Source organism: Lepus europaeus, chromosome 3 (assembly GCF_033115175.1).
Source record: "Lepus europaeus isolate LE1 chromosome 3, mLepTim1.pri, whole genome shotgun sequence".
In the NCBI taxonomy this organism is placed as follows: Eukaryota; Metazoa; Chordata; class Mammalia; order Lagomorpha; family Leporidae; genus Lepus; species Lepus europaeus.
Window position 1 is genome coordinate 125,385,156 of NC_084829.1, and position 144,179 is coordinate 125,529,334.

The following is a 144,179-nucleotide window of genomic DNA, read 5'->3' on the forward strand; positions in this document are numbered from 1 at the left end:
GATTGGCTCACTCCCCAGAGAGCCACAACGGTCAGGCCTGGAACCAGGAGCATCTTTCGGTTCTCCCGGATGGGCCTTGGTCCGCTGCTATTCCCAGACCGTTAGCAGGGAGCTGGGTCTTGGGCAGCAGCCGGCACGACCCGGCGCCCATGTGAGACGCCAGTGTCGCAGGTGGCGGCAGCCTCTCGTTTGTGTACAAACCCCTGACACACGCGTCCTGTGCTCCTGGACCTTTTATCTTGCTGTCCACTGCTCCGAACCCGAGAGCATCTAGCAGCCGTCACAAGCCCGCCACCAACCACCGGGGCTGGGACTCCAAGCGCGAGTAACGTCGGAACAGCGCGCGCGCCTCGCTCAGCTTCCGCTTCCGGTCCTTCCGGCTCCGCCTCCGCGGAAACTCGGTGTCTCGGAGGAAGAAGGGGATGGTGCTTGGCGCGGGCCGCGCAGGCGCACGGTGGCAGCTGAAATGGCGCTGCCTTGCACCCTGAACAGGTATCTTCTGCTCATGGCGCAAGAGCACCTGGAGTTCCGCCTGCCGGTGAGGCCGCAGCGCCCTCTGCCATTTCCGACGGCGGGCCCGCGCGGTGGGGGTTGGTGTGTGCGTGGAGCCGAGCTGCACAGGCTGAGCACGCTCTGTGCTGGTGGGGGCGGATCACGCGTCCGCAGTCCTTGGGCCCTGGGGAAGCTTGAGGTTGGCAGGGGTGTGTGAGAGGGGGGTCGGAGACAGACCCCTTCGACCTAGGCCAAACCTTTTCATTCATTCCTCCCGCACGTGTGCCCAGTGCAGGTGTAGGCAAGTGGAGGTGACAGCTCCTCACCCTCAGGGAGCCGTTCGTCTAGCGGAGCAGAGCGACATCGGACAGGAATGCTCAGTGTGGTGTTTCAGGTGTTACAGTGTGCGGTGCAAGGCCGGTGGAGGGATTAGATAGATGATGGAGAGTTGGAAAGAGAGTTTTGTTTATTCTTTCAAGCGAAGTTTTCAGAAAGGGCTGACACTGGGGATTTAGTGATGATAAAAACAGTCTGTGCCCTCTAGAGCCTACTGTCGAGGCTAAGGGCCGAGAAGACACGTAAGCAGCGGATTATAAAATAACGTTGGTAAACGCCGTGATAGATGCACAAGGACATAGGAACGCTCATTGAGCAAGGGAATCGAATCCACTGAGGTGTGGGGATCTTGACCTTTCCGATGGCAACGTGAACTAAAGGATGTAGTGCTTAGTCTGTTCATGGAGATAAATAAATTAGCATTACAAGCTGTTGATTTTTACGGTATCACCAGATAGGTGGCAAAGAGGTAAAAGAGAGCGGCAGAGATAGGTAGGGGCCAGGAAAAGCAAAGCCTTGAGTACCCTGGAGTCTGGAAATGGAATTGATTGAAGAGGTCTAAGTAGAGAAGTGGCAGAATCAGACTTTCACAGCAGTAAGAAAGGTGGATCTGGGAGGAATAAGACCAGAGTCAGAGAATCGGTAGGAGTCTGCTGGAATAGTCTTGTTAACTGATTAAAAAGGCCTGACCTAGGGCAAGAGATCAGAGGATGGTAAGATAAGGGAAAACACCAGATGATAAGATCATCAGGGCTTGATCATCAGGGGAGGGGCGGTGGTCAGTGATGACCCTGGTGATGGATATGGTAGTGTCTCCGTTTAAGATGGAGAACACAGGCACGCGAGATTTAAAGTTTAGTTGTGCTGAGTTTAGTTTGACGTGCTTGAGTGGCAAGTGGAGATGAGGAGGCGGCAGTGGATATGTGAGTGTGCACAGAGCGTGGTAGTGTGGTCTGGACTGACAGGTTTTCGGGAGTTTTCTACACATGGAAACTCGTAACTTAGGGTTAAAAGAATGATGAATGGAGTACTATGGCATACAAGCATGAATTTTAAGGGAAATAAAGAGTGGCCATGGAGAAGACAGACAAGTGTCAGAATAAGAAATCAGGGGGCCAGCGCTGCGGCATTGTAGGCTGGTAATCTGCTTGCAGCGCCGGCATCCCATACAGGTGCCGATTCATGTCCTGGCTGCTCCTTTTCTGGTCCAGCTCTCTGCTAATGGCCTAGGAAAGCAGTGGAAGATGGCACAGTGCTTGGGCCTCTGCACCTGCGTGGGAGACCCGAAAGAAGCTTCTGGCTCCAGTCTTTGGTTAGTCTGAGCTCCAGCCATTGGGGCCATTTGAGGAGTGATCCAGTGGATAGAAGACCTTTCTCTCTCTCCCTCTCTGTAACTCTACGTCTCAAATATTTTTTTTAAAAAGGAAGAAATCAGTAAAGTTTTAGAAAGCAGAGATAAATTGATGTTGAATACATGTGGTTTTGATTAGAAAAGAATAAGTGTTCATGAATACTCTCAATTAAAAGATAATTACTTGGTGAACTTGGCTAGAGTTGTTGTGTAGAGTTTTAGCGGAGGAAGCCAGGTTATTTGGATTTACTAGTCACTAGAAAATAAGGAAAGAGAGATAGGGTAGACTGTGTTTTTAAAGGTTTGTTTTGTTTATTTGAAAGGCAGAGTGATAGAAAAAGAGGTGGGGAGAGAGAGATCTTCCATCCACTGGTTCACTCTCCAAATGGCTCCTGGGGCTGGACCTGGCTGAAGCTGGGAACCTGGAACTCCATCTGGGTCTCCCATGTGGGTGGCCAGGACACAGGTACTTAGGCCATCATCCGCTGCTTTCCCAGGCATATTAGCAGGGAGCCTGATCAAAGCAGAGCAGTAGGCTAACCCCACTGCACCCCAAGGCCAACCCCATGGTAGATTGCTTGGGACCACAGTATCAGAAGGAAAAGAAAGAGATTGGGGAATAGGTTGAGGAAGACCTGAGGTCATGGAGGACTCTTACCATGGAGAGGTTGAGCTTGAGCGTCTTCTCAGGCTGAGAAGGGGGAGAATGGATATAAAGGCAGTAGGGGTTGCTGGTCTTTGAACAGAAAGGAAGGTTGGGAACGGGAAAGTTTGAATCATTGTGGGGCATTTGCCTGAGGGTCTGTTTTTTTAGGTAACGAATGAACCCAGATTGTTTTTCCAGAGCTGAAAGAACAGCAGTTGGAGAAATTGGAAAAAAAAATAGTAATTTTTAAAGATTTGTTTATTTATTTGAAAGAGTTAGAGAGAGGTCTTCCATCCACTGGTTCACTCCCCACATGGCTGCAACAGCTGGGGCTGTGCCAGGCCAAAGCCAGGAGCTTCCTCCAGGTCTCCCACCTGGGTGCAGAGGCCCAAGCACCTGGGCCATCTTCTTCTGCTTTTCCCAGGCCACCAGCAAGGGGATGGATCCAAAGTGAGGTGGCCGGAACTCGAATGGGCACCCATATGGGATACTTAACCTGCCACATCACAATGCTGGACCATGAAGAGTAAAATTTAAATAGTCGTTAAGAGAATTGACAAGGACAAGAAAAACTATTGAGTGAAGAGTAGCAATTGGTGGGACAGCAGTGCTGAAGACCAGCTGAAGGTGCAGATCAGATAACTGCCCCAGTTCCATGCTTTTCTTCAGCAGTGATCCACTGATTGGCCTTAGGAGTTATGTAGGAAGACTGGGGCATTGATTAAGTATTAAAGTTTTGAGTTTTATGAAGGAAAGAATATTTTAATGAGGTCTTCATGAATAAAGGAGATGTGCTGTAAGTGAAGAAGCCTGGAAAACCATTTCTGTGAGAAACAAAAGCAAGTGTAAAGATAATGCAGAGGTGTGATGGGTTGTGGTGGTTTTGGAGGGTGAAGTAGTGGGCGTTGAACCTAGGGTTGGGTAGAGTCCGATTTGGGAGTGTTTTGAAAATTTTCCAGGGAGGGGGCCAGCGCTGTGGCACAGTGGGTTAATGCCCTGGCCTGAAGCACCTGCATCCCATATGGGCGCCAGTTCAAGTCCCTGCTGCTCCTTCTCTGATCCAGCTCTCTGCTATGGCCTGGGAAAGCAGTAGAAGATGGCCCAAGTCCTTGGCCTCTGCACTCATATGGGAGACCTGGAAGAAGCACCTGGCTCCTGGCTTCAGATCGGCACAGCTCCAGCCATTGCAGTCATTTGGGGAGTGAACCATTGGATGGAAGACCTCTCTCTTTCTGCCTCTCCTCTCTGTGTAACTCTGACTTTCAAATAAATAAATAAATCTTTAAAAAAAAAAAAGAAAGAAAGAAAATATTCCGGGGAGTTTGGATTTTATTTCATATTTAATATGGAGCTATTGACTTTTCAAGAGTAAGTGACCAGATCATGTGTGTTTCAGAAAGATAATTCCAAAGAACCAGAGAAAAAGTAACACTTGAGGAATACTAGAGTAGAACCAGAGAAAGACCGAGGAGGATAGGCACCCATATGAAGACAGTACACTGAGATTGGAATGAATAGACTGTGTGTCCAGAATAATATCCCTAATGCTTCCTCATTTTACTTGTTTCTTCCCTTTAGATTCTTCTTAGTATCTTTTCCTGATTCCTGTTTAGTCTGCCAAAAACTCAGTCCTATTTTACATCCTCATTGTCCCAAGCATCAAACTCCTTTAGTTTGGCATTCAAGGCCCACCACTGTTCTGTTCTCTTTATTCTCCCAGTCTTCAATACGGCCCATACTGACTCTCCACCATTCCCTGAATGATGCCCACCTGCTTTTTTTCTGCTTTGGCTTTTGCTCTTTGAGCTCCTTGTCCTCTGATTTGGTTTTCCCCGCCCTGTTCTTTCATCTGTTGATTTTGTTTTAAGATTATTTTTTATTTATTTGAAAGAATTAGAGAGGAGGAGAGACAGAGATCTTCCATCAGCTGGTTCACTCCCCAAATGGTCTCAATGGCCAGGGCTGGGCCAGGCTAAGCCAGGCCAGGCCAAAGCCAGGAGTCCGGAGCAGGGCCCCAAGCATTTGGGCTTTCTTCTGCTGTTGTCCCAGGCGTATTAGCAGGGAGCTTGATTGAAAGTGGAGCAGCCAGTTCTCAAACTGGTACCCATATTGGATGCCAGCATTGCAAGCAGAGGCTTAACAATGCTGGTCCCTAATCTGCTGATTTTGTATAGTCAGTTTTCTAGATTTACTGATATACTTGTTTACTTTTTGCTCATAATTTTTTATCCTTTTTCACATCTATGATTTCCCTTTTGTGGTGTTCCCATGTATGCCTGTTATTTTTAAAATATGTGCCAGATGTGGCATTTGAAAATTCATTTGAGGGAGTCCTCTGAGCCTAGGATAATGTTCACCCTCTGGAAGAAGATAGGTGTACACAGGAACATTAGCCATCCAGTGTCACTTGAACTCACTGTTCAGGCATTAAGTTCCATTTCAGTTGGATTCACACATGCTCCTGGGGTGTGGGTCCCAATCTGAACCGGATGGTTTATCAATTCTCCTTTCCTCTTCACAGTAGTTCTATATTCCTTTTGTCCCTCTAGCACCAGTAGGCTCTCAGAAGGGTCATTTACCTCCACAGCTACTTTTGGGAAAAAGTGGCTTCATATTGGAATTTCTGTCTTCTGGATCTTGGTTTGGCAATTCTTGCCATGTTTCTATACCTTCAAGTAGATGTCTATCACTTCTGGTTCTCAGTGGGAAGCTTGATCTGAAGTACTTAGTTTGCTGTCCTTGGATGTGGATGTGTCCTCAGCCATAGATTTTCCCATTTTTCAGTGTTACATTAGTTTTCAGACAACTTCCTTCCTAAAACCAAAGAAATCTTTTCCTCTCTTGTACTGTAATATAATTTTGCTTTTATTCTTCTAAGAGCATGTACTGTTTTACACTTTATATATCAGTTGTAGGGGTAAATATTTTGTTATTTCTACTAGACTTTAAGCTCCCTAAGGATAAATATATCTTTATATAGCTCAGTGCTTTGCATGTTAGTAGTTGTTCAGCAAATGTTGAGTTTCTTCCTTCTGGGAAAGGCAATCAAAGGGACAATCTACACGCTTGGGTCCATCTACTGTATTAGAACTGCTAGGGAGGAAAACTAGTAACTCCCCTTATCAGTTAAAATAGGGGGATTAGGAATGCAAGTGTGATCCAGTTTTACTTCTGATAGTTAATTGGGGCCAATTTTAGTTGGCAGCTGCCTTAAACTAAAAGTACAGTTTAGAACCTGGGTTTTATTGCCAGTTCTCAAGCAATCTCAATGGAAGAAAAAGTGTGTGTCTAAAATAACTGGAAAGCTCATGTGAGTTAATATATTACACATGCCCCGGATCTTGCCATATTTTCATATCCAATGTTCAATATAAATTCTTTTTTGTAATATAGGAAGATTCTCAACTGAATGGTATATTTTCCATGAGATGAATAAAAACCTCATATTTGCTTTTTCCAAATAGGTAGATTAATTTTTAAATATATTTTTGCTTTCAAATAAGAAAGTTGGGTTATTGTATTCCCAGTTTAATTTTTTTTTTTTTTTTGCACAGGCAGAGTAGACAGAGAGAGAGAGAGAAAGGTCTTCCTTTGTCGTTGATTCACACTCCAATGGCCGCCTTGGCAGGCACGTTGCGGCCAGCGCACCGCGCTGATCTGAAGGCAGGAGCCAGGTGCTTCTCCTGGTCTCCCATGGGGTGCAGGGCCCAAGCACTTGGGCCATCCTCCACTGCACTCCCTGGCCACAGCAGAGAGCTGGCCTGGAAGAGGGGCAACCAGGACAGAATCCAGCGCCCCGACCGGGACTAGAACCCGGTGTGCCGGCGCCGCAAAGCGGAGGATTAATTTAAATATTTTAAAAATTTTTTTTCAAAGATTTATTTGAAAGGCGCAGTTACAGAGAGGGAGAGAGAGACAGAAAGTGAGATCTTCCATGCATTGGTTCATTCACAAAATGGATGCAATGGCTGGAGATGGGCCAGACTGAAGCCAGGAGCCTGGAACTCCATCCATGTTTCCCATGCGGGTGGCACAGGCCCAGGGACCTGGACCATCATCTGCTGCTTTCCCAGGCACATTAGCAGGGAGCTGGATTGGAAGTAGAGCAGCTGGAATGCAAACTGGTATGGGATGGCTGCACAGTAGGTGGTAGCTTAGCCTGCTGCCCCACAACAGTAGACCCCTATTCCCAATTTTAAGTGGTTGCTTAAATTTTGGGTGTTGGAGTTCATGGTATGTCATAAAACATCCTTCAGCCTCCCCCCCCCCCCCCCCCAACTCTTAGGACCTTCGTATTTTAGGCTGTTGCTGATTTGATTTCTTAAAGTGAATTAGCAGCAAGCTTGGATGTTTTAACTTGATTGTAGTTGGGTGTTGTAATAGAATGCTGATTTCCCAGTGTGCTTTACTATAGAATGAATGCCGATTTATCATGTGAGGCCAAGTAACTTCATCTTCACTTTTTTTTTTTTTTTAAGGTTTATTTTGTTTATTTGAAAGACAAAGTTAGAGAGGTCAAGCCAGAGAGAGAGAGGTCTTCCATGCCGCTGGTTCACTCCCCAGATGACTGCAATGGCCAGAGCTGAGCTGATCTGAAGCCAGGAGCTTCTTTCGGGTCTCCTACGTGGGTGCAGGGGCCCAAGAAGTTGAGCCATCTTCCACTGCTTTCCCGGGCCATAGCAGAGAGCTGGATAGGAAGAAGAGCAGCTAGGACTTGAACCGGCACCCATATGGGATGCTGGCACTGCAGGCTGAAGCTTTAACCCGCTGTGCCACAGCGCCTGCTCCTTTTTCTTTTAAGCATTAAAACTCTGTCAGTCTTGTGTGACTTCCTGAGCTGCTAGACATCAAGGACAGTGTTGTTGGGTCATTTTTGTCCTGATTCCCCTACTAACAATCTAGATTCTATGTTCCCTCCTAACCTCGTGAGGTAGCTGCGATCCTGTTTTATACATGAGGGAACTGAGGGTTGAAGGAGTTGAAGTTTCTTGTATAAAAACCACTGTATTAATCTATTTTACATTGCAGGAACAAAATACTCTAGGCTGGGTACATGACAAAGAAAAAAGGTTTATTTAGTTCACAGTTTTGGAGCTGGAAGGCCAACATTGGGCATCTCCATCTGCTTGGTCTCTGGTGAGGGCCTTGTGGTTGTGGACGTCATCACTGTAGTGGGAGTGTGGGTGTGTGTTGGGGGGAGATCACAGGATGAGACAGGAAGCCAGGCAAGAATAGGGAGAAATCTAGACTTTTATCACTAAGCTCCAATTCTTAAAGCTTTCACCACCTCTTGATACCACATTGGGCACTAACCTTTGAGGGACACAAAGAATAATAAAACCATAGCAATTATATAACTAGTATTTGGAAAATATGAAAATCATATTGTAATATACCTGGCTCCCAAGAGTCATGATGGTTCCTACTGACATTTGTGTTATCCACATTGTAAAATAATCTTTGGATTCCCTTTATTGATGACATGTAATCTGTGCTAATTTTTGGTCTGTCTGAATGATTGGCCTGAATTCAGCCTAAGAGTTTTTAGGAAAGTGATATGTTGCACAGGCAGAAGAATGGTGAAAATGGCACTGATTATTGAAAGCTCCCATTGTTTTTGATCTGGGGGTGGGAAGCTTCATGATCTGGGTATACTTTCGCCCAATATGGCTGTGGCACACAGTGCTCTTGAAGTCTCCTTCTGAAGGGGAAGAAAGTGGCAACCAGCAGTGGGGATATTCAACTCTTGTACGTCCTACATGGAAGATTGGGATTTTGCCTGCTTTAATTTAAGGGGATAATTTTTTAATTAATTTTCATCTTAATTTTATTTAAGTTATATAAGTTACATATTTTTCATATATACAGATTTAGGAACATAGTGACAGTCTCCCCCCTGCCCGGCCCTTCCCGCTCATGTTGCATATGAGCAAATCATAGAATATGTAGAGTTATCCTGTGTTTACCAATATGCTGATTGCTTCAAAGAATATATATACTATCTGAACTGATTTCAACTCCGCATGCATAGTGCCTTTAAAAGTATCTGTTATGTTGGTTCTCTTTCTAGTTCTGTAATTCAGAAAGAAGATAAGATTAACTTAATTAACTTGTGCTTAATGGATCCACAGTGATGTTTCTTAGTTAATTAATAATTTCTTTTCCAAACATATGAGAATCATCTTCATTATTCATTTTTAAAAATTATCAGATTTATTAATCTATAATTTCATATTTTTTTCCCTTTTCAAAATCAGGGCAATTCTTGATTAAATCTTTTGGCAATTTTTTCTATTTAAAATTTCTCAGAAATTACTTAACCGTGGGTGTGATGGTAACATTTTTTTTAAAGGATTTATTTATTTGAAAGGCAGAGTTACATAGAGGCAGAAGAGAGAGAGAATCCTTCCATCCACTGGTTCACTCCCCAATTGGCCACAATGGCCGGAGCTGTATCGATCTGAAGCCAGGAGCCGGGAGCTTCTTCCGGGTCTCCCGCGTGGGTACAGGGGCCCAAGCATCTGGGCCATCTTTCTACTGCTTTCCCAGGCCACAGTAGAGAGCTGGATCAGAAATGGAGCAGCCTGGACTTGAACTGGTGCCCATATGGGTTGCCCAGCACTTGCAGGCAGCAGTTTTACCCCCTATGCCACAGTGCCAACCCTGTGATGGTAACATTTTTTCAGAACTCTGAGTTAGAGTTGCCTGTTGAAACTTAAATGGCTCAGGTAGATCATCAGCCCATTCTTCTTATTTTTTTATTCATGTTGTACCTGTCTTTCTAGTAGACTGGGTTCCTTTTGTTAAAATGTATTCTTTTTTATACTATTTTCAATATAGGAAATAAAGTCTTTGCTTTCACTTTTTGGCGGTCAGTTCTCCAGCAGTCAGGAAACTTATGGAAAGGTAAGTTGAATTTTTACTAAATTAAGTGTAGTATGTTTTTAAGTAGAACCTTGGATTTGAGGAGAAAAAAATGCACATCTTAGATTTGTATTTGTGTGATTATTTGTATCCATTTCTAGAGGCAATGGAATAATTATTTTGGGAAAAATTGTGGTGTTGGAAATTAATGTAGATTTACTCAAAGTTCATTTTTTTATGTTAGTTTTAAATTTTAATTAAAGTTGTACTATAATTTGTCTTTTTATTGGAAAAATGATTTCTTTGATGAAGTGTACAGGTTGAGTGTCCCTTATGTGAAAAGCTCAGGATCAAAGTGTTTCAGATTTCAGATTTTTTTTTTTGATTTTTGGAATACTTGCATATACATAATGAGATATCATAATGAGGTATCTTGGGGGTGGAACCCAAGTCTAAACACAGGATTTATTTATGCTTCACATACACTTTATACACATAGCTTGAAGATAACTTTATATAGTATTTTTAGTGACCTTTATTTTGCTGCGACTCATTACAGGAGGTCAGGTGTGGAATCTTCCACTTGTGACATCATGTAAGCACTGAAAAGATTTTGGATTTTGGAGCATTTGAGATTTCAGATTTTTGAATTAGGGATGCTCAACCTGAATTTAGATACAAATTTAGAATTTCTCTGGATCTCAGCTTTATACTGTGAATCATTTTAAACTTTGATTTTGTTATATTTGATAGTGTTGTGTAAGATTGTCAGTTTGTGAGCTTTGTATTTTAATTTTAGCAATAGTAAGAGGAGTTTGGAAAATAGAAATAAATCATTCAAAATTCTTCCTTTTTGACATGACTTAGAATTTAAGGATATTGCCCTCCAGTCTTTTTGTGAGGTGCTTTTTCCTTCTCAGTCATACTGTTTACCACCAACTACTGCAGTCTGTCTTTGTACTTGTTCCTAGTCTTCATCACTAATATATCTGTGCAATATTTTTCATCTGCTACTTTCATAATTTACCTGTTTTATTCAGGTTGCTTTTTTATTTTTCCTAGTGAACATACTAAGGTGTCAATCTTTCTTCCTGCCTGGATTCTTTGAAGTTTTTTTTTTTTTTTTTTTTTTACAGGCAGAGTGGATAGTGAGAGAGAGAGACAGAAAGGTCTTCCTTTTTGCTGTTGGTTCACCCTCCAAGGGCCGCTGTGGCCAGCGCATCTTGCTGATCCGAAGCCAGGAGCCAGGTGCTTCTCCTAGTCTCCCATGCGGGTGCAGGGCCCAAGCACTTGGGCCATCCTCCACTGCACTCCCGGGCCACAGCAGAGAGCTGGCCTGGAAGAGGGGCAACCAGGATAGAATCCGGTGCCCCAACCAGGACTAGAACCCGGTGTGCCGGCACCGCAAGGCGGAGGATTAGCCTGTTAAGCCACGGCGCCGGCCTGAAGTTTTTTTTTTTTAGGGGTGGTATTAATATTGGGAGAAGAAAGATTGGGTCAGGCAGGGAGGATTTCTTGGGAAAGATGAGAGAATTTAAGTCAAAAGTGACCTGGTGTTGGATTTTTATTCCTGAATGACTTTCAAATATTGAGGACAGGAAGAAAGCAGGGAGGGAGGGATAGGAGTGTTAAGATAGGGGTTGGGAAAACCCCCACTGATGCTTTCCCTCCCCTAGACTAGATGATAAAAATCAGTGATAGTTTGTAATGTAGCCTCTGACTTTCCAATGGAGTTATTTCAGGGAACCCTTCCCCTGCCTCTCGGGTAGGTACAACTACTTAGAAGAAGAGAGATCATTTAGTAACTAAGAAATATGAACATATTACTGGGAAGTTATAACCAAAATAGCTGTATTATAAGGAATGATTCACAATGATAATATGTTCTGAGATTATACTTGTGGTATAATGTCAGATTGCATAGAAGGGAAATACAAAGTTAACCTTAAAATTGAAAAGGCTTGAATTTAATTTACTGATAGTTTTCATTTATAGGGTCACTTATAAAAGTGGTTTTACATTGTACTATATTATCCCAACAGATTACTTATTAAAAAATAATTTACTTTTTTACTAGTGGAGTGTTTTTAATTTTGGTTAGATTCAGATCAAGTATCCTTACATGAAAGTAACAAATAGGAATTTCTCCCTGTTGACTTCTTGAATCAAGGTGTAAGAGGGCGTCTAGTCAACTCAGGAATGTTGGGTATTGTTATTTCTTTCAGTCTCCATTTTGGATCCTTAGCATCCCTTCTGAGGATATTGCGAGAAACTTAATGAAACGGACAGTGTGTGCCAAGTAAGAGAAATGTACCATGTTCTGCATGCATCTATGCCATACTCTTCCTAAACTTCCTCGTCCTGCTGTTTTTTGTATTGGCAGAAAGGAGAAGGGTGGTTGTGGAGGGAACTCAGTTTAGGTTGCAGTTACATGGGTTTGCCACTGGAGGGTGATAAGAGAATTGAGAATTATCTGCTGAAGCAAGGTGAGTCAAGTGGAGAAATGTAGAAGCACTTGCTTTAGAGTAGTTTTTTTGAATTTCCATACTAAGCAGGACTGTAGTATAAAATGTAAATATTATATTCTTGTGTAGGATAGATTATGTTATGCTTAGTTATAACTAAAATACTGAAAATCTAAAAATGCCTTTCTTATGGATCATTTGTAGTTGGATGAGCAGATTGATGAAGGGATTCTGGTTATCATATCTTGTTATGAATTAATGTAATATCATTCATTTTTTATTCTAAGTATTTCTAAATTTTACCATTGGTGCCTCTTTTTTCCTTTGTTTTGAAACTGTATTTTCAGCTAGCATCTTAAAGATTGAGCAGTTTGCATTATCTTTTAGTTGCCTTTTTTCCTGAACCTTTTGGTAGTTTGCTAAAAACTTTTTTTAAGCTTAAATATCATATTTAATAATGCATTGCAAGCATGAATTTACATATATATATATAGTTTTACTAACGTGGTTAGTAATGCTTTATGGTGTGCTATGTAATTGTTGTATGATTGAATTGGCTACAGCCTCATAGTTAGCATAATCCTTTTGAAAGTAGGCACAATTGTAAATCTAGTCTCTTAAACTGAAGCTTGGTAATGAGTCTTGTTTATTAAATAAATGGAAACGTAATTTAAAGAACACTATTTAAATAATTACTATTTTAGCTTAGCATATAAACATTTATGGTGTTTGGATCTGAAAATTATGTCTTTTTAGGTTTAAAATAATTACTTGGGGGTGAGTGTTTGGCCTACTGGTTAAGACGCTGGTTAGGACACTCACATTTCATATTGGAGGGCTTGGCTTTGACTCTTGGCTCTGGCTCCTGACTCCAGCTTCTGGCTAATGCAGACACTGTGAAAATTTGAATTTTCTGCAGCTTTTTGCCCGTTTCATTAATATGTGATTTTGTTACACCACTTGTTGTAGTATTAAAAAATGTTGGCTGTAGCAGGAGTATAGCCCAGAGTTAAGATGCCTACATCTGACACTGGAGTGCCTGGGTTTGATTCCCAGCTTTGGCTCTTGATTCCAGTGTAGACTAATGTAGACCCTGGGAGGCAGCAGTGATAGCTCAGGTAACTGGGTTCTTGCCACTAACATGGGAGACCTGGATTCCTGGCTCCTGCCTCTAGCCCCAGCCATTGTGAGCATTTGGGGAGTGAACCAGTAGATGGGAGCTCTGTCTATCTCAAATAAATAATTTAAAAAAAAAATTTTTTTTTTTTTTTGCCAGGCAGAGTTAGACAGTGAGAGACAGAGAGAGAGTTATAGACAGTGAGAGAGAGACAGAAAGAAAGGTCTTCCTTCCGTTGGTTCACTCCCCTAATGGCTGCTACGGCCGGCGCTACGCCGATCCGAACGAAGCCAGGAACCGGGTGCTTCCTCCCAGTCTCCCATGTGGGTGCAAGGACCCACACACTTGGGCCATCCTCCACTGCCCTCCCGGGCCACAGCAGAGAGCTGGACTGGAAGAGGAGCAACTGGGACTAGTACCCAGCGCCCTAACCAGGACTAGAACCTGGGTTGCTGGCACCGCAGGCAAAGGATTAGCCAAGTGAGCCATGGCAACAGCCATCAAATAAATAATTTGTAAAATATAATCATGAGAACTTGGGAAAATCCTAATCGAATTTCTCTCCTTCCTTGTAAAGTTCAACTTCTCTATGTGTTTTAGACTTCAGATAAAATTTGTCTCCAGGATACAAATTTGTCATTTATTGCTTAGAAGATGTATACAGTCATTATTTTTAATGGAGCAGATGTAAAGAACTGGCAAAATAGCTGTTACATATTATTGAATGGACTAAGTTTGTTACTGAGGTTAGTACCAATCATTTATTTCCTAGGTCTATATTTGAACTGTGGGGTCATGGAAAATCTCCCGAAGAGCTGTACAGTTCTCTTAAAAATTATCCTGTGGAGAAGATGGTGCGTAGTGAACTGTGGTTTTATATAGGCTTATCTACATATTTATAGAAAAACTAAGTATAAAAAGATTTATATGCTTTTATTTTACAGATTCCATTTCTGCATTCTGATTCTACATATAAAATAAAGATTCACACATTTAATAAAACATTGACACAGGAAGAAAAAGTCAAACGAATAGATGTAAGTGAATTTTAAAAAAATAAAACCCCTCTATAGGATTATTGTAGTTTAGCCGTTAGTGATACATAAGACACTAGACATAAGACACTAGACAAGCCGTAAGACTCTTTTAAGTACTTGTTTTATACATACTGTACTGAGTGCTTTTTGTATTTTATGCTATTTAATGCTGACAGCAGACTTATAAAATAGGTGTTGATAAGCCCTGCTTTTCCTTGTAGATTTCTATAAAACATTAGAATTACTCATTTTTTTTTAAAGGCACTCGAATTTCTGCCATTTGAAGGAAAAGTGAATTTGAAGAAGCCACAGCACGTATTTTCTATTTTGGAGGATTATGGCTTGGACCCAAACTGTATCCCTGAGAATCCACATAATATTTATTTTGGTAGATGGGTGAGCAAGTATTCTTTGTATCTACCTCAGTTTGTTTTCTTTAAAAGCTCAGTGTTTTGGCCTTTGTATTTGACTCTTTATATTTAGAACTTTAAAGCAGATGAACAGTTAGAACTACTATGTGGATTAAAATTGGTGATAAGTATGTGAATCGGTTCCCCCCGACTACACCTCTCCTTCCCTAGACTCCTATGAATTGCAAGAGACTGGTTAGATATAGGGCTCAGGGGAAGAAGGCACATTAAAGCAAGACTTGGTGGAAAATCTGAATTTTTTTAAATAAAGGCAGAGTGCTGTGATAGTTGATGGATCTTGTTTGTGAAGCTCCATATTAGGACTTCCATCTTACGAAATGACATTACTGTAGAGCAGTTCTGCCCACTTCCCAACAGCTGTCACTGGGTAAGAGGAGGCTGAGACTTATATCACAGGTTATTGTTATTAGGAAAAAAAGCAAAGCTTAATTAACACCAACCCCTGGAACTATTGCATTCAGGTTCAATTCATACTTGGTTTGAAAAGACAACGTAAATGGGAAGACATTAAGAAAAAAATTTATCTGTCTTGAATCACATTATTTTTTTGGTGCCTTTTTTTTTTTTTTTTTTTTTTGACAGGCAGAGTGGACAGTGAGAGAGAGAGACAGAGAGAAAGGTCTTCCTTTTTTCTGTTGGTCCACTCCCCAATGGCTGCTGCAGCTGGCGCACCATGCTTATCTGAATCCAGGAGCCAGGTGCCTCTCCTGGTCTCCCATGCGGGTGCAGGGCCCAAGCACTTGGGCCATCCTCCACTGTACTCTCGGGCCACAGCAGAGAGCTGGCCTGGAAGAGGAGCAACCGGTACAGAGTCCGGTGCCCCGACCGGGACTAGAACCCGGGATGCTGGTGCCACAGGAGAGGATTAGCCTATTGAGCCGCAGCGCCGGCCGAATCACATTATTTTTAGGGAACAAATTTAGAGTAGATGAAATTTAGAGTAAATGAAGTTCTCAGCAGCAAGTACTATGGTTTTACTGTGAATGATTATCTTAAATTTGTTCTGTATGGTGATACTAATTTAAAAAAAATCTCTGCTCTAGATTGCAGATGGACAGAGAGAGCTTATTGAGTCATATAGTGTCAAAAAGAGACACTTCATTGGAAATACAAGCATGGATGCTGGGTTATCATTCATCATGGCTAACCATGGAAAAGTGAAAGAAAATGATATTGTCTTTGATCCATTTGTTGGAACAGGTATTTTTATTTTACTGTTGAGCTATTCTAAGTAGGTTACCTATTTGTATTAATGAAAGCCATGCTGTTTTTACTAAAAGATTTAATGGACAGAATAATCTTCCAGTTGTCACTGGATAATGGCTAGGAGACAACTACATCCTGTGGAATGGCCGGTATTTAACCATTCCATCATTTCAAGCATGTGCTGATATAATTTTATGTGTTTTATTCCAAATGAACCAGTAAACATCTGTCTAATATATTTTATAGCAGAAAAACTTGTAATACTATACATTGTAGAAATGTTGTAAATCTATCCAATTTATTTAAATAGAAAAATTCTTGGAGGGGAGAAATATCTGAAGGATAAGGTTAAAAAAGCTCATCTTCTTTAAATTGATAAATATATATTTAGATGGAGAAAAAAATGTATCTTTGATTTGGTTTGTGGAGGTTTGTAAGTAAGTGTGGAAATAGGAAGAGTGATTATCAGTGGTCTGGAACCTGGGCGCTGTGGTCATGACCTGGGTTCTGTATGCATTTAATTGCTAAATCCTTATAATTAACAGTGTGGTCATTTGAAAACTCCAAGTTTACTTCCTCTGATTCTAGGAAGACTTTTTCTTGCTTTGGCTCATTTTTCTTGGTCTTGCCCATACCCAGTGAATACTCAGAGGTAGGTTTGTTTGGTTCAACCCATTGTGGTTCAGTTTGTGGCAGTGTATATCCCATAGTTATCTTCCCAATGAGCAGTGTTAATGCAGAGCTAACGTTTATTGAATAGTAAATGTGGCCATTACTAGGCTGTGCACGCTAATGCTGCTGCCTAATTTCTTACAACAACTAAAATAGAGACACATTTAAAAAATCATCTTACAGAAGTTATGGCACAGGGACAGCCTAAGTGACCCTGGTGAGCTTTGCACTGTGTAAGTGTGAGAGGATTCAGACTCAGTCCAGCTCTAAGCTCATGCTCTAATCTACTCTCATAGAGCTGCCTTTCTTTGCTTTAGGATCTATTACTATTCCTGCATAAGCTAGCTTAAGGAGTGCAACAGTGTAGGATTAGGAAGAAATAGTGTCAGGTCAAAAGGTTGCTCACTGATGGAATGATCTTTTTCTGTTTATTGCTGTTGAGGTAACTAGTGAGTCTTTTCTCACACTCTACTGGTATCTCCATATATCTCAGCCCCAACATATCTGTTCGTTTCTTTCTTCATTGTTCTAAGTAGCTCCCCTTGACATTTTAAACTGTTTAGTATAAATAATACTAAACTTATGGAAAAGTTACAAGAATAAAAATGAAACAAAAAACCTACATGTTATTAATTTAGCTTCAGTTGTTGATAGTCTTTGATCTCATATCCTTTATCATTTGTTCTATTTGTATTTATTTTTGTGACTTTTTTTTTAACTTTTATTTAATGAATATAAATTTCCAAAGTACAGCTTATGGATTACAATGGCTTCCCCCCCCATAACTTCCCTCCCACCCGCAACCCTCCCCCCTCCCGCTCCCTCTCCTCTTCCATTCACATCAAGATTCATTTTCAATTCTCTTTATATACAGAAGATCAGTTCAGTATATATTAAGCAAAGATTTCAACAGTTTGCCCCCACATAGCAACACAAAGTGAAAAAATACTGTTGGAGTACCAGTTATAGCATTAAATCACAATGTACAGCACATTAAGGACAGAGATCCTACATGATATATTTTTTTTTTTTTTCAGATTTTTTAAAAGTTTTTTTTTTTTTTTGACAGGCAGAGTGGACAGTGAGAGAGAGAGACAGAGAGAAAGGTCTTCCTTTTGCCGTTGGTTCACCCTCCAATGGCCGCCGCGGTAGCGCGCTGCGGCCGGCGCACCGCGCTGTTCCGATGGCAGGAGCCAGGTGCTTCTCCTGGTCTCCCATGGGGTGCAGGACCCAAGGACTTGGGCCATCCTCCACTGCACTCCCTAGCCACAGCAGAGAGCTGGCCTGGAAGAGGGGCAACCGGGACAGGATCGGTGCCCCGACCGGGACTAGAACCCGGTGTGCCGGCGCCGCAAGGCGGAGGATTAGCCTAGTGAGCCGCGGCGCCGGCCCCTACATGATATTTTTTAAAAATTGATTAATTTTCTATGCAATTTCCAATTTAAAACCAAGTTTTTTTTTTTTTCATTTTCAATTATCTTTATATACAGAAGATCAATTCAGTATACACTAAGTAAAGATTTCATCAGTTTGCACCCACACAGAAACATAAGTGTAAAAATACTGTTTCAGTACTAGTTATAGCATTACTTCACATTGGACAACACATTAAGGACAGATCCCACATGAGATATAAGTACACAGTGACTCCTGTTGATTTAACAATTTGACACTCTTGTTTTTGGCCTCAGTAATCTCCCTAGGCTCTAGTCATGAGTTGCCAAGGCTATGGAAGCCTTTAGGGTTCGCCGACTTCGATCTTATTCCAACAGGGTCATAGTCAAAGTGGAAGTTCTCTCCTCCCTTCAGAGAAAGGTACCTCCTTCTTTGATGGCCCCGTTCTTTCCACTGGGATCTCACTTGCTGAGATCTTTCATTTAGGTCTTCTTCTTCTTCTTCTTTTTTTTTTTTCCCAGAGTGTCTTGGCTTTCCATGCCTGAAATACTCTCATGGGTTTTTCAGTCAGATACAAATGCCTTAAAGGCTGATTCTGAGGCCAGAGTGCTATTTAGGACATCTGCCATTCTATGAGTCTGCTATGATTTTTGTGACTTTTTTCTTGAGTCATTTGAAAGTTGCATCCATCAGATCTCTTTATTGCAAATACTTCAGTATAGATTTAAGAATAAGAATATATTCTCTTACATAACCATAGTACAGTTTTCAGTGTTTGTAAGTATAGTATTAATATAATTTAATATTCATATTTCAGTTTTTTTGATTGACCCAATAATATTCTTTAATAGCATCTTTTTTCCTTTCTGATCCAAGATAAAGTACTGTATTTTATTGTTAGTATCTTTTATCTCTTTAGTTTGGAATAGCCAAAACTTTTTTTTCTTAAGTGAAATTTTCACTTTAAAGAATACCATCTCTCTTCTCATTTTTAAAAAATTCTGTTTATTTATTTTCACTTTATTTGAAAAGCAGAGAGGCAGAGATCTTCCATCTGCTGCTGGTTCACTACTCAGATGTCTGTAACATCCAATGCTGGGCTAAGCCAAAGCTAGGAGCCTGGAGTTACATTTGGTCTTCAATGTGGGTGGCAGGGACCGAAATACTTGAGCCATCATCTGTTACCTTAGCAGGAAGCTGAACCAGAAGTGGAAGGACTTGGACTCCACCAGGCACTACAGTAAAGGATGAGGGCATTCTAAGAGGCATTTTAACTGCTGCACGAGAACACCAGTCCCTTTCCTCCCTTTTAAAAATCTAGAGTGTTCTTCATTTGGAGCTTATTGATGCTTCCTCATGGTTTTGTGTCAATGGTGCATTTGTGGGTTAGATTATGGCATCAGTAATTTTGTGTGCTTCTCAGGGTATAACCCCAAATAGTGACTCTTTGCCTCTCATTGGTAATATTAATTTTGATCAGCCAGCCGCCAGTCACAGTTGTGCTTGATTTTTACACTCTGTATTACTGCCCCCTGCTTGTAGTATTGAGCAGTATGTGAAGAGATACATCATGGCCACGTAAACACTGCTCCTTATCCAAATACCCCTATCACTTCTGTTAGATTGTCAGGTTTAGTATGCATTAATGCTTCTTGTTTGAACCAGTCTTTGCTTTGCTGACCACAGAGAGATGATTTTCCAACTTTAGTACTCCCCTATTCATTATCCTATTGTAAGCGAGGACCCTGTCCTTTCCATGTTTCTATCTATTTATTATTAACATGAACTAGTGAATTCCCACTGCCTTCACTTCATGTATATAATTCATTACATTCCTTAACTAGTTTGTTTTTCAGATTGTCCTGGATCTTCCCTGTGAGAGCCCCTTCATATTGAATTACCTTTGTAACCTGCTCTCATCTTTTTTTTCTGTTTTCCTACAGTATTTTCTCACTCATCTTCTGCCTTCCCCAGCCCTGTTATGATTCATTTCTTCAAGGATTTCTTGTTTCTTTTAGTGGGGAAGATGGTATTAGAAACCAAAATCTAGATTCTGGACTCTTTCAGTGGATAAACTAGGAAATACGTAAGTGTATGTTACCCGCCAAAGTTGTGAATATGCTTCTGTGTGACCATAAATCAAAACCTCCATCAGAAGCAGTCACCACAGAAAGTTAGTTATTTGCTGCAAATAAGTAGACCATGGGATAATTTCCAAATCAAATCCATGGTTCTCCAAGAAAAGGGAGGTAGGTATTGTTTATCTTAGGGGAAATAAGTATACAAGAGGGGAAATATTTATCATCACATGTGGAGGTAGGCAAAAGCTCATACAGGCAGACTCTGGAAACATGCCTGGACATGTGTTACATGATATGGTAATAGAGCTTGAGCTCCTCCTGGAGCAGAGGTCTTGGCACTAAAGTTATGGACAGGTTCATCTTAGACAGTCACACGTGTTCAGTTGTCCTGGCTGTGGTCATGGTATTTTTTTTTTTTTAAGATATATTTCTTTATTTGAAAGTCAGAGTTACACAGACACACACACACACACACACAGAGAGAGAGAGAGAGAGAGAGAGAGAAAGAAAGAAAAGAGGTCTTCAATCCACTGCTTCACTTCCTAAATGGCCGCAATGGCTGGAGTTGTGCCAATCCAAAGCAGGAGGCTGCAACTTCTTCCGGGTCTCCCACGAGGGTGTGGGGGCTCAAGTACTTGGGCCAACTTCTACTGCTTTCCCAGGCCTTTAGCAGAGGGCTGGATCAGAAGTAGAGCAGCCAGGACTCGAACCAGAGCCCATATGGGATGCCAGCACTGCAGGTAACCTTTGTAATTTTGGGAAGAAAACTCTAGGGTAAATTCCTTGAAGTAGCATTGCTGGGTAGAAGAATATACACTTATCTAGTGTTGTTAGATACTGCCAAATTCTCTGTTATGCCATTTTGTATTCCTGTCGGCAATATAGGAGAGTCCCTGTTGTGCAAATATTCTACCAGTAGACTATATTATTAAGCTTTTGAAGTTTAAAGAAATTTGGGGAAAATAGTGCCTCAGTTTTGTTTTGTTATAGATAATGTTTATCAACTTTATATTTTAAAGGCTATTTTTATAACTTTTTGAATTATTTTTCATTTCTTTTGCCCAATTTCCTATAGGATTTGTAGTGCCCCCTCCCTTTTTAAAAGATTTATTTATTTACTTGAAAGGCAGAGTGACAGAGAAAGAGGAAGAGATAGAGAGAGAGAGACAGAGAGAGAGAGAGAGAGAGAGAGAGAGAGACAGAGAGGCCTTGTATCTATTGGGTCACTCCCCAAATGCCTGCAATAGCCAGGATTGGAGTAGGCTGAAGCCAGGAGCTAGGAACTCCATCCAACTCTACTCCATTGGTGGCAGCAACCCATCATCCACTGCCTTCTCAGGCACATTAGCAGGAAGCTGGATTGGAAGCACAACAGCCAGGACTCAAACCAGCACTCCAATATAGGATGCCTGCATTGCAACCCATGGCTTAACACATTACACCAGAATTCCGGTCCCTCTTCCTTTATTTATGTATATTTTTTATTTTTTAAAGATTTATTTATCTGAAAGAGTTACACAGAGAGAAAGAGAAACAGAGATATCTTCTAACTGCTGGTTCAGTAACCAGATGGCCACAACTACTGGGACTGGGCCAGGCTGAAGCCAGGAGCCAGGAGCCTCTTCCAGGTGTACCATTTGGGTGGCAGGGGCCCAAACACTTGGGCCATCTTTTGCTGCGTTTCCCAGGCCATTGGCAGAGAGCTGGATTTGAAGTGGAGCAGTTGAGACTTGAACTGGCACCCATATGGGACGCCGGTGTTGCAGGCAGTGGGTCAACCCACTATACTATGACTCCAGTCCCAGGTTTTATTTTGTTTCCCTTTTTGTTCCTTTTTGTCTTTAAGGATCCTTTGCAAGTTAAGGACGTTAGTCCCCTGCCTCCCACTGTGATAGATAAATAATTCTTCCTAGGTTGGCTTTTTGCTATTCAAAAGTTTTCCTTATGCTCAATTTGGAGGAATTCAATCATGTTCTCTTCTATGTTTGTAGTTTTATTCTTTAACTTGTACCTGTCTGATCCATGTGTAGTTTATTCACATATGTGATGTGAATTTATCTTTTTGCATATATAAAATGGTTAATGTAAAAAAGAGACACATACATACATATATCAGATCATAGAGTTTTCAGTATCTGTGCAAATTTCCTTCCCTTGATGTAGATGAGCCTGGATATATAATGAAATGCTAACTTCACAGAAGTCAGGGTGTATTGACACCTGGGTTTGGTGAGGGATACCTTGTTTGCTACTGCAGCTCCTTACAGTAGATCATTTTATATAGGACAATTAATGGGAAATTGGAGGAGGATCTTTGCAAATTTGTTGCCCAATTACAAATACATTTTCATAATTTGTTTTTGTGATATAAGCATAGCTTTAGGATATCTGTCAGGTTCTGATACTTTTTTGAAATAATCATAACCAGTAATTGTGAATAGACACAGTCTTAAAAACTGTTTGTATTTTTCTCTTGGGCATTTTCTCTCATGGATGGGAAGTCCCTTCTGAAGGATTGGAAAATTAGGCCACCCTGTGCCCTCATGGCTGTAGGTTTTTACAAAGCATTTGATGATTTTTTTCTTTTAGCTTCCTTATTTAGTATTAATTCAAGCACTTGACTGTGATGTATTTATTTTAAAAGATTTATTTATTCTTTTGAGAGGCAGAGTTACAGAGAGAGGTAGAGACAGAGACAGAGAGAGAGAGAAAGGGAGGGAGGGTGGGAGAGGGGACTCATCCTTTTGTTCACTTTCCAAATGGCTGCAATGACCAGGGCTGGGCTAGGTGGAAGCCAGGAGCCAGGATGTTCTTCTGGTCTCCCACATGGATGCAGGGACCTTAGCACTTAGCCCATCCTCTACTGCTTTCCCAGGCTGTTAGCAGGGGGCTGGATCAGAAGCGGAGCAGCTGGGACTCAAACCAGTACCCATATAGGATGCCAGCACTACAGGCGGAGGCTTAACCTATTATGCCACGGCACTGACCCGACTACAGTGTAAATTGAAGATAAGTTATGGGACCAGTGCTGTGGTGTAGCAGTTAAAGCTGCCGCCTGCAGGACTGGCATCCATATAAGCACTGCTTTGAGTCCCAGCTGCTCCACTTCCATTCCATTCTCTGTTATGGCCTGGGAAAGCAGTAGAATATGGCCTAACTGCTTGAGCCCTTGCACCTACATGGGAGACCTGGAAGAAGCTCCGGGCTCCTGGCTTCAGATTGGCTAAGCTCTAGCCATTGTGGCCATTTGGGGAGTGAACCAACAGATGGAAGACTTCTGTCTCTCTGCCTCTGCCTCTCTGTAACTCTGCCTTTCAAATAAAAAAAAAACTTTAAAAAATATATATAAGTTATCTCAAAAGTGAAGAGGATGGGCCAGAGCTGTGGTGCTGTGGGTTAAAGCCCCGGTCTGAAGTGCCAGCATCCCATATAGGTCCCGGTTCCAGTCCCAGCTGCTCCACTTCTGATCTAGTTCCTTACTAATGTGCCTGGGAAAGCAGTGGATGATGGCCCAAGTGCTAGGGCCCCTGCATCCTTGTGGGGGACCCAGAAAAAGCTCCTGGCTTCGACCTTGCTCAGCTCTGGTCATTGCGGTCATTTGGGGAGTGAACCAGAGGATGGAAGACTTCTCTCTCTGTCTCTGCCTCTCTCTGTGACTAAGCCTTTCAAATAAATAAAAATAAATTAAAAAAAAAGAAAAAAATAAAGGGTAGATGGAGAAAAGGGAGAGGGAGGGAAGGTAGGGAGGAGAAAGGCATTATCTTGATATTCTCAGAACTGTATATATGAACTGTATTGAACTAAGAATTAAAAAAATTAAAAAGTTAAGCATAACTAATCCCTTTTCCATTTTAAAAGTATAAAATGGAAATGTATTTTGTTTTCCAAGTGTATCACCCACTGACTACATGTTTCTGTGATTTTTCTCAAGGATGTAGAGTATGGTAGAAAGGCCTCTGGGAAACTGAAAGGAGAGAATTCCTTCTGCCCAGATACTTTTCCTTTTTCTTTCAAAGTTTGCTACTGGTGTTTATGACATTGGAAGCTGTAGAAACACTTTCTGTTTTGTTTGTTTGTTTGTTTTGACAGGCAGAGTTAGACAGTGGGAGAGAAAGACAGAGAGAAAGGTCTTCCTTCCATTGGTTCACCCCCCAAATGGCCACTACAGTCGGCGCGCTGCACCGATCCAAAACCAGGAGCCAGGTGCTTCCTCCTGATCTCCCATGCGGGTGCAGGGCCCAGCACTTGGGCCATCCTCCACTGCCTTCCCGGGCCACAGCAGAGAGCTGGATTGGAAGAGGAGCAACCAGGACAGAATCCGGCGCCCCGACCGGGACTAGACCCCGGGGTGCCGGTGCCGCAGGTGGAGGATTAGCCTAGTGAGCCTCGGCACCTGCCGTCACTTTCTGTTTTAACAAATATGTCAATTCTCATTTTATTTAGACATTTTAAAAACTGTATATTACCATTTTTCAAAAAAGTTGATACATACCATTGGCTAAGCTCTCAGTAGTTAGGAGATACTATTATTCTGGTATGTGCTTGGCCATAAAGATGGTCTGCATGAATATATTGAACACCTATCCTGGTGTAGTCCTGCCTATGATAAGCAAAATTTGTGAATGTTGTACAGCTAATATTACCTGAGAGTATAGCTTTGCTAATATAATTTATTTAGTAACAAGTTTTTCTTTTGTTTATTTGGTAAGCTAATGTATATTTAATTCTATTGTTGCTGACCTCAAAGGGGTAGTATAGTATAATGAAAAGAGCAAATAAAGTGAGGTTTAATCTTTATCAGTTACTCTGTGACATGGGACAAGATTCTTAGCTTGCCTGGATCTCAGTTCCATCATTTGCAGAAATGATCATGGTGGTACATCATGAGGATTAAGTGAGGTAATATATGCATGAACTATTCCTAGGAAGCTGCTAGAACATGGTGTGGAGTGAACTGTAATTGTCATTGTTAATTCTGAGTTATTACTTTTTCAAGAACTTAGATGTCTTTCTGGTGAAAGATGATGGATACAGTTAATATTGTATGGTGATGAAGAATGTGAACGTGAACTCATTTTCTGGTCTCTCCTTTGGCTAATTTCCAAGTTATTCATAATTTGCAACTGTGGTCAAATTATGGCAGCAGGCAAAGAAAGTGAGGCTTAAAATTGCAAACATCATTCCTGTTTATAATTAAAATTGGCACAACTGTATGCAGATTGCTATAGATAGCACAGAATTCTGCAGCCATGGCTCTCATTCTTTTTGATCCCTGCTTTAAAATCAGTCAGCTTGTCCAGTAATTAGAAGGCACCGAGGAGATGAGTGTGTTCACCTTGTCCTCACCTACCTGAAGGTGCCCCATAGATGAGAGGAGCATCGATACTTCCGAAATTTTGTCATTGCACAAAGATAGACACAGGAGCCTGGTGTTGGAAAGCTGATTATCCTAGTTCTGGGAGGAGATGATGGGGAGAAAAGAGAAAGGAGAGTGGGTGATGGGTCCCTCCACATCTGCGTAGTAGTCTCCACTTCCCATTTTCTCCACACCTCTTCGTATTCCCCTTTTTCTTGGCTCTCATGGTTTTAGTAGGATTTGTATTTTTAGGGTTTGTGTGCTTGCTCATATTTGTAGTTTAATTTATTGAAATAGAATTCTTTTTTTTTGTTTGTTTGTTTAGAACAGGATAACATCCATGCAACATATATTCCTATTTTCTTCCTTTTCTCTCAGCAAAACCAAAGCCCAGTCTCTCATTTCCTCATATTTGCAAATTTTTCCTACCTAGCTTTCTGAAGATGAGTATCATGATTAATTTCTATACCATAGAATAAATTCTATTTATTGCTCTATTCTTTTGCCTGTTAGATAGTACCCTTACTAACCTTAAAGTGGTTCCATTTAAGTGATGAGAAATTGAAGCACAGAGTTTTGAGATCACATAATGTACTATTATTTGCCTTTTCAGCACTTCACCCTTCTATTTTAATATCCCTCATGCACCAAATAGATTCCAGGAAAACACCAGCTGAAGTATTGCTAAATGCTTCCATCTAATCCAAAGTGCAACTAAGTAACGAATAATGATTACCCAATGACCAGTTCAGAGAAGTTAATTTATTATGATTTTACTTTAAACAATTAAAAGCATAAAAGGCACAGAGTGAACTAACAGATGCAGTCTAACAGATTATTCATCTCCTTTCAGCAGTGTACTGTAAATTGGGTCTTCTCAAAACTCACTCTAACCAAATGGATAAGGTTCTGTTTAAGGAAGCACAGGAAAGCTTTTCTGTTTCCTTGACAACTAGTTCTTCTAGGTGAGTATCTGCCCCGACTGGCAGAATTGAAGCAATTCCTTGTGATTTGGGTGAAGTGATTTTCTGAGTATTCCAAGTCCTCACGTGCACTGCCTTTCTTAAACGTGGACTGTTCTGTTTCCAGAGAATCATGAGGTCCTTTTTACTGTCCTTACATGAACGCTTTTGTAGTTAGTATGAGAGGACTGAGGATTTGGTTTTTGCTCTACTTTTAGGCCTCCAATTCTCTTCCTCACAAGCTCTTTATACAAATTAGTCATATTCATGAAAAAGCATTGTTTTTAAGTACCTTACCAGCCTGTGTTTCAAGTGGCTGTGGGAGGGACACCTTTCATTTGTAATCTTGACCCTCTGTTGGCTTTTACCCATCTTAATTCTACATGTTGCATTTCAGAAGGATATCATGGAGAAAACCCTAGTTTCAAACTCTGCATATTTTGTAGTCCAAGAGTAGCTTTCTGATTTCAGCTTGACTGACAGATCATTTTACCATGTAACTAGTTAGACAAGTACCCAGGCAAGTATTTTAATTTGAATTATTTAAAAAAGTGACATTTAATGAAAAGTACAATTATTAAAAATTCATTTAACCCTGTGAATTTTTTTCTTAAAATTTAAAAATATTATTTTAAAATTACTATTATTTTCATAAATCTTTATTAGGATTTTTCTTCATATGTGAACTGGTTCCATCTGTCACATATCTTATTCTAGTCAAATTGTGTTGGAGCATTTGTTCTTACATTGATTACAGCACTAATTATACAGAAAAATAATATTGCTTTAGTGTATGTTAGTGGTTATTCAGAACTTTATAGTTTAAAGCAAGAGGTACTTTCTTGATTTGTTACATGAATAACTGTTAGAATATAATTTAGGATGTAATTTAGCTTTTTAAATTAACTGACATTTTAACTTTTATAAATATTAATGTCTCATGTATTAATTGTGCCTTTTTAGTTGTTTTAAACTGTTTTCAATGAGAATAGAGCCCAATGGTCAGAATTTATTTATTGCCAGTTCTTTGTATAAACAGCTTTATATGTTCATTTAATGTTTTTAATGTAAAATTTTTTTTTTTTCATTTTATTTGAGAGATAGATATCTTACATCCACTGGTTCACTCCCCAGATGCTCACAATGGGCAGGGCTAGGCCAGGTCTAACCCAGGAGCCTGGAACTCAATCCAGGTTTTCCACATGAGTGCCAGAGACCCAAGTATTTGAACCATTATCTGCTGCCTCCCAGGGTGCACATTAGCAATAAGCTGGATCAGAAACAAAGGACCAAGCCTTCCCATATGTGTTGCGGATATCCCAAGTGGTAACTTAGCCTCTGTGCCAAATGTCTGTCCCTGTATTCTCATTTTCAAGAAAGGAGCAAGATGCATTTGTGTTGATCTATTAAACGTCTAAATATGCTTTTGACCGGAAAAATAGTGTTCCCTAAGTAGTGCTGTTGAAAGAGATGGCAGGGTATACATAAATTTCCTACTTTGTGACTAGTTGCATGAGTACATCTTAGGGGTTCTTTTTATTAGTTCTGAAGCTTGCTAAATATGACAAAGACTTGTGTTATTTCAGGGTACTCTGCTAGCTTGTGAGTGTCTGGATCAGATTAAATAATGGACAAAACAGGAGTCTGGGACTTTCTAGTTAACAGGTAATTGTATGACTTTTCAGGTGGCCTCCTGATAGCATCTGCTCATTTTGGTGCATATGTGTGTGGGACAGACATAGACTACAACACAGTTCATGGCTTGGGTGAGTAGAGGTCTTAGACATTGTATTGTCTTTGTTGTTGTACCAAATATGCCTTTGAAATCGTTTTAAATGTCATTATTTTAACAACATTATGATATAATTTTACTTCACAACAAAACTTCATTGGGTGTCCGTTTTTTATGAAGTGATCTGTGTGCAATGTCATCTCTTTGGGGATCACAGAGATGAATGAGAAAAGGATCTCTCAGGGGCATTTGTAGACATAGTAAGAAAGATTCCACTCCCCACTTAAAAACAAAACAAAACAAAACAAAAAAACCCACAAACTATAAAATTGTGAACTCCAAGATTGGGAGGGAAGAAATAGAAGAAAGAGACTAGCCATTTTATAATCAGTATGTGCTGTTAATAAAACATAGTTTATATTTTGGGTTATCACTATTTATTCAACGTTTGCACATGGAGTGGAAACTGGATTAATATCTAGTCTTTGAAATCCCATATGTATTTTAAATTTTGTAACTGGCCTACACATCTTTGAAACACTGAAGGTGACAATAACTTGAAAGATTCTGCCTTAAACTGATACACCATCTGTTTTGCCTGTAAGGTGATTTTGGGTAGTATTTTAAATTCTAGAAGCTTTGCTGATGATGTATGATTGGATGAAAACTGAAAGAAGTTTTTCCTTATGGCTGAATAGTGTTAAAAATTTCAAGTTTCATGGATGATTTTGAGAATATGTTTATGTTCTTCCATTATTATAACTTGAGTCAGCCATTAGAGCACTCTTTTCCTGTTCTTCACTCAGTGTGTTACCACATAGGTGAGAATTTAATATCCTGTTTTCTTTTGGTGAGGGAATTTGAGGTATTGCACTGATGCCCTACCTTATTTCCTATTCTGGCTTTAAGGGATTAGTAGTAGTTAGTAGGAGGAAAATGAGTTATATTTTATCGAGTTTACATAACCAGGCTGACAAGAATGTTAGAGCAATATGTTAGAGTACACAAAGTGCTAATAATTCTCCCTGATTGCTTTTAGTAGAAGCAATGTATTTGCTTTAAGCAAATTGTCCTATAAATTTTATTTGAATTTTTATTATAAAGTTATACTTAGAAAGTTATATTATAACCTTCCGTCTACTGGAATAGAATTCTGATTGAGGTGGAGTTTCTTGGGAGCTTATCCAAATGCTCCTGTGTGTGCTCTGTTTCTTGCACTTCTGATCTCTATTGTATTCTAAAATATTCTCAGGTCTCTCCTGTTTAAAAATACAAGGCCTTTTCTATCAGTCTTAAAGAGGTCTGCTACTACCGATTTCCTCTTTCTTTTGCCAGAATGCTTCTTGAGAACCTAATATTTATTTACTGTCATCTTCCTTATTTCTCAGTGTCATTCTGCCCATTGTATACTAGCTTCCATGCTGTTGTTCTGTTGACAAGAGGAGAGAAGAGAGGAGGGGAGGGGAGGGAAGGAGAGAAGAAGAGGCTGAGACTGTGTTTTGCTGAGGCTACAAATCCACGACTTCTATTGACTCTCATCCTGTGAAGGTTTGCCTTCGTTGAGTTTCCACCTCAGTCTCCTAAGGCCCTGTGATTTCTTTCATCTGATCACCTATTGCTTTTCCTCATGCCTGTATCTTTGTGTTGAGGCTGGTGCTGTGGCACAGTAGGTAAAGCTGCTGCCTGCAGTGCTGGCATTCCATATGGGCACCAGTTCAAGTCCCAGCTGCTCTGTTTCTGATCCCGCTCTCTGTTATGGCCTGGGAAAGCAGTGGAAGATGGCCCTTGTGCTTGGGCCCCTGTGTCCACGTGGGAGACCCAGAGGAAGCTCCTGGCTCTGGGCTTTGGATTGGATCGGCCCAACTCCAGCACTGCGGCTGTTTTGGGAGAGAACCAATGGGTGGAAGACTTTCTCTCTGCCTCTGTGTAACTTTGCCTTTCAAATAAATAAATTAAAAATCTAAAAAAAAGAAAAAAAATCATTTCCTTCTTCGATGCATTTTTAAGGTTTGTTTTTATTGTGAAGTAGATTGTAGTACAGAAAGGTGTATAAAAATGTAAGGGTAACTATAGAGCACACCGTTAACTACTATCTAGCTTAACAAAAATATCTTTCATTCATGTGGATTCATCTTAAATTTATATTCTGATTTCTTCCAAGTATATTTATTCTGGTCTTCAACTATCTACTGAATATCTGACCATTGAGTAGCTCTTCCTGAATACTTGACAGTTACCATCAGGTTTATGAAGATTGATGTATCTTAAGTGAATCTCATCTCTTTTTCTAAGTTTATTGTTCCTCCTAGTTTCTCTGATGTTCTCATCCACTCATGTCTCTCTCTTTTAAGATTTATTTATTTGTTTGAAAGGCAGAGTTATGCAGAGGCAGAGAGAGAGAAAAAGAGAGGTCTTCCTTCCACTGGTTCACTCCCCAGGTGGCCGCAAAGGCCAGAGCTGCGCCATTCCGAAGCCAGGAGCCAGGAGCTTCTTCTGTGTCTCTCATGCGGGTGCAGGAGCCCAAGGATTTGGGCCATCTTCTACTGCTTTCCCAGATCATAGCAGAGAGCTGGATCGGAATTGGAGCACAGGGGACTCAAACTGGCACCAATATAGGATGCCAGCATGGCAGGTGATGGCTTTATCTACCACGCCACAGTGCTGGCCCCCCACTCATGTCTCTTAAACTAGAAGGTTTTGAACTTTCTTCTTCAACCCTCTCTTAACTTCTGCTTGAACTTTTCATCAGTAATATGTCCATTTCCCCTCATTCTCCACCATCACAGTGACTACATTCCTCAAGTTAGCACCCTTCGTTTCCATTTCATTTGTGATTCTTCACTGTTGCTGCTTGGGACTGTTTATTGCTAGAGGAAGAGACCATGTTCTGTTCAACTGTGCACCAGTTAAATGCTTTGTGCTTAGTACTGGATGTGTTTGAAAGCAGTTTTACTTGGAAGGTGATAAAACAAGATCAACTAGATTTCAGTACATTTTACTGTTTTTATAATCTATTTTACAATAAGTTGAAATAAAAATACTATACATAAATTTAATATTTTAAGTGGACACAAATATTGTTTTTGGGTAACTGTGGATTTAGATGAGCTAAAAATTTACGTCGAGTTAAACACCAGAAGATTAGAATGCTCTCGAATTAACTAATACTTTCTATCTTCCCTCACCTTTTCCTTCAGGAAAGGCTAGTAGGAAAAACCAGAAATGGAGAGGACCAGATGAAAACATTAGAGCAAATCTTCGTCAGTATGGTTTAGAGAAATTTTACCTTGATGTCCTGGTTTCAGATGCATCTAAACCTTCCTGGAGAAAGGGCACATATTTTGATGCAATCATCACTGATCGTAAGTTGTTTTTATAGAAGTTTCGGTAGGATAAGTTTCCTAAAGTCATTTACATTTGAAGTACCAAATCTATCAATATATAGACAAAATGCCAACTTGTGTTGGTATTCCTGTCACTCGCAACAGCTTCATAGAGTAAGAAGGGGAGAATTGTTAATGTAGGCCACTGTACCAATTTAAGTACTTAAGGGTTACTCTTTCATTTTTTTAAACCAATATGATGTTGCCATCCATTTTTACATCCCTATATATTAACTTGCCATCCATTTTCTCTTATAGCTTATTTTTTGAGGCTTATATTTATTTTATTAACTGTAAATGCTTACCAGTATACCAACTGAAGCCATAATGTCATTCACATTGATCAAGTCTTTGAGTAAAGGAGCAGATGTTGTGGCACAGTGAGTTAAGCCACCACTTTGGACACTCACATCCGATATTGGAGTGCCTAGTACAAAGTTCTGCCTCCGCTGCAGATCCAACTTGCTGATAATGCACCTTGGAGGCAGCGGATGATAGCTCAAGTGTGTGAGTTCCTGCCAGTCAAGGGGGGACTCAGATGGAGTCCCTGATTCGTGGCTTCAGTTGGGGCTGGCCTCCAGCTGTTGCAGGCATTTTGGGAGTGAACCAGTGGATCAAAGATCTCTCTTGCACTCTGCCTTTCAGATAAATAAATAAATAAATAAATCTTTAAAAAAAGTTTGTAAAAGAATTTCAGATGTCATACATTTCTCCATGTGTAAGATTTTGTTTTTGTAGGGCCTGTTTTCCCTGGCATCTCATTTGCAGAGGTACAAGAACTTAGGAGTGCTGTGAACCACTGGACTGGTAAACTCAGTGAGTTTCCAGAATGTTCATGAGCACTTATTTTCCATGCCTGATGAGACTTTTGGGCTTGTTAGGCAGCCTAGCTAAGAATAGATCTGCCTTTCTGTAGTATTTGGCAGTAAATCTATAAATAATGTCAAAGTTAAGCCCTCTGTCTGAGCCCTCCTGCGTTCTTTGGTAACTTAGCTGCTTTCCACACTAACAAAAGGAAAATTTATTTTCAAGGTATTATGGTAGCATTAAATATACTTTAAGACAATTGGATGAGTTTTTATTAACATTTTGTTCTCACGTTTGTGTGTGTGTGTGTGTGTATGTATAAAATACATTTTTTTTCCTTGAATAACTTGAGAGTAGGTTGCATACATTGTGGCCCTCTATCCTTGTCCTTCAGTATGTTTGTCCTAAGAGTAGGGATTGTGTCTTAGAGAGCCAAAGTACATTTACCAGTTTGAGGAAATCAATATAACACTTTAATCTCCACTTTGTCCTCTAGTTTTGTCAGTTGACCAATAATGTCCATTATAGTATGCTTTTTCCCTCTAGTACAGGACCTAAATAGGCTCAGGTATTTCATTTAGTAATGATATCTTTTCAGCCTTCTTTAATTGTAACACCTGCCTATCCTTCCTCTTTTCTGACACATTTTTGAAGAACACAAATTTTTATGTTCTATAGCTCCTCGAATGAAATAATGCACACAAGATGTAGTGTCCTCACAGTGTCTCATTTGGAATTGCATCATATCTACCTGTCCCTCATTGGTGGTTTGGTGAATTTTGACTGTTTTCATTGCCGCTGTTTCTGTCTAGCTCCATATGGTATCAGAGAATCTACCAGAAGAACAGGTTCACAAAAGGAAATACCAAAGGGAATAGAAAAGTGGTAAGTGAAATTTAAATATAATGGTTTAGTACTTTTAAAAGACGCATGGTTTTAATTAAGCAGTCTTAAAATTTTTTACTGATTTTTGAAATTTTGTCTTCTTTGTATAGTCCAGAAAGCCACGTTCCTGTTTCCTTGAGTTATCATCTGAGTGATATGTTTTTCGACCTGTTAAACTTTGCAGCTGAGACCCTTGTATTAGGTGGAAGACTAGTCTATTGGTTACCAGTGTATACACCAGAGTATGTAATCTTATTTTTAACTTCATTTTACCCATGGTATTTGCATAGCTAGCGTACTTTTTCCTTATCTCTAATTGTATTGAGGATCTCTTTTATTTAATGTGTATTAACTGCCTTTGTCTACCAACAGATGTGTATGAAATAGTACCCTTGCTCTTATTGATTGAATTGCTTTGACCTTTATATTTTATATCAGGCTTCGGCAAATGAGAGTTTTTGGACCAAATATGGTCCTCAGCCTGTTTTTTCTAAGGTGCTTGAGCTATGTCTGGTATTTTTTTTTTTTTTTTTAAAGATTCACTTATTAGAAAGGCAGAGTGACAGAGAAAGAGGGAGAGACAGAGAGAGATTTTCTGTTCACTGGTCCTTTCCTCAAATGCCACAACATCTGTGGCTGGGCCAAGCATAAGCCAAGCACCTGGAACTCAATCCAGGTCTCCCACATGGGTGGCAGAGGCCCATACTTGGGCCATCTTCTGCCGCTCTCCCAGGCACATCAGCAGAGAGCTGGATTGGAAGCAGAGCAGTTTGTACTGGAACAGGTACTCCTGTATAGGATGCCAGTGGAGCAGGTGGTAACTTAACCTGCTGTGTAACAATGCTGTCCTCAATTTTAAAATTTTTAAAAAGTTGCTGAAACAACTTGTGATAGAAACATATGTAACCCACAAAATATAAAATATTCCGTGGCCCATTTGCAGGAAAGAATTGCCAAGCCCTATATTTACATACTTAGATACTTAGTCCAGCCCCTGATATATTGGCTATTATGGTAAACTTAAATATAATATTTTTTTTAAACTAAGACCAAGACAAAAAACATGCATATTTTTAAAGCTCTGATTATGTTCAATGTAATTGGTTTAAATTTTGTTATTCAGTAACTATTAAGTATGAACAAAGCTATATACATTACATCACTAGTGAGAGACAATGTTGAACAAGATGAGATCTTCAGATTTGAATGAGAGTTTTCAAACTTAAAATTTGGTTATTTATTCCATCTGCTATGGAAATATTTTTAAAAATTATTGTAATTCTTATATTTATAAAGCATAATTATACAGAAAAAGCATTTTGGTTCAGTGGGAACTTGTCTGTCTTTTCATGATGTTGATTGAGTAGGCTCTTAGCATCTCCTCTCTGTAACTCTTTCAGAAAAAAATTTGAAAATTTCTAAGTACATTTAATGAAAGGGATGTTTTAAAAGTCAAAAAGGGAAACATTTTTTATTCTTTCCTTACCGTAGATGTTTTACCAAAAGATAGTCTTTTTTTTTTTTTTTAATATTTTTTTATTTGAAAGTCAGAGGCAGAGAGAGAGAGAAAAAGGTCTTCCGTCTGCTGGTTCACTCCCCAAATGGCTGCTATAGCCAGAGGTGGGCTAATCTGAAGCCAGGAGCCAGGAGCTTCTTCCAAGTCTCCCATGTGGAAAAAGGGGCCCATCTTCTACTGCTTTCCCAGCCCATAGCAGAGAGCTAGATTGGAAATGGAGCAGCCAGGACTTGAACCGGCGTCCATATGAGATGTAGGCACTGCAGGTGGCGGCTTTACCCGCTACACCATAACGCTGGTCCCCAAAAGATAGATTTCTACCAGATAGATGGGAAGACTCCTATGGCATTTACTTCCTCGCATCTGTCCTCTGGATAGTTACTTCCAGGACTTCTGATGCTTATTACTAGACTTCTGCCTTCTCCCTAAGACTAAAAGTTGTCTTATTGATGAATGTAGTTAGGAGTTTACGTTAGAAAAATGAACAGTATTTACTTTTGCAGTATATATCCTCTGAAATCTTTCCTTTTTCAAAAACAACAATATCAATAAATTTAAGACTGACATTATCTGCAACCTTGAAATAATAGTCTTGCTTTCTGAGTTCAGCAGTTTAGAATTAGTTTGGTTATGTATTATTGAAAATGTAGCTTTTTATTGAATCGGGAATAAAAAGGAATTCAATTTAAAATTGTTTTTTAGCACTGATAATTTTTTTAATTAATACATTTATTTGAGAGGCAGAATTAGAGAGGTCTTCCAGATGCTAGTTCCCTCCTCAAATGGCCAAAATGGCCAGAGCTGGGCCAATCCAAAGCCAGGACCCAGGAGCTTCTTCCTAGTCTCCCAAGTGGATGCAGGGGCCCAAACACTTGGGCCGTCTTCTATTGCTTTCCCAGGCTATAAGCCAAGAATTGGATCGGAAGAGGAGAAGTCAGGACATGAACCGGTGCACATATGGGAAGCTAGCACCGCAGGCTGAGGCCTAGCCTACTATGCCACAGCACCTACTGCCAGCACTAATAATTTTAAGTCTTCTGTGTTTTGAGTGTAGTCAATATAGGCTTTCAGTTCTACTGTTGAACTATTTTATTTAGCCAAATTCTGTTGTATGATTCAGGTTTAAAAATAAGAATCACATTCTAATGCAGCTCAGGTACTTTTATCCAAATGATGTTCCTTCATGCTTGGAATCAAACTTGGAATAAAATGATAATATAAAGCTCATAAATTCTATTGTTAAACTAAATAAATGCTGGTAACATAGTTTCAGCAGTTTAACATCATTCATGTCATAAATGTTCAATAAAATTATATTGGTTTTGTAGTTTTAGATTTGATTTATAAATTTGTTCTTGTTTTTTATAGTTATATAAGAGTTACAAGCATTAGAGATTTATATCTAATTTATGTCTGTGCATATTTAAGTGACATTTTGATAAAAATGCCTACAGCAATCCCACCAGGAAATAAAAAGGTTTTTCCCTTTAAAAGAGGGTACGTTACTAAGGTTGACAGACGTTATTTCAGTTATTCACAGGCCCTGCTATTGGAAGCTAAATATCAAAACTTCATGGTCTCTATTTCCCCTTTTTATTTTAGTCTCAATGATGGGGTAGTATATATTCCTTAATATCATGTGTGCTTTGTAGAAAGATTCCAAACTTGAAGTCAACTGCTGTTTTAAAAAAAGTACATTTCTGACTATCTGATGAACATGAAAAATTGTTAGATGAAGTCCAGTCTGCAGTGGTCATGACTTGTTGGAAAGCTCTAAGGAAGAAGGCAGAGAACGCCTTCAAGAGAATTCTTTCCACTGATAAAAAAGTGAAGTGCATTATGAACGCTGCTTGCTAAGTGGGTGGTGATGGTTTTGAACATGTGCTTGAGGTAATGAGCGAGAGCTTGGTGAAGGTCACAGGGACCTAGGAAAGTCAGTAAGAATCATCTTCTCTGTTCAGGCAGTGCAGGTGCTGTACATCTGCAGTCTCCACCACTCATTGTTACAGCTTCAGTTTTATTTCCTGGTTAATGTCACCAGAGGACTGATGTTTATTTCAGTTGTATTTTATTTGAATAATTTTATAAACAACCTCAGTACTGTATTTACAAGCTTAATAGATGTCTCAAGATGTCATCAAAATTTTGCAGGATCACTTCATTTTATAGAGGAAAGTATACACTCTCCAGGACTTTTATACTTTGGGAACTTATTAAAAAAATCTCCAGATAGTCAGTCATGTCAAGGGGTTGTTGGAGCACGTATTTCTGGGTGCCTTATCTGCTCTTGGGGGATCGTTTAGAGTGCGTCACCTTACATTTCTGTGGTTTAAATGTTGAGCACTGGTCAGTAAGACAAATTTGCTTTCTGTCGCTCTTATTCTACAGGTTAAAAATTAAACTGCATTCCTTTGCTGTGGTCATATTAGAATACTTTGCATTTTTAAAGTACAGAATAATGTGGGTTTTATGGATGGTTAGCACATGTAGAATGAAACAGTACAACGTGTAGAGGGAGGATGACCCAAAGCACAGTGGATACCCCCATGATGACTATGTGGGCTGCACATGTGAGTGTTGCTGACCGTCAGTACTTCCTTCTTCAGATACACAGAAGAGATGGTACCCTGGCACCCCTGCCTGACACTCATTAGCAACTGTGAACAGAAGCTTTCCAGTCACACGTCAAGGCGCTTGATCACAATGGAGAAGGTGAAGGAATTTGAGGTAAATTGCTGTAGTATTTTCAGCAGAAATTCTGGAATAATCCAAAGTAGAGATTTCTAAATAATCTTCCTATGGCGGGAGTTTGGGAGTGTTAGTTTTTGACTTTTAAAATCTACAGATGAATTCAGAAACAGGTAGAAGTTGGAGATTTGTGACATTTGGTTGAGGTTAGAGCTAGAGGGTGTAGTAGGATGTAGAAGTTGAATAGAAATAGAAGTTAGCCTGAACTTCTCAGGCTTTACTTGACATTCTTGTTGCTAACTCAGTTATAAAACAGAGTACTCTTAGTTAAACAACTGTTGGCAAATCAGCAACCTATTAGTTACCTTTTTTTTTTTTTTTTTCCCCAAAAGCAGAATCTACTTGATTGCAGGCTGTAATGAAGAGACAATGTTACTTTGTATAAGGAAGGAAGGAAATTTCCCCCTACCTGCTAGGGCTCAACACATAGTATCTTTCTGTCACTCTCTTCTCTGGTAACGTTTATGTTAGAGAAGAAAGAGCAAAGCATCTTGTTATTTCTGGACCAGATCAGAACTGTTATTAATAATGCTTTGTGTTGGAGCTTACTTAAATCTACAACATGTTCTTGGCCTCTACATCTGTGAATGTACAACCAAAGCTCTCCCAAATGTACTGGAAACATGGATGGGCCCCGTCTTTGCTTTAGATAGGAGGGTGGTAGTATCTGAAGATTTTACCACACTCATTCACCTCTCTACTCGCATTTGATTTGTTTTCATCCAACCCTCAACTTATGGATTCTTTCATAATAATGAAAATTTGCATTGTTTTTATACATATTTAATTTTATATCATTCTTTTTATCTTTCATTGTTATTGCCACTTGCCTTTAATTTAATACTATATTACCATATATCTAGTTTATACCAATGGTTTCCTAAATGATCTCTCCTTCACACTTCTAATTCTTATCTGTTAAATGATTCATCCTAAAATACTGCATTTCTTATGTCACTTTATTATGCTGAATCTTTTAGTGACCCCTTATAGCATGAATAATGTTCAGAATTTTCATTGTGCCATAAACTATCCTCAGTAATCAGACTGTAAAGTCAGAGTACTTCAAAAAGCTAAGCTAAACGTGTATAAGTAGTTAATTGGTATCTACTGTATATGATACACACATAGATTTATTGGTATATGTAGTGTTGCTAAAATGAGAGTGTGTGGTAGTCATTTTTAAAGCATAGATACTAGAAGTTTATGTTTAAATGACAGATACTGTGGAATGTCTTTGTACTCATCCTATTTTTGTCTTAGTTGTTCAACTAGATTTACATTTAAATAAACACTCATATTAAGCAGTGATTTTGTTTTATCATAAGGTCTTTTTTTCAAATGATTTAACTAGACATTGCTATTCTCATTTTATCCTGCACAGTTTACTTACTTGGTTAAAGTTTTGTTTTTGGTTTTCTCTTTTGGAAATCAAATCCTATTTCAAGGATGATGGCTTACCTATAAACACTGTAGATTCAGAAATTCCAAGAGTGGTTCCCAAATTGTTGGATACAATGACAACTTCTAAAGTAGTGATTTGGGATAATCAACATATATTCATGTATGTAGTAGAAGCCCTCTTATCTAACATCCATTCCAAACTTAGTTGCTTAATCGACACCAGCTCCTGCTCTGAAACGTACTGCCTAATGCCTGTAATGTGTTACCTACTTTGAGCTTGTGTGGTCTTTGCTATGTCTATATACATCTGCCCCTACCAACTGAATTGTCCATTTTCTAAGAGTCAGTTAGGGTGTTCCTAGAGCCAATTATGCTGGTGTATTTGTTATAGCAGTTGTGTAACCTGATTAAAAGCTAATTAGGCCAGTGGATGCAAGTGTATTAATAAAGTTATGATCCATATAAAAACTAAATTTAATATTTTAGAAACACAGGATAAAGTGAGTTGCTGCAAAGGACTCTGAGTTTGATGTGGGTTAGAGAAAAAGATACCACAATCTGGATTTCTGTACCCAGATTACTTTATGAATCTTGTAAATTCTGACATCATTTCATAGAAGCTAAAATTGGAAATCTTCATAAGTCTTGATTTTATATCAAAAGATTAGTAAGTTAATGTATTATTTAAAAAAAAAAATTAGAGAGCATTCACATATGCTCATTCACATCCCAGCTGGATGCCTTTAACAAAACCAGGAGCCAGAAACAATCCGGGTCCCTCTGATGGGCAGCAGGAACCCAATCATTTGAATCATTGCTGCCTCCCAGAGTCTGCCACAGCCAGCCATGAAACCTAGGCGCTCTGATATGGGATAAAGTCATCTTAACCACTAGGCTAAATGCCTGCCTTAAATATGCAATTTTTTAAGTTAAATAAGGGATGGGTGTTGGATGTAGTGGTGAATATACTGCTTGAGACACCTGTACTCCTTACTGGAATGCTTGGGTTTAAGTCCTGACTCCACTTCTAATTCTAGCTTCCTACTATTGCACACCCTGGAAAGCAGATAACTCAAGTACTTGGATTCTTACCATCCACATGGGAGACTCTACTTCTGTTTTGAGCTCCTGGCTCTGGCCTGACCCAGCCCTGGCTGTTGTGGGCATTTGGGGATTAAACAGTGGTAGAATAGCTCTGTCTGCCTCTGTTTCTCTGCCTTTCAAATAACACTTTTAAAAAGTTTATAAAGAATTTTAATGTGCTTATGAAATATATTTTTTTAATTGTTTATTTGAGAGAGAGAGAGAGACAGAGACAGATAAATTGGGAGATAGAACTTCCATCTGCTGGTTTACCATTCAGAGTCAGCAAAAAGGCTGGAGTCAGGAGCCAGAGCTGGGCATCAGACCCAAGCACTCAAGTGTGGAACATAGGCATCTCAACCAATGTCTTAACTGTAAGGCTAAGCACTTGCCCCTACAAAGTATTTTAATTTTTTCCTGCTTTATTAACTTTTTCAGTTAACTAAGTGTATTGATTTATTTGGGCTTCCTTAACAGAATACCACAGATTGGATGGCTTAAATAATAGAAAGTTATTGTCTCACAGTTCTGGAACCTGGAAGTTCAGGATGCTGGTGCTGGCAGGGTGGGTTTCTGTGGGACCTTTCTTCCTGAGTTGCATATCATTCACCTTCTGGCTGTGATCTCACATGGCTTTTCCTCTGTGTAAATGTCCTCCTGGTGTCTTTATTCTTTTTGAGGACATCAGTCCTGTTGAATTAGGGCCTCACCCGTATTACCTTATTTCATCATAATTACCTCTTTAAAGGTCTTATCTCCAAATATAGACATGTTAGTGGTTAGGGCTTCAAAGTAGGAATTTTAGTGAAGGATACAAATCACTCTATAGCATTAACCATTGCCAATATTTATCTTGTGGAATAAAGGGCTTCTCTAATATGAGGGCACTTTTAAAAGTTCATGGAAACTTGAATTAAAAGATGTTTATTTTGGTATACAAAATTTTGAATCCATGCAGTTTTTCATAATATGTATGTTTCATGAGCTTTTATAGGACCCTTCATGTGCATAGCTTTCAAAAATTTTTTGCTCTAAAATAAGCTTATCATTTAAAAATTTTAATATTAGATTTAACAATTTTTGATTGATATCATATTCACTTTATATGTAAATATTATATACATATTTTTAAAATATTTATTTATTTATTTTGAAAATTGGAATTAGAGAGAGAGAGAGAGATCTTCCATCCACTGGTTCATTCCCCAAGTGACCACAATAGCCAGGGCTAGGCCAGGCTGAAGCCAGGAGTCAAGAGCTTCATCTGGATCTGCCATGTGGCTGCAGGCACCCAAGCACTTGGGCCATCTTCAACTGCCTTTGTAGGCACATTAGCAGGAAGTTAGATTGGAAGTGGAGAAGCCAGTACTTTAACTAGCACCCATATGGGATGCCGCCACTACAGATGGTGGCTTAACCTGCTACGCCACACACTGACCATCTCTATCAAGTTTTTGAGGCACTCTTGTATTAGAATATGCTTTTCTTCTCCTCTCCAGGTCAGTAACTTTTCATATATACATTTGTCTCCTGGTATTTTTTGAGGGAAGTGATGTACTTGATAATTCAAAATGGTAATATTGTAGCTCTTAAAGATCATAGTATTTAATGTAATCGTTTGAATTTATAATGATCACAGTAACTAATATTATTACAGGAGTAAGATTTGTAAGAAACAAAAATGTTATCTTCAGATTTTACAATTTAAATCTGGATATTAGAAAGTAAAGTAAATGACATCAGCATTCTTTACTGTGTGGCCCACATAGTGTTTCAAAGAATTAGAAGGAAGAAGATACATAAAAAGTTCTTTAATAACTAGTGGAGCTACATAATAAATTAGCCATTGCTATTTTAGTGGAAAAACCAAAAAATTAAGACCCACTGTGAACTAATTCCATATTTGTTTCCCCTGAGTTTAATTTGTTTAAGAAAGCTTAATTTTTTTTTTCCAGATTTATGTTTCTCTAAGCAAATTTGAAACTCAAGGAAAAGTAGGCTTTTGAGAATTTCAATCCTATATTAAAATGATTTAAAAAAGGCATTTAACTTGAGTATCCTAATTTTTGTCAGGTATTCTTTTATCACTTCCTTTACAAAGATTTTCAAATTCTTTGTTTTTTAAGGATTGACTTATTTGAAAGGCAAGAGTTACACACAGCAAGAGGGAGAAACTGAGGGATCTTCCCTCCACCGTTCACTCCTCAAATGGCCACAATGACCAGATCTTGGCCAGTCCCTACTTCAGATTTTTTAAGAAAATGAGGAAAAGGGAACTAGCCTTGTGCCGCAGCAGGTTGAGGCACCACTTGCAAAGCCAGCATTCCATGGGATCAGTTCAAGTTCTGACCGCTCTGCTTCTGATCCAGCTTCCTGGTAATGTGCTTGGGAAGGCGATGGACACATTAATATTAGATTTAACAATTTTTGATTGATATCATATTCACTTCATATGTAAATATTGTATACATACTGTATACAATACACATGTGGGAGACCAGGAGGGAGTTCTGGCTCCTGGCTCCTGCCTTTGGCCTGATCTAAATGTGGCTGTTGTGGAAATTTGGGAAATAAATTAATGCATAGGAGATTTCTCTCTGTCTTTCCCTCTGTGTCACTCTATCTTTCAACTAAATAAATGTTTAAAAAAAAAAAAAAAGGAAAAGTCTAATGCTGTAGTTATTTTTTGAAATGGCCTTCATTCTCTAAGACCAAATTTAATCAGTGAGTTTTAACTAGGATAGAATTTACTGTAACTGAAAATACTTTGTCATATTAAATTAATCTTGTTTGGTTTTTGATTAATTACTTCATTTCTACCTTCTGTTTGTATGGAGAAGGGTGTGTATAATTGCAGCAAGATCCTAGTCTTTTATAATACAAGTGATGACATAAAATTGTCAAACAGTTCTCACAGGCATCTAACAAATTATTCACAGGCTTGTTCAGCATTGTTGACTTTGGCAGTGAAAGACTATTAATTTTAGATTTTTACACTTTAGCATACTCCTTTCATTTTTGATTTCTCACTTGTTAGGTTTAACTTCAGTATAACTTCTGGTCCATTGCATATGTTGTTACAAAATATTCTCCCTTCCCCCCTTTTAAAATGTAAACTTAAGTTCTATCTAGCGTGTCTAAAGAATATGGATATCTTACAAAATAGTTTTTAGGCTTGCTTATTGTGCCTAAGTCCTAACGAAGGAAGTTCTTGATTAGTGTGTTAAAATCATGAAATGGCCTGAGAGGAAGAGCCAGGGTTATTTCCTGTTGATGGGTTCTGAAAGTCAAGAGAATGAAAAGTAGTACTTAAAAAAAAAAAAAAAAAGTATTTATTTGAAAGTCAGACAGAGAGAGAGAGAGAGACAGACAGACAGAAGGAGAGAAATCTTAATCTGTTGGTTCACTCCCCATGTGGCCACAAAGGCCAGGGCTGGGCCAAACCAAAACCAGGAGCTAGGAGCTTCATCTGAGTCTCTCCTGTGAGTATAGGGGCCCAAGTACTTTGGCCATCTGCCGCTGCTTTCCCAGGTACCATTAGCAGAGAGCTGGATCGGAAGTGGAGCAGACAGCACTTGAACCAGCTCCTATATGGGATGCTAGGAACTACAAAAGGCAGTCTAACCTGCTGTGCGCTGGTCATTTAATTTTACTACCACTCATTTCTTCTCTCAACACAGTAAATAGCTACATTGCTATATAGGATTATGGTCACAGTGGTTATTCCTGTAAAATTCATTTTCTCATAAAATTCCTAAGATAGGGACTGGTGTTATGGTGTAGTCCATAAAGCTGCAGTCTGTGATGCTGGCATCCCACATAGGCACTGTTTGAGTCCTGGCTGGTCCACTTCCTATCCAGTTCCCTGCTAATGGCTTGGGAAAAGCAGTGGAAGCTAGCCCAAGTGTTTGGAACCCTGCTACCCATGTGGGAGAGCCAGAAGAAGCTCCTGGCTCCTGGCATCAGCTAGGCCCTGCCCTGGCTATTGCTGCCACTTTGGGGAAAAAATCAGCAGATGGAAGATCTCTCCATCTCTCCCTTTCTCTGTTACACTGACTTTCAAACAAACAAACTTTAAAAAGCATAGTAAAGTAAAATTCCTAGGATAAAAATGCTGATCTCCAGGATTGTTCAGAGCAGATCAGACTATGAGATTAATAGTTATGTCTTCAATGAAAGTCACCTAACACAACCTTTTCTACCAGAATCTCCTTGAACAGATGAGAATATACCCCAAGTAACTCTTCTCAAGATTTCCTTGGAATTTTTCCAAAATATTCATGTAATATAGTCTGTTCTATAATAGATAATATTTTAAATATAAAAAATTTCTTTAAATTAGCATTGCATCAAATGAACCACCATGTGCTCTTTAAAAAAAAGAGTTACTGGCCGGCACCGTGGCTCACTAGGCACCCCGGCAGGGCACCGGTCGGGACACCGGATTCTGTCCTGGTTGCTCCTCTCCCAGTCCAGCTCTCTGCTGTGGCCTGGGAAGGCAGTGGAGGATGGCCCAAGTGCTTGGGCCCTGCACCCGCATGGGAGACCAGGAGAAGCACCTGGCTCCTGGCTTCGGATCAGTGCAGCACACCGGCCGTGGCAGCCATTTGGGGGGTGAACCAATGGAAGGAAGGCCTTTCTCTCTGTCTCTCTCTCTCACTGTCTAACTCTGCCTGTCAAAAAAAAAAAAAAAAAAAGAGTTACTTATCTAGTAATTTGAAAGGCAAAGTAATACAGAGAGAGAGATCTTCCATTCACTGACTCATTCCCCAAATGGCCACAACAGCCAGAGCTGGACCAGGCTGAAACCAGGTGTCAGGAACTTCATCCTGGTCTCCCACTTGCTTGGGCCATCATCTTCTGCTGTCTCAGCTGTCTCAGATACATAAGCCGGAAGCTAGATTAGAAGTGTTACAGCCAAGACTCCCGCTGGTGTTCTTATATGGGATGCTGGTGTCACAGTAGCCCACTGCACCACAGTGCCAATCCATCTTTCATGACTTCTGTACCTGATGTGCTATCACAAATTTCTAGTAATTTATGAAGTACTAAGTATAGGTAAGTTTAGTTCTGGATATCATATGGATTTTAACTTAGACTGAAGTTATACTACTGTATAAATCAGTTGTCATTTTATAAAGAGCTGGTTTAATGAGGGGCTATTGGAAGGTTACAGTGGCAAGTGATGAAAGTTTACATGTTTTTTTTTTTTTTTTTGGATTGAGTGAAAGAGTCTAGCACATGAGGCAGATGAATTCAGTGATCAGAATGGTGTGTGCCCCAAATTGAGGGTTTTGACTCAAGGAAGTTGAAAAGGGAGAAGGAACCATTAACACTATAACAATATTTTTTAAATGAGGAAGGGAGAGAATCTACCCTGGGGTCACCTGAGAACAGATTTATGGATGCCTTGAAGTTGAAGAAACTAAGTCTTTATTCTATGCAGTTTGCATATTAGAGTGATATTATTGGGGCTGGCGCCGTGGCGCAGTGGGTTAATCCTCTGCCTGCAGTGCCGGCATCTCATATGGGTGCCAATTCTAGTCCTGGCTGCTCCTCTTCCAATCCGGCTCTCTGCTGTGGCCTGGGAAAGTGGTAGAGGATGGCCCAAGTCCTTAGGCCTCTGCACCCACATGGGAGACCAGGAAGAAGCTCTTGGCTCCTGGCTTCAGATCAGTGCAGCTCCAGCCATTGCGGCCATTTGGGGAGTAAACCATCGGATGGAAGACCTCTCTTTCTGTCTCTCCCTCTCACTGTCTGTAACTCTACCTCTCAAATAAATAAATAAAAATAAAATATTAACAAAAAAAATGATATTACCATTGCTCATTATAAACTGTGCTGTTGTGTTAGCATAATATGTGTGACTATTTTTGTTGTTAGTAATGTGGATTTTGCCTTTTGATTAGTCCTATGAAAGATTAGAAATTAGATAGAAATACCCTTTGGTAGGATATAGATGATACATCATTTATTGATCGGAAAAATAAGGATGACACTAAGTAAGGATGTGCTATGGTAATTAGACATAAACTCAGTCAGGATCTTAACATTAACAAGTATTCATTATTGTCAAAATGTGGCACAAGAGAGGAGGGGAGAGAGAGAGAAACATTTAAAACAATCATTTAGCAAAGGAAGTCAAATGGAAAGAAATTTGCATTATATTTTAGTTTGAGGTGTTTGGAAAAATCTTCTAGAAGTAGATATTCTAAATGAATTTGCTTTTGCTGTTAATAGTACTTTGTCTTGAGTTGTAACTCTGGAGGATCATCATTTCACTTTTTTTTTTTTTTTTTAAGTCTGCAACTAAACTAACTTATTTGCCAAACTGGATTTTTTTTTTCTTTTGTTAAGTTTGTGCTGTCTTAATGGTTGTAAATAATTGTTTCTGGTATACCAAGAAGAAGCAAAAGTCTGTTCTTCATCATTTCCAGGAAAGGCAATCAATGAAGGTATCTGAATCCTGCAACTCCGGTTGCACTGTTTTATTTGTAGGAATGAACAGTTAATTGAAGGCAGAGAGAGAATATGGTCTAGCTCTAATGCTCATGTTTTCGAGCTATGACAGTAAAACAGTCTTTAAAATACTAGTGTTATAGAATCTTAGGCAGAGATCAGTTGCAAAATGCAAATAAGATTCAGGGATCCCAAGGTTTAGGGAAATAGAAAGTCTCTAGGCAGAGTCAATATCATCCTCTGGTGCTTCTCTTATAATTCTTACATGAGTGACAGATTTCCTGCTTTGTTAAGATTATTTTTCTTGATTTAATATATGGTTATATAACTTTAGAATTATCTTTCTAGTGTTTTTCAAGTTTCAAACATGAGCTTGTATCCACTTCTCATTCTGTGACCCGCCAAAACTTCAACCCTGAGTTTTTCATATGTTATTTTTTGACTTAAACATAAACATACCATTTAATGAATAATTATAAAGTGAATATCTATGTCATCATTACATCAAGGTGAAGATTACAGAGTACTGCAGCATACTGTTTGCTCATAAACACCTCCCTTTGCAGGTATAACCACTATTCTGATATTTTTAAAATTTTTTATTTATTTGAAAGCCTGAGAGAGACAGAAATATTCTATCTGCTGGTTTACTCCCCAAATGCCCACAGCAAAAGCCCAAGCCTGGAACTCCATCTGGGTTTCCCACATGGGTGGCCAAGACCCAAGTACTCAGACCGTCATCTACTGTCTCTCAGGATGTGTGTTAGGAGGAATTTGCTTTCCTTTGTAGTATTACCACTGGTAAATTCATCCCTAAGCAAAATAGTTTTAGCTTTGTTTGATCTTTATATAAATATAAATGCATATGCATTTTTATTTTTATTCTAATGAATTGTAGAGATTTAAAAAACTTACCTAAGAGAGGAATGGTCTCCAAATTGAAGTGAAAGAGTATGCACTTGCTTGTACATGTCTTAGTCTGTTACTCATCTTTTGTTGCTTAAGCAAGATTCTTCTTAATTTCAATTAAATAATACTATATCAAGTAAGTTATCATTAAACTTTTATATTGTGTATTCTTGTAATACTTGAGATTAAGTTCTGAATTTTATATGGATTTTGGTAGATAGCATATAAAAAGTGCTAATTCCTATATATCATAGTGATATGTATGAATATCCACAATGTCCTTTTTATAATTAGGAAGAAATTATGTGCTGAGTGCTAGATGTCAAAGTTCAACTGTTAATTATCACTCATTCAGAACTCGAGATAGTAAGATTTAAATATATATTAAAATATCTTCATAGACTTTTAGGCAACTTAGTATTTTCAGAGTAATGAAATATTTTTAAAGAATAGTATATATATGAAGACGTGATTTAAAGGTAGATTTCCCACTTTGCCTTATTCCCGCTAATAATACCAGAGGTTTCTCTTAACAGTATTGGATGCCAGACTTTTGACCTGCTTGTCCTTGGTTTGGAAATGGCCTAGTGCTGTTTATAGTTGTATAACTTTAACACAAGTGGTTTCTATAGCTACTGTCCAGTACCAGATGCAGAACAGTGGGAAGCTTTGATAAGGAGAGCAGGATTTTTAAACAAAAGCCGGACATGGGTAATTACCCTGCAGCTGAACTGAGGCCGTTCTATTCAGCACTGTCATTTACGTTTCATTTCACTCTCTGCTGATTACAAGAAAGTAGATCAGCTGCTGTTTTTCTCTTCCATCTCTTTGCCTTCTTCCTCACACCTTATTTAGGAATATTTATCGTAGCTTTAATCTGTTCTGTGAATCCAAATGTCTTTCCTAACAAAATTAGATGAGCACCACCAGGTTGGTGGCTTTCACAATGGTGATAGCATCAAGGTTTTCACTTATCGTAGATTAAGTTTCACAAACCATTTGTATTCAAGTGTTTGCAATGAAACTGCTGTTTTATATAAACTGCTGTCACTTGGAGAATACAAATGACTTAAGGTTAATACTAGTGAGGTGGAAGAAATCATTATCTCATTATCAGGAACTGTCAGTGAGTAAAAGGACGACTTAAACCTGACCTATAATTAAAATAGAAGCCATTTGGTGTGCTGCTGCATGACTGCGGAGTTCTGCAACTGCAGGCCCTGGGAAGGGAGATGTCTTATTTGTGAGGGACGGTAATTTTATAAATTGGTGATGAGCCTTAGGTAGTTTCTCTGAAGTTTTGGGGATTCCATAAAGTTAGCTTCTGGCATCAGTAAAGGATGCCACAGAAGCATTTTGGCTTTATTCTAAGCATGGTAGGGACTGGCGTGAAAGATGAGGCTTTAGGGTTCAGCAAGTACCTGAGGACTGCTGTTACCTCCGGGAGAGGGTTGTGTGTTTTTCCCGCGAGTGAATAAATGAATGTAGGAATTTAAGGACAGGTGAGACTTTGGAAAAGCTACTCTAAGAAACAGAAAAGGAGAACAACGTCATTTACAGTTTTTACGTTCACGTATTTTCTTAGTTCTATGTGCTTTCCTCCCTCCTTGACTTCATTACATAGTCCCTAAGGGGAAAGCCATGACTTTCATCACTCATTATGTGTTATTGGCACCGTTTGTGTCCAGTGTTGGGCTATGCAGTCTAATAAGGCTAAGTCCTTATCCTGAGCAAACTTGGACATTAGGAGAAATGGGCAAGGGAGCCTTTCCAGCAGTATGCCGTGTTCTGCGGTAGTCTTTGGCGTTGTGTGGGCAGGAGAGCACGTGCCTGAGGAGGTGTTCCTGTGGGGGGGAAGATACCATCCTACACTGGGTGCAGAGGCTTGAGAGGGATGCAGTGCCCGTGGGGAACCTGCGGCACTTCTGCATGACTGGAGCACCGAGCGTGCGGCAGAGGCTCAGCTGGAGACAGCCAGGGACTGAGGGATGCCCAACACGGAAGGGCCCTACGCTCCAAGTTGATCCTGCGGGTGAGGATAAGCCTGTAAAGGGTGTTAGGAGAGCGACAGGAATTCTTGCCTGCTGATAGTCCCCCTTCCTTCCCTTAGGAGGGGAATTTGAGTTGTGGGAAGATTACCTGTGACACTAGTGAGGAGACTTCTGGCATGGCCATGAAAAGATGGTGAGGCCATAAGCCAAGGAAGGGAGAATTGGAGATGGTGGAGATAGGATGGAACTGAGAGTTTTGAGGGCAGGCCTGCCTGACTTACTGGGTAGTTGGAGTGAGGGAGACAAGAGTTAAAGAAAACTTTTCAGAAGTCTGGCCCGGGGCAGCGGCGCGGATGGTAGTTTTGGTGCAGTGCTCCTTTCCTGGGCTCTGCGGAGCTCTTCCAACTGCTTTCCCTGGGTTTGTATTTCTACCTCTATCCCACTTCCTGCACAGTGCCTAGAGTATCTATCAGAACATAACAAGATAGTAAAACTCCATGCAGATCTCACAAGTGACTTCCTGTGGAAATTAGAATAAAGGTCAGAGTCCTTCGCATAACCTGCAGGCCAGCCCAGCTTGCCCCTGGCCCCTCTCCAGTTTCCCTTTGTGCCGCCCTCCCCTTGGTTCACTGAGCCTTCACCATGTGCACCTTCTTTCAGGTCCCAAGATGGACGCACCTCTGTTTAGTCTCAGAGGTCGCACGTGTTTCCTCTCCCTGGAACGTTTCTTGCCCGCCCTTTCTGTGCCTGTTTAATTCATCCTCTCGGTCTCAGATGGATGTTGCTTCCTTAGGGAAGCTGGCTTTCCCTGCAGCTCCTCTCCATAGGTATCTCCTTCAGGTCTCCCCCGTGTCTCATCATGGCTTACATGTTTGTGCTCGGGTGCTTTAATGTCTGTCTCCCCACCAATGCTCAGGCTGTTGAATTCACAGACATTGACTCTTGCTTACCACTCAGTAAATATTTATGGAATGAATATTAACTGTTCAGTGATTATGTGGGGCCCTCCTAGAGTGAAAAGTTACATAGTGATATTCAACAGTATTTAAATCATCCCTTTGAATGCAGAGAAAGAACAGATAATTATAGCTAGCCAGAAGTTTTGTTCAAAGATACACTGAATTTTATCATTACTCTGCCATTACTCTTCAAAAATCAGTGCGATAAGAACATTTCAATCCTCTGATTCCTACGCCTCATTCCTCATGAGAAGCAAACCAAAACTACCACTGAATCGACCTACTGTGGAAAATTAAGATACCTTCCCTTTATTTGAGTGGTAGGTGCGAGAAGAGAATGGTAGATTTCTAGTAGGCAGTAATTAGGAAGATAATTGTAACTGAGTGGCATTCTCAGGGAAGAATCTGTGAAGTCTGAGCAGTTTGTGAGGCTTAGTTTGAGAAACTCACACACATTGTCCTGGTAATAATCCAGAGAATCAGTACTTGTATCCACAGTGTTGGTTTCAAATGTTACTGTGGAACATAACAGTTTTGTTTCTTTTCCTGAGAATTTATACACTTTAGAGTACAATTTGTATGTACTTTTTCTTTCTTGTCCGGCAGAGTAATTTTGTAGGGCTAGATGGCACAGATGATAGTGACACACCTTGGGATCACAAAGATGAATTCATATTTGTATGTTACCATCTCGTTCTTGCAAAATGAACTGGTGTGAATAAATGCTAATGCTCCTGCGCCCTGAAGAGGCAGGCCATGCTCATCAGGTTGGGCTGTGTGACTCTAGAACTTACAAACAGCTGGGGAAACAGAGCACTCCTGACTGGCATAAGTGTGATCTGCTGTGTCCAACAGTTTGCATCCACTTGAGAAGATACTGGAAAGAAGAAGTTGCTTGATTCAGCCAGCAGAGGGTAGTATACACATAAAAGTAGACTTCTGATTTGCATGGCTTTCTTAGGTTTCCTTGGCAAGTGTGTTAAAATTCCCCAGTGGTTTATGCTTAGAATTAGCAGTACTGATAGGACAGGAAATTGGTTGGGTGGGACCGTGGTTAAAAGGGTTCTATCTAGAAGTTTAGATCTGAAATACGTGCTACTATAACATTGCTCTTCAGCAAGGAACGTCCTCTAAATGTCAAACTCCATTTTGTATGACCCACTAATCTATATGGGAAATTAACTCTCTAGCCATTGTTTTGTGTAATTTCTACTTAAAAAAAAAGGGAGAGAAGTATAGTGGAAACTGCACAAGCTCTGAGATCTGATTTAGGCTATGGTTCTGGCACTGCTACTTGTTAGCTGCATGAGCTCTGTAAAGTCACTTAAACTCTTCTAGCCTCATTTCCCTATCTACAAAATTTAGATGATAATTAAATTAAAAAATTATATATATATATAAACTAATAATTATATGAAACACATATGTATTTCCTTTGTTGAATTAGAACTTGCTTATTTCTTTTAATACTTGCAGTTGCTAATTGTCTTTTTTTTTTTTTTAAAGATTGATTGATTTATTTGAAAGTCAGAGTTAAGCAGAGAGAGAGAGAGAGAGGTCTTCTTCCATCCGCTGGTTCACTCCCCAGTTGGCTGCAACGGCTGGAGCTGTGCCAATCCAAAACCAGGAGCCAGGAGCCTCTTCCAGGTCTCCCACACAGGTACAGGGGCCCAAGGACTTGAGCCATCTTCTACAGCTTTCCCAGGCCATAGCAGAGAGTTGGATTGGAAGTAGAGCAGCGGGATCTCGAACTGGCACCCATATGGGATGCTGGCACTGCAGGTGGCAACTTTACCCACAATACTTATAAGGATAAGTGTTAGCTCTGGATGATGTATTAATTAACATTAAGAAGCCATTTGTGGGGCTGGCACTGTGGCACAGCGGGTTAAAGCCCTGACCTGATGCGCCGGCATCCCATACGGGTGCTGGTTCTAATCCCAACTGCTCCTCTTCTAATCCAGCTCTCTGCTATGGCCTGGGAAAGTAGTGGAAGATGGCTCAAGTTCTTGGGCTCCTGCACCCACATGGGAGACCCAGAAGAAGCGCCTGGCTCCTGGCTTCAGATCAGTGCAGCTCCGGCCATTGCGGCCATCTGGGGAGTGAACCAGTGGATGGAAGACCTCTCTCTGTCTCCACCTCTCTCTGTAACTCTTTCAAATAAATAAAATAAATCTTAAAAAAAAAAAAAAAAAGGAAGCCATTTGTGACATGCAGACATTTTCCTAAAGGAGCAATCTTGATTTCTTGTTTTAAAAAAAATGATAAAATGGGGTAATCAACAGTCTTAATAGATTTTATTTACATCTCCTTAATTACTACCAATAGTTAGGAAATTTGGGAAAGGTGTTCTGTAACCCTTTTGCACTGATTTTCTGTTTTAGCATTGCCTAATATTTTGAATATTTTTATTTTCCATCAGGTACTTCTTGCTAACTAAAAAAGGGCAAGACTCTCAAGTTTTATAATACACAGATGGTATGATTGATAGTGATAGATAAATTAGAAGATGTTGGAGAAACCAGAAGTCATGCTGGGGAAGCTTGAGCTAGTGAGGGAGGTCAAAGATGGTGTTGCTTGAAGTTGCTCTTCTCCCTGTAAGTAAACACTTTAGCCTTGGAGATACTGAGTTGAAAAAAACCTGCAGATATTCCTGGTTGAGATGGGCAGGGAATGTGAATGGAGAAGAGTCATGATGAGGTGATGAAAAATATGTGGAGTTGAATATCATCATCTCAAGTGTGAGCCCTGGTAAACTAAACTAAAGATAGGATGAAAGAGAGGTAGAGAGAAAAGAGAAACAAGTTGAGCTTGTTGTTTTCATAACACTGAGATAATGAGTTCTGAATCCCGCATATATGTAGAGTAAATTTCATGTGGACTGAGTGTATTTTAGAAATGAATTGTTCATGAGTATATAGTGTTTATATGTGTGGTGCTACGTATGAGGTGATGTGTGTTAGACCACAGATTACTGGATGCTTCATGAGGAACATTTTGTGAACTGTGGTTTTTCCACTTAAATGATGCTTGTGGTCAAGGGCCCTGGAGTGTCTGGCTTACCCTGAAGCAGGGCTAGTGCTGCAGGTAGTTGGAAAGGCTCTTGCCAGATCCCTGGTTGCACAATGGACTGGGAGCATTTGGGTTTGCCAGGAGCTTCTGTTAACAATGTTCTGTTTCACGGTCAGGTCAGTCTGTCTTATGAAAGACAGCATTCCAGCATAGGACCCCTACACATACCTTATACTGATTCTTCTCTACTTCCTGGGAAATAAAGAATATAGGATTTTGTACCCACCCCCACTCCTCCTGAGATTGCATTTCTAAGGTTAATGGTTTTCCCCAATATTTCCAGGAGTGTATGTGTCCGGTGCTGTGTCTACAGAGCCCACAGTATGCTTAGGGCTTGTTTTGCATGTATTATGTTCTTATGGAATCTTTTGTTCTAAACTGTTGAGATAAAGAAAGCCATGGGTGTTTTCCCTTCCCTCCCTTCCTCTCCTTACAAAAGGCAGAATGGCATGGGGAAAAAGAAGAAAAAGAGGCAGAGAGGGAGAGAAAGACAGAGAGAGAGGTCTTTTATTTAATGGTATACTTCCCAAATGGTCACTCTGGGCCATGTTGAAGCCAGGAACCCCACAACTCCATGTAGGTCTCCCATGTGGATGGAATCACACATTTCCATTGGATCATGTCTTCCTTAGCTCTGGGGTACAACATGAAGTTACCCAGAGTGCATTTTGATGGGGAGGTCGATCCTGCAAGGCCTAAAGGAGCCATGGGTCGAACTGAGAACAGACAGGCAGAGGTCGGAAAGACTTTGTTCCCTGACAGTATTCTAATTTCTCTCATTCAGGAGAGGTAAGTAAGATGTCATTCAGCCAACTGATGTGTAATTGAATCCAACTCCCAGATGTTAAGGGAAAAGTCGAACACTGGGGAAATTTTGAACTCAGTTGGACTTCAGCCATGGGACTGGCATTTTAAATTTGCATTTTAATAAATTTAGTTTGGTTTCAGTATGGAGCACAGATTGGAGAAGGGACCACTGAAGGCAGGGCGACTGGCATTTAGGGAAAGAAGAGGAGAGATGAGGAAAACCTAAACTAAATGTAGGTTCAGAGAAGTAGCCTTGAGATACTCAGTTCTGATCAGATGTGAGAAGAGGAGGGCTGGATCCAGGTTCTGATTTTGGTAACTGAGTGAAGATTGATACAGAAACTATGTGGAAAAATACAGCAGCAGGGGCCTTGACTGCCTGTGGATATAGCTTCAGAATATAAAACAGTTCTGTCAGTTACTAACCTCACCCCTCTCGACAAATCTTCTCGTGATCTTATTTGACATAGAACTCAGTTCAGAATTAATACCCGGAGTTGCTGATGGAAGGTCCCTTCCTTTCCTGTGCTCTCAGTCAGACTTTTGATAAGCACTGAAATGAGTAAGTCAAGGGTAAATGGGAGAACATTGTTCTGTATTGCTGTTGTCTTGGAAATAGTCCTCCTAGGGTTATTAGTCAGTCTCCTTGGCATCCCTGTGGCTCCTGTATCTCCTCCTGGTATGAAAATTGTATGCCACTGAAATAGATCCTCTTAGTTAATTGCTTCAGATCCAGTTCGTTCTTAGTAGGCAATTCAGTCCTCAAGCCTTAATGCAACCTGTTTATTCTAAGAGCTCCTTAAGTTGAGGAAGTTAGTCCTGAAGAAAGCCTCTTTGGATTGTAGTAAAGAACACAGTCCTGAAGTCACACAGCCATGTGTCCAAACCCAGCCCTGCCATGTACCAGCTGTGTTATCTTGGGCCTCTTCTCTTCAATGATGCCATATCTATAACATAGTAATAATAGTGTGTTTATTACTTAGAGCTGATGACGTTTATTCAATAAAGTGTATAACGTGTTTAGTATAGTTTTTGGCACATAAGGAACATCCAGCAAATACTAACATTCATTTAGTATTCTTTAGTTGCGTGTAGCCTGCTGAGTTAGTAACCATTGGCATGTTTTCAAATGCTTGCAGAAATTTGAAACTGTATTATAGTTATTGCCATAAAATGAATTTGGGAATTTTTAAATATTTTTAATAATTTATATATTTGTATATTTTTTTAAAATACAGGTGCAAAATAGATTCCAAGTAAAAAGAGCCAACAGCTGGGGGGGATCAGCCAATCTTGTCTCTTGGCCATGTTGTGGTTCTGGGTTATCTGGGCGACTGCGTCGGAAACGAAGGTGCGGTGCTGCAGAGGTGGAGGTGCCCGCTGGCCTTGGGTCGCATCTGCTTGGTTTTCCTTCTCTCATTGCCATGCTCTCCAGACTGTCTTTGGCGAGGAGGACCTAGTGGAATGGTGGTCTACGACCCGGATGCATATTCTGTCTCACTGGTCCACCTGGTTCTCTTGCACCAGGGCCATCAGCGTCTTATCCCTTCGCCCTGCACAGGAGGTTGGGAATACAGCAGTGTACGCCCATGGGGTCCTGGTACATGCGGTCGGGCCAGTGTACGTGGGTCTGGCCTATGGGGGCGCGCTCTGAAGGGCTCCCTTGTTCTTCCCCACACTTGGCACTTTCTGGTAATTCTGGTCATTGCATGGAGGGTCCCTACGGTGTGGACAGCGTCTAGGATGGATATGTCTGCTGCATATTTACTGCCTTGCCTGGAGCTCCTGCAGCACGTGTAGCACTGGCTGTCTCTGTGACCTGTTCTGTGACATCACACTCCGCAGTCTCTCTAGCTCCTAATGGGATTATTCTTGTTTATGGCAGGCTGGTGTACAGGCAGGTCTTCCTTGCTGTCATGCCTGTTGATGAAGCCATATCCGTTTCTTTCTTTATTTTTTTAAATTTATTTTGAAATGTAGAGTTAACAGAGAGAGAGAGAGAGAGAGGGTGAGACAGAGAAAGATATCTGCAGGTTCAGTCCCCAAATGGCCCCAACAGTTGAGGCTGGGTAAATCCAAAGCCAAGAGCCAGGAGCTTCTTCTGGTTGCTCACGTGTGTGCAGGGGCCCAAGCACTTGAACCATCTTCCACTGCTTTCCCAGGCATATTTGTAGGGAGCTGGTTCAAAAGTGGAGCAGCTGGAACTCAAACCAGCACCCACTACAGCTGGCACTACAGGTGGTGGCTTTACCCACAATGCCAGCCTACATATCTGTTTCTTACATTGGGTCATTTTCCTGTTCCCAGAACTTTTGGTTGTGATGACCTTTTTGTCCTTGCCGACCGGCCTCACCAATGTGAGGCCACCTGGGCCACCGCTCCGTGTGCCGTTGCCAGTGGTGCTGAGGGTGGGGTCAGCTGCTGGGTCTGGGGCCCACTGCTTGTGGTTGCGGTGCTGGTGACTGGGGCTGGCCGGGCAGCCACCGTTCCTCCTGGGGTGTGGTGGTAACCAGGCTGGCGGTGGTTGTGGGGCTGCTCAGGACTGTCTGGTGCCTACACTCTGCTCCTGCTGTTGATCAAACTCAAGCTTCAGGTTTTCTGACTGAATCTCCATACCTGTTTACAAGATCACATTAATCCTTGCATAGCTGAATATGAGTTAAAGAAGTGCTTGGAAAATGAGGTAATATATCTAGTTAGATATTTTTGTACACCATTTGGAATGGCTAGTAAATTTGGGTGACAAACTGATGTTTCAGTAATTCCAGCCTGTCTTTCAAATTTCTGATGCAAAATGTGTTTGCCATTCTAGCCCAGACTGATGTTACCAATGTCCCTTAAGTGTCAGTCTGAGCATTAGTCGGTGTTTGCCTGTGAAGCCTCAAAGTATGGATGGCAGTCTCATGTTTGGCTTGTATCTCCATCTACCGTGGTTATATAAAGTTGCCAGAATTGTTTGTTTATTAACTGAGTATGACTATAACCCCTAACGAGCTTTATATGTCTGTGTGGCCTGATAGAAATGCATTGGTTTGATTGTAGACACCTTTTTCTTGAGTACAAGCTTCCCTGCTTGGTAATTCTTACCCACAGCCGCAGATGATTTTAGTGTGTGCTGAGCTAGGAATCAGAAGAAAGTTGTGATCTTGCCTGTGTTATCTTGGCCTGATTCTCTTTGCCCTCTCTAGTTAGTAAAAATACTTGCCCTGTGTGCAGAGGGTTAGTGGAGGGATCAACCAAGGTGAAAACACTTTGAGCATCCACACGTGTTGCAGATGAAAGGTGATGATGCAATTCCAGTTCAAATAATAACAGATGTGCATCGCCAGTGAGATTTTTCTAAGAGTAGCTTGCCTGCTAACTTAAGAAATAATTTATATAGCTTTTTTTGTTTTGTATTTTCCAACCTTCCAGAACCGGGACCAGTATTCACAACTGCGAAGTGATCATTTTCTGCCGTACCAAGGCCATAATTCCTTCCGTGAGAAATATTTCAGTGGAGTGACAAAAAGGATTGCCAAGGAAGAAAAACCCAGCCAGGAGTGAACATTAAGATTTTGAAAGACATCTGGATGTGAACTTTCATGTGGGATCCAGAAAACCTGTACTATTTTAAAACTTTATGGTGTACATATAAATGCTACAAAGTAAGCAAGTCCTTGGAAATTGTTGTTTTAGAGGCTATTTTGTTGTATGCAATGTAATATCTTTTGAACTTTAATTTATATTTATACTTTTAAGTATTAATGGAGTTGTATTCAAAATTGTTATATTTTTTACAATTTATAGAGGGAACTAATATTGACTTTTTACACATATCAACCAGATGTCAAGGCACGTAGTAATGGTTAAGAATTTATTCAGGGGCCGGCACTGAGGCATAGTGAATAAAGCCGCCACCTGCAGCGCCGGCATCCCATATGGACACTGGTTTGAGTCCCAGTGGCTCTATTTCTATCCGCCCTCTGTTATGGCCTGGTAATGCAGTAGAAGATGATCCATGTCCTTGGGTCCCTGCATCCACATGGGAGACCTGGAGTGAATCAGTGCATGGAAGAACGCCCCTCCCCCCCCCCCGCCACCTCTCTGAAACTCTTTCAAATAAATAAATAAATCTTAAGAAAAAAATTTATTCATTAAGTAAGTGAATTTGGGTTTTTACTGTAACTGATTTTCGTTGTCAATAATAAACCTTTTGAGAATTTCTAAAATCATGTAGTAGTCGATACTTTTTGCAGGGATATGATGAGAGGCATACATTTTTATGTATAAATTCCAGACAATAAGTACTAGCAGTGATAATAGTGGTGTTGAAAAAGGCAAGGACCTGACAACCTAGAAGATTCCAAATTCCTTCAGGCCTGTCCATATCTGAAGCTCTTCTTTACCTTGGATTTGCTCCTGCATTCCTGAACCTTGATTGTGGGTCAAGTTAACTACCTACAAGTTTTGGTTTAGAAAGTAACTGATAGTTAAAAGTGGTAACAACAACACAAGTCCCTGATGGTTCCCTAATGGTATTAGGCCTAATCAGTGCTCTTTGGAATAGAAGCTATATTTTTCCTCAAGTAGGAAGTTTGCTGAGTCCACATCATGTCCATCATGAAAATATCTTGTTTGAAAACCACTCTACCCATTAATTCAGGATGCTAATAGCTTTCCTGCCTTCAGTGGTCAAATGTACCTCCGCAGGGCAGCAGTAAATGGACCCTCTCTCTTTAACCAGAGGCCATTTTTATTTATGTTTTTAGTATTATTTTAATGTTACTGCTGACTTTTATGAACTCACAATATTAACTTGTCTTGGGAGCTCAAAAGACGTGGAGGTCAGGCGTTTTGCTTCTTTTTCTCCCCTTTCCTTGTCTTGCAGCTCTGGATTTCAGCAGCAGATCTCAAACATTTCCGTGATTGTTTTGTTTGGGTTTCTGGATGTGATTTGTGGCACACTGGGGAAAATCTAAAAGTATTCAAGGATGACTTGTTTTCAGTATTTCTCTTATAAACCAACTTATTTAAAATTGTTTGAGGTTATATGGGGGGGGTGAGTTTGAACTCCTGTTACTTAGTTGGAATATGAGATTTAGCTTAGCCTCTTTTATGGGTTGTCACAAAAATTAGCCCCAGTAGTTCTAAAAATCTGTAGTCCACTTTGCCCTTAAAAATTATTCAACAGATTTTTAAAATGTCTATTATTTTTTTTACTACTGATTGAGGTCTTCTAAGCTTAAATCTTGTTGTGAGGCTAGTTTTCATATTTATCAGTAAGTTCAGTTTCCCATTTCTAAAGTGTCAAGAGGCTCAGAGTGCAAATTTGTGCCATTGTAAAAGTTGATGCTCAGAAACAGAAAAGAAACTTGGTCACTTTTAACTAGTTTCGAATGTAGAACCTCGGTTTCAAACTTCTTTGTTCTAAAGAGAGACTTTATTTTCTGGCATTGAGATCTTACTACTTTCTGCATAAGATCATTTGGTTTTGCGTGAGACTGTGTGCTCCTCAGAGCCTTCCAGCAGGAATGTCACCTATGAACATGCCTGCATTTCAGATATTCCATAATTTGAATTTACAGTGTAATCTGGGAGTGACTCTAGGTGATCCTGGACTGACCACTTTAATGTTTATAATATGACACAATCTATAATTTTTTGGGGGCATACGTTAAGTGTCCATAAAATCCAAACGGATTACCTTGGTGGTGTTTTGTTAGAAGGGCCTCATTCCTCTCCATTCTGGTAAGTACTTTTTTTTGCTGGTATAGCTGGGAGTGAATAGTGGAGTAGGTGGTCCCTGGTGTGTTTAGCCAAAGTGGCCAGCAGATTAAAAAAAGTTTAAAATCTGCTACAATTTTCTCAGCCACTTCCTGCCCAGGGTAACCCAACCTTGGGCCAGCCTGCCACTAGCTTCCTTAAGACTAACTCTTTAAATAGAAGGATTGAGCAATAAACCATTTTCAAACTGCTTAAGCTCTGGGAGGTAAGTCAGTGTTGCCGCTATTTTCATTGTTGTTGTTGAGAAAAGTCACTCAAATTTTGAGTCTCCCTACATATTTGAGAATAGTGATTACAATGACAGGACCTTACTACAAGTTTGGTAAGGAAAAGTGGATTATGAATTAACATCACAAGATTCATTATCGTGGGTGTGTTTATTTGATTGGGTGAAAAAATGTACATTAGAAGTTGGAGACATGGAAATAGCTTTTAAGGTGATATGTGTTATACTCAGAATGTAAATCAAAGGAGCAGGGTTTTGACTTTTAACATCAGGAAATTAGATGTTAAGGTTATATTATCTAGATGCCAATATAAGCAAACCTGGCTCGTGAATAAAAGGTCTTAGTCATTTGGTGTTAGAAGAACTGTTGACATCTTATGCTGGAAATATTATCAAGTATTGCTTATCCAAAGAGATTCCGGAATAAAACATAATGTTTCTTTGTTGAAAATCGAAGGTGACTTTTTAAGGAAATGGTCATCTTTCCTTACCATTTTAATAAATCTCGCTTGAAAAAGCACAGAGATACTAAGCTGATGTTAAATGTTTTATTAGGAAAAAAAATTCTTTGTAGATAAAGCAGTACATAAATTATTTCCCTAATGCAGTGTAGGGATAGGAATGGAGGTGGGTGTTGCCAAGGTAATTGATGACCTCATTGTTGACCTGTTTGACCAAAAGAGAATAAATTACAGCAAAATAAGAACCTTGGCTCTTTTTTGCAAGAATATGGTTTTGCTCCATTACAGAGTTATTTAGAAAACTAAACACTTGCAAGACTTTTTTTTTTCTTAGAAGGATTGTATTCATAGAATAAGTGAAGTCTACTTTCATTTCCAACTCACCCACTCCCATTTTTCTCAGATATTTATCAAGTAATGTGGTTTGTAATCCAAACAAAAAAAGTGCCTTAATCCAGAACATACACATGGACACAATAACACTAGACTGATGGTGTTTGTACTTTCCTAAAACATTGAGATCTTCTCTAAAACAGAGTGGTTTGAGAACATAAGGTCTAGAGTGTAAAGAATTATAATGGAATGATAAACATATCTACGATCCTATCTAGCCGTAGAATCATAGAGACAGCACATTCCTGTGTATCCTTTGGGGTAAAGCGACTGACGAGGGAACCTGACCCTTTGCCTCAAAAGAGGCCTGCCTCAGGTTGTTCACATGTTTCACTGTGTGGGATAAGCGCATTGACATTTAGACATAACTGTGGCCAACCTGGAATTTGGCTCTTATCCCTTCGTTCATAAGCCATTGTCGACAGGCTCTTAAGGAGATGGAGTTTCAATTGTCATGGCAGTCTCTTAAGAAGCCTGGGTTGTGGAACAAAATGGGCCTTAATAGATGAGTGTTCAGATAAGCCAGCTTCCCTTATGTAAGTATGAGGCCTGTGAGCCCTGGCATTTCTTGGGATATTAGGGCTTGCTTTGTATATTTTTGTTCTAGAATTTGAAAGTTCTTGATGAGCTAATCATGTTGCAGTCACGCCAGGCTGAATTGCCTAAAAAGGAATCTGTTCTGACCTCTGTGACTTTAAGATCTCTGTTAATCCAGGCACCCTGACTCTTTTTCCTGAGAATTCATCAGAACACTGTTTTGACTGACATCCAGCAGTGAGGATTAGCTGGGTTTATGTGTGAAGTTAGCCAAATTAAAAAGAAAAAAGTAGTCTGAGGAGAAAATGAAAATGGAAAGTGTAAATGGTACTGTATGATGTTTAGATGGTCTGCCAAAGTGTTTTATATGGTGTGTTGTAAGTGACACAGGTCAAGTTGGTCAGAGCTGGTATTGGTGAAGTTTGTTTATTTTTTTAAAGATTTATTTGTTTATTTGAAAGAATTACACAGGGAGAGATGGAGAGGCAGAGAGAAAGAGAGAGAACTTCCATCCGCTGGTTCAGTCCCCAGTTGGCTACAAAAGCCAGAGCTTTGCCGATCTTCCATGTCTCCCACGCGGGTGCAGGGGCCCAAGGACTAGGACCATCCTCTACTGCTCTCCCAGGCCATAGCAGAGAGCTGGATCGGAAGTGGAGCAGCCGAGACTTGAACCGGAGCCCATATGGGATGCCGGCACTGCAGGCGGCGGGCTTTACCCACTACGTCACAGTGCTGGCCCCAGGTGAACTTTAAAACTCTGTAGGAGTCCCTTAATATTTGTGTATACATCATGGACTGGAGTTACTTCATCCAAAGTCTCAATGCTTTCAGTAAAAACAACAAAACTTTGTAATGCATTTTTCTACAATGTATACCTATTAAGAAAATTCTCCATGTGCATCTTCTCTCTGAGTGAGGCACTGCACTCTATGTATTCTGAACTGTCTTTTTGAGAATGTAGTGAATAATCTTGGAAGGTAAAGATAGTGTTTTCCCTTTTCCTGTCTCTCCCTCCTTCCAACTCCTGCAACAGAGGTCAAGTTTGCATACAATCTTCAAGAACAATGTCTTCTCACCAGAGTAAGAGACATGCTTACTGTCCATTATAAATGATTTGGATTCTCTAAGCTCAGGGTTCCTTGAAACTTGACCCATTGCAATGCAACTCACTGTGTGTATTCAACATGGACCTATCCAAGTCACCTCTCTGGGACTTGAGTAGAAGGGAGAACTTATTAAAATAGCTGATTTTCATGCTACTTACTATACCACAGGTACTAAAGTTCTTTGTATGTGACATAACCAGTGCCTGGTACACTGGCACACTAGCTTCTTAGCTTTCAATAGAATAAAATGTCAGACCTTTCACAGTTCCTAATAGCTTTAGTAATGAGTGTGGGCTGTTAAGACATGGCTTTCTGGAAGGGGATGAGAGCTTTGTGGCCCGTTAGCAGGATTTGAAGGAAGTCCAAAGGAATTGCTGGCAAACAAATTGACCAACTTTCTGATTGACCTGATGATACCTGGTCCTGAACTGCATTGCCTGTTAATGAGGCAGGATTGGAGCAGTATTACTGACCAAGTCAGGGAGTAGGTTCAGGGACAGCTACCCAGACAGAGCTTTGGTTTTTGGTAATTTTTCTGGGTAGGGGAGAAGAGTACCTTCACTGTGAACCCATTAGTTTCATGTACATCCATCCTATCATGACAGTACTGAGATATATCCTGGGTGGGCTGGACAGTAGTCACACAGACATATACCTACAACAAACACAAAAGAGGAAAATTTGTGACCCCTGTAGGCAGAAACTGGGTGAATCATTAGAACTTTGGTCATTTTGCTTAAGAGATGGTGACAGGGCACATAGTGCTTGTTAAGGAAGGATGGCAACCGCTGAGCTATAGTTTATCTTGGGCTGTGCAGTCAGACTATCATGCTAACCTTAGGTCCATTCACAGATGATGATAATAAAGCTTTTCATTTCCCAGTGGATCTTGGTTGCTGTCAGGGAGCTTTGGCTTCCAGGGACATAGTCCTGAAATAAACTGTGGGAAGGGGTAGAGACGAAGCATTGACTAATGTTTGATCTTTACTTCCCTAGACTGAATTGTACTGTGATGAATGTGGCCTAATGTATCATGAGAAACTGACCCCCAAAATTCTAGATAAATTCTTGCAGCATGCCCCACCACCTTAGAAATCTGCTTTACCTTTTATGTTAAAACTGTGAGAATTTAAGAGATACTTCTTTGTAATGGGGCAGATGCTATTGATTAATATGAACTTTTTTTTTTTTTTTAAGAGTCAGCCAAAAGGCGTAAACCTAGAGGCTCCAGCCTGAAGGCAGTGTGGGTCAAAGAGTTTACCACAGATAAAAATAGATATTGTCAGGTGATCTTGCCTTAGGTAGACCAGATTCACAGGCCACATGAAAGAACCTGATTACTCATGGCACAGCAAGCAGCACAACTGTCAGCCTCTTGTGTTTCACCTGCAAGCAGGGGCCATTCTACTCAAAACTAAAATAGATACAGAGCCTTGTAACCTGGCATGGAAGCCCCCATCCCATGTCCCCCTCACTTCTCCCTTTCCTTTTATCCTGACCTCAGCTTCATGTGTGTGAGTGTGTATGTATGGTTTATATATATGTATATACATATATATATATATATATATATATATATATATATATGTGGTTTATTTGTTAACCATATATATGAAAGAGGAAGAGATAGACACAGATAGAAAGAAAACTTCCATCTACTGGTTCATTTCTCAATTGGCTACAACAGCCAGGGCTAGGCCAAGCTGAAGTCAGGAGCCAAGAATTCTTTTTTTTTTTAAGATTTATTTATTTATTTGAAAGTCAGAGTTACACAGAGAGGAGAGGCAGAGAGAGAGAGAGAGAGAGAGAGGTCTTCCATCCAATGGTTCACTCCCCAATTGGCCACAACAGCTGGAGCTGCACCGAACCGAAGCTAGGAGCCGGGAGCCTCCTCTGGGTCTCCCAAGTGGGTGCAGGGGCCCAAGGACTTGGGCCATCTTCCACTGCTTTTCCAGGCCATAGCAGAGAGCTGGATGGGAAGTGGAGCAGCCTCGTCTCGAACCAGCACCCATATGGGATGCTGGTGCTTCAGGCCAGGGCATTAACCCACTGTGCCACAGCACCGGCCCCTCCAAGAACTCTTATATGCTTCTCCCACATGGTTGGTAGGAACCCAAGTACTTGGGCCATTATGTGCTGCCTCCCAGGACACATTAGCATGAAGCTGCATCAGAAGTGGAGTAGCTTGGACTCAACCAGGCACTCCAGTATGGGACGTGGCCTAATCTACAATACCACAGCTGACCTCAGCTTCTTTAAGGAGAAATTCTCTTAGGAATGGGCCTATCATCTCCTTATCACAAAGGAGGATCAGAGGCCATATGTACTTATCTGAGTATGCTGATATGGGGTACTTTGGTGAGGACAGGAACTCACACTAATGGCTCTGTTGGATATATGTGCCCAATTCATCATCTTACTCAGTCCTGGAAGAAATGGTGGCATTCAAATTCAATTGATAGGGTTTGGGTTACAGAAGTAAAGTTAACATGACCTTCTAGGTATGACCCTTGGAGCCAGTTTAATGTACTGTTGTTGTTTCTACATGTGAATGTGTATAGGAATTGACATGTTATATGCTTGAATATTTCTGCCCTGTAAGTGCCAAAGGGGATTCAAAAACCAGAAAGAGGCCTATTTAGTAAGTGCTTATATCTTTGTGGCCAAACAAACTTAATGATTCTCTCTGAGCTACAAAATCTCTCCTGACTGATGATTTTGCTGACTGGAGCCCTTGGAGGTAGCCTTTGTCTCCAGCCAGAGGTGTTCTTGGAGATTTGGACACTTGAACTCACTAACATGACCAGGTGCACTCTTCTGAAAAAGAACTATTAGAATACTACTGAGCTCTTGTCAAAATGGGACACTTGAGCCATCTAGCCTGACATTCCCATTCTGTGTTGACCAAACAGACTCATGATTACCAAGGCAGGAAGAGCCCAACAAGCCTCTCTTGTCAAATAGAATTATTACATGCAAGAATGCAGCAGGCTTAGCCCCTGTGGTATCTTAGGTTTACATGAAAAAATGGTAGCTATCCGTTTGGAGAAAACTTTATCTGCCTTCCTTGCTGTGACAAAGCCTCTGCCTCAGTGGCATCATCAATTCAGAAACCTTACTTTTAGGGAGTTTAAGAATAGGTTTATGTTGCATTTAGGAGATTCTCCTGTTGTCTCGTTGATATACTGGCTAAGTTAAAGACCAATGGTGTTCCAGTGGGCTGCCATGGCAGTTTAAACTCAATTGCAGGTATGCAGAGCCAAAAATAGATGTAGTTGGTTTGGTCAGAGGGCAGAACTCATAGCTCTGGCCAGTACTCTCCTTGATGAACGCTGTTAACATTTTTGCTGACTGTTAGGGTGTTATGGTTTTGTCTGCAAATTAGAGAACTACATTGGTAGTTCAAAGACACTCTTCCTTGGGGACTTCAAACAATGGAAACACTTTGTGGCAGCTGATGGAACTATTTGGGTCAATCATGTAGATCCTCATTGGAAAGACTCATTCTCTCATGAGACCAACTACAATCAAGCTGTTCATTGAGGCAGCATCATCTAGATGACCATCTTTGCTACTTAAATCGATCATCGTACCTGACATGGCAGCACATCCACTGTTACAACTGTGCACAAAGCAAAGAGCTCTTAAGTTTCTGATGCAGAGGCTACTATTTGGTGCCAGACTTGTGACTCCTGCCAAGAGTTGACCTGGTTGCCTTGTGGTAAGGGAGACCACACCGCATAGGGTGTTGTCCTCTCCTGCTTCTGGCAGCTTGATTTCTCTTTGCCCCTCTCGTTGCTCTCCCCTGAGCTATTGGTTGTGCGTCACTGCTACTGACACTTTCTTAGGTTACAGTGTTGCTATTCCAGTCCCATCAGTTGACTCCAGCCATACCACTTTTGCCACTGAAATTAATATATATCATGTGTTTGGCCTTTTGGGCCATTTGGTATGACAATGGTATACCTTTTATTGCAAAAGGCTCTCAACCATAGGCGAGTAGTCAAGGTATTTGATAGACTTTCCATACTCCGTACATCCACAGGCATCTGGAAATTTTAGCTTTGGAAATTTTGCTCTACTTTTGTTATATGTTTTCTCTGGCAGTCTTTTACCAAGCCTTCTCAGAAAGGCTCAGCACATTGCACCGAAGTTAGCTCTGCATCAGTGCAGTGTTATGTCTTTTGTTAAACACACTAGTCTTATTAAAAATGGATTTCAACTCAGACAATTGGTGATTAGTAGCTTGAGTCTCATGGTAGGAAGCTATTGCCAAACCAGTGCCAAAGAGGGAGATTAACCTGGTATACTTTATCTATCTTTATCTCTAATTTTCTTGCTCTCTGTTCAAGTCTATTTTCCATTGATATAACAAAACTTTAGAGACTGAATTCTTTTAAAGGAAAACAGTTTATTTATCTCAAAATATTGGAAATTAAAAGTTTGAGACTGAGTAACCCATCAGTACAGCTTCTGGTGAGGGCCCTCTGGCTGTGTTGCATCATGGTAAAATGACACCATGGCAGGCAGGAATGTGTGTGAAAGGGAGCGGTCACATGGCGAGATAGGAGGCACAAAGGGTGGGTTGGGGACAGTCTTGCTCTCATGTAACAAACCACTCTAATGATAAGTCACTGGGGACCCCTAAGAACTATGTTAGTGCCTTCGAGGAGTAGCATCCCCAGTGACCTCATTGCCTTGCACTAAGCCCTGGCTCTTAGAACTTCCTAACATCACCATACTGAGGACCAAGCTCCCCAAAACAGGAAGCCTTCTGAGGCACACTGTGGCCATCTCCACATCATGGCACTCTGTACTTTCTTCATAGATTCCATAAAGTGTTAGCATTTTCTTTTTTCTTTTTCTTTTTTTTTTTTTTTTGACAGGCAGAGTGGACAGTGAGAGAGAGAAACAGAGAGAAAGGTCTTCCTTTGCCATTGGTTCACCCTCTAATGACCGCTGCGGCTGGTGCGCTGCGGCTGGTGCATCGTGCTGATCTGAAACCAGAAGCCAGGTGCTTCTCCTGGTCTCCCATGCAGGTGCAGGGCCCAAGCACTTGGGCCATCCTCCACTGCACTCCCGGGCCATAGCAGAGAGCTGGCCTGGAAGAGGGTCAACCGGGACAGAATCTGGTGCCCCGACTGGGACTAGAACCTGGTGTGCCAGCGCTGCAGGCGGAGGATTAGCCTATTGAGCCGTGGCACCAGCTGTTAACATTTTCTTTTAATGAAAAGTGTACTCTTAGTTGTGTTGCTCTCCTTTATCCTGTCATACATGTTCTAAGGTTTGGTATTGCTTGGTAGATGTCTGTGGGTGTGCCGCACATGATTTCAAATAATCCCAAAGGAATTTACATTCCGGTTGAGGAGATGAGACCAGTTAGAACATGGCAGGATGGATTAAATGCCAGGAGAGGCTTCAGTGGAGTTTAGAGGGAGGAGAATTTTCTACAGAGCAGGTTACTAATGAAGGTGCCACAGAAGGTGTAATACTTAAGCTGGACTGTTAGACACAAAAAGAATTCAGTTCAGTGGAGAGGAAAAGTACATTTCAAGCTGAGTGTGTATGTGTGAGCAGTATGTTTGAATAATGTGAGGGAAGTCCCAGATATGGGACATGCAAGTCCAATTCAGGGATGGTAGCTACATCAGGTTCACCAGAGTGAAAGGCTCATGTATAGAATTCGAGAGAGATTTTTGTAAAAGGTAGGCTGGGGTCAGATTATGAAAGGCCTTTTTTGTCACTCAAAAGAATTTGATTTATTAATTGTGGACAGTGGAATTTAGGCCTAGGGCTACAGATTTGAGAGCAGGAAGTGCTGTTTTAGAAAGATTATTCTGACCTTTCTCTCTGTCTCTCTCACTGTCTACTCTGCCTGTCACAAAAAAAAAAAAAAAAAAGAAAAAAAAAAAGAAAAAAAGAAAGATTATTCTGGCAATGAGATGGAAGGTGTATTTGAGGCAGGCCAGGAGGTAAACAGATAGTCCAGGTGAGACTCCGACCCAGCAGTGGGAATGGACCAGTAGGGACACATGGGACTCATGCTACACAAATAGGTAGTCTGCATTGGTATGGTAGACAACACACTAGGCACCAGAATCTGAGATCAGTAGTCATACTCCCTGGGAGCCTCAGGCCCTCCAATAGTTGTAGAGATGGATAATCATCATAATGTAGCAAGTGCAGGGTCATACAGGGAGCACAGTGGGAACACACAGGCAGGGAATGTACCCAACTTAGGGTATAGGGGCATGGCTTCTGAAGGAGGTGTGCCTTGAACTGCCTTAGACATTTTGTGTTTTTTTTTTTTTTAATTGTAAAAAGCTTATTGTCTCTTTCCAGATTTCTCTCTCTCTCTCTCTCTCTCTCTCTCTCTCTCTCGATGCCCCCTGCCCCTTCTTTCATTCCTTCCCTCCAGGTGGTCGAATTTCCCCTATCAATAAACCCTTAAAAAAAAAAAGCTTTTTTTTTTTGACAGGCAGAGTTAGACAGTTGGTTCACTCCCCTAATGGCCGCTACGGCCGGTGCTGTGCCAATCCCAAGCCAGGAGCCAGGTGCTTCCTCCTGGTCTCCCATGAGGGTGCAGGGGCCCAAGCACTTGGGCCATCCTCCACTGCCCTCCCGGGCCACAGCAGAGAGCTGGAGTGGAAGAGGAGCAACCGGGACTAGAACCTGGAGCCTGTATGGGATGCCAGCACTGCAGGTGGAGGATTAGCCAGGTGAGCCAGGGTACCAGCCCAAAATAGCTTTTTGTAAGATAACATTCTTCCTACAGAAGACTGCATAAAGCATAAGTACAATTTAATGAATAATTATAGAACAAATCTCTATGCAGTACCATCCTTGAATTGAGTTTTGAAGGGTATGTAGGAGCTTGTCAAGTTAAGTCAGGGAAAGGGAAAGGAGGAGGTAAGGATAGGTGAGAGAGGGTGTAGCAAAGGCCTAGAAAGGTGCTGTGTGTAAGGGCCACGTGCAGTTCAGAGTCGCTGAAGTGTGAATGGCAAATCAGCAAAGTAAGGCTAGAGGGTAGGGCAGGAAGGATGTGGCATTTCCACCCTAACAGCTACTTCTAGATTTACAGCATAGATATTGCCATATTTCAGCTGTGGTCTGACTATCACTGGTTTAGTGGCTTGGAATGGAGGGAGGTAAGAATAGGAGCTGAAGAACCATTCAGAAGCTGATACTATCATCTGGGTTAGAGACTGGTGGTGGTAGTGGGGATTGACTGGAGGAGGATTTAGAGATTGAAGAAGAGATGAGGAGTCAGGGATGATACCTGGAATTCCAACTGGGAGCTTTAGAGGGCGGCACCATGCAAACTCCGATTGAAGATGGTGGAACAGGATGAGTTTAGGTCTAGATATTCTGATCACAGAGAGCCTGTGACACAAGGAGGAAGAACTGCACAGCAGGTTGTTGAGTGTGCAAGACCAAAGCCAAATAATTAGTGCTAATGTGAGGCCTGAAAGAGCCCTTGTAAGGGCCCAATAACCACAGAGTTAAGATAAGCTGTTCAGCTCTGAGGTTCATTCTGTGGCATTTTGCCCCTTGCATGATATGTGTACTTGGCAAAGAGAATTGACATGATCCAACACTCATGGGACTAGATCAGGCGATTCCAAGTGTATTACAACAAACTTATACTAGAATTACTAACAAGATGAAATGGCTCCATTGCATCACTCAAAGCTGCTGTGAGCAGTACTGCTTCTGCCTGCACTGGGTGGGTGGATGCACTCCTTTTGTTGTAGAAGTCGGTGGGCCACATCGCAGAGTTAGGGCTTGCTGATAAGCTGATAAGCTGTTGTTGGTTACCTCCAAGAAAAACCCAAAGAAGTACACAGGCTACCACTGTTTTGGACTCAGGATATGGAAAAAGAAAACTCAAAGGGGCTTCCTCTCCCTCCTTTTTATAAAAATACTTTCCCTTCCTTTCTGTTATTTAACTGTATAATACCTTTTGGGCAGCAACATTAAAACTACAGAGTTAGGTCAGAATATGGGGAAAACTTTAATTAAATCGGGGTTTCATTTGTTTTTTCATTTATTAAAAAATGTTGGGCCAAAAAAATCTCCCAATTTTCCTCCGACCCCCCTTTTTATATGTCCCTGTGCGCTTGGCAGAGTTTGTGACAATCTCTTTCCAGCTGTGGACCAGCCAAAAGCTCCTGCTAATTTGGATTAAACTGATAGGTTAAAAGCTTCACACAGAAATGCTGCCAGACATGTTGTGAGGTCCTCTGACACTTAACTCCACTGTCTTATCTTTTGGAGGAAAAGAAATGAATAAGAATTTAGTTTTTGATCTCACACGCTTAGCTTGTTTTCTTGCTTCGTTCTGGAGAAACAGATCAAGAACCTCAAAACAGCAGAACCTTGGTTATTCCTCCAGTGTAAACCCAGAGAGAAGACCCTTTATGATCCTAAGCAGGCTCCCAAAGAAGAAGAACAAAACAGATGTTGCGTGGTGAGTCAGGCTTCCTGGGAAGACATGACCTCCACTCAAAACTTAACCCTAGAGCAACAGCTGTCACCTCCTGCATTGGGACCTAAGGCTAGATCATGAAACCTAGTTACTTGATCTCCATGTACTTGATTGCCACTCTGAATAATGAGCAAGACAGTCTGTCCTCAGGGGGGTGGTAGGAAACAAAGAGGTAGGCAGTCAACTAAAATACACAAGGTGGGCTCAGTCTTTCCATATGGCAATCCCAAGGTAAGTAGGTAACCATCTAACTGCTTCTAGCAACAGCCAGTGATGGTATTCACCAGGTGTTTTTGGTATTTTAACACCTGAGGCTTTGCTGACCTTGCTCCTCCCAGGGCCAGCCAATTCCTAGAAAGAGTGAAGGATGTGCCTTCTCCAAGGGTCTTTTATAAACAAACTAACCAACACAGAACCCATACACCCCACCATGCCTACCACCCCGCTCTGACACTCTGGGCCACTATTTCCCTGGCCTAAACACTCTAGCAACAGGTTCCTGGAAATCAGGGACAGTCTCTACACCCCAGGGCCTGCTGATATTACTCAAGCTCACAAATCCTGTGCCTGTTTACCCTGCCTCACCTTCTGCTTCTTCACCAATGCTGGGGCTTCCCTGGATGGTGCTGCAAGGCATAGCTCTTGGGAACTGTAAGGAACAAACTTTTCTCACAGGTAATTGTCTTCTTATCTTTTGGCCTAAATAGTAATAAAGCCTCCATTTTAAAATGAAAACTTAGGCCTGGGAGAGGACTGAGTCAGGGAAGATCTTGGAGGGAGATGATTGAAGAAGGCCCCGAAGTTGCCAGATGATAGGTGTGCCCGTGCCCGTGCCCATGCGTGTGTGTGTGTGTGTGTGTGTGTGGAAGGTGTGTGTTGAGGAGAGGGATTCCAGGCAGAGCCAACAGCAGCTGGACAAGCAGCCTTGGGTAGCAATGCCTGGAGTTGCTATGCCTGGAGCTAAATGCACTGGGTGAAGAGGAGAGATGATGCTGGAGAGGTCATGAGGGACTCGGAGGCCTGCCTTCGGATGCTGGACTCGGTCGGGGGGAGAGTCTCCTTCGCTGAGATGTTCCCTCCCGTGGGCTGACGTCAAGGCTCCCCTGAAAATCTCCCTTGGTTCAGATGGGTGTCTTTGGCTGTGGCGCTTGACTTCCTTCCAAAGGGCTCCTGTGAGGAGGGGGCCTGTGGCTGTGCTCCTGCTCTGTTTCCCCTTGGTTCCAGGTCTTGGTGATTTCTTGATTTCTTCTGACTGGGGTGGGCCGCAGGCTAAAGACTGCCAAAGCGAAGCCCTCACCCCTCGGAGCCTCAGCTTCTCCATCTACAAAGCTCCCAGTGGCTCTGTGTAAGGGGAAAGACAAGTACAGCAGGAATCTCCCTGACCCTGACTGGCAGATACTTGCTCCCAAGCCAAGACACAGTCTCAAGTTGGCCTCCTGCAATGCGGGAGATGATTTTTATTGATTCCGCTCCTCACTGAGCTCTGACAGTGCTGGCCTGCAGAAGAGCAGCTGATGAAAATAAGGCTCCGGGGTTGCCAGCCCGTGTTTGTCCTTATCTCCAAGGGAAAACACAAACACTGTCTCAGGGAGCTGCTTCTCCACTCCAAGACAAATGAGCTGTTGAAGTGTCAGGATTTTGAAATCCTAGCAATAAACATAAAGGATATTTTACTGATCAACCTCAAGGAATCTGTCATAAATAAAAAATGGGTTGTGATTCAAGCACCATTACTTCTTTGAGAACGTTGCCTTGGGGGCCCATTGTGTTCTGAGACACAGGACGCTCCCTGGAAGACCTCAGAACTTCTCAGAATCCCCAACACTTCTCTTGCCCATTTCCTTGAAGTTGCCTACTGAGAGCAACCAGCATTTTTTTTTTGGAAGACCATATGCTGGAGACCTTTAAAAACCTGGTATTAATAAAGTGTGAAAGAGAGAGCAGGCAAGAATCTGCTAGTTCTTATGTGTCATTCGTCTCACCTCTCTGCCGGCTCCCAAGGCTCCCACTGCTTCTTCCCCATCTCCTGTGTACCAGCCACCAACCACTGCACACACAAAGATGGATTAAAGGTGTGTGTCTTAGGATAGAAAGCTATCCACAGTCTTTGAACTAATTTTTGTTATTTAAAAATTCTATTTACCCTGAGTCCCAAACTCTAGAACTTTAGGAAAACAAGCAAAAACAAATTCACAAAAACTCAAGACTATACTACTTTCAATATACTGTGCTTTGGATGAGATGCTGGCTGAGACTGGCAAGGGGGGGAGAGGTAGGGTGAGGGGCTATGTTCAATCATAAAGGAATTGAAAATTTTTCTCCTTCAGCATATGTTATTTCTTCTCAGGCCTAAATTGTTTTCTTTAAATGTTCATATTTCCTCCTATAAAGTTCCACAGCCATCTCTTTCATGCTTCCTCAGTGTTCTATAAAGTTCTACAGTCTATTTTAAAAATTTTAATCTAAAAATTTTGAATAGGCAATAAATTTGCATGGTTTAAAATTCAAAACAGTTCAAAAGTGTATACCCAATGCACTAGTTCTCTCTGTTCCTCCTCCCCTCCCCGTGGGCCCCTTGGTCATCCAGCCCCCTGCCCTGAGATGACAGTTGTCACAGATTGCACAGATTGTTTAGCTTGGTGCTAGCAAGTATAGGACAGTCCCAATGTGAAGCCGTACTTGCAACACTAGTGTCAAACAATGGCAAGAACAAGGCACCAGGGCTTGGCTATCCCATCACAGTCCTGCTAGTATACCCTGGGAGTTACTTGTCTTATTTCTCATTGTTAACACAAACATCATCATCTTGTCTTTGTTGTCTTTCTTGGATTGAGCATTTATGATGTGATGTGTATGAATGCATTTTGAAAGTGTTACCTAAGACCTATAAAGACCAAGGAAGACAAAACCCAGAGGCTAAACCATCAGATGGGGAATAGAGTCACGCTAAGGAATTGAATTGTCCAGATGTTGCCCAAGAAGCCCTTTCATTTGATTTCACAGCTCCCACTGCAGAGCTGTGGGTCCAACAGGGAATGGTAAAAGGTGGATTCATTTTTTTTGTCAGTTTTCAAATCCTCTCTTGAATTCTTCAGACATCTTGCCAGAAGCAATGGCCTCTCTTAGGTCCATACCTAAACAAAGAATGCAACTCCTTTTCCAGCTGTCTGAACTGCCACCTTTCGGGTCAGCTAAGCTTTATTTCCTGGGCCACTTGGTTCCCTTCTGGTTTGTAGAGTGGTTTCCAATCAAGTAAAGATATGGTCAAGGCATGTGAGTTAGGAGAAAATGCAGTCCTGTTATTGAGGACTGACATCACCATCCTCCTTGAGGCAAAGCCTGCCATTTACTTCAGAGGAAGTTGTACTTGGGGAAGGAATGCAGACTCTGATGCACAGTTAACTGTGCATGTGTGAAGGGGAACTGGCCTGATAGCCAAGGGCTGGAGCCCTTTTTTATCCTGAGAAGATAGGAAGCAAGGAATGGAGATAACATAGGCTTTCACTTCTGGGAGCCTGTACCTGGCCCCAGAACAGCTTCGTCTAGTGAAATAGGCTCTCAGCGCTGGGCCCACTGAGTCTCATGCGTACAGTAATTGTGGGAGGAGCCCATGTCCTTCTGTTCAGTGAATTCTGTTGCAATTTTATCAAAGGAATGCTGAGCATATTATGTCCTATGTAGACTTCTTCCATTTTTAAGTGATGTTCATTTGCAGTGAATTAAAATAATAAACTCACTTCAAGCATCATTTTTTTTTTCTTTACAAGTTAGCCTAAATAAGGCCCAGGATTTCTGGGAGACTGCAAACTTAGAAAACCACTGTGGCTCTTTCCATCTTTCCCTCTGTCCTCTTCTTTTCCTCTGTCCTCTCCTCTAGGCCTTGGAGCAATAAGTTACTCCAAAGGTGGTTTCATCATCTGGTGGTTTCATGGGCACCTTGACTTTCTGATACCAAGAATGGAATTCTTATGTCATAGGTTATCTTTGAAGTTAATTATCTGCCAAGTTAGAGGAAAAGTCACATGCTTTTGAAGAGCATGTTTTGGTGAATTATGCTGCAGTCTCTGTATTAATCCCTGTATTAAGGGATCCCTGCAGAAGGTTGGAGTGCCACACTGATTGGAAGGATTATTGTCTTTCTGATCAGTGTTGTATGTGAATCAGTTTTGAATACTGTAATTCCAAGAGAAATAGTATTGATCAATGGATCAAAAAGGGTTGGTTAAATAAATTGCTTAAAGTTTGCTAACATCATGAGCTTTATAATGGGTTTAGTGATGATTAAAATGGCAGGATTCTTTTTTTTTTAAAGATTTATTTATTTATTTGAAAGTCAGAGTTGCAGAGAAGCAAAGGAAAAGGCAGAGGCAGAGAGAGAGACAGAGAGAGAGAGGTCTTCTATCTGCTGGTTCACTCCCTAACTGGGTGCAATGGCCAGAGCTGTGCCAATCCGAAGCCAGGAGCCAGTCTCTTCCTCCAGGTCTCCCACGCAGGTGCAGCAACCCCAGGTCACAGAAGAGAGCTGAATGGGAAGTGGAGCAGCCAGCTCTCAAACTGGCACCCATTGGGGATGGCGGTTTTACCTGCTATGCCACCATGCTGGCCCCTGGTTAGGATTTTTAACTCTGGGCAGCAATTAGTCTTCAGAAGACACAGAAAATGACATCCACATCATTGCCATAGTCTTCATGGGAGGCAATTTTAGTGTGTTCAGTAGTGGACTCAGAGAACGTAGGTCAAGACTTAGTGGCCTGAAAGATTCTCTTTATTGACTTGGTTGTCTTCCAAGACTTGCTTTTTAAATTTTTTTTAAAGATTTATATTTTATTTATTTGAAAGTCAAAGTTGCAGAGAGAGGAGGAGGAGGAAGAGGAGGGAGAGAGAGAGACAGAGAGAGAGAGAGATTGATTTTCTATCTGCCGGCTTACTTGCCAAATGGCCACAACAGTCAGGGCTGGGCCAGGCTGAAACTAGGAACCAGGAGCCTCTTCCAGGTCTCTCATGTGGGTGCAGGGGCCCAAGAACTTGGGCCGTCTTCTGCTGCTTTTCCCAGGCCATTATCAGGAAGTTGAATCAGAAGTGGAGCACTCAGATCTTGAATCAGCACCCATATGGGATGCTGGTGTTGCAGGCAGAGGCTTTACCTGCTGTACCACAGTGCTGGCTTCAGTCTTCCAAGTCTTTGTACTAGACAGCGTCTCTGCTAAAGGGAAGACAAGTATTGATGGGCTTAGCTAGGAGGCTCCATCTCTCTAGCTATATCTCCAAAGGATCAGGCCCGTGGTGGTGACTAAGCTGGTGGATTTTATTACTGTACCTCAGTTAGGCCTGGGAGTTTGTCTTTGGTCTTAGGGTTTTTCTCTTTTACTCCTCTGGATTATGAATTGAAGAATGGCTCTTTGCACCTCTGCTCTCTTTTATTGCACACCCAATCTCTCTGTTCATGGCCAAATATTGGACCAATAACAGTTCTAGCATAAATTGGTTAGTTGTTGGCTTTCAAACTTTTTGTCTTTTTCTAAGTTCCTGGACCAAGAAAAATTTCCAGAGGTGGTACAAGCAAAGAGTAACTCATACTATTCAGGCTGTTCCTCCTTACCCTGTCAGTACCTTGGGACCAGGCATCATTCCACTGGAAGGAATACCTAAGATACTCTTCATCAAGAACATAAATGGTAGGAAAAGCTAGTAGTGGACAAAAAGCAGAGGCAGGCAGTAAGGGGATTCAATTAGCAGCAATACTTTTAAAGGTAATTACTAGTATATGCTAAATATCTGACATTGTGGTAAGAGCTTTCCATGTACTGTTTTATCTCTACCATTTTATCACTAGGACTTACTTTATTTTGCAGATGAGCAAACTGAAATTCATAGAAGTAAAGCAATGTGTGCTGTTTAATGGTGAGTAATGTTGGAAGTGGGATTTGAACCTGTGTCTGACTAATGAGATCTGTACCTCCGACTTTTGTGCTCTACGATATCTATTAGCTTTCATTTCCTCTAGCCTGTAGGTTTCTCCAGGATAAGGATTCTGGCCAGTTCATCTTGCTTTCCTTGATGCCTAATCATAATGTCTAAAGGTATGGCACAAAATCTTTCTCATGCAACTCCGAGGCTTCCATTGATGGAGCTGCCCATTGCCATGTTCGAAAAGAGCTCAGAGAAAATATTCAGAAATGTTATCTGTAGGAAAGGAAGGAAGGAATCATGTTCAGTGGAGATGTGGGTAACAACTGCTTCTGCTGACCATGACGTCCTCCCGAGTCCCCCACGCTCGGGCAATTCTAGTGAAAACAAACTGACAAAGACTGCCAGGAGTCAGAGAAAGAATAGATACACCTATGGATGTATTTCAAACACATCATAATTTCTTCTCTTCTGTGGTCCTGTTTTCATCATCTTTTCTTCATGATGTAGACTTTTTTTTAACTTTTATTTAGTGAATATAAATTTCCAAAGTACAGCTTATGGATTACAATGGCTTTCTCCCCCCCCCCCCAATAACTTCCCTCCCTCCCACAACCCTCCCCTTTCCCGCTCCCTCTTCCCTTCCATTCACACATGATGTAGACTTCACCTAGACCTGGTTGCAGGATTTTTCAGGAGAGTATTTTAGAAAAGTTTATGGAAAATGAACATTGTGAGAAAGCTGCATGGATTTCAAAATGTTTGCACCAAAGTAAACATCTTTGAATTTCATTTTCCACAAACTCTAGGAAGTACCATTGTGCTTCTTAAATTCAGGCCCTTAGGTCCAAACTCAAAGGCAAACATTGAGGGATTGTGTTCTCCTAAGGGTTAGCTACTCCGGTACCTATTGCCTCTAAAAATAATGTTTCACTTCAGAACTTGGCATCTTCTATTTCTTTTACTTTTATCTTATCACTGGCTCTTGAACTCTAGCTGTCTACTGAGGGAAGTGGAATGCCACAGGGACTTTGTGATCCCCCTCCTCCATCTCTCCTTCAGGCAAGTTAGGTCAAGTGTGTTGCAAGAACATTGTCAACTCTGTCTCTCTCTGGAGAGAACAGGCCATTCACCAGCTGCTCTGTCAGTCAGTGCATCTGTGACAAGGTGCAGATCAAAGAGCATCACAGCACCCAGTGGGTCTGGGTTGGCCCTGCTTACAGGATGTGGCCAGTCACTGCTGAAGGTGAGGACAAGGCCTGGGCTCTGGCCAGCCAGCAGATTAGTTTCAAAGTTTCTCTTTTTTCCTTTTGATTGAGGAATGAATCCCCTAATTCTGGTGACAGACGGGCCCCATTAGAAGGACTGGAGTCAGTCTGTATATTAGATTTCTGAAGCTAGCAGCACTTGGAGAAGCAACACAGTCTACTTGTTATCTGCTTGCAGATTAAAGGAAAGATGAGTTGTTTCTGGTTTCTATGCTCCGGAACATTGGATCACTTGGATAAATGAAATCCTCAAAGTTCATTTTAGTGGGCAGTCTCAACCTCTGTCCCATCCAATTGTTTCTAAAAGCGGCCAAAAAGCAAGTAAGAGGCCTCTTGTTCCTGCATGCACTGGAAGAAAATACAGTGGCTGAATGGGGGACTGCACCGTGGAAAGCAGCAGCACGGGCTGCAGGGGCCTGCACAGGTGGTGGAGGCTTGGTCCTTTAGTATTTTGCTATTCAAAGTGGTGATTGTGAACCATCATCATCAACACTGCCCCAAGCTTGTTAGAAATGCAGAATCTCAGGCCCTACCCTGGACCTGCTGAATTCGGGCTTACATTTTTAACAAGATCCCTAGGTTATTTGTATGAATGAAATTTCAGAAGCGCAGCTCCAAACTAAAAACAAGATACTATTCATATGTTACAATTACTGTCAGCTAACAGAAGAAAGATGACCGAAGTCATTAACACAGATCTTAAATTTTTGTTATCAAGGTTAATCATTTGTTTATTTAAGCTAACATGGCCTGCTTTCTCTGTAATCATTTGTTGGGCCTATCACTAAATGACTCTTTCAAATTCACAGGCTTGCTTATTTTTTCTTGCTTGACAATTCTCAGAACTAAGGATCCATCAATTCTTTCAGTTCTTGACACTTGTAACTAATTCAGTCTGATGTGGGAATACATTGGCATCCTTTCTGTTTCTTAAGCAGTGTTTAACCATAACACTGTTATGTGGCAGGAGCCAACATTCAGGTGCCATGGAGCACCAGTTCAAGTCTGCTCTGCTTCCTATCCAACTGCCTGCTAATATGCCTGGGAAAACAGCAGAAGATGGCTGGAATATTTGTGTCCCTGCCACCATGTGGGAGGTCCTGATGGAATTCCATGCTCTTGGTTTTGGTTTGGCCCAGCCCTGGCCATTGTGGCCATCTGGAGAGTGAACCAGCAGATGGAAAGATGGAAGATCTCCCCCCCACCCTCCGTCTCTCTCTACCCCCCTGTCACTCTGCAGTGATAATCAATAGTCTTTGGGGAGGAAAATAAAGAAAGCAATGACTGTTGTGAACAGCTGTTGGCTTTGCCTGACTAAATACTTATTTCTCCTTCAATTGGTAATGGCACCTTTCTTGTTAGAAGCCTGCAGATTGGTGGGGCTGTCATCCAAGGTTCTCTCCCCTTCATGGTCAGCAGTTGACATGTGACTACAGTGAGGCCAATCGGCTGCTCTCTGACCATGAGACTGATGCTCATTTCTTCTAGTACAATAGACAGAAGGACAGTTGGTCACCTAGGTTAGAGCATCTGGGTGACTGTCTTGCCCAAGGCCTGGCTATTCAGCCTTTTGTTCTGTTGCTGTTCCATATTCTGTTTTTTAAGATTATTTATTTGAAAGGCATAGTTTACATGGAGAGAGAGAGAGAGAGAGAGAGAGAGAGAGAGAGAATGAATTGATTTTAAACCTGTTGGTTCACTCCCCAAATGGCTGCAATGGCTGGGGTTGGGCAAGAACTCTATCTGGGTCTTTAACTTGGGTGCAGGGGTCCAAGAAATTGGGCATTCTCTTCTATTTTCCAGGTGCATTAACAAGGAGCTAGACTGGAAGTTAAGCAGCCAAGACTGGAACCTTTGCTCCTATAGGATGCTGGCTTCAATGGGTGGTGGCTTAAACTTTGTGCCACAACACCTGGCCCTCCCTTTCTGTCTTTTCAAAGCAAAGAATGCCAACTGAGCAAAAGATTTTGAATATAATTCATGTTGTGGAAAATAATTTTGTTCTTACTGAGGAGGAAGGGTACCCTGAATCACTATATCTTTATACAGTGTTTCATTGCTTGAATTGTGTTTTGTAGTTAGGTAGAAATGATTTTGAGGTTGTTCAGGTATTTATTATAATTTTTCTTCCTTACCTTGATGTGGCTTATAATCTATCTGTGTATTAGTGACAGGGCCAATAGAGACCAACAATTGGCAAGTAGAGATAGTCCTTTTTTTTTTGTGTGTGTGTGGCAGCTTCAAACATAGTCTCAGTGTATTTTTGTCTTAGTTTATAAACACATGACTTTAATCTTCAAATGTTCTAGATGCCTCCTAAATGAGTTAAAAGTTAACCCCATGGGACAGGCATTTGGTCTAGCTCTTTTTTTTTTATTTGACAGGTAGAGTTACAGACAGTGAGAGGGAGAGACAAAGAGAAAGGTCTTCCTTCTGTTGGTTCACTCCCCAAATGGCCCCTAAGGCCGGCGCTGCGCCGATCTGAGCCAGGATCCAGGTGTTTCTTCCTGGTCTCCCATGCGGCACCCATATGGGATGCTGGCGCTGCAGGCGGAGGATTAACCAGGTGAGCCACGGTGCCGGCCTTGGTCTAGCTCTTAAGAAGCCTGCATGTTGGCCAGCACCACGGCTCACTAGGCTAATCCTCCGCCTGTGGCGCCGGCACTCCGGGTTGTAGTCCCAGTTGGGGCGCCGGATTCTGTCCCAGTTGCTCCTCTTCCAGTCTAGCTCTCTGCTATGGCCTGGGAGTGCAGTGGAGGATGGCCCATGTCCTTGGGCCCTGCACCCGCATGGGAGACCAGGAGGAAGCACCTGGCTCCTGGCTTCGGATCGGCGCAGCACCGGCCTTAGGGGCCACTGGGGGATGAACCAACGGAAAGAGAAGACCTTTCTCTCTCTCTCTCTCACTGACCACTCTGCCTGTCAAAAAAAAAAAAAAAAAAAAAAAAAAGAAGCCTGCATGTTGCTTCAGTGTACCTGGGTTCATTCTCAGCTCTGGGTCTTGACTCCAACTTCCTGCAAATGAACACCTGAGAGGCAGCAGTAATAGCTCCCTGCCATCCATGAGGGAGACCTGGATTTAGTCCGAAGTTCCTGATTTGGTCTGGCCCAGTCCAGTCATTAAAGGTATTTGGGGAGCAAACAGTAGATGGGAACTCTCTGTCTCCGTCTCATCTCTCTGCCTCTTAAATAATTAAAGTTTAAAAATATCAGCTTTAGAACAATAGCACGTGTGGAATTTATTTATCTTTGTTAGCACAGGCCAATCCACTTGATGGCTAACAAAAAAATTTACCTACTGTTAGGTGTTAGTTTTGCCTATTTGCAGATATGCCTGCATAAACTTGAACACACCTTTCCAAGAGATGTATTGTATTGTTTACTGGTGGACTCAAAGGATTAATATTGATAAAGTTTAGTCAAATGAATTAAAAATTCCAAATTAGAAATGAATTGAGTGAAGCCCCAAAGATAACTGACATATAATTCCTAATCATGTTTCTACAATGCCTTTAGAAAGAAATAGAACTGCATTTTGGTGAAATATTGATTAATTTAACATTCTAAATAAGTAGTATTCTTCAGCCATTAAACATTCCGATTAATACTTTTTAGATGTGTTCATAATAGACAATAAAGGGTATTTACGTTGTGAACACATTTTGTAATCGGTGGCAGATATGCATGGAATTATCCTAGTGTCCTATAGTGGCTATCTCTGGGTAGTTTTGCTTTATTTTATTTTATTGATTTTTTTTTTAGGAGCTAATGTTGTGGTACAGCAGGTTAAGCCACTGCTTGTGACACTGGCATTCCACACCAGAGTGCTGGCTTGAGTCCCAGCTACTCCACTTCTAATCCAGCTTCTTGGTAATGTGCCTAGGAAGGCAGAGGATGATAACCCAAGTACTTGGGCCCCTGTCATCCATGTGGAAGATCAGGATGGAACTCTATCCTGGCTTCTGTGTTTGGCTTGGCCCGGTTTTGGCTATTATGACTAATTGTGGAGTGAAAAAGTGGATGGAAGATCTCTCTCTCTCTCCCCCTCTCCTTCTCTCTCTTTCTCTTTATTTCTCTATTTATCTCTCTGGTATTCTTTGTTTTAAAACTTTATTTAAGTTATACAAGTTTCATGTATTTCATACACACAGATTTAGGAACACAGTGGTACTTGCCCTCCTATACTTTTCCCACACAAGCTCCAACCCTTCTTCCTCCTCCCTCTTACATTCCCACTCTTAATTTTTATGAAGATCTATTTTCAGTTTACTTAGTGATTGTATAGTTAACACTACACTAAGTAAAAAAGTTCAAAAAAATAGTATGAAGAAAAAAAAAAACAAAAAACCACGTTACCCAACAGAAGAGACAAGGGCTGTAAACAATTGTTGAGTCTCAAAATGTCCACGTCACTCCTAAATGTTACATTTTAGGCACTCTTGGATCAGGGAAAACATATGGTATCTGTTCTTTTGGGACTGGCTTATTTCACTAAGTGTAATGGTTTCTAGTTGTGTCCATCTTGTTGAAAAACACAGGATTTCTTTTTTTTAAACTCCATAGTGTATATATACCTAATGAGTATACCTAGTGTATATAATTTCTTTATTCAGTCAACAAGTGATGGACATCTGGGTTGATTCCTTATTTTAGCTATTGTGAATTGGGTTACAATGAACATGGTGGTACAGATAACTCTCTCAGATGCTGATTTCTTTTAGTTTGGGTAAATTCCCAGGAGTGGGATGGCTGGGTCACATGGTAGGTCTATATTCAGATTTCTAAAGTATCTGCATGCTGTCTTCCACAGTGGCTGCACCTGTATACATTCCCATCAACAGTGGATTAGGATACCTTTTTCCCCACATTCTCACCTGCATTTATTGTTTGTTGATTTGTATATAAGACCCATTCTAATGAGTGAGGTGAAACATCATTGTGGTTTTGTGCATTTGTGCATTTTTCTGATGGCTAGTGATCCTGAACATTTTTTCAAGTGTCTGTTGGCCATTTGAATTTCCTTGCTTGAAAAATATCTGTTCAAGTCCTTTGCCCATTTCTTAATTGGATTATTTGTTTTGTTTTTGTTGAGTTTCATGAGCTCTTTATAGATTCTGGATGTTAACCCTTTATCAGTTGCGTAGTTTGCAAATATATTCTCCCATTCTGTTAGTTTCCTCTTCACTTTGCCGAGTGTTTCTTTGGCAGTGCAGAAGTGTCTTAGCTTGATGTAATCCCATTTGTCAAATTTGGGTTTCATTGCCTGTGCTTCTAGGGTGCTTTCCAAGAAGTTTTTGCCTATGCCAATGTCTTGCAGTTTCCCAAATGTTCTCTAGTAATTTTATGGCATCAGGTCATAGATTTAGGTCTTTGATCCATTTTGAGTGGATTTTTGTGTAAGGTGTAAGGTATGGGTCTAGTTTCATATTTCTGCATGCAGAGATCCAGTTTCCCCAGCACCATTTGTTGAAGAGACTGTCCTTGCTCCAGGGATTGGTTTTAGCTCCTTTGTCAAAGTTAAGTTGGTTGTAGATGTGTGGATTGATTTATGGAGTTTCTGTTCATCCCATTGGCCTATGTGTCCGCTTTTGTTTTTGTTTTTGCCATTACCAGGCTGTTTTGATTATAACTGTCCTGTAGTATATCTTGAAATCAGGCATTGTGATGTCTCCACCTTGGTTTTTGCTGTATAAGATTGCTTAACTATTTGGGGTCTCCTATGTTTCCACATGAATTTTAGTATCATTTTTTCAAGATCTGTGATGAATGTCATTGGTATTTTGATTAGTATCACATTGAATCTGTAAATTTCTATGGTAGTATAAGCATTTTGATGATATTGATCCTTCTAATCCATGAACATGGAAGATTTTTTCATTGTTTAATGTCTTCTTCTTTTTCTTTCTTTATTGTTTTGTAATTTTCAATGTAGAGATCTTTGAAATCCTTGGTTAAATTTATTCCAAGGTGTTTAATTCTTTTTGGAGCTATTGTGGATAGGACTGATCTTAAAAATTCTTTCTCAGCCATGGCATTGTTTGTGTATACAAAGGCTATTGATTTTTCTGTGTTGATTTTATATCCTGCCACATTACCAAATTTTTTTATGATTTCCAATAGTCTTTCCATGGAGTCTTCTGGATCCCCTATATAGAAAATCGTGTCATCTGCTAATAGGGATAGTTTTATTTCCTCCTTTCCAATTTGTATTCCTTTGATTTATTCATCTTACCTAATATCTCTGGCTAAAATTTCCAGGACTATATTAAGTAGCAATGATGAGAGTGGGCATCCTTGCCTGGTTCTGGATCTTACTGGGGAATGCTTCCAAGTTTTCCCCATTCAATAGGAGACTGACCATGGGTTTGACATAATTTGTTTTGATTCTGTTGAGGAATATTCCTTCTATACCCAATTTACTTTATGGTTTTCATCATGAAAGGATGTCATATTTTATCAAATGCTTTCTCTGCATCTATTGAGATAACCAAATAATTTTTGTTCTTCAGTTTGTTAATGTGATGTATCATATTGATTGATTTTTGAATGCTGAAACATCCCGGCATACCAGGAATAAATCCTAGTTGGTCCAAGTGGATGATCTTTCTGATGTGTTGTTGGATTCAATTAGCTAATATTTTATTGAGGATTTTTGCATCTATGTTCATCAGGGATATTGGACTGTAGTTCTCTTTCTCTGTTGTATCTTTTCCTGGCTTAGGAGTTAAGATGATGCAGACTTCACAGAAGGAGTTTGGGAGAATTCCCTCCCTTTCAATTGTTTTCAATAGCTTCAGAATAATTGGAATTAGTTCTTCTTTAAGTGTCTTGTAGAATTCAGAAATAAAGCCATCTTGTTCTGGGCTTTTGTTTGTTGGGAAGGTCTTTTTTAAAATTTTTTTTCAACTTTTATTTGATAAATATAAGTTTCCAAAATACAACTTTTGAATTATAGTGGCTTCCCCCCCCCCCCCCCCGATAACCTCCTTCCCACCCACAACCATCCCATCTCCCACTTCCTCTCCCATCTCATTCTTCATCATGGTTCATTTTCAATTATCTTTATATACAGAAAATCAACTTAGTATATGCTATGTAATGATTTCAACAGACTGCACCCACACAGACACACAAAGTATAGAGTACTGTTTGAGTAGTAGTTTTACTGTTAATTTGCATAGTACAACACATTAAGGACAGAGGTCCTACATGGGGAGCAGGTGCACAGTGACTCCTGTTGTTGATTTAACAATTGACACTCTTATTTATGACATCAGTAATCACCTGAGGCTCTTGTCATGAGCTGCCAAGGCTATGGAAGCCTCTTGAGCTTGCCAACTCTGATCTTGTTTAGACAAGGCCATAGTCAAAGTGGAAGTTCTCTCCTCCCTTCAGAGAAAGGTACTGCCTTCTTAGATGGCCTGTTCTTTCCACTGGGATCTCACTCACAGAGATCTTTCATTTAGGTCATTTATTTTGCCAGAGTGTCTTGGCTTTCCATGCCTGAAATACTCTCATGGGCTTTTTAGCCAGATCTGAATGCCTTAAGGGCTAATTCTGAGGCCAGAGTGGTGTTTAGGACATCTGCCATTCTATGAGTTTGCTGTGTATCCTGCTTCCCATGTAGGATCATTCTCTCCTTTTTAATTCTATCAATTATAATTTGCAGACATTGGTCTTATTTATGTAATCCCTTTGACACTTAATCCTATCTTTTTGATCAATTATGAACTTAAACTGATCACCTTAACATGTAAGATGGCATTGGTACATGCCACCTTGATAGGATTGAATTGGAAACCTCTGGGACATTTCTAGCTCTACCAATAGGGGTAAGTCCGAGTGAGCATGTGTCAAACTGTTCATCTCTTCCCTCTCTTATTCCCACTCTTATATTTAACAGGGATCACTTTTCAGTTAAATTTAAATGACTAAGAATAATTGTGTGTTAATTAAAGAATTCACCAGTGGTATTAAGTAGAACAAAAAATACTAAAAGGAATAAAATAGTAAGTTGTTCCTTGACAGTCAGGACAAGGGCTGATCAAGTCATTGTTTCTCAGTGTCCATTTCACTTCAACAAGTTTCCTTTTTGGTGCTTGGTTAGTTGTCATCATTCAGGGAGAACATATGATATTTGTCCCTTTGGGACTGGCTCATTTCAATCAGCATGATGTTTTCCAGATTCCTCCATTGTTTTGGGAAGGTCTTTATTGCTGATTCAATTTCCATTTTGGTTATTTCTCTGTTTAGGTTTCTATGCCTTCATGAGTCTATTTTGGTAGATTGTATGTGTCTAGGAATCTGTCCATTTCTTCTAGGTTTACCAATTTGTTGCCATACAGCTCTTTAACTCCTGATGATTCTTTTATTTCTGTGGTATTCGTTGTTATATTTGCTTTTTCAATTTCTTTTTTTTTTTAAGATTTATTTGTTTATTTGAAAGTCAGAGTTACACAGAGAGAGATGGGGAGGCAGAGAGAGAGAAGTCTTCCATCTGATGGTTCACTCCCCAATTGACCATAATGGCCACAGCTGCGCTGATCTGAAGCCAGAGCCAGGAGCTTCCTCCAGGTCTTCCCACATGGGTGCTGGGGCCCAAGGACGTGGGCCATCTTATACTGCTTTTCCAGGCCATAGCAGAAAGCTGGATTAGAAGTGGAACTGCTGGGACTCGAGCCAGTGCCCATATGGGATGCTGGCACTTCAGGTGGTGGCTTTATCTGCTATGCCACAGCACTGGCCCCTCCCATAAGTTTTGACATGACTTATTGTCATTTTCATTCATTGCTAGAAATTTTTGATTTCTCCTTTGTGTTTTTTTTTTTTTTTATTTGACAGGTAGCTATAGACAGTGAGAGAGAGAGACAGAGAGAAAGGTTTTCCTTTCGTTGGTTCACTCCCCAAATGGCCATTATGGCTGGCGCCGTGCCCATCCGAAGCCAGGAGGCAGGTGCTTCTTTCTGCTCTCCCAGGGGGGTGCAGGGGCCCAAGGACTTGGGCCATCTTTCACTGCCTTCATGGGCCATAGCAGAGAGCTGGACTGGAAGAGGAGCAACCGGACTAGAACCGGCGCCCACATGGGATGTCACTGCCGCAGGTGGAGGATTAACCAAGTTAGCCACGGAGCTGGCCCCAATTTCTCCTTTGATTTCTTCAACATTTTTTTTTTTAAATTTTTCTAATTTCTTTTTTTTTTGGGTATAATTTTAAGATTTCCAAAGATTTGTTTTCTAGCTCAGATTTTATTCTGCTGTTAAGGATTTCCACAGCATTTTTATTTGATTTATTGTATTCTTTATTTCTAATATTTCATTTTGATTTCTCTTAAAATGTCAATTTCAAAATTTTCATACATGTCATTTTTTTTGTTAGTTCATGGATATGCTTCTGATTGCTTTTGAGTAATACTATCATTAATTTTTTGAATTCCATTTCTGGGATTTGCTCAATCTCTTCATTTTCACGTTCTAATATTGAAATATTGTTGTGTTCCTTTGGTGGGGGTTAGTCATGGTGTCTTCCTTATTCTTGTTACATGAATTTCTGCATTTATTTTTAGGCATTTTGGAGTTGATTATTTTTTTTCCTCTGATTTCTTTTTATCTTTGAGCTATGCCTCTTGGTTTAATCAAATGTCTGTACTTTTGGTGAATACAAGGAGGTGTGTGGTGGGTGTGGCCAGGGAGCTCTGGTCAGTGACTCATGGTGGGGCATGTATGTAGGGTAACCCACAGTTGGGCGTGTTAGGTCTCCTCTTGTTTACAGAAGTGGGGGAATGATCACCTCTGTTGGTGTGATCACCCCTTCATCTTCTCTCCTCCACGCTGAGCAATGCCTGGGTGTTGGGCCCCAGTGTGTCTACCAGTTCTTGGTGCCACCATATGAACCACAGGAGTGCTCTGTGCAGTCCTCACTGTGAGCAGGATTCCTGCTGTAATGACCTGCCACAAGCAACCAAGGAGCTCTGAGCGTGATTGCCCAGAGACCCAGCTGCACCCTGCATCTTCTCATGTAACTACCGAGTCCCCACAGTCTCAGCACACAGGGCTCCCATGGTTGCTAGGTGCAGACGTTTGGCTCTGCCCTGCTAGTTTGTCCAGTCAGCAGAGAGGCAGATGTTCCCTGAACCAGCTCTGCCTAGGTGACTGGATCCTGCAAGGCTTGGGACACCTTACAATTCTTCATAGGTGCTCAGCCACCTGCCAGCTGGACTCAAAGTCAGTGGGGACTGAGGATTTTTCCCTGCACGACTATCTCTGGATCACATGCATACACAAGAGCCACTGGCCAAATGTGTTTCTTCCCCTGCTACAGCTGCCAGTACTGTTGAGAGGCATCCTGTCTCCGCCGGTTGCTGTGCACATGCACAAAGGATTCCACAGCTGCCGCCCAAACCCCAAATGGTGCCCAGCCCTTTTCAGCCAGGCAGCAGGTGCTGTTGTGGGGACGTTGGAGTGAGAAATGTGCCCCCTCTACTTCCACTGGATCTAAGAGCAACTGCAAGAAACTGCTAGCCCCAGGGCTCCAGTCTGAATTGAGCCATGCTCTCCCTCTAGCTTATCACTGCCATTTGCTGCAGTCCAGTCTCGCCTCCATTACCAAGCCGCCTCCCATTCCGGCTCTCGGCTGCTGCAGCTGTGTGTTTTGTTGTGCTTGTGTTTGTGCTGTGCGTCCGCACCCTCCACACAGTTCCACAGTATTATTCTTCCTCTTGCAGGATTTCCAGTGTGGCTTTCTCTGCAATTCTTCTCTGAGAGTACACTTCCTACACTTTTTTTTTTTTAAACTATTTATCACTATCCTAACACAGTATGTCCTTCCCTAATCTGCCATCTTGGAATCTCTGGTACTATTTCACATAAATAAATTAACTTAAAAATATACTAGAGACTCAGTGAACTTTGTGTATAAATTGATACGGGAAATACATTAAGGCTTAGATACCTACACTAACCCTTGTTATGCCAAACAGAAATGATAAAGAAAAAGTATATTTCCCTGAGAATGGGGGAAAAGTCTTGATAACTTTTACTTTTAATTAACCAAATTTAATGGAACTTAAACTAAGAAAATATGTCTGTAGGAGTTCTGTTTGATTTTTATAAAGATGTCCTCCAGTTAGGGATTTAAAAAAGGAATATATTCAATTTTGTATTGTAACAGACATCTCTGTCTTCTAGACCAGAGCTTCTCAAATTTGAATGTGCAGACAAATCCTGTGGGGGTCTCATGAAAATGCATGTAGGTACATAATGAGACCTGGGCTTCTCTATGTCCCCAGTTTGAGATGGAGCTGGGTACTGCTGACTCTTGGGTCAGGCTTTGAGTGGCAAGGCTGTCCACATTGAATCTGTCATCCATGATCATGTTGTAAATCACTCTGAGCCAATAAATAAATAAATAAATAAATAAACAAACAATTGGTGAGCGAAAGCTTTCAGGGTCTAGGGCAGAAATCTGGGAGGATGTGAGCCTTCCTGGCTGGGACTTGAATGTTCTATCAGGGTGGACTGAAGTTAGGGATATAGGAATAGGTATTGAGTCAGATCAAATGGGTAGGCCAAAGGGGGACTATGGGGGGAGCAAGGACATGTCACCAACATGGCTGTATCTTATGGCATTATTATTATTCTTTAAAGCTTTATTTATTTATTTGAAAGGCAGAGTTACAGAGAGGCAGAGACAGAGAGATATTTTCCATTGGCTGGTTCACTGCCCAAATGGCTACAATGACCAGAGCTGCGCCGATCCAAAGCCAGAAGCCAGAAGCTTCCTCCAGGTCTCTCATGTGGATACAGTGGCCCAAGGACTTGGACCATCTTCTGCTGCTTTCCCAGGCACACTAGCAGGGAGCAGGATCTGAACTGGAGCAGCCAGGACTTGAACTGGCTCCCATATGGGCTTCTGGCACTGCTGGAGGTGGTTTTACCCACTACACCATAGTACCAGCCTCTTATGACATTATTTGATCTTATATTCCTGAAGATGTCACTTTGTGGATTAGGAAGAATGAGGCATTGGCAATTTTTCAGGAGGAAGCTAGGAGATATGAGGTATTTGTAAGGCTAAGGAAGGGAGGAAGAAGGTGGAGATGTCTGAATGTTAGTACTGACGTGAGCAAAGATGGGCATTGGTCGGGAGAGAAAGTGTACCTGTAGCCATCTGGAACCCTTGACCTCTGTTGTATCTGAGGGCAGTCCAGGAGTCTCTGAAAATCAGCCTTTGTGCCATCTGATACGACAGATCAAACCAGAGCTCTGTGGACCACTTGTAAGAACTTGTAAACACTTCCATGAGGATTAACACCTTCTCTTCTCGAAATAGGAATTGGGATAACTTTAATACACAGATGTCAGCATAACCCAGAGCTATGGGTCCCTGTGTTGAGGTTATATAGGGGGCATTGCAGCATGAGCTGATTGCATTTCCTGATTGACTTGCATTCTGAAGCTAGACAGGCAGTCTCATAGGAAAAAATTAATTTGCCTCCAATACCTGAGGAAAGCCACAATGAAAGATTAGAGGCAATCTTTTGAAGCTGTATTTGATAAACTTTGATACGTTTCTGGCAGTGTAACACTCCATAAACCATAAAGCATAAATTCTATTTTGAGAACAAAGACCAGGTCAGAAACAGGGTTTCTGCAGTCCAGAATAATCATGTTCGGCCCAGATCCCTAGGACAAGGAGCTGGGCATGCGGGTTGCTGATCCCTTCAAATTGGTGGTTACTCCATCTTTCTCCTAAAGTCAGTATTTCTTTTAAAAGTCTGGGAGGGGTGTAAATTGTTCCTCCTAAAGGGAGCTTTTATCTCATGCTCCTTCTCTTGATCATTTGTTTAGAGATCTTTTGTGTTTGTTGAGTTAGATAACTTCAGAAATAGCTAACGAGCCTCACTGACTGTAATCCCTTGATACTAGAGCAGAAATCATTTTTGCTTTAGACAGTGAAGGCTGACCCCAGGGAGGGTGGGGGCCCCTGCTCCAAGTCTGGGAGCACTCAGATTCACAGCTGAGATTCTTATCAGTGGAGCTACCACTTCTGCCAGAGGACAGAAAGGACACCAAAGGGGAACTTCAGAGGGACAGGTGGCTTCTTGAGCCACGGGGCACTGATGGTTTCCACTCATAAAGATTTAAGCCATTTCCTTCTGAGAAGGAGTGCTGAAAACACAAACAACTGAATCATGAACTTTTTAAAAATTGTTATATAAATAGCTCAGCAAGACCACCTGTTATGAAGGGACTGTGTTAGCTAGAATGATGTAAGGGAGAGGATTTGACTGATGTATAAACCTTCCCTTCTCTCATGGCCATAAAGAACCACAGTGGGGGGTGGGGAGAGCTGAGTCCCATGGCTGTTAGGAGCTCATGTGGGGCCAGGCCAGCAGGCAACAGGTGGGATCCCCTCTGTGTTTCATCCACTGAGAGTAACCTGTTCTCGGCACCTCTGGAGAGTCTCAGTGTGCACACCAGAGAGCTCACCCTTTAATCCTGCACAAAGGCCGGCTAAAGTCTGTGCTGCAGCCAACTAAGTGTGATCACCGACTTCTCCATTCACTAATTATGTCTCCTTTAGCAAACTACCTGGTCTTCCTGTGCCTTGATTTTCTTCATTGTGAAATGGAAGCTGTAGGGTTCTTGGGAGGATTGTCAAGTGAATACATGCAAAGTGGTCAGGATGGTGCTTGACACACAGCAAAGACCCAGTAGATGATGCTGAATAACAGAGTACGTTGTTGTTTTGGTTAAGCCGTGCAGTTGTAGGCAAGTTGCTTTGTTTCTCTGCAGTTGCTCCTTAGCTGTGTAAGGAGGACAGTAGTGCCTATTTCATGGGTTTATCACAAGCACAAAAGGGCGAATTCTGAAACATGCTCAGACGTGTGGAGCTGGGATGACCCTGCACAGCCATTACACTTACAAGGGAGCACAGTCTTCTTAGGGAAATCGACTAGGTTTCAGATCCTTGTTTGACAGCTAGAGGAATCTGCTAGGCTCAAGGCCAGACAGTGAAATTGGTGAGCAAGGAAATCTTTTGGAAGAAACCCATCCTGCGGCTCAGCACCCACACTGGCGTCTGTCTCCAGGCCAGCAGATGAAGGGGGATGCTCTGGGTCCAGCACTCGTCCTGCCCCTGCCTGGCGATAAGGGAACCCCAGGTACTGTGACCTTTGGTGGATTGTTTCAGTTGGTTTGGGATGTTATTCAGGAATACCACAGGCTGTGTGGCTTGAACAACAAACTTCAATTCTCCCAGTTCTAGAGGCTGGGTGTTTGGGATCAGGGTACCAACTGATCTGGGCTCGTGGTGAGGGTGCTCCTTCAGGTTATGTCCTCACATGGTCTTCCTTGTGTTCATCAGTGAAGCAGAGACAGAGAGAGCACTGTCATCTGTTTGTCTTCTTATTAGGGCACGATCTGTCATGGGGGCTCCACCCTCGTGACCTCATTGCAAGCTAATTTCTTCTCAAAGGCCCAAACATCCAGTTTTATCCCACTGGGGGTTTGGGTTTCAACATATGAATTTGGGAGGGTGGAGCACATAACATGGACTGAGCTACAGTCATGCAGTCAGAAGACTGCATTCTCTTGTTTAGAGAATTCTTAGGGAAATGGTTGGAGCTTCCCTGAGAGGGGGGCAGTGTGCCAGGCATATGTGCAGCAGAGATGAGGCTTGCTGGAATGCCATCCGCCCAGAGGGCCAGGACATGGGCTCCACTAAGCCGCTGTAAGAAACAAGGGTGTGTGGTTAATGCAAGGCATCTGGGGGCTGGGACGGGGTGGAGGGGACCAAGCAACTTGCCTCACAGCTTCATTATTACTATTTTGTAATATTGTTTTGAAAAATGTGACACATAATATGCAACCCATAAAATAGAAGTATATTGATCTAGAAATGATCACAAACAAGCCTCATGTAGCCACCACTTAGATCAAGAAACAGATTATCATTGAAGTGCCACTTCTCCAAAATTATCTGTCACCTCTGTGCCCACTACTTTCACGGAGCCCCTTCATCACTTACCCTCTGCTGGCACCTTTAAACATAGTATAGTGCTTTCTTTTGCTCTACATTTTTGTAAGATCCATATGTATTTTTAGGTCTGCCTAAAATTTGTTCCCATTCTTTGCCATATAATATTTTACTGTGTGAATATACTATAGGTTAACTTTTTAAAAAGTCAGTTCTAAGATGGTTGAAATTTAGGCTATCTTTTAATTTCTGGCATTCATGAGTAATACTGCTGTGAACAATTTTTCACATGTCTCCTGGTGAATATATGCGTGCATTTGGTTAGGTTGATACTTTGGAGTTGACTTGTTCGGTCATAAAGTATTTCTATTTTCAGCTTTGAGATATTATGCCAAATTATGTTCCAAAGTGGTTGTACCAATTTATACTCCCACCTAGAGTATTTAAGAATCCTAATTACTCCACATTCTCATGCAGTCAATCTTTAATTTAGACATTTTGGTAGGTATATACTAATATTGGTTATATTTTTAAAAATTTAATAGCTGCTTTATTGAAGAAGAATTCCCATGCCACACTTCATTTAATCATTTAAAGTGTATCATTCAATGGCTTTTAGTATATTCACAGAATTCCATAACCATCACTCATTGTTGTTGTTTTTATTTTCCTGATTCCTAATAAGGATGAACACCTTTTCATGTTTATATATTATTAGGATTTCTTCTCATCTGATGTGTCCTTTAAGTCTTTGACTCATTTTTCTGTTCAGTTGTCCCTTTTTATTGTATTATAGAAGTTTTTAAAAGATATTCTGCCCTTGAGTCTTTCTTCAACTTGTTGCTTTTTACTCATTTAATGGTATTGTCTGATAAACATAAGTTTTCATTTTTGTTGTAGTTACACTAAACACCTTTTCCCCTTCATGGTGAGAAATTTATGTGTTCTGTGCAAGAATTACCATTTTTTAGGCCGGCACCGTGGCTCACAAGGCTAATCCTCCACCTTGTGGCGCCGGCACACCAGGTTCTAGTCCTGGTCGGGGCGCCAGATTCTGTCCCGGTTGACCCTCTTCCAGGCCAGCTCTCTGCTGTGGCTAGGGAGTGCAGTGGAGGATGGCCCAAGTGCTTAGGCCCTGCACCCCATGGGAGACCAGGATAAACACCTGGCTCCTGCCATCGGATCAGCGTGGTGCGCTGGCTGCAGCGCACCAGCCGCAACGGCCATTGGAGGGTGAACCAATGGCAAAGGAAGACCTTTCTCTCTGTCTCTCTCTCTCTCACTGTCCACTCTGCCTGTCAAAAAAAAAAAAAAAAAAAAAAAGAAAGAATTTTTTTTTTTTTCCTAACTCATGTCAGGAAGTTATATATAGTCTTCTGTATCATCTACTAGAAAGTTTATTTTTTTGCCTTTCATGTTTATACCTGTGATCCACTTGGAAGTGATTTCAGTGTAAAGTATTAGCCAGGGAGGTCAACACCATCCATTCTCTGCACCTCTGTAGTGCCATCTTTGGTATACACCAATTTTTCATTTATGCATGGGTCTGTTTTATGGCTTTCTTTCTTTTTCTTTTTAACTTACATTTTTTGCCATAACTCAAAGTCTTTGTGCCAACATCAGGCTGTTTAATCACTGTAATGTTAGAATGTGATTTGATATTTCAAACTTATAAAAGTAAGTCATTCTAGATTTTCTTTTCTCTCCTTCCTGTATGTTTCCTTAAAAATGAATATTTTGACTATTCTTAACTGTTTGCAGTTTCTTACAAATTTTTTAAAGATTTCATATATCTGAGAGGCAGAATTATAGACAGAGAGGGAGAGACAAAGAAAAAGGTCTTCCATCTGCCGGTTCGTTCCCCCAAATGCCTGCAAAGGCCAGAGAGCTTGGCCTATCCAAAGCCAGGAGCCAGGAGCTTCTTCTGGGTCCCCCACATGGGTGCAGGGGTCCAAGTACTTGGGACATCTTTTGCTGCTTTCCCAGGCCATAGCAGAGAGCTGGATCTGAAGAGGAGCAGCCAGGACCCAAACTGGCACTCATATGGGATGCTGGTGCTGCAGGTGAAGGCTTAGCCTACTATACCACAGTGCAGGCCCCACATTTCCTCACAATTTTAACATAACATTGTAAAGTACCTCCAAAATATCTGTTAGAATTTTGACTGAAAGGGGCTGGCATTGTGGTGCAGTGGGTTGAGCCTCCTCCTGTGAGGCTGGCATTCATATAGGTGCCAGTTTGAGCTCTGGCTGCCCCACTTCCAATCCAGCTCTCTGCTAATGTTCTTGGGAAGGCCCAAGTGCTTGGGCCCAAGTGCTTGGCCCTGACCACCTTATGGGAGACCTGGCTGGTGTTCTAAGCTCCTGGTTTTGGCCTGGCCCTGCTGGCCATTTGGGTGGAAGTAATGGATGGAAGATCTCTGTCTCCTCTCTATGTAACTCTGTCTTTCTAATAAATAAATAAATAATCTTTAATAAAATAGAATTTTGACTGGAAGACTGTTCATTCCAACCCCCCCCCCCGCCCCTACTTAGTTAAGTAAATTCCAGAAGAATCCCCTGCTGCTCCTATTTAGTTAAGTAAATTCCAGAAGAATTAGTTATTCTCACTTTGTGAGTGACAGTATCCCAGGCCTAGCAAGTACAAGTGCACCCCAGAATGATAGACTTGGTTTGTGTGGGAACCAGTTTCTGGGGCAGCAGCAACTGTAGAGATGTCCAGGCTCAAGGACCATCTGATTTCATGACCTATGACAAGGGCCCGAGTATTTCAAGGCTTTTGCTGGCATTTCTCATGATTCTTGGACACATGAGATGGTGACTCCTAGAGAAGACAAGGCTCCGCTGATCCTGGAGAGTGAGAATGTAGAGTCACTGTAACGAAGAATATCAAGGTAGACACCTTAAAGCTGGTGAAATGCAGTCATTTTGCTTCCACTGATGACTGAAAGAGTGAAATGTGTCTGAGTCTGCAGCAATGCCATATTACAGAAGATAGTCAGTGAATGTGTTGCCTTCCTCTTCCCTTGCTTTTTCCTAATTATCTGCAATGTGCTGCTTGACCAAACACAATGCAGGGCGAGACTACCAATGTAAAGCAGCATGCAGAAACAGCAGTAGAGCAATGGCTTGGGAGTTTGTGGTCTGGGAGAGGGAACATTCATGATGCCCATGTTGCAAAAGAAACAAAGCTTTGAACACCCATCAAAGTACCAAACTTTATTGGCCATGCTTTGTTTTACCTTTATTGTCCCTGGGAGAATTCTCAAAATATCTACAAAGCAGTAATTATTTGAGTGTCTCTGGTTTATCCACAGTTTCCTTTTTCTTAAATGAAGTAAGGTTCTCAAATTAAACCATTAAATGCAACAGTGAATTAGGTCTTGTGTTCTTAATGGTTTAGAGGCTTATGTCCTTGTCCAGCCCTGAACTTGGAGACCATAATCAACCTGCAAGGCTGCAGGTAATCCAAACTCCCATTGTTGACAGCTCATTACTAGCAACTCTGCGTTTGCTGTTGCCAGCAGAGTGTCACGATTTCCGGAACCTGTCGTCCAGTCCCTGCTAGCACTCAGAAGCATCATCTTCCCTGGTTACTGGAGACGTCTAAGGAACAGTTTCCCTTTTGTTTCTGAAGGCCATCATTATGGACATGAAGTGAGAGTCAGGCGTTTTTGATACCTATGGCTCCTGTAGAGGAAGCAGGTTTCTTACTAGTATCATTGAAACAAAGGATCCGTTGAAAATGTCTTGTTAAAATCAGCTTCACTTTTGAAAAATCAAATAAAGGGGTTAGTTAGATTGTGGTTACTTTCCAGTGAGTCCTCTGTGAAGGGTTTGAGGCAGTGAAAGGGTTCTATAGAGGCCGGGCCCTATGAATCAAAACAAAACCAAATGCACAGAGGACGCATTAAATAGTAGCCATGGCTTCCTTTCCTTTTCTTAATTCTCTGGACCTTTCCACATGTCTGAGTGTCTGTTTCAGAATTTGCCCTTTTTTACTCGTGATAAACACATGAAATAGGGACTACTGTCCTTCTTGCATAGATAAGGAGCAACTGTAGAGAAGCAAAGCAACTGCAAAGCTAAATGCAAGAGATGGTGAAGGAGACACGCTTCCCATGAGAGAATGGAAGAACGTTCATATCTTCTGCTTCCTCTCTGTGGGGTTCCCACATCAGGATCAAAGGGCAAGTTGATTTCCACACTGGTTTGCCATTTGCTGCTAATGGTCAGAATTCAGAGAACTTTGGAAGTATGCCACTTTGCTGCAAGCAGCTATTCTTTGATTTTCTTTCTTTTATTCCCTCTCATGTACCTGGTATTAACACATATTCTCTTTCTCCAAATTTCAATAAAGAATGAGTTACAGATCTTACATTCATCCTAAGAGAGGGATACTTGCAGAAAATTGGACTCATGAGATCAGAAACCTGAAATAAGGAAATGAGCTTCCATAGGCAGAATTGCAGCAGTTAGCCAATTGTTGGGAGAATTTTGAGAATTCCTTCCCTTTTCCTCTTCCTTTCATCTGTTTTTAAGGAAAAAATTATTTTTATTTTATTTGAAAGGCAGAGATATGGATAGAGAAGGGAGAGAGAAAGAGAGAGAGAGAGAGAGAGAGAGAGAGAGAGAGAGAGAGAGAGAGAGATGCAAAGGGATCTTCCACTGACTTACTCCTCAAATGCCTGCAATAGCCAGTGCTAGGCAAGGCTGAAGCCAGGACCCTGGAACTCAAACCAAATCTCCCCTGTGTGTGGCAGGGAGCCAGGTACTTGAGCCGTTGTCTGCTGCCTCCGGGGGTGCACATTAACAGGAAGCTAGATCAGAAGTGAGTGAGCCAGCACATAGGCCAAGCACTTTGACATGGAATACAGGTGTTCCAAGTGGTGACTTAACCACTGTGTCATGCTTGACTCCTTCCTTCCATTAACAAAAGAAGCAGACCTACTGGTTACTCTCCAGAAAATTATATTCTAGTTTGACACCATCACACAGAAATCAAATTTCAATAATAGTGACAATATAATAGCACTGTTTATTCAACATTTACTTAAATAGTGTGCTAAGCATCTTACATGTGTTATTTCATTTACTGTTTAAAACAATTCTATGATGTTAATAGTATTACTCACCACATGTTTACAAATGAGGAAACAGGTTTAGAGACATTAAAACCTTTTTTAAATTTGGAGACATTAAGACCTTGCCCAATACCACACACCTACTAAATGAAGTCAGTCTGGTCTGGCTTCCAAGCACTATGTTAATTCATCACTATATTATGTCTTGCAGGCTACAGTGGTTTGAATTTTAGAAGAAGGAAGTAGAAGGTCAATGAGGGAAGTCAATGAATCGATGAGACTGGAGTTAGTCACAAAGGATGTATGAAAGAAGTGGGCAGACGTGTGTCACGTGTGGCCTGGTTAGTTCCTCAGCTCTGATCAGTTCTCTCCTCCAGAAGCGTAGTCCTCCTTGCCATACATGAGCTTTCAGAGTGCAGTAGTTTTCCACTGTGCGTGGAAACTGGTTATCATTAATCACTGCATGCGGCCCCTGTTTCCTCTGGGGGACTTCTTTTGGATGCTGATAAATCTTTCTAATTAGCTGTAAAAATTATGAAAAGTTTACGTCATGTTTTAATCATAAGCCACTTGGGCCATTGGCATTTGTGTCCTAGCTTGAATTCTTATTTTCCTTTACCAAATTGCTTTGAATTTATGACGTTTTTAGTAGATATTCTATAAGTCCACAGAGCTCGGAATTACAAAAGCTGTGAATTGTTTTCAGTAACTAAATCACAGAAAAGCAAAGCCAAAGAAAGCTAAAAATAAATAAATAAATAAATAAAAGCATTGACATACTTCCCATGTGTTGGTAGAATACTGAAGATCTTTGAGATCTTTACAGATAATTCAATGCAGGCCTGGTTCTAAGAATAAAAGCTGGCATACTGATCAGTAAGGGAGAAAATGTTTTTGCATTTTTCCCCTCAGAAGTTAAAATGAACCCTTCCAAGAGTTAGGGAGGAGAATATGGAATTAAAATCAAACTATCATTGGCCTTCACTGTTGAGATTAGCATCAGAACAGGTTCAGAAAGTCAAGGCTCAGCTAAAATCTTCCCTGTGTCATGGTATATCAAACGTTCTAAACTTCAGCATGTATCAGAATCATCTGTAGAGTTTGTTACAACACAGACTGCTGGGTTCCAGCCCAAAGTTTCTGATGTAGTAGGTCTTGGATAAGACTCGAGATTTGTATTTCCAACAATTTCTCAGATGATGCTGATGCTGGTGCCACCAAAATTTGAGACTCTGCTTTCTAGCTGCAGTTCAATGGGACCTGCACACTTCTAATAACCAGCTGTGATGACTCAACTACTTCTTGGTGTCTTCTGTCTCCCAGAGTCACCCTTGCCAAGTTCAATGCTAGTTTTGGAACATACAGTATGATATATCTAATAGCATTTATTGGGACCCTAGCTAATAAAAATATTGATTACATTGTGCCTTCCATTGTGGGTGGGATCTGTTTTGCTTGAAACCTCAGTAGGAATTTTCTGATTCTATGAGCTCTATTGGAGAATTACTGCTGTTCTCCAGCATAGGGTCATGCAACACATGCCTTGGATTCTGATCCTCTTATGCAAGTAGAAGTGCCACATTGGACATAAAAGAGTGTGGCCTGATTTTTCCTTTAGCATTCATAGTTTGAAAAGAAATCAGTTATCATTGAAAGTTACATACTTGTGTTATTGTCTTTGTGTACTCTGCAGCACCTAGCAGACTGTCTTAAGTACGGTGGCATCAAATAAACACTTATTGGGTTAAACACTGTATTTTAAATTTTCACTTGGTGTCAAGAGCTCATCTGTAAAATAGCAGCCTTTGAGTTATAAACAGTCAGAACCATTACACTTTGCATGTGTTTTATTTAAGTTCAGGCTTCTATAACAGAAAACCATAGACTAGGTATCTTAACTTAAATTTATTTCTTCCATTTCTGGAGGCTGGAAAGGCCAGTATTAAGGTGTTGGGAGATCTGGAGTCTGGTGAGGGCCCTCTTCCTGATCTGCACATTTCTGTCTTCTCGTAGCAGACAGCAAAGATCATCTTTCTCATGTTTTTGTATGAAAAGATACTTATTGCATTAATGAAAGGTCAACCCTTATGAACTAATTAGCGCCAGAGATCCACTTCCAAATACCATCACTTTTGGGATTTAGGCTTCAACAAATGAATTTTGGGGTGACACATACACAGTCCATAGCAACATGATTTAAGATTTCAATGGACTTGGAGAGTAAATTACCAATCTTCTTCAGGCTTTCTCAGTCTTCACCAAAGCTGAACGCAATGACAGAATCTTTGGGTTCCAAGCATGGAGAATCCTACATGAGGAGTTTCAATGTTCCCCTGACCAGGACTGCAAACAACAGTTTGTTAGCTCGGTGCCCCCATAGAAAGCATTTTCCGTGTAATGCTTTCTATGTGTATTTTCCGTGTAATGGACAGGTCACAGGGTATCAAAGCAGACACACTGTGAGTCCCAGTTGAGTAGCATTTAAGAGTCTAGAAGAATGAGTGCTCTCCAAGAGTCTCCACTCTGCATATGAAGACTACTTAATACTACTTTCTGGTAAGATACACTCTGAATCATTGAACTCAGCATACCAAATACATGTTGATAATTCAGTTCTTAATTTTTAAATGTCAGGGTAAATTATTTTTTAAAAAGATTGTATTTATTTGAGAGGTAGAATTACAGAGAGAAGGAGAGACAGAGGAAGGTCTTCCATTGACTGATTCACTCCTTAAATGGCTGCAATGGTCAGAGCTGGGTCAATCTGAAGCCAGCAGGTTCTTCTAGGTCTCCTATGCGGGTGCAGGGGCCCAAGGACTTGGGCCATCTTCCACTGTTTTCCCTGGCCATAGCAGAGAGCTGGATTGGAAGAGGAGCAGCAGGGACTCGAACCAGTGCCCATATGGGATGCTGGCATCACAGGTGGAAACTCAGCCTCTACACCACAGGGCTGGCTCCACAGTAAGTTAATTTTTAGTTAATAAATGGAGTCCTCAGATGGAAATTTTGTGACCCATTCTTATTTTCCATTCTCAAAAGAGTACATGAATCACAAAGTCACAGGGTAAAATCACCTTGAAATATCTACCTCCTTCCTAGTGTCCTAGTGCTATCATTTGGATTTAGATTGTCCCTTGGAGATTCACATACTGGAAGCTTGCTCTCCAATGTATAATGGTATTGAGGTTCCATCATCTCAATACATTAAGAGATAGGGCCCCGAGGAGGGATTATTGCCTCTTGCTAGAATGGGTTAGGTCTCCTGTGACTGTACTGTTCTCTAAGAGTGAGTTGAAGTGAGGCCACCCCACATGCTTAGTGACTTCTGTGTTCAGCGCGTTCCCTTTCTGCTGCTCTACAACACTGTGACGCAGCTAGAGAGTCCTCACCAGACATGCAGCATGCTGTTGGACTCCAGCCCCAGGAGATTGTGCCAAATAAACCTCTGTCCTTTCTAAGTTACCCATCCTGAGTATTTTGTTGACGTAACACAAAATTGATGAAGACACCTGGTAATTAAGCAAGTTATGATACAAATATAAAATAGTTCTCATTTTGTCCTTCTAATTAATCAGTGAGCAGCAAAAGGTTTACTGGTTAGATAATGAGCCAATACTTTTCTAACTTTTATGAGTATGTTATATATGATTTATTTATGTTATTTATTTGAAAGGCAGAGTGACAGAGGAAAGAGGGAGAGACAAAGAAGAGAGAAACTCCTATTTGCTGGTTCACTCCTCAAATGCCTGCAACAGCTGGAGTTTGTCCAGGTCAAAACCAGGAGCCAGGAGCTCCATCCAGGTCTATCACATGGGTGACAGGAACCCAAGTACTTGGGCCATCATCGGCACACTAGCTGAAATCTGGATTGCAAGCAGAGTAGCTAAGACACTCTGAAATGGGTTGTGGGACTCCCAACAGGTATCTTAACTGCTGGGCCAAAACCTGACCTGCCTCAAGGTCTTTTAGAAGAGGGGAGGATATATGCGAACAAACTTAATAACAAAACAAAAAAGCTCCTGCTTCTGGGTACCCAAAGCAGATTGATAAAGAAATAATAATGATCCAATGTAGAGTAAAAATGTAATGAATTCTCTTATGGTTTTCTAAGCAATGATTTTGTGATGGAGAAATGAATAAAACATGTACTCTTATTAATAAACACATGCCACCTTTCATTCAAAATATATTTTTGATGGGGTCAGCGCTGTGGCATAACAGGTAAAGCTGCCGCCTGCAGTGCTGGCATCCCACATGGATGCCGGTTCAAGTCCCGGCTGCTCCACTGCCGATCCAGCTCTCTGCTATGGCCTGGGAAAAGAGCAGAAGATGGCTCAAGTCCTTGGGCCCCTGCACCCATGTGGGAGACCTGGAAGAAGCTCCTGGCTCCTGGCTTCGGATTGGCGCAGCTCCAGGCATTATGGCCAACTGGGGAGTGAACCAGCGAATGGAAGACCTCTCTCTCTCTCTCTCTGCCTCTCCTTCTCTCTCTGTGTAACTCTGACTCTCAAATAAATAAATAAATAAATCTTTAATAAATATGTACATATATATGTATATTATATATATATATATATATATATATATATATATATATATATATATAACTGAGCTACCTTCAAGAAAATATAGTCCTAAGTGATGTTTCATGAAGATGGCAGATCTGTCCCACCTCAGCCACATTAGGTTTTCCGAGGGTCCAGTTTACATTCAAGAGGCAGAAGGCCACTCTCTGAACCACTCACTCCCCCACGGAGTCAATCAGCTCATCTTGCATGTTACCACATGCTGTCTCATTTCTGACTCTGGTTTCTAATAGTCTTGCTGAGGTAACCATGGGAAATTTAATATCTCAGCTTCCTGAGATGCACTTCTGTGACAGGTGTTTTTACAACTGAGCCATGCATTACCCTATAAGTTGTCCCTGGGAGAGATAAGGTCAAACAGACTCAGTTGTAAAAGGAGGTCTTTGAAAATATGTTTGGGGGCTGGCACCATGGGGCAGTGGGTTAATCCTCTGCCTGTGGTGCCAGCATCCCATATAGGCGCCAGTTCTAGACCTGGCTGCCCCTCTTCCTATCCAGCTCTCTACTATGGCCTGGGAAAGCATTAGAAGATGGCCCAAATGCTTGGGCCCCTGCACCCACATGGGAGACCAGAAAGAAGCACCTGGCTCCTGGCTTTGGATCATCATAGCTCTGGCTGTTGCAGCCATCTAGGGAGTGAACCAACAAAAGGAAGACCTTTCTCTCTGTCTCTCCCTCTCACTGTCTGTAACTCTACCTCAAATAAATAAACAAAATATTTTATAAAAAAAGAAAAGATGTTTGATAACCTGTCAGTGCCTCCAAATAGGTTCCTGAACCTGGTTGGTGACATAGGAATGAAACTAGTTCAATCTTTGCTGTCTTGACCTTAGTTAGTGTCTGAATGCTCTGCTTGGAATGCCCTGCCTTTGCATTTTTGCCAGGACGGTGGTCCCTGGGGGCAAGACAGAGGCACGTCTTGCTCAGCAAAGCCGCCTGTGTTTCCTCCTTATGTGTCTGTTGCAGCAGTTTATTCTTAATGCACACAACATCCAATTATCCTGTGCTCCATCTGATTCCATCCCATATAACTTCAGGGTACAGGGTTTGTTTCTTATTATAGTAGTCTGATGTTTCCTGCATACATAGATGATATCTAGATTTTTCTCAAGTAGACTTTTTTGGGTGGGGGGCAGATCTAAGCTAAAATATCTTGAATACTACCTACAGGTAAGAAAAATTACCATGGGGACAATTAAATGGAAAGAAAAAAGACTAGAGCCTGGGAGTTATCACTTTATTTCTTTGATACTTAGGCAATGTCAGTTTTACTACATGCTTAGTATAAAATATTGTTCTTTGACTTTTTCTCAATAATTAATTGTATGTCCCTTACATGCTTTTTCATGTATGTGCCCTTACATGCTTTTTCAATGAGCAAGAAGAGACACCCAACATGACAATGTCTCAATTTACTAGATAAATTTACTAGATAAAATTACTCAATTTACCTAGATAAATAAGAACTTAATTAACCAGACTTCAATGAACTGGATTCTAACTGCTCCAGGCTTCAGAGAAAAAAAGAGCAAATAATTTAAAAATTATTTTCAAGACTGGCTGTCATCAAAAGCCCAAAGGTCAGTACTCATCAGTCCATTTCTTCATTTATTGTGGTATATAAAATAATTGATATTCATGGTTGTGTTCCATCAGCAAAAAAAAAAAAAATTCTCCATTAAGAAAAATGGCTGATGGAAATAACACATGTTCGGGTAAGTCTCATAAAGATTTAAAAAATCATTTTAATATTTAGCAGAACATCCTATTTAGGGAGTTGAGTTTCTCTTGTTGAGTCCTCAATGCTAATTAAGTGCTCTGTAAAAAGAAAACACATATTGTTAACAAATTAATTGTGGAGACACAGGAAAGGCACATTGAAAAGCTGCTGTAACTCTTTTATTAAAGGAAACTTCCAAATTTCCATGTTAAAAAGTCAGAGAGGAAATGACAATGGGAGATCCTCAAGTAAAGCTGTATTAGTTCTCATCTCTGCAGGAGCTGCAAAGAAATACATGTGGTTCAGTTAGTGTAATTGACCCGAGCTGCTGCAACCGGAAAATCCCCACGTCTCAGTAACTTAAGGCATCACGTTTGTTTTTTGTTTGTGTGGAGTCCAGTTTGGGCTGGAGAGTCCTCCCCAATCTGGTAGCCATCCCAGAACCTTCCCCGCCACTGTTGCAATGGAGGGAGAAGATGGAGAAAGCACAAAGGTTTTAAGTGCCTTAGTCCAGAAGTGACACATGTCATTGAGGTTCAGTATTCTTGGCCAGATCTAGTCACAGTGTCCCAGATAACTTCAGGCAAGACTGGAAAATGTATCTTAGGCCAGCGCCACGGCTCAATAGGCTAATTCTCCGCCTGCGGTGCCAGCACACTGGGTTCTAGTCCCGGTCGGGGCACCGGATTCTGTCCCGGTTGTCCCCTTCCAGGCCAGCTCTCTGCTATGGCCCAGGAGGGCAGTGGAGGATGGCCCAAGTGCTTGGGCCCTGCACCCCATGGGAGACCAGGAGAAGCACCTGGCTCCTGGCTTCAGATCAGCATGGTGTGCTGGCCACAGTGCGCTGGCCGCGGCGGCCATTGGAGGGTGAACCAACGGCAAAGGAAAATCTTTCTTTCTCTCTCTCACTGTCCACTCTGCCTGTCAAAAATAAAAAATAAAAAAAAAAAAAGAAAAAAGAAAATGTATTTTAAATGCACTCATATTGTTGGTGAACATTAATTGCTTTGCCACAATATTTTTTTTTTTGACAGGCAGAGTTAGACAGTGAGAGAGAGAGACAGAGAGAGAATTATAGACAGTGAGAGAGAGAGACAGAGAGAAAGGTCTTCCTTCCATTGGTTCACCTCCCAAATGGCCACCATGGCCAGCGCGCTGCACCGATCCAAAGCCAGGAGCCAGGTGCTTCTCCTGGTTTGCCATGCGGGTGCAGGGCCCAAGGACTTGGGCCATCCTCCACTGCCTTCCCGGGCCACAGCAGAGAGCTGGACTGGAAGAGGAGCAACCGGGACTAGAACCTGGGGTGCCGGCGCTGCAGGCAGAGGATTAGCCAAGTGAGCCCTGGCGCTGGCCCCCACAACATTCTTGACATAATCTCATACATCCTTTTTAGACTGCTTAGTGTGCTGCTAAGGTCAGTAGAGTAAGGGGTCGGAGGTAGGGAGAAAAGAAGGACAATAGAATATATGTGGTGCATGTGTACTGTCTCTTCTAAGAGTAGAACTATCTGTCTTCCAATTTCAGTTATATAGTTCAAGCTTAACCTTCCCCTTTCTTCTAGGGCTGGACAAATGTCTATGTCTGACACATCAGAGATAGAGAGCTCTGGGACAAAAAGACCCTTCTTTCAACTTTAAGGGCTACTTATGCCTATCGTACCAATAGCTGTGGGTGTGTTTTTCTGAATATGAAGCCCAACCAAGAGACTGTTGAACACAGAGAAAAAGAGAATTTGGATAGCATTGAAAGAATCCTTGGATCGAGCAGTGCTTCTCCCTTGACTTCTGCAGTTAGGTCAGCCAGGTATTCCTTTAGTTTGAGGTAGTTTTACTTCTGTTTCTGCCATATGCAACTTAAAGAAAAGAGCTAGCAATTATCATCCCTGTACCCTTTTGCCATTACACTCAAACAGCTATCATTTGCCTAAGAAAGTACTGATAATTATAACCTGTACACTTATACGGCAAAATTGTTGCTTTTATGATATAGATGAATATAAACAAAGAATTTTTGTCCTATATGTGTCTCTTCTAGTCCTAGTTCAATAATTAATAGAGTTTTTATAATTAATAGTTGGCTGATTACTATCATAATCAAAATTAAAATGGACTTAATTTTGGAAGTTAATGATTTCTACTTGTGAGAAGGCAAATATAAAAATTATCTTCAAGAATATTAAAGGAGAAACTCTAGTCCATTCCCAGCACCTCCACAAAAATCAGACTATTAGTTGACAGATTGTTCTGCAAATATCTGCAATAAATCTGAGTACTGTTTTTTTCTGGTCATGACACTGTAAAGATGGAGAACCTACAGCTAGATCCAAGCTCTGTGGAGTGTGTCAGGGGATTTGGCCAAAGTTGCCCTATTTAACCCAACACTTTAAAAGAAAAGTCTGAAAGAAGATATGCAATAACTTTCTGGTGACCCAAACCATTGTAACTTCAGTCTCTAAATCACACGACACTTGCTTACTTTCTTTCCAATAGGCTGATTAATTATTTGTCTTCATTTAGTGTTTGAAAATAAGGAGCCAAAAGAAATTGTCACAGCTGGGGCCAATTTTTAAATTTAAAACTAACAGAGCAATCTCACTGCCTGATGTTGAACTGAAGAGTGCACTTTTTTTTAACATTGTCATCACCACATCATCCTACCTGCTCTATTCCAGATATGCAACATCTGGGCTTTGAAGAGTGTGACGAGGAAATCAAACAAGACACGTGGACATCCGAGTGAGATAAGAGGCTCCAGCAAGTCCTCTTGCTTTCTTCTGTCATTTCTTTCATCTGATTCTGTCACTGTTTAGTGGAAACCTCTGTCTGGAGAGCAGAAGTCTTCCTCTTTTGTGAGAAAGGCAGCACATGTAAAGAGAGTTTTATTGTCCAAGATGATTAACTGAACTGAATAAGAATGCACATGAAAAGTCCCCCAAACCTCTCTCCATAGAATGTCCTTAGGTAATAAGATAAATTCAATCTTCTCTTACCGGCTGTATAAAAAATGTTACTGGCCCAAGATAGGTGGGCGCTTCAAGGAGTTAAGTTTCCTCTTCTAGAAGGAATATTTTCTAATATATTTCCTTTCTCCCAGATTGGGATAGTTTTTCATTCAACACATATAAACACTTTCCTCTAGCTAGTGAAGAATGAGGATTTAACAAGTCAGTTGACAATTTCAACTGACAATGCTCAGTGTACTCAGTATGCTGCATCTGGTAGGCAGTCTAAGGTTTTAAGTACATAGGACTGTCCAGGCATAGCAAGAGGTTATCGTTTGAGTATATTCTTTTACAATTAAAATGTTCTTTCTTGTCTGGTTAATATGATCAGTTATCATCTCAAATCTAAAAAATCCTGAAGACGCATCAATCAAGTGTGAAAGTTAGTTTTCTCAGTTGACTCTGAGGGTACTTCAAAAATTTTGTGGAAAATGGAATTAAAAGATAAGTTTATTTTGGTGCAAAAAAATTGAAATCCATGCATTTGCAGGGTCTTCCAAGAGTTTGTGAAAAATGTGATTATGACAAAGTATTCATGGAGTTCAATTTTTTTTTGTACCAAAATAAACATTTTATTCCACTTTCCATGAACTTTTTGAAGTACCATTGTATTAGCATATTCCTAACAACTGAGCAGACATCCCTTATCAAACAATTACTGAGTGCTTACTGACAATATTCTACATGCTTACATGGTATTAAGTGAAGGGAAGCAGAAGATAAAGTCCCTCTCTTGGTCACAGTCAATCGAATTGGTGAGACAATACTAGCAGATTCAACAAGGGTTACTTGTAAAAGGCCACAGAACATTAGTAGTAATCGATGTACAGGCTAAATACCTTGAGGATCTCAGAAAAGAGGCTGCAGTTGGAGTAAATGACTGAGATTCAGGGATTAGCCTCGTGCACTGCCCCCCTACATGTGCCTGAAAAATACACAGCTGTAGTCATCAGAGAGACTGCTCTGTGCAAGGCAGCCCAGGAAACAAGGCTTGAGTTCTATTGATTGTGTCTTTGTTGCAGAAGTTTATGCCTGTTGCAGATAATATTTATCCACAATGTACCCTATCCTTTCTTTTTTTGATAAAACAGAAAGGTAAGGAGATCAGTCTCCTGAGAGAAATATAGGACTCAGTGATAGATTGGGCACTATGGGATTGAGAGAATCGCCTGTGAAATCAAATTTAGGTTAAAAAGATAGCCCAGCAGCCATATGCAAATCGTTCCCTCATGTAGAAACAATAGTGTGCACTGGATAATTCAATAGAAAACATTAGTCATTTATCATCCTTAATTATCTCTAAGTGCATCTGGTTTGCATTTTTTATTAGGGAGGTTTTTTTCTTTTCTTTCTTTCTTTTTTTTGAGTTGGACCCGGGCATCTTTCCTTCCGTTTCTGATTTCTTTTTGTTATTCTTTTTAAAATTCCATCCCTAATTCCCATGATGTGAGGAGGTTTCTCTTTCCTCAGACAGTAAATCAAGCAGCTCTTCTGTTGTAACAGCATCCTTACTGTGCACTTGTCATAGGCCCAGATTGCAGAGTTTACTCAAGGTTAGAGAGTCAAGCTGCCCTGAGGACAAACTTAACTCGCACCATGGGTATGCACGTAGCCCCAGCAGCAGGGCTGAGGTATAAAACTTCAGTGAACTTGAGGGAACACAGCTGCTTCAGGAAAGTAAAGTGGCAAAAACCAAGCGTGGGACATTTTGGAGTCTGCGTGCTTTTGTCCTGGTACTCTGGACAGTGTGTGATGTCTGTGTCCCTGTTTGTATGTAGAACTGATGTGTAGTGTTCTCTCATAAAAGAACAGTCACAGCTGATATTTATTAGTAACTTCTACATGCTCTTCATTACACTATGTGCTTTAATATGTTTTCACATTCAAATCTTACAACCCATATCTTTTATGTAGCTGAACAAACAATGGCCTTAGAAAGATGTAATTGGGGCAGGTGCCGCAGCTCACTAGGCTCTCTGCTGTGGCCCGGGAAGGCAGTGGAGGATGGCCCAAGTGCTTGGGCCCTGCACCCGCACTGGGAGACCAGGAGAAACACCTGGCTCCTGGCTTCGGATCGGCACAGCGCGCCGGCTGTGGTGGCCTTTTGGGGGGTGAACCAACGGAAGGAAGACCTTTCTCTCTGTCTCTCTCTCTTACTAACTCTGCCTGTCAAAAAAAAAAAAAAAATGTCTGCCCCATCTCCTCTTATTGAAGTTGTTTTCTAGTTTTCAATCCAAAGACCACAGTTTTCAACAGATATTGTAGCAGATACTGTAGAAACAGGTACACATTTATCCTGATCTATTGATTTTGCTCTTCCTAGTTTTAATCATGATTTTGTTGAGTATTATTTGGGAACGCTCAGTTTATTGAAATTTTCATTGAGATGTTTTCAGTCTCCGACAAACTGATTCCCATAGTCACTTCTGTCTATGAGGCAATGCCAGGAAGCATTAGGAGTTTACAAATAGGAGCTCTAACCCTTCCTTTGGCCTGGAGCTGTGTCCCTTTTCCCTGGCTTCAGTTCACCTATTTCTGAGCAGAAATATCTTTCACTCTGGGTGATATTCTATGGCTCTTTGCACTTGATTTGATCACTTAATAAGGTTGTCTGCTATTTACTTCTGTAGTACTTTGTACCTCCTTTTTTCTAATTTTCAGGAAACTTTCACATTGGTTAAGTATCTTTTAAATTATTACTTTTATTTTCAACAATCTTTATTATATATGCTTAAGATATACAGGATTCATAGAAAAGTAAAAATGTAATGGAGAGGACATTGGGCACAATGTTTAAGTTGCCACTTATGATGCCTATATGCCCTGTTGGAGGGTCTGGTTTGAGTCCTGCCTCTACTTCTGATCCAAATTCCTGTTAAGTCACACACTGGAAGGCAGCAGAGACGACTTTCTGAATATATTAGGAACTTTTCCCCTATATTCTCTTGTGGGAATTTTATAGTTTCCTGTCTTATATTTGTTATCCATTTTGGATTGATTTTTATGTTTGGAGTAAGATAGGGGTAAATGTCTTTTTGAGCTTTAAAAAGAAAGAAATTCTACCATTTCTGACAACATGGAAGAACCTCCAGGTTTCACTTAGCATTATGCTAAGTGAAATAAGTCCATACAGAAAGACCAATACTTTTCGATCTCACTTATTTGTGGAATCTGATAAGTCAAACTTGTAGAAGCAGAGAGTAAGAGGACAATTACTAGGGATTGGAGGTAGAGGACAGGGGGAAATGCTGGCCAGTTTAAGTAGAGGACAGGGGGAAATGCTGGCACAGTTTAAGTTTTACGGTGAATAAATTCTGAAGGCCTATTGCATGGCATTTACAGTATCGTGTCTGCAGTTAATATTGTATTGTATACAATATTTTATCTACTGGCAGATTAGATATTAAGTGTTTTCACCACATATGCACACACACAATGGTAACTATGTGAAATGATGGATATGTTATTTAGTTTGATTCTGGTAACCACTTTACAATGTATATACATATTCAAACATCACATTAGATATGTCCATTTTTATTTGTTAATTATATTTTGGAATGCGGAACAAAGTTAGTCTGCCAAAAAAAAAGTCTGTCATTTTCACCAGTTTGCAAATTTCTGCAAGGGCAGTGGTCTAACTTGGTTCCTGATGTACAGTATCACTTAACACATGCTAGGCAATGTTCTGGACCACTAGTTATTTGTAGAATGAACAGAAAAATTGCTTTATCTGTTCTTATTTCATAGGGTAACTAGGCCCTTTTCTCATTTTTCTAGGGTCTATTTCTCGTTCATAGCCCATCACCTTCTAAACATAAGAATCATTAGAAAAGTGTTTGAGGGGCCAGTGTTGTGATGTAGCTGGTAAGCTGTTGTTTGTGATGCTGGCATTCTATGTGGGTGCCAGTTCAAGTCCTGGCAGTACCACTTCTGATCTGGCTTCCTGCTAATGTGTCTGGGAAAGCAGCAGAGGATGGCCCAATGCTTGGGCTCCTGCATCCTTGTGGGAGTTCTGGAAAAAGCTCCTGATTCCTGGCTTTGACCTGGTCTACCCTGGTCTTTGTGGCTATTTGGAACGTGGTTGTAAGATTCTCTCTCTCTCTCTCTCTCTCTCTCTCTGACTTTCAAATAAATAAATCTTTTTGTTAAAAAAATAAAAATGTTGGATATATAAGACAGCATAGCATTAAATATGAGGAAAGCTTCTTTATCCCTTAAACCTCGAATGCGTGCTGATGTTTTCCATATACTCATTGAGGTCTCTCAGTAACTGTGCTGGACCAGTCCTTAACACAATGAAATTGTACAGTTAATTGATATCCCAGCTGAGGTCAAGAAGATGACTGCTTATTCTCTCTTTTCTAGACTCAGGCTAAAACAAATACAGAATTTAGGACAGTGAAAGTATTCTGGGGGGATTGGATTAAGATGGCGGAGTAGGGAGGGAGCTTATTGCTGTAGTCTAGAAGAAAGTTTAAAAAAAGTGGAGAAAGTGCAGTCTCAGGGAAGAGTTAGGGAGAAAATGGCAGAGGAAACTCCACACAAATTAGAGGGAGACTGTGGACCTATGTGGAGGGTGTGGACACACAAAACTCAGGACCCCAGCAGCTGAGAGCCTCAGCACCAGATTTAGAGAGGTGAGGCCAGACTACAGCAGCCCAAGCCACTGGCAATATAGCTGCAGGAAGAGCCTGGAGGGAATCCAGCTTGGGGCCCTGTGCGGGATAGTGTACGTTCCAAGGTACAGGAGAAAAAAAAGGGGGGCACATTTCTCTCTCCCAGATCAACTGCAATGGCATCCTGTAACAAGCCAATAGAAAGCTGGGGCCATTTTGAACATATGTAACAGCTATGCCAGCTCATGTCCACACCCAGCAACCAGCTGAGCAGAGACACCTGAGTCTGGTGGGGAGCACTGACAGGGGACTGGGTGCTTGTGACTGTGGGAGTCTTACAAGCTGGGACCGTGAAAACACTGAAGCTGCATGGGAAGGCTCAGGGTGTGGCTGGAGATTTGGGTAGTCACTGTGGGAGGCTCTACATGCTCAGGGCTCCCTGGTTCCCTGGTGAGAGACATTGCTATGGAATCTGTGCTTACACCAAGGACTTCACAGATACTTTGTGTGCACAGGTTCTTCTGGCAGTGAAGATGAATATTATATCCACCAGGACTAGTGCCCAGGCACTGGTCTCCTTTGAGGAGAGGAGGTGAGCTGAGTCTATGCCAACAGAGCAGTACAAACCTCCAATCTAGTGAAAAAAAAAAAAAAGAGATTTACCACAACCAACCTGGCTGTCACCTTGGACACTCCCTTCACACTGGAGCACTGAACAGAGCTTCCTGGCTACACCCACCACAAACCTCTAGGTATTCACAGAAAAAGTAGATACTCCAGTAATCCACAGAGGCATAGTCCAAAGATAAAAGCTGCCACAATACAAAAACAAAGAAACCAGCAAGTATCTCCACAAATGCTTATTAATAAATGCACCAATTCAAGAAACAAGAATAAAGAAGACAACATGATGCCCCCAAAAGAACACAACACTTCAATACTAGATTGTGAAGATGAAGAGATTGAAGAAATGCCAGAAATGGAATTAAAAAAAAAAGATCAAATGAATCTTAATGAAGAATGAAACTCCAATACATAATAATGAGTGACTTCAATAACCCACTTTCAGCAGTTAACAGTTAACCCAAACAGAAAATCAGTAAGGAAACAACAGAGTTAATTGACACTATAAACCAAATGGACCTAACATATCTACAGAATTTTCCATCCTATAGCTGCAAAATACATATTCTTTTCACCAGTGCGTGGAACTTTCTTTAGGATCAACCACATGCTAGGCCATAAAGCAAGTTTCAGCAAATTCAAAAAAATCAGAATTACACCATTCAATTTCTTGGACCACAATAGAATGAAGCTGGAAATCAGCAACTCAAGAATCTCTAGAACATATGCAAAGACATGGACACTGAACAACATGCTCCTGAATTAACAGTGAGTCATAGAAGAAATCAAAAGAGAAATAAAAAAAAATTCTGGAAACAAATGAAGACAACAATACAACATACCAAAATTTGTGGGATACAGCAAAAGCAGTGCTAAGAAGAAAGTTCATAGCAATTGGTGCCTACATCAAGAAACTGGAAAGGCATGAAATAAATGAACTATCTATACACCTCAAGGATCTAAAAAAACAACAGCAAACCAAACCCAAAACTAGTAGAAGAAAAGAAATAATTAAAATTAGAGAAGAAATAAATGAAATTGAAACCAAAATAATACAAAAGATCAGCAAAACAAAGAGCTGGTTTTTTGAAAAAATAAACAAAACTGAGATACTATTGGCCCAACTAACCAAAAAAAGGAGAGAGAATACCCAAATTAATAAAATTAGAGATGAAAAAGGAAATGTAACAACAGACACCACAGACATAAAAAGAATCATCAGAAACTACTACAAAGAGCTGTATGCCAACAAACTAGGAAACCTAGAATAAATGGGTAGATTCCTGGACATGTACAACTTACTTAAATTGAGCCATGAATACCTAGAATACCTAGAACACATAGAATACCATAACCAATACAGAAATTGAGTCAGTAATAAAGACCCTCCAAACAAAGAAAAACCAAGGACCGGATGGCTTCACTGCTGAATTCTTCCAGACATTTAAAGAAGAACTAACTCCAATTCTTCTCAAGTTATTCAAAACAATTGAAAGGGAGGGAATCCTCCCAAATTCTTTCAATGAAGCCAGCATCACCTTATTCCTAAACCTGGAAAAAATGCAACAGAGAAAGAGAACTACAGACCAATTTCCCTGATGAACATAGATGCAAAAATCCTCAACAAAATTCTTGCCAATTGAATTCAACAACACATCAGAAAGATCATTTACCTGACAAAGTGAGATTTATCCCTGGTATGAAGGGATGGTTCTACATTTCCAAATCGATCAATGTGATACATCACATCAACAAACTGAAGAACAGATTATCTCAATAGATGCAGAGAAAGCATTTGATGAAATACAACACCTTTTCATGATGAAAACTCAAAGGACATTGGGTATAGAAGGAGAATTCCTCGATTCTTAGAGCAGGGGATTCTTTTCCATTTCAATATGATGCCTTGTTGTAGAGAGTCAGTCCTTTTCATGATCTTCAAAGAAGCCAAAATGCGATGGGTGTATTGCATGTGATTTAATGAGTAATTATGGAAGGAAGCAGGATTTTTTTTTCTGTTACAAATGCTAAAGAATGCACATTTGAAATATACTCAGAAGTAGTTTTGCAGGTTTTGGTGCATTATTATTGAGTACATTTTGAAAAGAATGATGCTTTCTCTGCTTCCATCCCAGAGTTAATAGTGATCTGAAATTTGAACTTCTTCTTTTTTTTTTATCTTATTTATTTATTTTTGTTGAGAATTCTGGCAAGGATTTTTAAGGCTCCTTGTTCAATATTAACTACCTACTCAGATTGATGAGGTTTAAAAGCTAATAGGCATATAAATTTGGAAAGAAACTTTTTTTTTCTTCTTCTATTTTCTTTTTTTTTAACTTTTATTTAATGAATATAAATTTCCAATGTACAGCTTATGGATTACAATGGCTTCCCCCTCCCATAACTTCCCTCCTACCCGCAACCCTCCCCTCTCCCGCTCCCTCTCCCCTTCCATTCACATCAAGATTCATTTTCAATTCTCTTTATATACAGAAGATCAATTTAGTATAAAGATTGCAACAGTTTGCACCCACATAGAAACACAAAGTGAAACATACTGTTTGAGTACTAGTTATAGCATTAAATCACAATGTACAGCACATTAAGGACAGAGATCCCACATGAGGAGCAAGTGCACAGTGGCTCCTGTTGTTGACCCAACAAATTGACACTCTAGTTTATGGCACCAGTAACCACCCTAGACTGTTGTCATGAGTTGCCAAGGCTATGCTATGGAAGCCTTCCAAGTTTGCCGACTCTGATCATATTTAGACAAGGTCATAAAAGACAGAGTGAGGATAGTAACCAATGATCCTAAGAGTGGCATTTACCAGGTTTGAACCATTATACAGCATTAAGTGGGGAAGAGGACCATCAGTACACACAGGTTGGGAGTAGAGCCATTGGTGGTAGAGTAGAGGTTATGATTACAAAGGAATGACTCTCTACAACAAGGCATCACATTGAAATGGAAAAGAATCCCCTGCTCTAAGAATCTGGGAACAGATGAATTTGTTGACTGGTTTAATTACCATACGCAGCAATTTAAAATATGGATACAGATTTCTTTTTGCAGAAAAACTTCAACTTTGCTCAACACAGGAAGTGGGGTCTTCAAAGAGCCCATGGTTTTTGAAGCGAGGTACACAGGAATACACATGAAATGAACAAAAAGAACCAGCTCTGGCAGAAAGCTCCAATTCTTTGCACTTATTTTGTGTCTACAGCACAGTGTTTCCGGCATAGACCTAACACCAACTTTCAGTATTCAAAGATAATTTTATTCCCTCACAAGTTAAGGTGTAACAGTAATCTGTAGGTACAATATGGAGTTTAATTCTCTTTATATACAGAAAATCAGTTTAGTATACAAAGAGAATTGAAAATTAATCTTGATGTGAATGGAAGGGAGAGAGCAGGAAAGGGGAGGGTTGCGGGTGGGAGGGAAGTTATGGGGGGGGGGGAGTCATTGTAACCCATAAGCTGTACTTTGGAAATTTATATTCATTAAATAAAAGCTTTAAAAAAAAAAGAAGGAGAATTCCTTAACACAATCAAGGAAATTTATGACAAACCCACAGCAGTGTCCTGTTGAATGGGGAAAAGTTGAAAGCATTCCCACTGAGATCTGGAGCAAGACAAGTATGCCCACTCTTACCATTGCTATTCAATATAGTCCTGGAAGTTTTAGCCAGAGCCATTAGGCAAGAAAAAGAAATCAAAGGGATAAAAATCAGGAAGAAGGAAGTCAAGTTCTCCCCCTTTGCAGATGACATGTTTCTGTATATAGGGGATCTCAAAGACTCTACTAAGAGACTATTGGAATGTATAAAAGAGTTTGGTAAAGTAGCAAGATATAAAATCAATACACAAAAATCAACAGCTTTTATATATAAAGATAATGCCACAGCTGAGAAAGAACTTCTAAGATTAATCCATTCAAAATAGCTAAAAAAATCAAATATCTTAGAATAAATTTAAGCAAGGATGTCCAATATCTCTATGATGTGAATTACAAAACATTAAAGAAAGTAATAGAAAAAGATACAGAAAAATGGAACGATTTTCCATGTTCATGGATTGGAAGAAACAATGTCATCAAAATGTCCATACTTCTGAAATGAACTTACAGATTCAATGCTATACCAATCAAAATACTAAGGACATTCTTCTCAGATATAGAAAAATGATGTTAAAATTCATATGTAAACACAGGAGAGCCCAAATAGCTAAAGCGATCTTATATAAAAAACAAACCAGAGGCATCATAACACTAGATTTTAAGAAATACTACAGGGCAGTTATAATCAAAATAGCCTGGTACTGGTACAAAAACAGATGGATAGACCAATGGAACAGAATAGAAATACCAGAAATCAATCCAAGCCATCTACAACCAACTTATATTTGACAAAGGAGCTAAGACTAATCCCTGGAGCAAGAACAGTCTCTTCAACAAATGGTGCTGGGAAAACTGGATTTCCACATGTGGCAGTATGAAACAAGACCCCCTACCTTACACCTTACACAAAAATCCACTCAAAATGGATTAAAAATCTCTAAAATAAAATATTCTGTATTGGCCGGCGCTTTTCTAGTCCAAGTCAGGGCGCCGGATTCTGTCCCGGTTGCCCCTCTTCCAGGCCAGCTCTCTGCTATGGCCCAGGAGTGCAGTGGAGGATGGCCCAAGTGCTTGGGCCCTGCACCCCATGGGAGACCAGGAGAAGCACCTGGCTCCTGGCTTTGGATCAGCGCGGTGCGCTGGCCGCGGCGGCCATTGGAGGGTGAACCACTGGCAAGGGAAGACCTTTCTCTCTGTCTCTCTCTCTCTCTCACTGTCCACTCTGCCTGTCAAAAAAAATTCTGTATGATAATATGCTGTGGATCCATATCACTTCTCCAAACTTACTGCATATCTGCCATCAAGAGTGAATATAAGAATAGGCACTTTACCTAGTGGTTAAGATTCTGTTTAGGGTGACCATATCTCATATTGGTGTCCATGGGCATGTTGCTCACTCTGGCTCCTGACTTCAGCTTCCTGATAATGAAGATCCTGGGAGGCAGCACTGACAGCTTAAGTAATTGGGTTCCTGCCTTCCATATAGGAAACCTGGATGGAGTTCCTCACTCCTGGCTTTGGCATGGCCCAGCGCAGGCTGTTACAGCCTTTGGAATGAACCAGGGGATAGGCATTCTTTTTTTTTTTTTTTGACAGGCAGAGTGGACAGTGAGAGAGAGAGACAGAGAGAAAGGTCTTCCTTTTTGCCATTGGTTCACCCTCCAATGGCTGCTGCGGCCGGTGCACTGCGCTGATCTGAAGCCAGGAGCCAGGTGCTTCTCCTGGTCTCCCATGGGGTGCAGGGCCCAAGGAATTGGGCCATCCTCCACTGCTCTCCCTGGCCACAGCAGAGAGCTGGCCTGGAAGAGGGGCAACCGGGACAGGATCGGTGCCCCGACCGGGACTAGAACCCGGTGTGCCGGTGCTGCAAGGCGGAGGATTAGCCTATTGAGCCGCGGCGCCGGCCGGGATAGGCATTCTTGACATTCTCTCTGTCACTCTTTGTCTTTCAGATAGACCAATAACTTTTTAATAAAGAGTGAACATAATGAGTAATATAAAATTTGAGTTATACAGGTGGGACATCTCTAATCCAAAAATTTGAAATTCAAAATGCTCCAAAATCTGAAATTTTGAGCACTGATATGATGCTACAAATGGAAAATTCTTCACTTGACTTCATATAATGGTTACAGTTGAAACATAAGTGCAATAAAAATATGGTATAAAATCACCTTCAGAATATGTATACAAAATATGTATAAAATAAGCAAATTTTATGTTTGGTTCTGGGTCTCATTCCCCAAATATTTGATTATGTGTGTGGAAATATTCCAAAATCTGAAACACTTCTGATCTAAATATTTTAGATAAGAAAAAAACCTTAACATGTAATGAAGTGTCAGTGTAGCAAACATACTCTAGGGATGTTGATAATGAACAAGATTATGGATGTGTGGGTTATATGGGAATATTTGGGATATAGAGGAATTCTCTGACCCCTCCTCTTAATTCGTTTGTGAACCTAAAATTTCTTAAAAGAAAAGTCTTTTCAACAAAAACAAAAATGCAACAAAACCAAACAAAAAATTGATAAGTGGTATCAGAGGACTACAGTTTTAGTAATTGGAGGGAAATGTCCTTGGATGACTTAAATGTAAATTAATTCTGTGATTGATATATTTTACAGTAAAGATTAAAAGAAGTGCTAATTCAGGTAGAACCTAAATGGTAAAAGCACAAATAAAATTTTACTTAGTTTTATATGTTGCAGCACGGATGCAATTATTTAAATTTCTATTATCACCTAAACACATTTGTTTAGCATAGCTCTGGGGAAATCTATTTAAGCCATGTTATATATTTTTTATTTTTTATTTCATAAATGTGAATTTACAAAGTGCAACTTTTGTATTGTTGTGGCTCCCCCCACCCCAACCTCCCTCCCTCCCGTGGCCCTCCCGTCTCCCTCTCCCTCTCCCATCCCGCCCTTTATCAAGACTGTTGAGGAACAACTTACTATTTTTTTCCTTTTAGTATTTTTGTTGTTGTTGGTGGTGGTGTTGTTGCTCTGTTTGTTCTACATAAGACCACTGGTTGAACTCTGTAATCAATGCACAATCATTCTTAGGCGTTTAAAATTAACAGAAAAGTTGATCTTCAGTATATGAAGGTAATTGAAGCCATGATATTTGTAAAGAAGGAATGCTTCATTATAAGCCTCACATCCATGTAATTAACTGAGTTAGAGACCCAGACCTCATCCTTACCTGCCCTCACCCATTCCCATACTTATCCTCTGAAATCATTCACCAATGTCTGTCAGATCTACTTTCTATTGCCTCTCAAATCCACCCATGTTTCCACACTTGGATTTGTTTCTCTGTGGTTTATAATCTCCTTATTTCTCGAGCAGATGGCTGCATCTTTTCCATCTGGCCTCCCTGTCCCCAGTCCCTTTTCCAAAGCACAGCCACGTTAAACCAGATCACACATGTGCTGGCTTATAGTACTGTGATGATGTTGTGTCGTTCATCCTCTAACGGTTATGTTCAAGCCCTTTGACATCACACACTTGGTCTTTCATTCTTAGTTCCTGTTCATCTCTTCAGTCTTCTTTAGGGTTACTTCTTCCATAACTCTAAGCATCATGATGTCCTGTGACTTTAGGCCTTTGTACATACTGCTTCCTCTAAAGGTCTGGGGTGATGGTTTCTCCTTCAGTTTTGCAGTGAACACCCTTTTCTTCTACTATAGGTGAGACTCTACTCTGAGATGGACTTTCTCTCCTAGCCACGCCATAGCTCTCTGTGCCTACATTTATCATGGCATTATTGGTTGTGTTTTAGCTCTCTCTTTTTCTGTCTCCTCCCTGCCCCTAAAAGAAGTATTGGGCAGCAGGAGCTGAGCCTTATTTATGCCTAGCATGATGCCTGGCACAGAGAGGGTATTTTAATAAACACTTGTTGAATGAATAAATTAATAGATGAAAGAAAAAGAGTAAATATCCAAAAGTTTCCTACTCTCTTTATTAGTTCACAAACCCAGTCAAGTTAATAGTGTACCAATTAGAAACCATCACAAGATCTATGGAACTCACTTTTGTTCTAACAGAATACACTGTTCTTCAAAGACACAAATGACATTAAATGTTTTGTAAATGAACCCACTGGAGTGCAAGAAGGAATATTATATTGGAAAACATTAAACAACCTGAAACAAAAAGCAGATCATTTCCCAACCACAAATTGCAAATTAAAGAAAAAAATTCTCAGCTAATATTAAAACTTACTTTAAAATAAATACTGCCAACATTTTAAAGGGAGAACACAACCAAATCAAAGGGACCAAGACTCTAGAATGAAGACAAATGGCAAAATACAGAACATTAACTAAAAAAATAAAATATCAGGAAGGCCATTTGGACAATGAGGAAAATGAAACAAATGCAAGAGTGTAAAAAACGTCTGATCTCTATAGGACTGTTCCATTGTTTTTGTTTTTCCCCATAAGCTGATGTCAGGGATTTTCCTTTGCAGGAAGGGGCTGTGGCTGTCATTTCATCACCATGTGTGTTCGTTCACATGCCACAGGCAATGAATTAAAAAGAAAGGAAAGCTTGCCAGGAAGCTGGGGCAGAATTTTAAATTAGGAACAACAAATGAAGCCCAGGTAGAAAAAAGACTTGAGAACTAGATTCTTCCCAATGTACATCACGCCCCAACAATGCTGAAATTTCTTCCCCTTTCTTTGGTCTTTCTGCAAATCTTATCACTTTAGGACCTGTCTCAGTTTCCAACTTTCCAGCATTCCCAGAAATTTGGGCTACTTCTGATCTCCCTGAGAGCTTTGGAATCAAACTACTCAGTTCAAACTACTATGTTATATTTAGCTCAAATTATGTTTTTTTGTATAAATATTGTCTCTAATCTGATTTAGTAATCCTGACAGTTACTAGCACAATGTCAATGTATAAAATAAGCACTCAGTAAACATTATAGTTTATTGAATTACATTAAAAAGCATTTTATCACGGAGACTATATTCTCCCTTCAAAATTATAAATGGAAAGAAAAATTAGAACGTTATCATCTTCATATGACAAATATTTTTTTTCTCTATCTCTTGTTTTCAAAATTACATGTATGTGTTATGCCACACCTGTGGTTTTCAACCCTGGATATGCATTTGAATAAGCCCGAGAATTTTAAAGTTGCAATGCCTAGGCTGCTACCTAAATCAGTTCCATCAGAAGGCATAAGGAGTTTTAAAATATCCCAGATGATTATAATATGTAGATAACTTTGAAAGGCATTGTGCTATACCATCAGTTGACAAGTCAGTCAGTATTTTTTTTTTTTTTTTACAGGCAGAGTGGACAGTGAGAGAGAGACAGAGAGAAAGGTCTTCCTTTGCCGGTGGTTCACCCTCCAATGGCCGCTGCAGCTGGCATTCTGTGGCCGGTGCACCGCGCTGATCCGAAGCCAGGAGCCAGGTGCTTCTCCTGGTCTCCCATGGGGTGCAGGGCCCAAGGACTTGGGCCATCCTCCACTGCCTTCCTGGGCCATAGCAGAGAGCTGGCCTGGAAGAGGGGCAGCCGGGACAGACTCTGGTGCCCCGACTTGGACTAGAACCCGGTGTGCCAGCGCCGCAGGCGGAGGATTAGCCTATTGAGCCGCGGTGCCGGCCAAGTCAGTCAGTATTTACTTTAACATCAGTGCTAATCTACCCACAATTACCACAGTAACTTCTGTTGTATGCTTTTATTACTTGCCTACTTGAAAATCAGAGTTAGAAAGAGAGAGAAAGAGAGAGAGAGAGAGAGAGATCTTCCATGTGCTGTTTCACTCTCTGGATGGCTGCAAAGGCTGTGGCTGGACCAGGAAGAAAGCCAGGAACCTCTTTCAGGTCTCCTATGAGTGTAGCAGGGACCCAAGCACCTGGGCCATCTTCTGCTGCTTTTCCAGGCCATTACCAGGGAGCTGAATCTGAAGTGGAGCAGCTGGGACTTCTGGCGCTCAAAAGGGGTGCCAGCATTGTAGGTGGTGCACTCACTGACTATCCAACGATGCTGGCCCCTTCCCTTCCTATTTCAAGTATGCCAAGTTGTGTATGAGCTTCTAGGGTTCTCAAATGTCTAAACAGCTCATTCTTTGATGTATAGGGACTTTTAATCCAGATATCACTTTAGAGTAAACAATATGTGTGCATTTTAACTAGAGAGTAAAATGGAAGAACCCAAATTCAATAAGTTTAGGGAGTTTAGTGAGAAGTTTAAATTGGTTCACTATACTTAAAGAATATCTGTTACTTTTTATATCCCAAAGAACTAATTATTTCTCAAGAGTAAGAATTAGTCTTCCTTTATTTGCACAATTGCTTGCATTTACAGACCAACATCATATAGTTTTATTTAATTCTAATTAAGTTGTTTATTGAGCTCTCACTACATACCAGACTTTCTGCAAACTCTTTACAAAGAATATTTTTAAAAAGTATTACATAGGCGAAGAGACTCATAGAGACACACACGCAGAGCAAGAGTGAGTGTGTGTGTGTGTGTGTGAGAGAGAGAGAGAGAGAAGCAGAAGCACCCCCATTCACTGGTCCACTTCCCAGATGTCATTGTGGTTGGGATTGGGCCAGCTCATGTTCCACATGAGTGGCAGGAACACAATTACTGAGCTATCACCTGCTTCCTTCCTCCCAGGGTCTGCTACCATGTGCTTCCCAAGGTCTGCTTTGGCAAGAAGTTGGAGTCAGGAGCTGGAGTTGGGTATCAAACTCAGGTATGCCAATGTGGACACAAAAGTCTTGATCAACATCTTAACTCCTAGGCTATACACCTGCCCCTTTACATATAAACTTATTATTGGACTATCAATTTGAGGCACGTGCTAGTGTAACACCTGTTTATATGCAAGGAAACTGAGGTTTGGGGAGATAAGACATCTACCCCTTGTCACTTAGTTACTGAAAAACAAAGGCAAGGTTCAAATCTTGGTCTCTCTGGTTCCAAAGTTCCAAGGAATACATCTACCCACCTGGTGTGGCTGAATAAAGAACTGAATGAAATGCTTAACCCAAAATCCAAGGGTGATGAAAAAGAAAGACATTGTGGGGGTTTTCCTCTTCATTCAAGTTCAACTGTAAGTCACTTATGAATTTATGGCTACTGTAATTGTGTTTGTAACTTTCCATTAGAATCTGTGCTTGATGATCTTGTAAATTTTCAAAGAAAATTCATGGGATATTTTCCTTATTTTAAAAGATGAGGAAGACCTGTAATATGGCTTCAATGCATGTTTTATTTATAAGGAAATTATAGAATATGTTAAGACAACAGTTTTATGTTAAAATTCAGTGACAGTTCAGCTACTGTTTCTTTTTTTTTTTTTTTTAACAGGCAGAGTGGACAGTGAGAGAGAGACAGAGAGAAAGGTCTTCCTTTTGCCGTTGGTTCACCCTCCAATGGCCGCCGCGGTAGCGCACTGCGGCCGGCGCACCGCGCTGATCCGATGGCAGGAGCCAGGTGCTTCTCCTGGTCTCCCATGGGGTGCAGGGCCCAAGGACTTGGGCCATCTTCCACTGCACTCCCTGGCCACAGCAGAGAGCTGGCCTGGAAGAGGGGCAACCGGGACAGGATCGGTGCCCTGACCGGGACTAGAACCCGGTGTGCCGGCGCCGCAAGGCGGAGGATTAGCCTAGTGAGCCGCGGCGCCGGCCAGCTACTGGTTCTTGGGCATGCTGTGGCATTTTTTGACTCTGTGAGTAGGCACGTCTTGTTTGCCCCTTTTGGCCATGTGCTGTTCATCCCCTTGACTGTGTCTGCCTGTCAAATTCCAGCCAATCCTCCAATTTCCCTTTGTTGATCTCTTGTCCCCTACTCCCTGGTGTGTGTGTGAGGGAGCTAAATAATTTTTTCCTTTGTGTCTCTACCTCAGTCTGTACCTTACATCTGGGTCTGTTATGGTTTTCACAGATCTTATGATAATTTTTTCTGAAGATTTTATTTATTTGAGAGGTAGAATTACAGACAGCGAGAGGGAGAGACAAAGAGAAAGGTCTTCCTTCTGCTGGTTCACTCCTCAAATGGCTGCAACAGCTGGAGTTGCGACGATCTAAAGCCAGGAGCCAGTAGCCTCCCCCGGGCCTCCCACGCAGGTGCAGGAGCCCAAGGACCTGGGCCATCCTCCACTTCCCTCCCGGATGACAGCAGAGAGCTGGATCGGAAGAGGAGCAACCAGGACTAAAACCTGGCGCCCATATGGGATGCCAGCACCACAGGCGGAGGATTAATGTACTGTGCCACAGTGCCGGCTCCTATGAGAATTTTTTCTCACATCTTTCTTATGATTTGGGAACTCTATTCGAGGCAGGACTGCTTCTTTATCCTTGTAGCCCTAGTACCTAGCACATAGCATGTGCTCAATAGTTGGTCAGTTGAATTTTTAACTGAACTGCTGTGTTCTCTCATAGTGAGAAAAACTTGGAATTTATTTAAGGAGACTATGTTGTGAACACAAAGTCCTCATACTGATCTCTTTAGATTTCTGTGTCATTTGAAATCCAGTGACCTCTCTTCCTCCAACTTTTAAAGGCAGTATAGGTATAGATATATGAGGGGGCCTTTAAAAAAGTTCACAGAATATTTATTTTGAAACTATTAAGCATAGATTTCAATTATTTTGGCACTAAAACAAACTTATCTTTCATTTACATTTTGGCAAACTCTTGAAGTATCTTCCTACATATACAAATACACATACCTTTAATGTTGAACAAAGGTAAAACTTTCTCTGAGAGCATTTTATTGATCATAGTGCCAGTGTTAGCAGTGTTTATGTACATGTGAGTGTACCAATGTAATTTGGATTCTCTTTTGAAAAGCTGATATTCTATATGATATTAACATGGAATATGGAAAAGTGCACTTATAATACTCTTTGCTCTGATATATGAGACTGCTTCCTCCTGACATTCATCTATGGGATTTCCGTGACTGAAATAACCACTTTAAGAGAGAATTAATCATTACACTGTGATGTTTAGTGTGTTAATATGGGAAACAGCATCTGAAGCCAGCCTTTTTCTTCAAAGCTTTCTTTGAAACAGATGTGCTGTCTCCAACTGAGGAGAGAGATTTGGGGCAACACTTCTTGGCTGCCATGGCCACTCTATCTTCCAGGCATTGTGTGGCCTCTCAGTGCAGAAGAGCACTTGATCAAGTGTAGCAACCTGGTCATTTTTATGGAAGCCTAAGGAGCACTAGTTACATTCTTTTCTATTAAAATAGTAGAACCCAAATAGTTATGTCTCAGTCCTGTGCATCTCAATGACCCACTGATTGCTTTCCTTCCGTATTTTCATCCCCATATGGCAAGTCATTCAACTTCGTGGAATCATTTCATTTTGCTCAAATTCTGGCTTCCTAGCTTGCTAATATATATCCCATGTGTTTAATTATCCAGGATAGAGGCTTTAAAAATAATACATCACCCATGTCTATGAGTCCTAAGTAGTGTTAAAAGTTATAAATAATTATATGTTTTAAAAATTTAAAAAGTTGTACAAGAAATGTAAAGTGGCCAGTGAGGGTGATTATTCAGATGATTCAGATTTATAGTAGGCTTATAAAAATTTTATTTGGTCTGATTGAGAGTACTTACTCATTGTGGTTGAATTCTCTTTGTAGATCTAGTTTTAATTTTAATTTAAAGATCACACCACACCTGTTTTTCTCTCTTTTAAACACTTTAATTTTTAAAAAAGATTTTAAGACAGAGTTAGGAGGAGGCGAGGAGGAAGGGATGGAGGGAGAGAGGGAGAGAGAATGGGAGAGAAAAAACTATTTGTTGGTTCACTCTTCAGGTGGCTGCAATGGCTGGGACCGGGCTAGCTAAAATCAGGAGCCCAGAACTCCATCCAGGTCTCCCATGTGGGTGGCAGGAGCCCAAGCACTTGGGCCATCTTCCATTGTTTCCCGGGTACATAGGGAGCTGGGTTTGAAATAGAGTAGCCAGGACTCAAACTGGTGCTCAGAAGGGATGACTGCATTGCAGGCAGCAATTTAACTTGCTACGCCACGATCCCAGTCCCAGTGTTTACCTTTGTTATAAAGAAGTGCAGGGGCCGGCGCTGTGGCACAGCGACTTAACACTTTGGCCTGAAGTGCCATGTGGGAGCTCTGAAAGAAGTCCCTGGCTCCTGGCTTTGGATTGGCGCAGCTCTGGCCATTGCAGCCAGTTGGGGAGTGAACCATTGGATAGAGGACCTCTCTTTCTCTGTCTGCCTCTCCTCTCTCTGTGTAACTCTGGCTTCCAAATAAATAAATAATAAGTGAATCTTAAAAAAAAAGAGGAACTGGAACATACAGTGAACATAATCTGAGCTTTTTGCGATGTCAATGATTGACATATTTGTTTCTTAATTTTTGTTATCATATTTGAAGTCCAAAGCAGCTGGGAACTCCATCATTTGTCTAGCAATCTCAGGAGTTTTTAGCAATCCAGTGGTTCTGTTTTTGAAGATTATTCGCTGGCTAATCATTTGGGTACCAGAATTCTCACAAGTGAAATGGATACACTCTTAATTTGTAACTCAGAATGTGTGTGAGCTCTGCCCATCTTTGTGGAGACAAATGATGCAGTTCTTCTTTTTTTCTTTAAATGCTCAAGATATGATACAGTTCTTAAAGCTGTACAAGACTTCTAAGGTTTTTTTCAATGTACTCTGAACCTCTCACCCAACTTTCTTAAATATTAGAGTTTATGTGAAAAGGAATCATCTATATGTAACTATATATTTAAGATTTATTTATTTGAAAGGCAGAGTCTCTCTCTCTCTCTCTTTCTCTCTCTCTCTCTCTCTCTCTCTCTCTCTCTCTCTCTCTCTCACACACACACACACACACACACACACACAATCTTCTATATGCTGGTTCATTTCCCAAATGGCTCCAACAGCCAGGGCTGGACCAGGCTGAAGCCAGAAGCCAGGAATTCCATTTGGGTACTTGAGTATTTTCTGCTGCCTGCTGCTACATTAGCAGGAAGCTGGGTTGGACCCCAGCTGGCACTCCAAATTGAGATGCTGGCTTCTTAAGTGGTACCTTAACCTACTGTGACATAATGCCAGCCCTAGGAATCTTGTATTTTAATCTGTCCCATGAACCTTTTATTTTTTATGCAATATTTTCCACACTTCTTCAGATGAGGTAGAAGAAGGAGATATTTTTCTGGGGAGATATTAAATTACTTTCTTAGAAGTCCAAGTATAATTTTGAGAATTTTGTAAGTTATCTTCACATTTAGTTAGTCATGAATCTGAGTTAATCTGGCTAAAATAAAAATACATTAACACACTAATAATTTCTCCTAGCACGTTCACTCCATCACATTGCATAACTTTGAACTTCTGACATCTGAGAGGCAGAAGTAAACATTATTGAACTTTCTTGTAGCACTACAAGTTTTTTTCCCTCTTAGCATACTCTTTAGCATGTGACACATTTGCAACTTAAAGATAAATTGATTATCAAGATAATTAATGTCAATGTAGGTATGTGGGATGAGAAGTTTACAGACTAATAGTAGGAACATGTGACTTGTTTCTTAAGATTGTAATAGATTTTGAGGCAAACTGAGTGTGATATTGCTATGGCTTTCAGTGTGGTAGACAAGACTGTCTCATGAAGAATTCTAGTGTGGATAATAGGACATATTCTAGTGTGGATAATAGGACATATTTTTTTCCTTAGTACTGGATGATCAATTGGGTGGTGGAATTCACTCAAGAACTTAGAAACAGAAAATAAGATTAACTCGCTTAGAGAATTAAATTATAAAATTGATACATTAGATGAAGGAATTGGGCATTTGGATAGCTTGAGGCCTACAATACAAGGAGGTACTCTAAAATGAATCAGTTCATTTAGCAAATTTATATGACATTATATCATATACGTCATTATATAAGTTCTATGTCTAAATTCTAGCAATGAGTAACATGAATTTTCTTTTTTCTTTTTTTTTTTTTTTTAATTTTTGACAGGCAGAGTGGACAGTGAGAGAGAGACAGAGAGAAAGGTCTTCCTTTTGCCGTTGGTTCACCCTCCAATGGCCGCCGCGGTAGGCGCGCTGCGGCCGGCGCACCGCGCTGTTCCGATGGCAGGAGCCAGGTGCTTCTCCTGGTCTCCCATGGGGTGCAGGGCCCAAGGACTTGGGCCATCCTCCACTGCACTCCCTGGCCACAGCAGAGAGCTGGCCTGGAAGAGGGGCAACCGGGACAGGATCGGTGCCCCGACTGGGACTAGAACCCGGTGTGCCGGCGCCGCAAGGCGGAGGATTAGCCTGTTGAGCCACGGCGCCGGCCGAATTTTCTAAATGACTGAAACAGAATGCTCCACTCACCTCTACAGCTTCTCCCAGTGATGTGAGCATCAGGAACGCTGAGTGCTTCTGGGAACCGTGTTCTTGAGCTGTCCCTCAGGGTGCCACGTTCTCGGGCACCAAGTCCTTCTTGCTTCATGCTTGTCTAACCTAAGTGGTTTAGTAGAAAAGTGACTTTACATATATTTACATATCTTTATGTATATACTGGTAGAGCTGTGTTATTAATTTTGGTTTTTACTGCTTTAAAGTATTATTTGAGGGGCAGAGAGAGAGAGAGAAGAAGAGATAAAGATAGGAATTTTAAATCTGCTAGTTCTATATTCAGTGCCTGCAGTGGCCAAGAAGGCTGGGGCAGAACTGGGGCCAGGAACCAAGAACTCAACCCAAGTTTCCCACATGGGTGGCAGGGATCCAACTTGAACCATCATTGTTATCATTACTTTCATTGTTAGGAAGCTAGAAGTGGGAGTTAGAGGCAGGAATCTACCCCAGGTACTCTGATACAGAACACAGGAATCATAACTGCTAGGCCAAATGCCCAACTTGGGAAGCCTTTTAAAATCCTGTGTGGTATTAGACAATCTATTAAAGAAGAGGATCCATTAGGATTGAAAAAGATGTCCCTTTAAGATGGATATTTTCTTTCATTTTAAAACATCTTAATTTCCTTATTTTTAATTATTTTTTGATAAGTAATAATTGTACAAGAAGGAAAATTTCCTCATTTAAAATTGTTATAATGTATGGGACTATTTTATACATGTGCACATGTGTTTGTCTATAAAACTGGAAAATTTATGTGTCAGTGTTAACATAGTCTCAAGGCCCTTTAAAATCTGCTGCCCTGGTCACCTGGATTTGACGCTCCCAATCTTGCCTTAGAGAAAGGAAGACCTTTGCTTCACTATGTCCTTCAGATTTTGTGCCATAACCTGAGCTACAACAGGCACACATTTGCACATTTCTTTCAGCATCTCAGAGGAAAGGTTATTCCCTGTGGTGAGCATAGTGAATGCCAAGGATCTCATCTAGATCTAGCCTTGTTTGAATGTAACAAGACAATGGTTTCTTTTTGTAGCTCCTAATTAGTCATGTGTGACCTGAATGTTGAAGAACATTCTTGGGGTGAACACCGCAGGTCATATTAATTAAGGTCTATTTTCTATTTAATTTTATAATAATACAATTTAAATTTATAATGTAGCAAGTTATCTTATACAAAGGCTTTTAAAGGAACTTTTATACATGTCTACGATACATATGGCCTTATTTTACTTTCACAGAGGTTTTGTAAAGCAGACAGAAGTCCGTATTTTGAAATGGTGAGAGAAGTCTGGATTGAGACTGATTTTTAGATTCTAGTGACTGCTTTCAATGGCCTAAATTTCTTTTAAAAAAAATTTTTTTTTATTTGACAGGTAGAGTTATAGACAGTGAGAGAGAGAGAGAGACAGAGAGAAAGGTCCTCCTTCCATTGGTTCACTCACCAAATGGCTGCCATGGCCAGCACTGCATGGATCCAAAGTCAGGAGCCAGGTGCTTCTTCCCGGCCTCCCATGTGGGTGCAGGGACCCAAGCACCTGGGACATCCTCCACTGCCCTCCCGGGCCACAGCAGAGAGCTGGACTGGAAGAGGAGCAACAGGGACTAGAACCCGGCACCCATATGGGATGCTGGCACCGCAGGTGGAGGATTAGCAATGGTCTCAATTTCATCTTCAAAATTGAATGCTTTTAGAAGTCTATTTTTACTATACCTGCAGATAAATTGATGAAACACAAAGACGTTAAGTTATGTCTTCAAGGTCATATTTTCTCATGCAGTTAGAGCTAGCAATAAGCTTGTAGTAGTGTTAGGGACAATGTGCTAGGAATGTTGGCTACAAGTAATGTTGGGAAATGGATACTTGCAATGATCAGTGCACACTGGGTGGCAATGGTTCTCCAATGTGATCATTTATGCCTTGGGTCTTCCCAGAGGAGACCAGGTCACTTGAGAGGTACTGACCTGGAAAGTAATCTCCTCAGTTATATTACCTTCTGTTGATGGATGAGGAGTTGAATTATTTACAGGAATCTGTCAAGGTTTTAAATATATTCAAAGGGAGAGAGACAGTCCTGGGCACCCTAGTCCTTGTAGGAGATACTGTCCTCAAATGCAGCTGATTGTAAAATGCTAGAATTTCTGGATGACCTGCTCATTACAGATATTTAACTCCCTTGCTCTGTGTCTCTCTTTGTTGCCTAACCTTCTGATACAATTTGACTTTTGATGTAGATTCACTTTATTCAGTCAACAAACATTTTCTGAATTGGCCAGTTGCTAGACTTCTGCATTCAGAGTTGAAAAACTGTGGCCCTTGTGGGTTATAAGCCCCACCTGAGGTGAAAGAGGTGAGAGAAACCAAATACATGAGAAGTAATTACTACAATAGGGGTAATGAACAGGGTGTAATGGGAGCACCTAATGATGCGAGACTGCGAGGTAGGAAAGTCAGGACATTTTTTATCTGGAACAATCTGATTCTGTCATTGTAAGAGAAGGGGAAATGGAAGCGAACATTCTAAATGGGATCAGGCACTTGAAAAAGCATGGATGCACAAGGAAGCATGATTTTTTGAGGAAAGAATGCCAGGTTTTGTGTGGTATGGGCTTGTTTGTTGTGGTGGGGGGAGGGTGGTTATAGGCAGGCATAGGAAAAAGAAAGTAGGTAAAACTGGAGTCTAGTTGGCACTGGACATTGTGTGGCTTTGATTGCCAGGCCGAGTTTTGTGGTTTTAGTTCTGCATTAAATGATAGTCAGCAGAAGGAGAAGAATTTCTATGTCCAACCAGAATTCTGATTTGCTTGGAAACTTCTTGACAGAAGGGTAGAGTATTTTCATTTTATTGCATCCTTTCTTTCAGGTCAATGGACCTACAAAATTCCCAGTTTACTGTCAAGTAACCAGATTTATCAGTTCAAATTGATAAAGTGCTGTTCTAAGTTTAGCATCTAGTCTGTTGTAATATTTGTTGGTTTTGATTTCCTCTGTGGTCTGATGTACTAGGTGTATCTCTAGAAAACTTGATTTTGTGGATTTGCCCAATGGAGGACCATTCTGTGGATTGTGGGTCACTCGTGTGAGGTTTCCTACTTCCTTAATCATTGTCTCCAGTTGTCCATCAGCAGCAGATTGAGTTGTTAGGTTGCAGAGCCTGTTAGTCCTAGCCAACTGCTTGCATCCTTAGGTCATGCCATCTATAGTTCCAAAAGCCTGGATAAATTTGATTTCAATCTCTTTCTCAGGAGAATTGAGTATGTTAGATAGCATAGTCATTTTGGTTATTAGGGCATTGTAGCTTTATGTGACCTTATCTTTAAACTTCTGTAACTTGGAATGGGTCTCTTCATCCTTGTATACTCTATGGTGCCCAAAACAGTCTGGTGTAGGTAATAGAAACCCAGTAGCTATTCACTGAAAGATGACTTCACTATCTTATTTCTTCTATAAATAATTTTTGTATTGTATCTGAAACTCTCTCTTGATATTTTAAATTATCTATTGATAACAAATTGGGTCCATTCAACTTGGAGAATTTCTTTAAGAAATATGTGTGCTATACAAGAGATGTGAAAAGCTAAAATGTGGAGAACAGAATTCAAGGCAGTGAGTCACCACTGCAGCTATAAGCTTAGGGTTTATAACCACAGTCAGTGGCTAGAATCATTTGTAATTACAAGGAACATTATTTGTCTCATCAGACTATCCCAGATTGCAAACTTTTCTTTCTCTCAAATAGTATAACTTTCATCTGATATTAATATAACGTTAAACATGAGTAGACAAGGAAATGAATGGGTTTGTATTTTCCCCAAAATGTGTGATTTCAGGGTGATAACTATGAAACAGAGGAATGTTCTGAAAGAATTGTCAGAGGAGAAGTTGGTTAACTTCAGGGTTCTACTGGAATATTTAGAGTAGAAAACAAATTCTCCTCTTGGGAAGTCATTTTCCTGCCTCAGGATCTCTGTTTTTTGTTTTTTATTTTTTGCATTGTTGATATCCCACTAACTACTAAAGATAGCAATAAATAATGCTGGTATCACAGGACCTATATTCTATATCTAGAAAACTATATGGTAGTAAATGGTAATTATTTTATATAATACTCAAGGGAAGGCTAACTTTCCTTCCTTCCTTCCTTCCTTCTTTCCTTCCTTCCTTCCTCCCTCCCTCCCTCCCTCCCTCCCTCCCTCCCTTCCTTCCTTCCTTCCTTCCTTTTTTTTGACAGGCAGAGTTAGACAGTGAGGGAGAGACAGAGAGAAAGGTCCACCTTCCATTGGTTCACTCACCAAATGGCTGCCATGGCCGGCACTGCGCCGATCCAAAGCCAGGAGCCAGGTGCTTCCTCCTGGTCTCCCATGCGGGTGCAGGGCCCAAGCACTTGGGCCATCCTCCACTGCCCTCCTGGGCCACAGCAGAGAGCTGGACTGGAAGAGGAGCAACCGGGACAGAATCCGGCACCCTGACTGGGACTACAACCCGGGGTGCCGGCACAGCAGGTGGAGGATTAGCCTAGTGAGCTGTGGCACTGGCCAGGAAAGCTAACTTTCAGAGAATACATTTTCATTGTTCCATGTTGATGAATAAAAGGAACATTTTTCATTACTTTTGCTTTCATTTAGGACAAAATTATATTGTGATGCTTGTCTGAGAAACATGACATAATTTTTATTTTACTGCATACATACAGAGCATAAAACTTTATTTTTAATAGTTTTTGAAGCATGATCGGGAATTACAGTTTTCTATCCTTAGTGTTCTCAAATTTTTGAATCCATTGGGGAAAAAAATACCCCGCACTTGAACTAAGATTTTATCTTAACCTTACTTTTGCCTTTTAGAGATTTAGTTGGCTTATAAAGACCAATATTTATTAAAGTTTGTTATTTCTGAACTCTTTCATTTCTTTATACTTTAATACGTGTGTGTTCGGGCAAAGGCTGTCGAGTGTGGGCAGTAAGAGAGGAAGTGGAGAAAAGCACTTAAAAATGCCTGTTACCCTTTTAAAGAAACATCTCCCAACTCTCCTTGTTTATTCTATGGTAAGTGGTTTTACAAAGTGCTGGGTAGGATAATTTCCCTGAAATTTTTCCTGGATTTTAATGACCTGAAGAATTATTCAAAATTTCTTCCAGAACACTAACTGGAAGGGCGTGTGGTCTGGTCAGGAGTTTCCCTCCTGTCTTTCTGTTCCAGTCACACCTCTAGACTAGCAGGCCACCCTGGAGGAGCCATCCTTTCCATTCTTCTCCTCTCCCCTGAATGCTAACCTATGCTTTGAAGGAGTGATTTATGATGTTTGATGACCACTCACTTCTCTCTCCTCTGTCGTGCAGTGTGTTTGTGGCTGCCTTCACTTCCTTGGCTAGGTTTAGCATAGCCTTGGGACAGGTGCTAACACCTCCTCTCAGTCCCACCCACCCCGAACTCCCCCACACTCAGTAGACTTTGTCTTCTCTTTGTCTCACTTGCCATTTAAATCCCGAAGAATGATTCTATGTGCATTATGTATGTTCCTTACAGACATATTTACCTTTGAATTAATGGCAGACTTCAGATGCATTATTGTATTGCAAAGAGATGAATGGTTATTATTTCTAGTTCCATAAATGTCTGAACCTCTTATTTTATTTGAATAACTTTAATTCAACAACTTTTAAGTTACTTTTAAATTAACAAGAATTATATGTTTTTTTGTACAACATGTTTTGAAATGTGTATGCATTGTAGAATTGCAGTGTAAGATTATAATTTGCTTATTTTATTTATTATTTGAAAGGCAGAGAGGCAGAGAAAGAGAGAGAGCAAGCAAACTCACCCATCTGCTGGTTCACTCCCTAAATGCATTGAACAGCTGGTGAAGCCCGGAGCCTGGAAGTCAATCTGGGTCTCCCTTGTGTGTGGCAAGGACTCATGGACTTGAACCATCACCTGCTGCCTTCTAGTGTGCATTAACAGAAAGCTGAAATGAAGGTGGATATGGGACCTGTATCACGGAACTTAGATGTAAGATGCTGACTTAACTGCTATGCCAAATTCTCACCCCCAGTATGAGCTTTCGGAAAACAAATCTCTATATGGTCTCTATAGATCATGGTTACTGCACAATCCTTTTACAATCCTGACCCACCTGCTTCTCTCCCCAGCATCAGTTCTTTGTCTTTCTCCTCTGCTATGATTGCAAGTTACTTCCTTTAGCCTTCTTGTCAGAGAGCTGTGAAATGAGGTTGAGGAAGGGCAGGGGCTACGAATGTTAAACAGTGTGGTTAATAGAAGTCTGCTAAGGAATGTTAATATCTATCAGCCTGTTCTTCCTTGGAGTGATCACTTGAGGATCAGTTTCCCCAACTGTTAAATGGAATAGATAAATAAATATGGACACTATTTTGTTCATTCATTGTTTACTGGCTTAGGAAATGTCTAAAATGGAGTTGTTTTTTTTAAAGATTTATTTTATTTATTTGAAAGACAGAGTTAGAGTGGTAAAGAAAGAGAGAGATCTTCCATCCATTGGTCCACTCCCAGATAGCCGCAGTGACCAGAGCTGCACTGATCCAAAGCCAGGAGCCAGGAGCTTCTTGCGGGTTTCCTATGTGGGTGCAGGGGCCCAGGGCATTGAGCCATCTTCCACTGCTTTCCCAGGCCATAGCAGAGAGCTGCACCAAAAAAAAAAAGCAGCAGGAATTCGAACTGGTGCCCATATAGGGTGCCAGCACTGTAGGCTGGGGCTTTAACTCACTGTACCACAGTGCCGGCACCCCCACAGCTTTTCAAAACTAAGTGCAAAATGTTGGGGGAAGATTAGACCTTAGTAAAAGACTTGATATTATTAAAGCTGTCTTCATTTTGATGTATTATATAAGTGCAAATATGAAACAACCTCAAGTATGAGGGTATTTTCTATTTTTTCCATGAGAAGATAATAAAAAGCTTCTGTGTACAATTTGAATGAATAAACTCTTTTAGAGATATATAAAATATGTAATTTTTATCTACAAAATATGGCTGATTAATTAGTTACCTATGCATGTTTGAAAAATATCTTATATAAATTTGTATTGATTCAGAAATACTTATTTTTTCCATCCTTACATTTCATGAAACACTTTTGCTTAAATTCCTTGAATATATTTTCAGTGTTAGTATCACTTTTAATCACTGGAAGATTTTTTTGAATCATTTGTCAAAATTTTCTAAACACCATATTTGCCTTTACCTGTTTGAGTTATAGTATTGTCTGATTTTGTGTATAATATTGACATTGGAGATTTTATTCTATTTGTAATTTTCATATTATAATCATTTAAAGTTTTTCCCAAAGATCTTTTGTTTTTAAAGATTTATTTATTTATTTGAAATCCAGAATTACAGAGAAAGAGGGAGAGACACATGCACACAGAAAGGGGGAGGGGAGAGAGATAGAGAGAGGGAGAGAGAGAGAGAGAGAAAGAGAGAAACCTTCCACTTTCTGGTTCACTCCCCAAATGGCCTTAACAGCCAGAGCTGGGCCAGGCCAAACCCAGGAGCCAGGAGCTTCATCCAGGTCTCCCACGTGGGTGCAGGAGCCCAAGTGCTTGGGTCGTCTTCTGCTGCTTTCCCAGGTGCACTAGCAGGGATCTGAGTTGGAAGTGCAGCAGCTTGGACAGTGGTTTAACCCATTTAACCACAGCGCCAGCCCCATCCAAAGATGTTAAACCTGTGTTAAATTTTCTTGCCTTCTCTTTTGAAAAATCTATTATTTCCAATGACCCCTATAATCACTGCATGATATAATTTCAGTCAACACTACCTTGTTCAAATAAAAGCAATTTTTTCCCCAGAAACCATTTATTTAAGGAATACAAACTTCATACATTTCATAATTACAACTTTAGGAACGTGGTGATTCTTCCCACCACACCTGCCCTCCCCCCTACTCTCCCACCCCTCTTCCTCCTCCCTCTCCTATTGCCATTCTTGTTTTTTCAAACAAAAGCAATTGAGGCAACTGAGAAAACTTCCTATAGTATGAAAGCCTTGTTAAGACTTCAATATATGACAATTCTCTCATTTAGGAAGAATAATTTAATAGAGAAAACAAAAGGTAGGTTTATGTTCCTGGATATATGATAATTTCAGAATTTTCACTGCTATAACATTCCATAATGTAGATATGGAGACCTTATATCAGATCCAAAGTATCCTAAAATGTTTTAGGATCCAACCATTTTTCTAAGCTGTCTGCTTATAGTGAAGCCCAAAAGTTAAAGGTAAACTGATAAAGCTTCCTGGGTAAAGGCACTGAATAAAGTAGGTACATGGAGAGTCAGACCCGAATGCAAAATGTGTTATTAAAAAAGAGGCACAGAACTTGTCCACTCTAATTCTGCTTGGAAGTTATAATGACACTAGACATTCTTTTTCTTTTAAAGGTTTATTTGAAAGGCAGAGTTACAGAGAGGGAGAGGCAGAGGCAGAGGGAGGGAGGGAGGGAGAGAAAGAATCTTTTATCTGTTGGTTCACACCTCAGATGGCTGCAATGCCTGGAGCTAGAAGCCAGGAGCTTCTTCTGGGTCTCCCACGCAGGTGCAGAGGCCCAAATACTTGGACCATCTCTACTGCTTTCCCAGGCTATAGCAGAGAACTGGATTGGAAGTGAAGCAGCCAGGACTCGAACTGGTGCCCATAATGAATACTGGCACTGCAGTGGGTGGCTTTACCTGCTGCACCATAGAACCGGCCCCTAGACACTGTTCTTTATGTGAGTCACCCTTATACCCTCTGTTTCATGCTTTCTCATTCTTGTCTGATGCCAAAAATAAAAATGCAAGGGTATGGGGCCACTGCTGTGGCCTAGCAGATGAAACCGCTGCCTGCTGTGCTGGCATCCATATGGGTACCAGTTCAAGTCCCGGCTGCTCCACTTCCAATCCAGCTCTCTGCTGTGACCTGGGAAAGCAGTGGAAGACAACTCAAGACCTTAGGCCCCTGCGCCTGTGTGGGAGACCCAGAGGAAGCTCCTGGCTCCTGGATCCTGGCTTTGGATTAGCACAGTTCCGGCTGGTGCAGGCATCTGGGGAGTGAACCCTCAGATGGAAGACCCCCCTCCCTCTCTCTCTCTGCCTCTACCTCTATGTGACTCTGTCTTTCAAATAAATAAAATAAATATTTAAAAAATGCAAAGGTATGTGGGATAACTTACCCTTTTGTCATCAGAAAGAGTTCTGACCTCCATGCAGAAGGAGTGACAGATCCCATGGCAATGTACAGGAGGTAGCTGGAGGGGTGGCAGAGCCCAATGGGTCTTGTCTTTGGTAAATATTTGTGCTTTCATACTTGGCAAACACTTTTAAGGGCTGAGTGAGTGTCTAGCTGTTTGGCAGCCACTAGGTGGTGGTTGTAGAGGTATAGCTTGACTTAAACACAAACCAAAATACCTTCTCAGTTTTCAAGGGGCCCAGGGTCTGGAGGGGAACAGGCCTCAGGATCTGATCTCTGAGAGAAACTTCTAAGCCCTGCTCTGCAGTTAGGGCCTGGGAGAAGGCCTAAGGTGGAGGCATTTGTATGAGGCAAGACAGACCAGGGAGCTACACGGAGAAAGAAAGAAAGGAACTGAAGAGGTGAATGGAGGAACTTGATTCAAAGAAAGCCATGGAATAAGCTGTCATTGTTATTTTTTTAAATCCCAGAGATTGAAAAGAAAAGCAGGCAGGCTCTGAGTGGGCTTTGGGACTGGACAGGGCAAAGTCGTTCTGGTTCTGGAAGAGATGAGTGCCGGTGCCAGCCTGGGCCAGGAGCCCAGGGGTAGGTGCAACTGTGGGGACGACGAGCTGGGCATTGGCCTGGCAGAGCTGGCAGCCTGGGAGGGTGATGCCAGGGGAGCAGCAGTACTGGCAGCTCTTTCTCCTTTCCAGTGACTATGCCAGCTGATGGCAGTCATCACCCTCTTTGAATTAAAGTAGGAGACTCCTCTGTGGTTTGTTTAAACCTATGAGGTGTCTCAGATGAGGCAGGGAAGGAGAAGCTGAAGACTAGGCCAGGATGCGATTCTTGAGTTGGCTTTAATTATCTTTGGCATAATAAAAGTCAGGATCAGATTTGCATCCCAAGTGTTGTGAGCATTTCAAGCCAATTTCGTTTTACAGATTAGGCTGAAGGCAGACGAGATTGGGATTTGCTCAAAGTCATGTGGCTAGTCACCGTGCTGAGATTTCTACAGCTGTAACCGATACCTTAGGCAGTCTCATTTCTTTTCCATTACTTTCCATTTTCTAAAAAAAGTATTATTCACCCTACTAATTTTTACCATTAACTCAGTACTTTTTTTTTTTTTAAAGAAATCTTTCTTCTTTGTTTCTTTGAGAGAAACCCAACTTGAAAAAGCTTGAGCAAAAAAATGTGACAGACAGAAGCTAGATGGATCTGTGGGCATTGTCACATCCTCTGAGGACAACAGTTATGGGTAAGCTTTAGGATCACTGTGTTGACCAGCTGTGGCCAGACTTGACTCATGCTATGCCAACACAGTGACTCTATGTTACTAATGAAATCTGGGTTTGGGGAGTGGAAGGGAGATAGCTGGGGGAGAAGTTTCCAGAAGAAACTGTGTTCTTGGGCAGACAAAAACTGCTTACTGTGATTGATTAAGATGATTTTGAAATTAATTATAATGTATACCTCACTAGCAAAATGATTAAAGGAAGCCAATAATAATATTTATATTTTATAAAACAGCCTATGTTACATATTTATTTGGAATCACAACTACTCAAAGTAGAAAAGGGCAAGTGTATCCTTTCCCATTTTATGGATGAGCAAACTGATATTCAGAGATGATGTGATTTGCCCAAGAACGTACAGGTGATAAGTTATAGAGATGAAATTCAAGCTTTTACCACCACTTCTTCCTAAGGCTTCAATGCTTAAATGACATTCTGGATTCGTTTCCAGGAGAAGTACCCTGAAGGCATGCTGACTTTGCAGACTTGGACAACTGATCATCTGATGGAGCTGGAGTATGTCCATTATTTATTTATTTATTTATTTTTGGTTTGGAGAAAGGCCATTCTTCGTGTTCTTCTTGTTTTTCATTTCCTATTGGCACTCTGTTTTCCTCCATACTTATCAACATTTAAGCCAGATGCCAATTGTCTGTGTGAAAACACACTGCATCTCAAATATACCAAGATGCCAAATGTATGTGTAATACTTGACCATATGTGAATATTTCAGTGAACTCTTGGGGACTTATGTTCTAGTGTTAGTGCTGATCAACAGGAAGACTATAAATTCCATCATTTAACCAGAAGACTCACATATGCCTCATATGTATAAATATCCAATAGATGCAATGCATTTTAACTGACTTTTTGATAAAATAAAGGTGTCACATTCCATCTCCATGGAGGCACTGAAAGCCTGAAAAAAATACAGATCAGTGGGACTTCCTCAAATTATTGCTACATAAGTGATCCTAGCAATTGGTTATTGTGAATAAACTTGCAAACAAGGAACATTTCTCAGGATGAAGCTTGAAAGATAAGGAGAATAGAACATGTAAGCGGTAACCAACAGATTTTTTTTTTTTAAGAAGAAGAACTATATTAATTGGATAAGAAAAAAATTTCCTTAAAGCCGGATAGGGTGGGATTCAATTCTAGAATCTCAAGCAAAACATTTCAAAGGACATAAAGTGAAGGCCATGTCTTTATTTCCCCATCCCCTAAACCTTCTGGATGCTGACATAGTCATCATTATAAATGAAAGCTCATGACAAAAAACTTCCAGAGAATTTATTACATGACACATTTTGTTTTGAACCTGGTGATGGTTAAGATGAAATTAAGCTGGCGCCACGGCTCAATAGACTAATCTTCCGCCTGCGGCGCCAGCACACCAGGTTCTAGTCCTGGTCGGGGTGCCGGATTCTGTCCTGGTTGCCCCTTTTCCAGGCCAGCTCTCTGCTGTGGCCCAGGAGGGCAGTGGAGGATGGCCCAAGTGCTTGGGCCCTGCACCCACATGGGAGACCAGGAGAAGCACCTGGCTCCTGGCTTCGGATCAGTGCGACGCGCCGGCGGCAGTGTGCTAGCCATGGTGGCCATTGGAGGGTGAACCAACAGCAAAGGAAGACCTTTCTCTCTGTCTCTCTCTCTCTCTCACTGTCCACTCTGCCTGTCAAAAAAAAAAAAAAGATGAAATTAAAAAGGTCCATGTCTTTATGACACTCATGGTTTAACACAGGGAATCTCTATTGTTATAAAATTATCTTGCAATGCAGGGCAGCAAGCAGGACATGAAGGCACAATTTCTTTGGAATGGCTGGATATTGGGAGATGGAAAGGGATTCTTAGCTTGTGTCTGAGCCCACTAGTGAAAGACCTTGTTGGAAGAGAGCTGTCTTAATTAACTGTACACTTCTAGCAAGTATTAAAAATCATATTGTCAATAAGAGCAAACATTTATCAGGTTCTTTCAAAACAGCCTGGTAAGGAAGATAACCATTATTTTTCCTGTATTGTATCTGAGGGAACTCAAGTTCACAGAGAGAAAACTACTTGCCAAAGTCATATCATTGTTGGGTCATATGATCATTGATCCCATAGAGAACAGTGTTTTCATTCGACAGAGATCAGGACAAGTTAATTATTTTCTAAAGGAGGAGCCCTTCTGTCTCAGATGTGTTATTCCTCATCTCTGCCAAATCAAGCCCTATTCTATTCATCCTTCATCAACAGTGGAACTACTTCTAGTTTTATCATAAACTTTTTCTGGGATTTAATGACAGCTTTTCCCACAATGCACTTAGCAAAGTTATGCCTGCCTCATTTATTTGGCAAATCATCAGAAATTGCCCAATGCCAGCTCTCACATATCATATGATACTATTAAATTTTGTGTAATATTTCTATCCAGATTGTAAACTCCTTCATGTTGGTGTTTTTTGTCTTAGAAGTTAAGAATAAGACTTCTGTGGTATATACTGCAGTGCACATTATGAACACTTTTCTTTGTAGTTATTTGAATTAAAGTTGCATTGGTTATCCATTGCGTCCTTAAAAATTACTGCAAATGTAATTACTTGCAACAACACACATACATTCTTGACCTGTCCTCTGCAAAGTTGCTATCAAGGTGTCAGCTCAGTCTTGGTTTTCATCTGGAGGCTTGAGTGGCAATGGATCTGTTTCTCAGATCACTTAGGCTATTGGCAAAAATCATTTTCTTTTGGTTGCAACACTAAGGGCTCCAGTTTCTTTCTGGGTATCAGATGAAGGTCACTCTCCTCAACTAGAGATTGTGCCTCTCCAGTTACAACAGCATGGGATGGGCCAGACCAAAGCCAGGAGCCAGGAGCTTCATCCAGGTCTCCCATGTGGGTGCAGGGGTCCTTGGGGCCATCTTCTGCTGCTTTCCCAGGCCATTAGCAGGGAGCTGGATTGGAAGTGGAGCAGCCGGGATGCCAACAAGCACCCATAGGGGATGCTGGCATTGCAGGCACCAGCTTTACTAGCTACACTATGACGCCAGTCCCTAGATTTTAATTTTCTGAGGGAACTCTGAACTGTTCTCTATAAAGGTTTTATTAGTTTGCATTCCCATCCACAGTATAGAAAGGCTTCCTTTTCTCCACATCCTCACCAGCATTTGTTACTTTTGTACTTTTGATAATAACTATTCTAATTGGAGTGAGATGTTTCATTCTAATTATGATTTGTGTTTTCCTAATAGCTAGTCAGATCAAACATTTTTTCATGTATTATTTTTTACCCTTTGTATTTCTTCTTCTGAGAAATGTCTTCTCAGATTCTTTGCCTATTTCTTAACTGTTGTTGAGTTTTTTTGAGTTTCCTTATATATGTTAGATATTAGTCTTTTGTCGGAGGTATAGTTTGCAAATATTTTGTTCCATTCTATTTCCTTTGATATTCAGAAACTTGTTAGTTTGATATAATTACATTATTTAAATGGGATGCTGGCATTGCACACAATGGCTTTACCCACTACACTGCAATGCCAGCCCCTCGAGCAGCATCATTTTTTTAAAATTTATTTTTCACCCAGAAATCTTTTATTTAAGGTATACATTTAATAAAAACAAATTTAGGAATATAGTGATAGTGATTCTTCCCACTGTACCCACCCTTCTACCCCAACTCCCACCCTTCTTCCTCCTCCCTCTCCTAGTCCCATTCTTGTTTTTCACTGAGATATATTTTCAATTAACTTTATACACAGGAGATTAACTCTATACTAAGTAAAGATTTCAACAAATTGTATAAAAAACTGTTCCTCAACAGTTTTTGATTTCTCTTTTGATTTTTTTTTAATGACCCACTGTTCATTCAGGAGCATGTTGTTCAGTCTCCATGTGTTTGCATATGTTCTAGAGATTCTTGAGTTCTTGATTTCCAGCTTCATTCCATTGTGGTCAGAGAAGAAGCATGGTATGATTTTGAGATTTGTCTTCTAACTTAGATATTCTTTCTTCTGCCTCAGCATGTCTGTTGCTATGGCTTTCCACTGCAGTTTTTATTTGTTCTATTGCATTCATTTCCAATATTTCATTTTGGTTTCTCTTTAAAATCTCAATTTTATGAAAAAAATTTCTTTCCTGTCATATACAGATATCTTTAGTTTGCGGGTTTGCTTCTAATTACTTCTAAGTAATCCTATGATCAATTTTTTTGAATTCTGTTTCTGGCATTTCTTCAATCTTTTCATTTTCATATTCTAGTATTGAAGTGTTGTGTTCCTTTGGGAGCATCATGTTGTCTTCCTTATTCTTTCTTGAATTACTGCATTTATTTTTAGGCATTTATGGAGATACTTGTTGGCTTATTTTTTTTTTCCTTTGATGGCATTTTCTTTGGACTATGCCTCTGTGGATTAGTGGAGTGTCTGCTCTTTCAGTGAATACCCTGAGGCATGTGCTAGGCGTGGTCAGGGAGCCCTGTTCAGTGCTAAAAGATGTGGGTGTCTCCAAGGTGACTCCCAAATTGGGCATGGTAAATCTTCTTCTTCTTCTTCTTCTTCTTCTTCTTCTTCTTCTTCTTCTTCTTCTTCTTCTTCTTCTTTTTTTTTTTTTTCAGAGGGAAGGTTTAACTGTGTTAGTATAGTCTCATGCTTACCTTCTCTTTTTAAAGGAGACCAATGCCTGGGTGCTAGCCCAGTGGGTACAATATTCATCTGCACTGCCACAAGATCCCCATGAAGAATCCGTGCAGTCCTCTGTGTGAGCATGGATCCTTCACCAATGACCCTCACCAGGGAATC

General features: G+C 40.9%; 1 protein-coding gene across 2 annotated transcripts; it reads left to right on the plus strand.

Annotated features, from left to right (window-relative positions):
- The first annotated feature begins 397 nt into the window (after positions 1-397).
- Positions 398-58,268, plus strand: TRMT11 (tRNA methyltransferase 11 homolog). 2 transcript variants are annotated; one of them, XM_062186728.1, is made up of 13 exons: positions 398-538; positions 9,666-9,731; positions 11,915-11,988; positions 14,044-14,125; positions 14,216-14,308; positions 14,570-14,704; positions 15,783-15,939; positions 28,097-28,177; positions 31,341-31,505; positions 33,146-33,218; positions 33,329-33,460; positions 37,341-37,461; positions 57,581-58,268. In XM_062186728.1, exons 1-13 carry the CDS (start codon positions 467-469, stop codon positions 57,710-57,712), a joined length of 1,383 nt encoding a protein of 460 aa, XP_062042712.1. In that variant the 5' UTR covers positions 398-466; the 3' UTR covers positions 57,713-58,268. The 2 variants fall into 2 exon arrangements, with proteins under 2 accessions (XP_062042712.1, XP_062042713.1); XM_062186729.1 differs by having other exon boundaries at positions 406-492; positions 57,581-58,267.
- The last annotated feature ends 85,911 nt before the right edge of the window (positions 58,269-144,179 follow it).

Coding starts and splice junctions, on each gene's coding strand:
- TRMT11 (XM_062186728.1), top strand. CDS start 467: ATGGCGCTGCCTTGCACCCTGAACAGGTATCTTCTGCTCATGGCGCAA. Junction 11,989..14,043: donor AAACGGACAGTGTGTGCCAA/GTAAGAGAAATG, acceptor TTTATTTCCTAG/GTCTATATTTGAACTGTGGG. Junction 33,219..33,328: donor CCAAAGGGAATAGAAAAGTG/GTAAGTGAAATT, acceptor TTCTTTGTATAG/TCCAGAAAGCCACGTTCCTG.